General features: G+C 42.9%; 3 protein-coding genes across 8 annotated transcripts; 1 reads left to right on the forward strand and 2 right to left on the reverse strand.

Moving 5' to 3' along the window:
* Nucleotides 1–15,669: 15,669 nt before the first annotated feature.
* Nucleotides 15,670–34,943, reverse strand: LOC122739510 (zinc finger protein 501-like). Of its 6 annotated transcripts, none has more exons than XM_043981244.1 (5): nucleotides 34,877–34,943; nucleotides 30,742–30,840; nucleotides 25,214–25,333; nucleotides 24,548–24,661; nucleotides 15,670–17,406 (listed from the first exon to the last, which is right to left on the reverse strand). In XM_043981244.1, the coding sequence occupies exons 3-5, from the start codon at nucleotides 25,245–25,247 to the stop codon at nucleotides 15,881–15,883; spliced, it is 1,674 nt and encodes a 557-aa protein (XP_043837179.1). In that variant the 5' UTR covers nucleotides 25,248–25,333; nucleotides 30,742–30,840; nucleotides 34,877–34,943; the 3' UTR covers nucleotides 15,670–15,880. The 6 variants fall into 6 exon arrangements, with proteins under 6 accessions (XP_043837179.1, XP_043837177.1, XP_043837172.1 ...); XM_043981242.1 differs by having other exon boundaries at nucleotides 24,548–24,658; nucleotides 25,214–25,340; XM_043981237.1 differs by having other exon boundaries at nucleotides 25,214–25,340.
* Nucleotides 34,944–57,515: 22,572 nt separating this feature from the next.
* Nucleotides 57,516–113,736, reverse strand: LOC122745612 (zinc finger protein 16-like). Its single transcript, XM_043990995.1, has 5 exons — nucleotides 113,646–113,736; nucleotides 111,116–111,390; nucleotides 105,486–105,578; nucleotides 65,622–65,802; nucleotides 57,516–59,847 (listed from the first exon to the last, which is right to left on the reverse strand). Exons 1-5 carry the CDS (start codon nucleotides 113,734–113,736, stop codon nucleotides 57,908–57,910), a joined length of 2,580 nt encoding a protein of 859 aa, XP_043846930.1. The 3' UTR covers nucleotides 57,516–57,907.
* A 3,248-nt stretch (nucleotides 113,737–116,984) lies between these two features.
* Nucleotides 116,985–117,233, forward strand: LOC122735717 (cytochrome b-c1 complex subunit 8-like). Its single transcript, XM_043977451.1, has one exon. The coding sequence runs from the start codon at nucleotides 116,985–116,987 to the stop codon at nucleotides 117,231–117,233; it is 249 nt and encodes an 82-aa protein (XP_043833386.1).
* Nucleotides 117,234–125,890: the final 8,657 nt, after the last annotated feature.

A 125,890-nucleotide genomic window follows, 5' to 3' on the forward strand; every position in this document is an offset into this window, starting at 1 on the left:
ATATTTCAACTAAAGAAAAAAAGGGGGGGCAGCAAAGTGGTGCAGTGGATAGAGCACCAGCCCTGGAGTCAGGAGGACCTGAGTTCAAATCCCACCTCAGACACTTAACACTTACTAGCTGTATGACCCTGGGCAAGTCACTTAACCCCAATTGCCTCACCAAAAAAAAAAACAAACAGAGAGAGGGACATTATAGCTGTCAAGTGCTTGAAAGGCTTCCATGTGAAAAAGGCATTGAAGGGGCAGCTAGGTGGTGCAGTGGATAGAGCACCGGCCCTGGATTCAGGAAGACCTGAGTTCAAATCCGGCTTCAGACACTTAACACTTACTTACTAGCTGTGTGACCCTGGGCAAGTCACTTAACCCCAGTTGCCTCACCCAAAAACCCAAAAAACAAAAAAATAAAAAGGCATTGTTCTTGTTCTTCTTGGGCCCAGAGGGCAGAACTAAGAGAAATGGACACAAGATACATAGAGGCTTATTGTATCAAAAAAGTCCTACTAATTCAAGTGATCCAAAAGGAGAATGGGAAGCCTCAAGTGGTAGAGTTCCCTCTCCCTAAAAATCTCTGAATGATCACTTGAAAATGTCAGAGGGAATTCTTGCTCAGGTATGGATTGGAAGGGAACTCAGAGGCAATCTAATCTACAGCTTCTACCTGCTGCTTCTAGTTCTACTCTCAAGCCAGAAAGAACAAATTGAATCCCTAGTTCAGACCTCATTGCCTCTCATCTTACATATCAGCATCTTAGTTAGTCTCCCTGCTTACCATCTGCCCCCATCAAATCTAGCATCCACACAACTGCCAGAATCTTCATTGACTCCACATTGCTCCTAAAAGTAGTGAACATAGAAATGTCCCAAAGATAAGAATCTGTGGGGTAAGTAATGGCAAGACAGGGGGCCAAGGGAGTCAGTAGAAGTGCAGAACATACAGTTAAATTGGCTATTGGGTCAAAACTATTAAGGTAGAAAAGTGAAGCCAGAGCAAGGAAGCTTCCTGGGATAAAGGGATGGGGGTTCAGTACTAGCGATTGCAGTAAAAACAAAGAATAGGTTTTAGGGATGAAGAAGATACCACAAAAAAGAGGTGACCTGAGGATCAGTTGATGATGGTAACAAGGATTGGGACAGGATGATCAAAGCAGATGGAAGGAATCTCAAAGAGGCCGCTGAGTGATACTTGCAAAGGGAAAATCTGAAAGTGGCAATGGGGAATAAGAGATATGTTGATTCCTCTTGGCCCAATGTATTGTGCAACCAGTAAAGAAGCAACTAGCCCTAAATGGGGAGTGAGAGTGGTCAGGAATGCAGTGTCTTTGGGAGAAATTTAGATTTCTGTGAGCACAAGAAGATGGAAATGTGAAAAGAAAAGATCCATGATGGAGAGAAATAATAATGGGAATCAGGACACTGGAAGGCAGAGAATTAGAGACTGGGGAAGAATAGAGTTGTAATGGATGTGGACAAGAAAATGGGATAAGAAACCAAAAGGAATTTTCATCTGAATCATGGAGATTAGGGGAATAAGATGGCAATTTGGTAGCCATAGGACTAGTTGATTGGGGCTTCTACCCTTAAGGGTTCTGTGATGATGGTAGGACTGGTATGGTACTTCCTAGTCCAAACATTAGGTAAACAATCTGGCACAATCTGTTCTTGTGATGCCTCAAAACTGACTCAATAGTTATTACTTTCCTTTCTAAATGCTTGCAAATCATCCATTTAATAGTACTTCAACCATCTATAATTTTCATCACAAGTACTACCTGTTTCTCCCTGGATAGCACTTCATTCTCAGACTTTTTCCAGTGCTGCTGTCAGCACTTCCTGTCTCATCATCACCACCTTCCCAGGCAACCTGATCAGGAAGAAGAGTTGATCTATTACTTATTCCCCACTGTAACTTCCAGACACTCCCTTTGCCACTATCAGCAACCTATTCTCCTCTGAGGTTCACTTCATCCATATTGATCACTCTGTCCAGCTCCTTGTTGCTATCATCTACTAGCTCTCAGATGTTTCTCTTTTCTCAGAATTCAGTACCTGGCTCAGCTGAGTGCCTGCCCTCATCTTTCAATATTCACATTAATATTTTTTTAAACAAGCTACTTAACTTGCCAGTTCATCAGCTTCTAATATACCAAACAATTAATAGTAATTGAGGAAACAATCTGAGCTATCTGATTTATTAGCAAAACAGACATAACGAGTGGCTTAATGGACACCCCAGTCAGTCCAAAGACCCTGAATAAAGAGTGAGACTGATTTTTTATGCATTAAAAACAATTGATCAAATAAGACCAATTAATTAAAAGAAAACAATTAACAGGACACAAAATTAGGTAATCTGATTTCTTTCTTTTTTTTGTGAGGCAATTGAGGTTAAGTCACTTGCCCAGGGTCACACAGCTTAACACAGTGTTAAGTGTCTGAGGCCAGATTTGAACTGAGCCACCTAGCTGTCCCTTGATTTCTAATTGGAGGAAAGATTAGGGGCTTTCCAAGTTAGGAGCGGAAAAGCAAAAAAGTGCAATTACCTGAAATCAGAAAAAGAGGTGTTGCACTCCCCCCAAGTGTCTGTATTCAACCAAAGGAACATGGAAAGAATAACTGATTGACCAAGAAGGGGTCAGTTTTCATATAAGACATATGAGTTACTTGAGATACAGAATTGTGATAAAACTCCTTGCATAAATCTTAGGATCTAACTAGGTTTCTGGTCAGCATAACTGAGGTCCTTAGTTAAAGATCTCTTAGCAACAGGTAGAGGTGGTCCAGCTTCCCAGCTACATAGGGCTAGGTTCAAACAATGCAATAAAGTTTTCTCACAATTTCCATAATTGAATAAAATTTACTTACAAGAAAGAAATTGGACTAGAATCATAACTGAATAGGAAGGAAACTGAACTAGCTCCAGAATTGGTCATAAGATGGAGTCAGTGTGATTCACTTAATTCCCATAATTCTCTCATATCTCTATGATCCTAAATGGCAAAATTCCCCTGTTAAAATCTCTTCTTCCATTTTCCCCTCTGCCTCATTCCTTCTATACTTCACTTTTCTAAACTTTTCACCTTTCATCCTCAGTTCTTCCCTGTTCTCCCACCCCATCACCATTGTTCTGGCTCCATTGATTTCCCTTTGGTCTTGTTCCTACAATTAGTCAAATCAACTATGCAATATCTATCATTAGAATCACTTGTTCCTTATCCTTTTATTATTTATATTTTGCCAAACCTCAACTATGGGTCACCCCTGTCCTCTGCCTTCTCAGCTCCTAGGCAGGTACCTACCTGGTAGCTACCAGGTCCTTATCAGCATCAGTTGAAGGTTAGAAAGTATTTCAACTAAAGAGAAAGCAAGAGGGGCAAAGTGAAAAGAACACTGGAGTCAAGAAGTTGTTGTCCATCCACAAGCTCATTCATATCTACATCATATTTCAAAACCCTTATACATATCTCCTTCCCATGTTTCCTACTCTGCCCTAGTCTCTGGAAAAGACATGGCCCTTCCCCTCACCAAAGCTAACCTTTCTTTGATTCCATATCCTCCTGGATCCTTGAGAGCTTATGTCTTTGATCCCTCCTCCTCTCTCATCTATGTTCTCCATCTGTTGGCTCCTTCCCCACTGCCTATAAACAAACTCAAGTCTCCATTCATAAATATCTTTCATTTGAGCCTGCTGGGTCATTGCATATATCCCACTTGATAAATTGGGATCTCTTTCCAAAGCTCTGGCTTGGGTCCTCTTTTATTCTCCCTCTACCCTTTTTCTTCATGATATCATCAGCTCCAATGGGTTCCATTATCTCTATACAGATGGCTCCCAAATCTATACAAAATAGAACTATCCTTCCTTCCCCCACCCCTTCCTCCAAATTTCTTTATTTCTCTTGAGGGCTCTACCATTTTTCTCTTTATTTTTTTTAAACTATAGACCTGTTTACTTTTTCCAGATAAATTTGTTTGTTTTAATTACCCCAAATCTATTTTCTCTCTATTCCCACCTACCCCTCACCACATAGAAAGGAAAAAAAAAAACCACTCTTGTAACAAATATGCTTAGTTAAGCAAAATAAATTCCCCTAGCGACCATGTCCAAAATATATGTGTGTCATACATACATATATACATACAAATGTGTGTGTGTGTGTGTGTGTACCCTGAGTCAATCACCTCTCCTGGGCAAGTCACTCAATCTCTGTCTTCCTCAGTTTCCCCATCTATAAAGTGGGAATGATAATAGCACCTATCTCCCAGGGTTGTTACAAGGATAAAATGGAATGTCTCTAAGGTGCTTTGTAAATGCTATATAAATGCTAGCTACTATTATTATTGACATTATTTGTTGGTCCTCTAGAATTCTGGATGGTCACTGAAGTAATCAGAGTTCTTAAGTCTTTCAAAGTTGCTTCTCCCATGCTCCAATGTTTTCTGCTCCCCCCACCCCACCCCACAAAGTAACAAGGTGGGAAGAACCACCAGCAGGAGCACCCATCCCCCATTTCCTTCCCAGACCCAATGAGGCAACCAGGTGAGAAGAGCAACATGACTACTCACACCAAATAAATGATCTGGAAATCACTAACTTTCTATGAATATGGAGGACGACTAGGTCTTACCATTTGCCCTGCTACCAGGTCTTAAGTTTCTCTGCATCTAACCATCTACCCTACTACTCTACCCTCCCGCTCCCTGGGTGTTATCCCCTGACCTACCAATACAAATATCTACCCCACTGTGATATCCTGAGCACTTTTGGGCCTTTCCATTTGCCTTGTAGCTGTATTACTCTGAGTATCTAGGATGTGTGTAGGTATATTGTATATGCATATATGTGTATGTTCATGTACATATATTTTATACACACATATAAATATATACATACATATACATACAAACACACATAGACTTATAGAAGAATTTATAGTATATTGTATTATATACATATGTACATATAATAAGATATAATATATTTATATGATTATATATATGTTTTATATATATATAGTTATAGTTATAGTTAGCTCCAATTACAATGTGAACTCTTTGAGAGCAAGAACACTCTAGATTTTCCATTTGTATCCCCAGAGCTTTCCATGATGTTTGGCTCATAATAAAGATTTTATAAATGCTTTTTCATTCATTCGTGCATACATTCATTCTTTCTTTCATCCATTCATTCAAGTCACTCAGGTTCATAACCTCAGAGTAATCTTCATCTGTCTGCTCATCACTAAGAGGACCACCAATCCCTCTGGTGAATTTCCATATCACTTCTCCCCTATACTATTGTAACTTCCTCATTTAGTCTATGCCTAATTCAAGCCATGCTCCTCTCCAACCTATCTCCGTCCAGCTACAAACCTGACAATCCTAAAGCACTGATATAACCATATCACTTCCTTGCTTGGGACCCTTCAGTACTTCCACATTGTTTCTATCATATTCCCTCACAAAAACTCTAGATCCATTTGTGACTGATGCTCCAATTCCATGTAACCATTTAAAATCAATTACCTTTTTTAAAAAATGCATAAATTGGGCCATCTAGGTGGCACAGTGGATACAGCACCAGCCCTGGAGTCAGGAGGACCTGAGTTCAAATCTGACCTCAGACTCTTATTAGCTGTATGACCTTGGACTAGTTACTTAACCCTGATTGCCTCAAAAAATGCATAAAGCAATAGGCTTTTATCATGGCATTGTTGATCTTATCAGCTCCCATGGATTCAATTGTGATTTCTATGCTGATGATTTTCTTTTTCTTTTTTTTTTTGCGGGGCAAGGGGGGTTAAGCGACTTGCCCAGGGTCACACAGCTAGTAAGTGTCAAGTGTCTGAGGCCGGATTTGAACTCAGGTACTCCTGAATCCAGGGCTGGTGCTTTATCCACTGCGCCACCTAGCCGCCCCCTATGCTGATGATTTTCAAATCTACTTATCCAACCCTAAACTCTCTCAAGATTTCCAGTTTCAATCTCCAACTGCCTCCTAGACATCATAAACTCAGCCCATCCAAAACTGACCTCACTATCTTTTCTTCCAAAACCTTCTCTCTTTCCAAACTTCATTATTAGTGCCAAGGGCACCATTATTCTTCCAGTCACCCAGACTGAAAACCTAGGTGACATCCTTCACTATCTTTGACCCCTCACTCTCTCATACCCAATCTGTTTCTAAGGCCTGTTGTTTTTACTTCATGATGTCTTTTGCATACATTCCCTTGAAGGAAGCATCCAGCTCCTCATTTATCTGGCCTTTCCTGATTCCCCTTAATTCTAGTGCCTTCTGCAGTTTATTTCCAATTTATCCTGCATATGGTTTATTTACCCATAGTTTTTTGCATGTTGTCTCCTCCATTAGACTGTGAGCTCCTTGAAATCAGGACTGTCATTTGTCTCACTTTGTATTCTAGTCCTTAGCACAGTGCCTGACACACAGCAAGTGCTTTTAAAATTCAATTTCATTTTCACTTCCAAATTCTCTTCCTCCTTCCCTCCCCACCTCCATCCATTGACAAGATAAGAATAATGAAACCATTACAATTATGTATAATCATACAAAACAAATTCCTGCATTAGCTAAAGAAAGAAAGAGAGAAGGAAGGAAGGAAAAAAGGAAGAAAGGAAGGGAAGGGAAAATGCTTTAATGTGTACTCTGAGTTACTGTGCTCTCAATCAGGAGGTGGATAGCATTTTTCATCATAAATCTTCTGGATTTATGATTGGCCATTGTGTTGATCAGAGTTACTAAGTCTTTCAAAGTTGATAATCCTCACAATATTACTGCTATTATATAAATTGTTCTCTTGGTTTATCAGTTTTTCCCAACCATGTTTCTTTTTATTTATTATTATTTGTGTGTGTGTGCACGCGAGGCAATTGGGGTTAAGTGACTTGCCCAGGGTAACACAGCTAGTAAGTGTCTGAGGTTGGATTTGAACTCAGGTCCTCCTGACTCCAGGGCCGGTGCTCTTTCCACTGTACCACCTAGCTTCCCCGGTTTATCAGTTTTTACCAATGAATATTCATTCACTTCAAAGATATAGCAAGAAAAAACCCCATAAATAATTTCCCCCAACCACTAGGGGTCGAGTGAAAGGAGTTGGGAAATGTTCTCTACTATACCACATCAGTCCCTGGGGACACTGTAGACTTTTTTTTTTGGTGGGGCAATGAGGGTTAAGTGACTTGCCTAGGGTCACACAACTAGTAAGTGTCAAGTGTCTGAGGCTGGATTTGAACTCAGGTCCTCCTGATTCGAGAGCCAGTGCTTTATCCACTGCACCACCTAGCTGGCCCTGGACAGTGTAGATTTAATGCAGTTTCTACATAGCATGTACTCCCACCAAATTCACATCCAAATTCAGTGTAGCCCCTGGATGAGTCTGTAACATGAGTTTTTATTGGATTCTGTCAATAGGCAATACAATTTTACGAAACTTATATGAAAAACTAGGTTTATTACAAGAGAAATTACATTCCTTAACAATTCACTGGGGGGCAGCTAGATGGCGCAGTGGATAGAGCACCGGCCCTGGATTCAGGAGTACCTGAGTTCAAATCCGGCCTCAGACATTTGACACTTACTAGCTGTGTGACCCTGGGCAAGTCACTTAACTTTCATTGTCCTGGCCCTCCCCCCAATTCATTGACTGCCAATAGGCTAGCACAAGAGAGACTGGATCACTGTCTCCCAGGGTAAAATACACTCCACAGGCAAGTAGATGGGCATGTGTGTCTCTTACAATCTAAGTAGCAATATTTAATACCATTTGTTAGGGGTTTGAGAAGCAAAAGGGTGCTTGTTACAAAGCAGCTAGGTCAGAGTAGAGAAGAAATGTGCACTTTTTATAACAAAAGAGGAAACTTATCTCTTATTATTACAAAAGAAGGAATGTGTTCTTGTTAGCATAATGACTAGATCAAGGGGACCATACATCCCTAGGGAGATAGTTAAAGAAAAGGAGAAGACTCATTTGCTGTCTTTTTCTTTTTGAGAGATTTTATAATATTCCTTCATAAAAATAAAAACTTTTATAGCAATTAGAGGTGAAAAGGGGGATACTGAAGGAAGCCAGTTTGCTAAGCTGATCCTTCAGTATATACTGAGGCATTACATAGTAAAATGTTGAATATGGAATTAATTATGTCAACAGCTTACTCTTACCTCTTAAAAATCCCCTTTTTTATGAAGTCTCTGTCTCAGCTACCACTAACACTACTTTGTTACTACCACTCTTGCTCCAAGAGGTCTCAATTCTGGACTGACTGGCCTATCATGCTCCACCTTCACTATGTTCTTTTCTTCTCCATGCTAAACACTGACAATGATGCCCACCCCTTCCTTTTGGACACTCTCCTCCCCTGACTTCTGTGATACTACTTTCTATCTTTTTAACCACTGTTTTCTGCTTCATTCACTGGCTTCTCTCTCCGTTTTGCTCCCTATATGTGGTTCCCAAGACACTTTCCTGGATCCTCTTTTCTCCACATTAATCTACTTGGATGATATCAGTGCAGATGACTACCAAACACATCTCCATCCCCAACCCTCCCCTGCTCCCCAGCTCCAATCTCACATTCCCTATCGCCTATAGCAAAAGTGTCTAACACAGGGCCAGAATGTCCAAGCCAGATTTAAATGTACTTGGGAAATATTTAACAACATAAAGAACACTGATGATGTTAATATATAGTTTTCTGAATCAATATGCAAACAGCAGGGATCCTTATTAATTTTTTTTATCTTTTTTTTTTTTAAGTGAGGCAATTGGGGTTAAGCGACTTGCCCAGGGTCACACAGCTAGTAAGTATTAAATGTCTGAGGCTGGATTTGAACTCAGGTACTCCTGAATCCAGGCCCAGTGCTCTATGCACTGCGCCATCTAGCTGCCCCGATCCTTATTAATTTTGACACCATTGGTCTAAAAGGCTTCATCGCCTCCCCTCCCCCAAATCTAGCTGGCACCTCAAATTCTAACAAACATTTATTAAGCACCTATTGTGTGCCATGTGCTTGAGAAGATAACAAGACTAAATAAGACACCACATTTCCTGCATTTATGTAATTCGCAAGCTAATAAACTAAGAATTAGAACTGAAATCATTATCATCCCCTCCCCTTTAAAACCTGCCCCTTCTCCCAATTTCCCCATTTCTTTTGATACGACCAGTCACCTGAATTCAAAACTTTAGAGCCATCTTTAATTTCCTCCTTTTCCATTCTCTCACCCTCTCCTCAAAATTCAACCAGTTGGGGCAGCTAGGTGGCGCAGTGGATAGAGCACTGGCTCTGGAGTCAGGAGGACCTGAGTTCAAATCCAGCCCCAGACACTTGACACTAGCTGTGTGACCTTGGGCAAGTCACTTAACCCCAATTGCTCACAAAACAAACAAACAAACAAAAATCCAACCAGTTGTTGTAAGAATTTCTTATTCTTTTTTTTCTTTTATTATTTGGGCCCAGCATGACCACTTTAATCATGAGAAAAGTCACATAACTAACTGAAGCTTTCCTTAGGGTGTGCTAATTTAGCTGAGACTCCAATTATTTTAATAGAGATTAGAAAATAGATAGGGTAAAAGAATTATCCCTGACTACTCCTTAGTGTTTGTTTTGTTTAAAAAATTAAAATAAACTACATCTAATGTGATTTTTCTTCTTTGGTTATCTTTGAAATATAAATCCCACAAGCATATCTTTGAAATATAAATCTCACAAACATGCCTTTGAAATGTAAGACTTACAAGTGTATCTTGTAAAGATAAATCTCTATTTTTTCTTTTTGGCAGTTGCAAATTCCTTTCTCCTTACAGCAGCTATAAATCCAAAATTGTACTTTTTCCTTTTTTTTCCTTTCTCTGATACAATTGGAGTATATGTGCTTTAGTAAATCTCTTCATAGATCAGAGTTAATTAAGAACTCTGGGACTATGCTGAAGCATAACAAAACTTGGTAAAAAAAAAAAAAAAGGTAAAACTTGGGTTTTACCTCCTAGATCTGTGTTAATAATTTTAATTAACAGCAGTACCTATCAAGAAATACATGGCTATTTTCATATCACAGTTGACAAGTGTAAGAAACAGGTAAACTGAGGCAGGACCCCCTCTGGTGCAAATCAGGAAGTCCATTTATTCTCAGTCTTGCAAGAACGGGCAAGCATCCCAAAAGGGGTACTGCTATTTGTCCCAGTGGAGTCCTCCCTTTTATCCTAGATCTAATGCAAAGTCCCTCCCCCATCTGGGTTCACATTCTTCGATACTTCTAAACATGTAGACCCCCCCCCAGATGTGGCACCACTGCTGCCCCCACCCCCGTGGGAGCACTAGACCCTGAGATTTTACAATCCTTGGTTCTCTAACTTTAGAAAACCTCTGTTGACTCAGCAGGGAAAAGGAAGGGAAATTGGGGGGAATAGGAATAAGCTTTTAGAGCTTTTTAGAGTAGTTTGTTCTTATCTGAGAGAAACATGCTCTACTGGTTAACTGTTAACTCAGCAGGAAAAAGGAAGGAATGGTGGAGATGGGGGGAAGAAGGTCCCAGGACTTGAATAATGTATCCTGCCAACTGAGGCAGACACACTGTTCCTATCAACAAGTCTTACTGACTTTTATCTCTAGAATATTTTTCACATCTTTCCCTTCCTTTCCATTCCCCCTATCATCATTCTTATTCATGCCCATCTCACATTTCATTTAGGACAGTGGTGTCAAACTCAAATGGAAATGGATTCCTGCCAGGCATATTGACTTAGAAAAACACAAATTAACATTAACTATCTTATATTGTATTTTAATTTTGTTAAAATTATAATCATTGATTTAAAAAAAACCATGACAGGGGCAGCTAGGTGGCGCAGTGGATAGAGCACTGGCCCTGGATTCAGGAGTACCTGAGTTCAAATCTGGCCTCAGACACTTAATACTTACTAGCTGTGTGACCCTGGGCAAGTCACTTAACCCCAATTGCCTCACTAAAAAAAAAAAACCCATGACAACAAAAAACTGCAATTAATTCAGTAAGATTTTGGGTTCTATTCTTTTGTATAAGGATTGGTGTCTATTAATCTTTTTTTTTGTGTGTGAGGCAATTGGGGTTAAGTGACTTGCCCAGGGTCACACAGCTAGTAAGTGTTAAGTGTCTGAGGCCGGATTTGAACTCAGGTCCTCCTGACTCCAGAGCTGGTGCTCTATTCACTGTGCCACCTAGCTGCCCCATGGTGTCTATTAATCATAATACTTGACACAATTACTAGAAATAGTAATATATGTATATTGTTGGATATTAAAATATAGTTTTTGCATCTGCCTCTCTCCTACAAACAGAATCAATAAACAGATCAGAGAAATTATATCTTATAATATCTCCTACAATTTGTTCCCATACCTGTCCTCCTACAAAATATAATAACAGATCAGAGAACATGGATGGTTAAGAACCAGATCAGAGAATTTAATATCTCCTATGAGGCAAACCAAATCAGAGACAGACAGAAAAAAAACCCCATAATATCAATTTAATATTTTGTCTCAAGAAGAAAGATACAACACATAAAGATGTAGAAACTCCCCTCCTAAGAAGGAAGCTCAAAGCTCCCTTCTTTCTAAGGGTTTTTAAGGTTTCTTGACTCACAGGTTACAGAATAACTTCATTGGCATGATACAAATCAACCCATTACAAATATAAATCAGTTAAACAATACAAATCAATTTAACAGCTCAACTTAAAGCAGATGCTAATGAATAGATAGGTGGAAACAGGAACAGGTATTATTAGAGACCTGGAGGTCTCTCTTCCAGGGGAAAGGAGATAAGTGAATGGGAATTTCAAAGGGCATATTCTCTTGGGGAAAGTAAATAGGGATTGTCTGGTTCACTTGGAAGTCTTTGAGCAAAGGGCATTTTGCTCCTATTAATGCAGGGTCTCATAAAATCCATTTGGATAGTAAAGTACCTCCATCAAATTCAGGTGATCCATATATTCATATTGGGGCAGCTAGGTGGCACAGTAGATAGAGCACTGGTCCTGGAGTCAGGAGGACCTGAGTTTAAACCCGGCCTCAGACACTTGACACTTATTAGCTGTGTGACCCTGGGCAAGTCACTTAACCCCAATTGCCTCACGCACACACACAAAAGAATGGAGGACCATATATTCATATTAACTATATATATATAATATATATACATACACACACACACATATATGTATGTATACACACACAAATATATGAGATTGATTTTATCTACAGGAGGTTTTTTTGCTTATCAGTTATATTGTGGTACTTCATAGTTCCTTAGAACTAAAGATCAAAATGCTTAATATACTTGTGGATTTATGGACCCCATGCAACTCTGAAGACCCAAGGGGTCCATAACCCAACCCATTGGGAACCATTGTCTAGAGCTTACTGGTCCTCCTTCCTTTCCCTACCCCCTCCCATTATATTCTGAGCTCCTTAAGGGCAGATTCAGTGTCTTATTTAATCTTTGAATCTTTAGAACCCATTACAGGACCTCAAATATTTGTTGAACTGAACTGAGCAGCCCCAACTGATGATGAAGTCTGTTGATGAATGAATGAACTGATGCTTGTGACTGAGCTGATAAGTGGCTGAAATGGAGTGCAAATAGAGGCTAATGGAAATGAAATAGTATAAAGTTTCCTGATCACAGCAAGAAGCAAGAACCTCAGCTCTGTTTGCTAAATTCCTAACCCAATTTACTGAGTGGGATGATTTCTCTTTTCTGTGGTGGCCTGACCCTCATCCTCTAGGGATGGAAGATTTGCATATCCATATGCTGCCACCAGTCTTTAGCATCCCATTTCTTTCTCTGACCAGACAAATGATCTTGGGTTTAAACTGAAATATTTATTTACAGAACAAGGAAAAGGAGGATATAAATTCATAAAGAATACTTGAGACTCAAAATAATTTAAAATATGTATATTCAATAAAGACTGGATTATACCCAAATTGAATTCTTATTACCATTGCCAAATCTCTAAGTTCCTACAGCTAAAACTTTGTCATCCAAGCTTCATTTTGGCTTCCACACTGAAAATACCCATGTTTTATTTATTTAAAAAAATTTGGGGGGCAGATAGGTGGCGCAGTGCATAAAGCACCGGCCCTAGATTCAGGAGGACCTGAGTTCAAATCTGGCCTCAGACACTTGACACTTACTAGTTGTGTGACCCTGGACAAGTCACTTAACCCTCATTGCCCCATCCCCCCCAAAAAGTAAAAAAAAATATTTATATGTCAAATTTTATTTATGAAAACAACTTTACAATGTAGGTAGTCTCACCTCCTCTTGAAAATGACTGTCATATCTATTTACTATCCTCTCTGCTTCGGAATCAGACAATAGATCAATGATGTCAGTCAGTAAACATTTATTAAGTGTCTACTGTGTTCCTGGCACTGGGATACAAAGAAAGACAAAAGGCAGTCCCTACTTTCAAGGATCTCAGTCTAATGAGGGAGATAACTTGCAAATGACTAGGTAGAAACAAGCTCTCTATAAGATCCTCTCTATTTCTCTCTTTACTTGAATTCAAGCTAATCCATAGTTTTTCAAATCAGGTTATTACTAAATAGTAACAAGTTAATTAATTTCCTTCTCTACTCAGCTGTGGGAAAGACAAGAAAGTATGAACAGATAAGGAGAGTGCTCCTATTGCCTCAAAAATATAATACACTACTCTGAAAGTACACAACAATGAACCATTCTATCCCAGAGAATGAGGAACGGTGAAGTCAAGATCAGAAGGATCATGAGTGCCAATGGGGAAATCACATAGGAATAGAATAAAGTGAGAGAAGGAAAGCAACAAATCCTATCAGAGGATAGGAAAAAAATGAAGAGGGAAGAAGTAAAGATGACTTCAGGGTTTCAAATATGGGAAGACTCTGTGGTATCACTAAAAGAATGTCAAGAGGAGGGAAACAAATGAGTCAAAGTCAACAAGTATTTATTAAACACCTACTACATGCCAAGCACTGGGCATATTGCGTTTGACATGTTGGTAACAAATTCAGGGAGAGATGTATGGTATTACCTCCTTACCTTACCCTTGGAATTCTTAACTTTCAGGTCTATCTTAGATGCCTCCTTATATACAGATATTTCCTGAGATCCTCAGTAAGTAGTGCTCCCTCTCTCCTCAAATTATTCTATATTTACTTTACTCTGTACCTGTTAGATGCCTATAGGAATACAGAAGCTCCTCAGGCCAGGGAGTATTTTGTTGCTGCAGTCCTAGCACCAACCTGGGACCATCCCTAGTCCTTTGAAAACAAGCAAGTACTATATGAAGAGGCAGCATACTTTTTGTCATTCTATCCTCATCTACTAGTATGGTACCTGGTATGTATTAGGTGCTTAATAAATAATAACAGCTAGCATTTATATGGTGCCTTAAGATTTGCAAAGCACTCTACATATGATCTCATTTGACCTTGACAATATCCCTTAGAAGATTGGGTGAAACTGAAGCTGAGAGGTTAAGTGAGATCCTCAGGGTTACATAGCTAGTATCTGATGTAGGATTAGAATTGAGGTCTTTTCTAACTCCAAGTCTAGCACTCTATCTTCTGTGTCACCTAGCTGCCTCCTTGCTGACTGACATAGTGAAAAGAGTTCTGGATTGGGTTTCAAGAGAAACTATTCATATCCTGCTCTGCCTCTTCCTAACTTGGTTAAGTTACTAAACGTTTCTGGGCCTCCATTCCCTTATCTATAAAAGGAGTTTGAGAAAGTTGACCTGATAGAGCACCGGCCCTGGAGTCAGGAGTACCTGAGTTCAAATCCAGCCTCAGACACTTAACACTTACTAGCTGTGTGACCCTGGGCAAGTCACTTAACCCCAATTGCCTCACCAAAAAAAAAAAAGAGAGAGAGAAAGTTGACCTGAAAGATCTTTCAGTTCTAAATCTGTGATCCTTTAAAATGTTTGTGAATTGAATTTTCAGGGGAACATTGAAGATGTGCATCTAGAATTGGGAAAACAGTCAGGAAATGGTCATAGAGAAGCGGGATAAATCTATGCAGAGATTGTATCTGTATAAATAGATGACATTTCCAAGTGAGAGTCAAGAGAAAAAGGGGGCCATGGGAAATTTTGTGTGTGTGTGTGAGGCAAGTGGGGTTAAGTGACTTGACCAGGGTCACACAGCTAGTAAGTGTTAAGTGTCTGAGGCCAGATTTGAACTCAGGTCCTCCTGACTCCAGGGCCAGTACTCTATCCACTGTGCCACCTAGCTGCCCCCATGTGAAAATTCTTGGGGAATACTTATATTAAGGGGGTGAAAATGAAAATTGAGAACCAAAGAGGGGAAATTACTTGCTCATGGCCAGTGATTTTTGGAACTAGATGGGGCTAGGGTTGGATGAAAAGTCATGATGAAGACAAAAAAGAGGTCCAGTAGGAGTGAGGCACTAGGAGAGTTAAAAAACCAGATTTGTGGTTACATGTATTTCCTATGGTGAGGGCCAATATGTGTCCATTGTAAAGTGACGAAAGGTAATCAAGGTAGATTAACTATACTAATTAAATTCCTAAGGTTTCTCTCCAGTGTGAATTCTTTGATGTTGAATAAGGTTGAATAAGCTAAAAATTTTCCCGCATTTGTCACATTAACAAGGATTTTCTCATGTGAATTATATGATGTTTAATGAGGTCTGAATGATCACTGAAGGTTTTTCCACACACATCGCATTAATAAGGTCTCTCTCCACTATGTGTTTTCTGATGTTTAATAAAGGTTGACATCTGACTGAAAGTTTTCCCACATTCCATACTCATAAAGTTTTCCTTCAGTGTGAACTCTTTGGTGTTGAATAAGGACTGAGTATTCACTAAAGGCTTTATAACATATTACACTCATGGGATTTTTCTCTTGTGTGAATTCTTTGATGTTTAATAAGGTTAGAACTCTGAGTAAAGCCTTTCCCACATTTGTTACATTCGTAAGGCTTTTCTCCTGTATGAATTCTGTGATGTTTAATAAGGCATGAACGATTACTAAAAGTTTTTTCACATTCTTTGCATTCATAAGGTCTCTCTCCACTGTGAATTCTATGATGTTGAGTAAGGGATGAGCGTGCACTGAATGCTTTCCCACATTCATTGCAATGATAGGGTTTCTCTCCAGTATGAATTCGTTGATGATAAATAAGGCATGTACTCTGACTGAAGGCTTTCCCACATTCACTGCATTCATAGGGTTTTTCTCCACTATGTATCCTCTGATGTTTAATAAGAGTTGACATCTGACTGAAAGTTTTCCCACATTCCTTACATTCATAGGGTTTTTCTCCAGTGTGAACTCTTCGGTGTTGAATTAGGACTGGGCGGTCACTAAAGGCTTTCCCACATATATTGCATTCATGGGGCTTTTCTCCAGTGTGAATTCTTTGATGGCAGATAAGACGTGAGACCTTATTAAAGGCTTTTCCACATTTATTACATCCATAAGGTTTCTCTCCATTATGAACTCTCTGATGTTGAATAAGGGAGGCACTTGCCCTAAAAGTTTTCCCACATTCATTACAGGTAAAGGGCTTCTTTATATCTTGTGTTCTTTGATAATGAGGAAGACTGGAGCTCAGATCATACACATTCCCACATTCACTATATTTATATGGCTTCTCTCCATTATGAATTCTCTGATGTAGGATAAGATGTGCACTTTGGCTAAAGGCTTTCCCACATTCCTCACATTCATAGGACTTCTCTCTTTGATTGTTTCTCTGATGCCCAAGAAGGTCAGAGATCTGATTGAAATCTTTCCTGCATTCACTTTGCTTATAGGGTTTTTCTTCAGCATGAATCATATAATGTTGAATAGGACTGGAGTTGTGACAGGAGGTTTTTCCAAAATCACTACATTCATAAGCCTTTCCTCCAATGGAAATTATTTGATCCTCATTGAGGACTGAGCTCTGACTGAAGCCTTTCTCAGATTCATTATGTTCACAAGTAATTTTGGCTATGCTGATACTTTGATGGTTGTCGAGCTGTGAATTACATTTAAAACACTGGCTACATGTATCCTGTTGATAGGATTTCTCTCCTGCAGGAACCCTCTGATTTGAATTTAGGCTGAAGTTTCTCCCAAATTCAGAATATTCATGACTTTTTTCCCCAGTGAGAGCTCTCATTGACACTGGTTTAAAACCATTCTCCTGGGAAAGAGAATTTTTTAGACTTTTCCTTGTAGTCTTTCCTAGTTGTCTCACTAAATTTCCTACACACCCATCGGGTTTACTTAATTCAGAGCCTTGAGAAACATCCCAAGTGAGTCTTTCTGAAACCATCCACTGTACTTCGACCTCCTCAGGAATTTTCTCCTTTGGGTTCAACTCCTTGTTCTCAATTCTATTATCACAACCTGAAAAAAAAAGTACAAAATATAAAGTTTCATCTGATCTTTATTCTGGCAGGAAATAAGTTGTTAGAATGCAAAGGCTATATCCCAAAGAAAATTAGCCTTGAACTGCCAAGGTGATGACAGGTTGCAATGAATATACCAGCCCAGAAAGTGAGTAGGTATTCATACACACAGGTGAAAGCAGCAAGGCACTATAAAGTACAGGTAGACACCTCATGCAACCTGCATGATGCATCACATAAATAGGCACAAATAAGATACATACTGAACAGATAGAAAGTAACCTTAGAGGTACAGATACTAGTAGCTTAGAGGAGACTAGGAAAGGCCTCCTGCAGAAGGTGGCACTTGAGCTGGATCTGGAAGGAAGTCATAGATTCTACTATTTTTTTTTAAGAGGCAATGAGGGTTGGGGCAGCTAGGTGGCACAGTGGATAGAGCACCGGCCCTGGAGTCAGGAGGACCTGAGTTCAAATCCGGCCTCAGACACTTGACACTTACTATCTGTGTGACCCTGGGAAAGTCACTTAACCCCAATTGCCTCACTAAAAAAAAAAAAAAAAGCGGCAATGAGGGTTAAGTGACTTTCCCAGGGTCACACAGATAGTAAGTGTCAAGTGTCTGAGGCCGGATTTGAACTCAGGTCCTCCTGACTCCAGGGCCGGTGCTCTATCCACTGCGCCACCTAGCCACCCTCTGAAGTCATAGATTCTAAGAGTTGGAAGTGAGAAGGAAAATTATTCCAGTCATGAGGAACAGCCAGTGAGAAGACATAGAGAAAACAGATGATGTGTTTTGTGTAAAGAAAAGCAAGGGGTGGATAAAGCACCGGCCCTGGATTCAGGAGGACCTGAGTTCAAATCCAGCCTCAGACACTTGACACTTACTAGCTGTGTGATCCTGGGCAAGTCACTTAACGCTCATTGTCTGGCAAAAAAAAAGAAAAGAAAAGAAAAGCAAGGGGACTGGTATGGCCAGACTATAGAGCAGGGGTCAGCAAATTATGGCCCAAGGGCCAAATCTGGCCCACCACCTGGTTTTGTCTGGTCTGTGAGTTGCCAATCCTGCCACAGAACAAAGAAAGGAATAGTATGTAGAAACACAGAAAAGGGTCATGTTGTTAAGAGCTTTAAAAGCCTATGAGAAAAATTGGAATTTAAATGTGTGAGGAGAGGTTGATAACATGATCAGATACCAATGTATCCTAGAAAGAGACTCTGAGAACTTTATGGAGGTTAGAGTGGGAAGAGACTTGAGGCAGGGAGGCCAACTGGATACTGAAATAGTCCAAGATAGAGTATCTGAACTAGGGTAGTAGCTGTATAAATAGAGAAAAGATGGTAAATAAGAGAGATGTTGTGGATAAATAAATTAAAAGATTTGGCAACTGACTAGATATGTGGAGTAGTGGAAGATGATGCCACAGTTATGAACCTGAGTGACTGGAAGGATTAGGGTATTGTTAACAGTAATTGGAAAGTACAGAAGAGGTATAGATTTTGGGGAAAAGATGAGTTTTTTTGGTTGTTTTTTGGGGGGGCAATGAGGGTTAAGTGACTTGCCCAGGGTCACACAGCTAGTAAGTGTCAAGTGTCTGAGGTCAGATTTGAACTCAGGTCCTCCTGAATCCAGGGCTGGTGCTTTATCCACTGTGCCACCTAGCTGTCCCAGAAAGATGAGTTCTGTTTTGGACATGCATCTGAGATGTCTATGGGACATTTAATTTGAAATGTCTAATAAACAATTGATGATCCAGGGCTGGAGCTTAGCAGAGAGACAAAGACTTGAATACATTGATCTGGTTGTCATCTCCATAGATGATAAATGAAGTCATGGGAGGTAATGGGCTAAGAGAATATAAGAGTGCCTATAAGAGCACCTTAGGAGAAGGCTGGGATACGGATGAAGACCTACAAAGGATACTGAAAAGTAGACAGGTAAGAAGAGAACCAAGAGAAAGCAGTCATGAATATCCAGAGAGAAAGTATCCAGGAAGAGAAAGTAGTCAACAAGGTCAAATACCATAGAAAGGACTGAGAAAATAATGCCATTGGATTTGGCAATTAAAGGAGCACTGGTAACTGACAAGAGCTGTTTCAATTGGATGATGAGACCAAAAGTCAATTTACAAAGGTTTTAGAAAAGAGCAAGAAGGGGGCAGCTAAGTGGAGCAGTGGATAAAGCACCAGCCCTGGATACAGGAGTATCTGAGTTCAAATCTGATCTCAGACACTTGACACTTAACTAGCTGTATGACCCTGGGCAAGTCACTTAACCCTCACTTCCCTGCCAAAAAAAAAAAAAAAAGAAATAAAAGAAAAAGAGTGAGAAGAGACATAAAGGCATCAAGTGAGTATAAACAGCTTTTCCTTTGTGAAGCAAAGGAGTTTCAGGAAGTCAGGAAGGATAGCAGGATTTAGTTAGGGAATAGTTAGAGAATATGTGTTCAAGTCCCAGGTGAATTTATATTCTAACCCAGTGTTGCCTTTGGAAACCATCTCTCTCTGCTTGGCAAGTAAGTCAAATATTTGATGACTAAGGAGATTCCTGGGTTCTTGTAGGGTCCTTTTTGTGGCAATTGGTCAAATGAGATAATATTTATAAAGTGCTTATAACAGTGGCTAGCACTTAGTAGGCACCTAATAAATAATTGTTTCCCTTTCCCTTCCCAATTAATTTATATTAATTAAGCTTCTGAATAAAAATATTATAGTTGGTATCAATGTAATTTCTGTTCCCCATTTCCCATCAAGATTTCAGTTACATCTTTAAATAGTTTAGAACTACATTGTTCAGCTCCTCTAGCCTCATTGTGATGAATCACCATGTCATGGACATGACTCTGGGTTCCTGAAGGCTATGAAAGCTGAATGTAAATTCTGGAAGCTTTTACCATGCTAGAAATTCTAGAATGGCTATTCCTGGCAACAGAACTGAGTCTATTTTCCAAGGTTCAACCTCAGTAGTTATGGAGAAACCCATCACCAGTAACTAGCTACCAGGTAATCTGGCCAAAGCAATTCATGAAACAGAAGAATATGAAATGTGCAGCTTTGTTTCTGCAGTGATGCTGGCATGACCAGAGAAAGGAAGCTAAAAATCACAGTTTGACTGTTGGTTCTTTAAATGTGACATTCTTGGCCAGTGGCCAATGAGTGGGTATATTGTAAGAGAGGTAAATCACATTAATCTTGACATTCTTGCTATAAATGAAACCAAGAGAAAAAAAGGAAGTTGCAGTGATGGGAGGCTGGCTCACAGGCATTCCTTGGAGAAGCAAATAAAGGAGCTGGCAGAGCAGGTTTTATCATGATGCTAGAAGCAATAAGAAACAAATATTTCATAGGTCATCATAGATGGCAATACTAATGATAAGCATCTGCAGAAAGGCTACCATGAAAATAATTGCCACTTGTGCACCAACAGCAGTTACTGAGGATGAAATAGTTGAGAAATTCTACAAAAAATTTATTATGACTCTCCAAATTAAGCCAATGTACATTCTGCTATAGGACAGCATGCTTTGGGAAGAAGGAATGAGGGAAGTCAGTAGATTTCACAGAAACCTCATGCTTTATAACATGAACACTTACTTCAAGAAAAAAAAATCATTAGGTGCTAGGTATATCAAGCACCCATAACACCATATCTTAGTGGGGCAGCTAGGTGGTGCAGTGAATAAAGCACCAGCCCTGGATTCAGGAGGACCTGAGTTCAAATATGACCTCGGACACTGGACACTTACTACCTATGTGACCTTGGGCAAGTCACTTAACACTCATTGCCCTGGAAAAAAAACCACCAAAAGAAAAAACAAAAACCAAACAACACCACCATATCTTAGCAGATAGAAAAAGGTGTGTTAATGATATGAATATCTCCCTAACAAGATTGTCTATGTCAGGAAGATATCAGCAGAGTGAAGATCAGAATTAGTAAAAATCAAGAAGCCTGAGGAAAAAGAGGTGGCATACAAATGAAACATATTCACCCCAAACTATTTAAACAAGTAATTGCAACCTTTAAAACCCACATAAATTTAGTTGCTATTATTAAATTCTGAAGATCATATAAATAGGCACAAACAAGATACATACGGAACAGATAGAAAGGGTTTAACAGAAGCCAGGTATGGTTAATTAGTAATGGGGAAAAAATCCATCTAAGAAGAAAAACCTTTTTTTAAATTGGAAACTATGACGGGTAAAACTAAATGTGTGTGGCAATCACCTGTCCCCATTGTGGGGAAAGCTAACTAGGACAACAGTTTAACAGTTTAGGTATTAAGCATTTATTAAAATATATTAGAGGTTAACAAAGAGAAAAATGTGTCTCTGAAAGAAGAGGAAAACCTAACTACCCTCTAGGAGTGATCAGAGGTGAATGGGGAAGCTGCAGAATATGGCAAGCCATGGGTAAACAAGGCACGAATAGAATAAAAGAATTCAAGGAATACTTTGCAAAGGACTCAAAAACACATAACAGTCCCTTTAAATCCATTGTCATCAGAAGACAAAGAGCATACATAGGACCATACATAGTGTAATACAGGTGATCGGGGATGAAAGGAGGACAGAGGACAGAGGAATGAATACATGTGTTTGCTTTGGTATTTGATGGGGGAGACACCGGGAAGAATACTCACAAACTGTCTTAGGGAATAGACAGTTCAGGGTTCTAAGCTCAAGTAATGGTAAATAGAAATACACAGGATGTCCCAAATCTAATGTAGACAGAACCAGATAACACAGTGTAATGGAATGTCAGATAACAGGAAGTTTTAAAGGTAGAACTATATAATCAGTGACCCAAAATATGTGATCTGTCCTTACAAATTACCACTGTATGGGAAGACCAGTGAAATGCTGCCAGTTCTATCCAGAAGGGAATCTGGAAAATTACAAACCAGTGAATCTTATTTCTATATCAGGCAAGTAGAAGAATCTATAATAAAGAGTAAGATCATTGAAAACTTAGGAACATAAAGCCTACTGGGACAAGAGCCACATGTTTGGGGGAAGAAGAATTCAAGACTAATGAATCTCTTAGGACTCTTTAGAAGGTAAATTATTAGGTTGATAAACTAATTGAGTCTGTGATACAGAACTCAACACACCACATATATTCTAAGCTCAGGGGTTGGTAAGAGTCAAATATTCCATTTGGCCAAATGGGGAATTCTACCCAGATAGCTATACCCTTTTGCCCCAACCTGATTGGTCAAAGTCTACCACCAAGAGTTTACTAAGTTGATTGAACAACATTGCTATAAAAAGGATTTAAAGGGAGAAAAAATCCAAAAGAAGTTATTAAGCAAATTTAGAATGTTATAAGAGCATGTATTTAAAATGCTGCTGATGACAATCAGTGGACACCTATGACTTCCTACAACTTGACCTGTGAGACCACTATAAGAGCCAGGACCCTTGGCTGGACAAATGATGGTCACATGTGGCACAGATGTTTTCAAATTCCTTGTGCAACTGATGATGATTGGATGAAGATGAGAACTGACTGAGGATTGACGATGAGGACTGATTGATGATGAGGAGGATTAATCGATGAAGATGAGGTCTGATTGACGAGGAGGAGGATTGAATGATGATGATTGATGATGATGATGACCGTATGGTACTTTGCTGGGCTACTGTGAAGAGAATTATTTGTTAGGTATAAGGTACTATATAAATATTATCTATTATTGTTGTTGCAAGAATCAACCTCATGGATTTATTGTAAGGAAATCTCTCTTTAAAGTACTATATAAATGTAGTTTACTATAAAAAATGATGAGCAGGATGCTATCAGAAAAACCTGGAAAGACCTGCATGAGCTGATGCAATGTGAAATGTACTGTATACAAAATAACAGCAATACTGCAAGATAATCTGCTGTAAATGACTTGGTTATTTTCAGCAATGCAATGATCCAAGACAACTCTGAAGGTCTTATGAAAAATGCAGTCCATCTACAGAGAGAGAACTGATGGTGTCTGAATACAGATTGAAGCATATTTTTTTTCATTAGTTCCTTTATCTGAAGTTTTGTTTTTATCTGTTTTCTTTCACAACCTGGCTAATGTGGAAATGTTTTGCATGGCTGCTCATGTATAGCTTGTATTGAATAGCTTGAGTTCTTGGGGGTTGGGGGGAGGGAGGGAGGAAGAGAATTTGTTCAGTCCCTAACACAGCATCACACACAATCAAATTCTTCCTGGCAGATGACAAATTAATCATAGCTGCCAGAATGATCTTATTTGTGCTTATTTGTTTATTTCTTGTCACCCCCATTAGACTGAGGTCCTTGAGGGCAAAGATTGTCTTATCTCTTTTTGTAACCCCCACTGCTTAGTACAGTACCTGGTACATTGTAGGTGGTTAATAAATGCTTATTAACTAAACTTTATGCTATTAACTATTTTAAACAAAGTTTTAGCCAATCACTCCTATTGCTACAGAGAAGGAAAGTACAGAGGGGATTTCCTGATGCATTTTATTATCCAACCTACATTCCTCAACCTAGTCCTCAAGTCCCTCCCTCGATGCTTGGTTACTTCCCACCTTGTATACTCTACTCCAATTAAATCAATCTCTGTCCTCCATTCCCACCTTCATTCTTCATGTTTCTAAACTATTCCTCTTCCTTATTCTTTCCAGCTAAAATATTCTTCCTCCTCTGCTGTCAATCTATGTCCAATGATTCCTACCACACAAAACTCAATTGCCACCTTCTCCAATAAGCCTGTCCTTATTAGCCCTGCATTTCCTTGGCACTTATGTGTACTGGTAGTGTCTTACCCAACCATCACTACACACGGTGCCAATAACTGCTTCCTAACTGTTTCCTTTTTTTCTGTTTCCATGGACCCAACCAAGGCTAGGATTATGCCTTTTATTTCCTTTGTCACTACAACCCCACCTAGTACACTAAGGAACACAGAGTAAGTGCTTTGCAAATTAGTGCCAGGCCTGGAGTCAGGAAGACTCATCTTCCTGAGTTCAAATCTGGTCTCAGATGCTTACTCCCTGTGTGACCCTGGACAGGTCACTTAACTCTGCTTGCCTTAGTTTCCTCATCTGTAAAATGATAAACACAACAAACAAGACCAGAGGAAGGAAAGGTTTTCCACTTACTAACTCACCTGAGTACCTGTCTCTCAAGGTCTCTCTCTTGGCAGATCCTTGCATGTCCAGCACCCATAGCTCTTCTTGCTCCAGCCATGAGATCACATCAGGTTTGGACACAGAAAATCCTGCTTGTGAGAAAGAAAATAGGGCTAAATAGGATTAAAGCTCAGGCTCAGCCCTTGGATCTATATGAACCAAGTGGAAGGAAAAAAAATTGTCCAGAGAGACTTCAACAATAAGGTCTAGAAAAGCCTATAGACCCTCTGAAAGAATCCCAGGACTGTGCTACCCATAAGATAATGGAGGTCAAGGAGATCTGGACCCTGGAAACTATTAGCTCACATCTTCAACTTATTAGAAGTGTAGGAGATTCTCATCCAAATTAGATCTTTGTGACAGTTCTGGGCCAAAGACAGTGAGGCTAGGTCTACTAGAGGGAATTCAGAAGATGGGAAATGTGCAGGTTCATGGAGAAGTCAAGGAAGTAACCCATTTTTAGTTCTGTATAGAATAGTCTAAAGTCAAGGAACAAGGAGGAGAACTACCCTTTCTGTGCCAATATAAGATCAAGAATCCTTAATCCCTGAATACTAAACCCTAACTCACCCAAATCCTTTGGACCCCAGTTATTCACAAAACAGCTAAGCAGCTTAGGCCTGAATCCCAGGGAGAGGCCTTACCTAGTGAGGCCATGTTCTCATAATTCTCCAGCATCACATCTCTGTAGAGACACTTCTGAGTAGGGTCCAGACATTCCCACTCTTCCTGGGTGAGGTACACAGCCACATCCTCAAACACCACTGATTCCTGAAACAACATGTCACTGCGGCAGCTCCAGGCTGAGTTACCTACCATCCTTGGCCCTGGGATCAGAGGAAGAAGTGGTAGCCTTGGAGTTCTGCTTAGAGATCTCCAATGAAGGGAAACCAACCATCAATTGTTAGGAAGGTTTTCCCAATTAGTAGAATTTATCCTGTTCAAAAAATAACTCATATTCAAACAACGGGAATCACTGCTGAGATATAAAATCCTCCAAAGGGATGAAAAAAAAAAAAAAGATAAGGAATGAGAGGGCACATGGGTGGCGCAGTAGATAAAGGACCAGCCCTGGATTCAGGAGGACCTGAGTTCAAATCTGGCCTCAGACACTTGACACTTACTAGCTGTGTGATCCTGGGCAAGTCACTTAACCCTCATTGCCCTGCCGCCCGCCAAAAAAAAAAAAAAAAGATAAGGAAGGAGCCAGACAAAATGGGGTTTAGACTACAAAAATTTGGAGGAATTACCCCAGACTTAGAGGATACAAATCTCCATTATCCTTATCGGGGCTGACAAGAGGGTTATAGAAAAGCTCCAAAGAACAAGCAGTGCACAAAGTTTCTAACAAGCTCTTTCTCCAGGGAGTTAGCTAGAATTCCTTTCAAAAAAAAGGAAGAGTTTTTTTTACAAGTCCCTGAAAACAAACCAAAAAAAGGTTCAGAATTATCCATGAATACTTCTGGAAAAAAAACTCTGTGAGCTTCCGTGGCACTGAAACTGTAGTAGACTTGGCAAACAAAAACGTGCCAGACAGTCTAAGGAAGAAGAGTCGAGATTGAGCTCAGAATGTAAAGGTCACCCAGTTCCTTAATTCACTTCTCATATGAGAGACTAGGCAGCTGGGAATGGACGGGGAGGCTGGGAATGCCTTGAAAGCACCAGAACTTAGTGGTAAATTTTCAGAGAGCAAAGATTCAAGGAGAGTCCAGAATTTCAAACTGGATGAGGAGAAAGAGGCCCAAGAGGTGTCAGAGAGAGCAGTGTCTTAAAAGGGGACCAAGAGTATCAATGATGAAATGTGTGAGGGAGAGGAACAAATATTCAAACGGAGAATAGTGGATGAAAGTTATGAGAAACTAATGCATTTTAAATCCATACTGGGTCTAAAGCTAATAATGTGAAACAAAGCCAGGGAAGCCCAGGTTGCCACAAAGTGGGCAATACTCCTAATTCCTCTATTTTACCATTACCTCCTATTGTTCCATCTCTCCCTATGCCTTACCCCTGCTAAACCTATTCTTTTCCATCATCAAAATCTCTAATCTCTCTATCTTCCAGCAGATTCTTAGGCCATTGGCCCTGCTCTGATTTTACTTGCTCCCCTTTCCAATCCTGACTATAGTTAGCCAAATATATTGATTCAGAGTTAGTCAACTCCACACTGTCCTCTGCTCTTCAATCCCTCATCCCTTGTCCTATCACTGCCCACCTTTTTGCCAAACCTCAGCCTGAATTACTCCCACCACCTACCTCCTCTGCCCATGCTTGTGGGCTTAATGAAAGGACTTGGAGCAGGGCAGCTAGATAGCACAGTGGATAGAACACCAGCCCTGGAGTCAGGAGGACCCGAGTTCAAATCTGGACTCAGACACTTGACACTTACTAGCTGTGTGACCCTGGGCAAGTCACTTAACCCCAATTGCCTCACCAAAAAAAAAAAGGACTTGGAGGTCACATAACTGGAATGACTGGGTACATTTTAAAGTCACATTACTGAAATTCAACTGGGTCCTCATTGCAGCAAGGAAAGGTTTTTATTGCTGATTCCCCATCTCACTATTCATAGAAACTATTCAAAACCTTCTCTTTCCTCCTTCCTTAAACCTCCTCCCCTCCCCCTTCCCCTTTCCTCCTCCCCTTCTCGTAGTTAAAAATTTGACCTCTAACTTTACTGAGGAAACTGAGGCCATTCAGTGTGAGCACCTTCTTCTCCCATTCTCTTCATTTGAAAACCCCATGACATTATCTCCACTCTTGACTCTTTTCTCTTAATATCTTTTTTTTTTTTTTTTTTGGTGAGACAATTGGGGTTAAGTGCCAGACTTGCCCAGGGTCACACAGCTAGTAAGTGTCAAGTGTCTGAGGCCAGATTTGAACTCAGGTCTTCCTGACTCCAGGGCCAGTGCTCTATTCCCTGTGCCACCTAGCTGCCCCTTTCCCTTAATATCTGACAATATTCCTTCTCTTTGCCAAAGCCGACCCCTCTACATGTACACTTGACCCCATATGCTCCAATTTTCTTTAGCAAATTACAACTTCTCTCTTTTTCCCTCCCTCCCTCTCTCCTCTTTCACATCTTCCACTTTCACCTCTCCCTTTTTACCATGCCTTCCCTACTGTTTTCAAACATACTCAAGTCTCTGCTATCCTTAAAAAACCTTCATTAGACTCCACCATCATCCCATATCTCTTCTCCCTTTCTAAGCCAAATTCCTAGAAAAACTCATCTACACTTGCTTCCTACACTTCCTCTCCTAACACCCACTGCATCAACAGTGTAGAATCTGTTCTCTAACCCTATCCCCCAAATGAAACAGCTCTTTCCAAAGTTACCAATGAATCTTTAGTTCCCCAAAATGATGTCTTTTTCCCATTCTTCTTCTTTTTTGGGGGGGGGGAGGAGGCAGAGCAATGAGGGTTAAGTGACTTGTCCAGGGTCACACAGCTAGTAATTGTTAAGTGTCTGAGGCCAGGTTTGAACTCAGGTCCTCCTGAATCCAGGGCTGGTGCTCTATCCACTGTGCCACCTAGCTGCCCCCTCCTCATTCTTCTTGAGCTATGGGCCATATTGATGCTATCGTGCCCTTTCTGGGTACTCTCCCTTCTCTGGGTTTTTGGAACACTCCTCTGCCCTGGTTCTCCTCTTACCTGTCTGCTCTTTCTCAGGCACCTCTGCTGGCTCATCATCCCTAACAAACCTAACTGTGGGTGTTTCCCCAGGCTCTGTTCTAGGTCCTTTTCTCTTTTCTCTCTCTACTCTTTCTGTATTAGTTACTTCATCGGCTCCAATGGGTTTAACCATTTTCTCTATGAACTTCATTCACAGATCTATTGATCCATTGCTAGTGTCTCCCCTGAGTGTCAGTCCTATTTTACCAGTTGCTTAGTAGACATTTCATACTTGGATATCTCAAAGATATCTCAAATTCAAAATGTCCACAAAAGATCTTATTTATTTATTTTGGGCAGGGCAATGAGGATTAAGTGACTTGCCCAAGGTCATACAGCTGGTAAGTGTCAAGCATCTGAGGCCAGATTTGAACTCAGGTCCTCCTGGATCGGGGCCAGTGCTTTATCTACTGCACCACCTAGCTGCCCCTAGGAGATCTAATTATTTCCCCCTATACCTCCCCTCTTCCAAATGTCTCTATTTTTGTCAAAGTCACCACCATCTATCCTTCTGGGCTTCCAGGTTTGTAACCTTGGCATTAGCCTTGGTTCCTCATCCCATATATCCATCAGTTGCCAAATCTTGCCATTTCTAACTCCACAACATCTCTCACTTCCTTCTCTCTACTTATATACGTACCACCATGGCTTGAGCTCTTATTACCTCTTGCTTAGATTATTGTTAACAGGCTCCTGATCGATCTTCTTGTGTCAAGTCTCTCCCCTCTCCTGTCTATCCTACACACTACTAAAATGATCTTCTTTAAGAGCAGATTTGACTTATGCTTAATCAACTCCAGTGGCTTCCCATTCCCTCTGGGATGAAGTATAAACTCCTCTATTTCCTTTTCAAAACCTTTCACAACCTGGTCCCAAACTCTCTCTCCAACCTCATAAGACATTATTATTCTCCCTCCCACACTCTGATATCTAGCCAAATTGGCCCCACCCACAATACCCTATTTCTTGCCTCTGGACAGAGCCATCCCCCATACCTGAAACACAATTGTTCTCTCTTCCCCTCTGCCTCCCCAAACCTCTCTCTTCCTTCAAAATTCAGTTCATATATTACCTTTTTATTTATTTATTTTTTGGTGGGGCAATGAGAGCTAATTAACTTGCACAGGGTCACACAGCTAGTAAGTGTCAAGTGTCTGAGGCCGAATTTGAACTCAGGTCCTCCTGAATCCAGGGCCAGTGCTTTATCCACTGCGCCACCTAGCTGCCCTCCATATATTACCTTCTACATGAAGGCTTTCCTGCTCCCCACAACTATCTAGTAGGGATCACAAGGGGATCCTTTTCCTTATCCCCACTACATATGTCAAATTGGCAAAAAAATGAGTAGTGTAGGGAGAGCAGCAGTTCTTTTCCAGGAAAGGGGGAAAGATGCTAGTTTGATCCTCCAAGACTTACTGGATTAAGCTCCCATTTACATGGACCCAGGTAGTGACCCAGGACATGATGGGAATTTAAAGGAATTTTTATAACAATTCAAAGAGTAAGCAGAATTCAAAAAGAGGTAGTTGAGACAGAAATAAAGCAGGTCAAAAATCATGTTTAAGAGCTTCTGACTAAATTGTGTGAGCCTGACTTACAAAGGAGTTGAAATAGCCCCCTCATACAAGAAACTAAAGTAGCTAACAAAGCCTTCCTCTGCAGTTCAATGAAGTACTAAGAGACAGCAGCAGTACAGCTCAACTGTCCTTGCTCTCTATAGAATCACAGAATTTCAGAGAGGGAAAGATTAATAGGGGCAGCTAGGTGGTGCAGTGGATAAAGCACTAACCCTGGATTCAGGAGGACCTGAGTTCAAATCTGGCCTCAGACACTTCACACTTACTAGCTGTGTGATCCTGGGCAAGTCATTTAACCCCAATTGCCTTACCAAAAAAAAAAAAAAAAAGACTAATGCTTGGGGAATGGCTAAATAAATTGTGGTATATCTTTTTGGTATATCTTTTTTTTTTTTTTTTTAGTGAGGCAATTGGGGTTAAGTGACTTGCCCAGGGTCACACAGCTAGTAAGTGTTAAGTGTCTGAGGCCGGATTTGAACTCAGGTATTCCTGACTCCAGGGCCGGTGCTCTATCCACTGCGCCACCTAGCTGCCCCATGTGGTATATCAATACAACAGAATATTATTACACTATATAAAATGACAAGAGCATTACTCCCAAACCTGAAATGGGGACCAAAATGGTTGGAAATCCCACGTCTGGGACATAAGCACTCAGAGAAAACCCCCAGACCTATGCCTGCCAACTCTCTAATACTGCACATATGTGTTTGGGGGGAGGGTACCTTGCCTATCAGGGAACTGTCCAAATAGGAGGACTCTTTCCCACATAGAAACAGCCTCTTGATGCTTAGGAATGGGGGCTTAGATTTCTGCCTAAAGGGGGAAAAGTTTACCAGACAGAGAAGCTCACAGAGAAGGAAAAGGATCTGAGGCCACACTAAAGCTGCAGCCCCAATAGGATCTATGAAAGGAAAGCTCACCTGCAGGTCAGATGGTAGGAGTTCGGTTTCCATCCCCTCTTCTCTTGGGTTTTCCTTAGTAGGGCGTAGGGCAGGCAAAACCCTGGAGAACATGCAGAACTGAAGGAAGAGAATACAGCTGTGAGAGAAAGCAGCCATGTCTTCAGCCTCTCCAGAACCACCCCACAGCACTCCCCAGTTACCCTTGTTATGGGTTCAGAAGGCCCCAGAAACAACCTCTCTGACTAAGAGCATATCTGTGAGCACAACCAGGGTGGTGGAAGTATCAGAGGAGAGAAGGGGGCATGGAGGAGAAATGTTGCAAAAACAGAATCCCCACAACATCATATCCAACAAGTCTTTAACCTGCCTTTACTTATGGACCACCACCTCTCAAAGTGTCCCATTTCCACTTGAAGAAAAATCACATGGTTTAGAAGTTTCTCCTGACCCCAAGCTTAAATCTGCCTCTTTACAGTTTCTACTCATCCTTCCTAATGCTGCTTTCTGGGGCCAAACTGAATATAGTCCCCCTTCCACATGAGAATCCTATGTATGTGTGCATATACATACACACACATATACACACATGCACATATACACATATGTACGTATATACATATATGTACACATATGTACACATATACACACATATATCGGATTCTACATGTGTATTTATATATGTGTGTGTGTATATATATATATATATATATATAAAATAGAAGTCTCATTGGGGATACACTAGCCTAATCCATGCATGCATGCATGTACATTTGTATATACATATATGCATGCATACATATGAAGAAAGCTAGCATATCCCCTCTTAGACTTCTCTTTTTCAGGCTAAACATTCTCTAAATCGAACACAGTATATTCCAGATGTGGTTTGATGGACAGAGTACCAGGGAATTCCTGCTGCTTTACACTAGGAGCCTTACAGGTGGGCACTGAGTTATTAATGAAAAGTATGGGCATTCAGTCAGCTTGGAATTTGTACTGTCATCGACCTCATCTCCCTTCCACCTTTTCCCCAAGAACAATCTGTAATGAATTGTGGTATGGAAGGCCTTGTGGTACAGTGGAAAGAGCATTGGACCTGGCAACAACCTTTCAAGGCAGAGGACCTATGTCGAAATCACCCCCCCTCCCCCAAATTGGCTCAGCGTGTGACCTTGGGCAGATCACCCCACCTGGGGGGAATCTTCGTTTCCTCATCTATAAAATGAGGAGGATGAACTAGATGGCCTCCAAGGTCTGAGGGAATTAGCACAGCAAGTGGTTAATTCTGGGAATTAAGTGAACCACACTGACTCCATTCAATTCTGGAGCTAGCTCAGCTCCATTTCTATTCAACTATGAGAGTAATCCAGTCTGTCTTATGAGAAAATTTTGTTCAGTTGTGAATTGGGAGAAAACTTTATTGCATTGTTTCCTAGCCTTTCATGGTTAGGAAACTGGACAATCTCTCTTTGCTGCTTAGTGACCTTTAACTAAGGACCTAGGTTATGTTGACCAAAAAACCAGTCAGATCCAAAGATTGATGCAAGGAGTTTTCTCACAATTGTACATCATAGGGGCGGCTAGGTGGCACAGTGGATAGAGCACCAGCCCTGGATTCAGGAGTATCTGAGTTCAAATCTGGCCTCAGACACTTGACACTTACTAGCTGTGTGAGGCTGGGCAAGTCACTTAACCCCCATTGCCCTGCAAAAAAACAAAAAACAAAAAACTACAACAAAAAACCAAATGTACATCACAGGTCTAGCCCTTTTCTTTTTTAAAAGAAAGTTTTAATGATTTAAAAAAAAAACACTTACACTGAGGGGCAGCTAGGTGGTACAGTGGATAGAGCACTGGCCCTAGATTCAGGAGGACCTGAGTTCAAATCCGGCCTCAGACATTTAACACTTACTAGCTGTGCGACCCTGGGGAAGTCACTTAACCCCAATTGCCTCAGCAAAAACAAAACAAAACTATTTTACACTGGTTACTTCCTATCAAAATTCTCATCAAACCCTCCCTTGTAACAAAGGAAAAGTTAAGCAAAACCAGCAGTGTCTGAAGGCGCATTGTGCATTGAGGACCTCCCTAGCAAGAGGTTAGTGCATTCATTATCTGTTCTCTGGGGGCCAATATTAGCCACTGCAATTCATCTAATTTTAGCTGCCTTCAAGTTTTGTTTTTATTTGCATATTTCTGTTCTTTGTGTATATTTTTCTCCTTATTCAGTTAATTCCACTCAGCATCAATTCATACAAGTCTTCCTGGAATTCCTCATATTTCTCATAACCTATGAAGATTCTATCATGTCCACAGGTAGATCTAGCCAACTGTTAGATGGACTGGAGTGGAGAGAGACCTGGGGTAAGCAGGCTATTGTCATAATCCAGGTGTGAGGTAATTAGGGCTCTCCCTTCCTCGTTTTGACCTTCTAGCATCTTTGGCTTCCTTCAAGTTTCAATTAAAATCCCATCTCCTGCAAGATATCTTTCCCAGTCCTACTTAATCTCAGTGTCTCGCCTTTGATATCTCCAATTTATCCAGTATGTATCTTATTTGTACATAGTTATTTGCACTGTCTCTTCCATTAGACTGTAAGCTTTCTGAATTAGGCAAGGTCTCTCTTTGTCTTTCTCCCTATGCTCAGCACTTAGCAAAGTGCTTGCTTAATAAATGCTTAATGATTTGGCTTCTTCCCCTCCCATTCCCCACCAAGGTCAAGGGTTGGTCTAGATAGATGCTGAGGTCTCTCCCAACTCTGAAGTTCTGTGATCTGAGTGCTCCAGGGACCTGTGTTGCTTGTTCCACATTTTATTAGTGATTTTGATAAAGGCGTAACTAGCATCAATTATTGATCACATTTCTAAAAGACACAAATTCTTCTGGAGTCCTTGGGTTCTCGAGAGGCACACAGCTGAGTTCAAAGATAGCTTAAGTGTTGGAACCTTTTTTTACATTAAATTTTGTTTTTTATTATTCATGTAATAAACATCAACAAAAATATACAAAGAAGATAAAAAGGGGTTTGTCTATAAAATTATAAAATCTCATGTTGTTTCCTTAAATTTACCAGTATAGTAACAAGACTACCTGTTTAGGTCACCTTCTGAACTTGCTTTTGCCCTCTTTGCTGTATTTTTATCTCTTTTCTCTCTTCCTCTTCATTTGCTTATCACTGCTCATCAATTGGGGCAGTGAGGTGGCTCCAGGGATGGAGTGCAGGGCCTGGAGTCAGGAAGACTTATCTTCCAGAGTTCAACTCTAGCCTGGACACTTAGTAGAAGTGTGACCCTAGGCAAGTCACTTAACCCTGGTTGCCTCAGTTTCCTCATCTGTAAAATGAGCTGGAGAAGGAAGTGGCAAACCCACTCCAGTATCTTTGCCAAGAAAACCCCAAATATAGTCATGAAGTGTCTAACCCGACTGAACAACTGCTCATCAACTCCCCCACTCTCTCCCCTTACCCTCATTAGCATTTATTCCACTTTAAAGGAGTATCTGGGGAGCTCACCTACTGGAAGACACATGGTTTCCTTCAGGCCAGGGTCCTGGCTGGTTGAGTCAAGTCATAGCAAGATCCTGGTAGTTGCCCCTGTCTCTGTTGGTTGATGGAAAATGTTACCTCTCCCCCCAGCCAGCTGTTGCAGCAGCTGGGGGGGGGGGGCGGGAGGGGAGAGGGATAGCCTTGGACTGACTGCACAACAGCAACATGCTGCTTCTGAACTTTCAGCATCTTCCAAGACTTATCTTTGGTGCTTCCTCCTATTAGAAGCCTTTCCTGATTCCGATGGTTATTAAGTGTCCCGTCATTCTTCAAATTATATTGCATTTATTTAACTGTAAATGTTGCGTCTCCAATACCCTCAACTATTTAATTCTAAAGACTTGTCAATTACTGTCCCTTTATCTCCACTTAAAATGACTACAACCCAATCTCACGCCCTAAGTGGTCTCCCTGACTCTAGTATCTTCCCTCTCTTCACATGTATACTCCACAGTGCTGGCAAACTCATATTTCTAAAGCACAAGTTTGAGCATATCACTGCTCTCTTGCTCAAAAACCTTCAGTTGCTCCCTATTACCTCTAAGATAATATTATTATTGTTAATGATGATGGTGGTGGTGGACGCTAGCATTTATATACCGGACTCACCTGTAGCTCCGGGGTGCGAGATCCACGGGCCGAAGCCGGCTGCCCTCACAAAGGGAGGGAGCTAGCCTCGGACGGAAGTGCTGCCGGACTCCAGTACCCGCCGGAAGTCGCCCCAACCAAGTCCGAGGCTTTTCTCCGGCCGCTCTAGGCTACGAGGAAATCTCAGTAGCTTCGGGTTATTTTGGCAGCTCGAACGCCGACAGGCCATATCCTTTCACAGGCTTTGCCCAATTCCCCTTCAGCCGCTAGTCCCACTTCTTCCTTGGACCGTCACTGTGTATTTATTTTATATGGGCTCAGTCAAGAAGCACTTATTAAGCTCCTACTAGGCTCGGTATACAAAACAAAAACCAGACAGTCCGTGCCCTCAAGGTGCTTTTATTCTAACACGTATAGACAAAATAAATATATGGAAACGTATATGGGTGTGGGGGGAAAGACATGTTTGATTTTCCGCTATATACCCTCAGTGACTGGTACACAGTATGCGCTTAATAAATACTTGTTGATTGTGCGCTTAAAAAATGCTCTTTGATTGAGCAGCAGCAGCCCAGCTTGGTTTCAACCCTAATGCTTATCTCCCAGGATAAGCAGATCACCAAAAATCTCACCATCATGCAGATGGACTCCGTTTCCGATACTCTACACCTTCTTGACGCCTTCAGGTGCCTCCCCCCCCTCCCCCCCAACTGGAGGTCTGGAGGATGGAGCAGTAAACTCCTCCCAAAGCCTGCCTTAAACTCTTCGCCTCCGCTACCTTCTCTTTTACAGTAGAGGGCAACACAAATCTGCCAGTACTTCAGGTTCACCACCTAGAATTTATCCTCCCCTCCTCACTTCTCACCTCGTCGCCCCTCCCTCTCCATACACAATCTGTTGCTTGGGCCTGTCAATTTCACCTTTGCAGCCTCTCTAATATCCCCCCTCTCTCCTTTGACATTGCCCCACTCACTTCACACAGCCTATTGCAATAGTCTGCCTTCCTCAAGTCTCTCCCCACCCCATCTCATCCTCCACTTAACTACCAAAGTGATTTTCCTCAAGCTAAAATCTGACTGTTACTCCCTATTCAATAAACTCCAGTGAAGTTTCCTATCCCCACAGGGATTAAATATATAATGCTTTGCTTGTCATTTAAAGTCCTTCATAACCCAGCCTCCCTTTTACTCCCCAACACGTACAACAGTGACACTGGCCTCCTGGTTATTTCATGAACAAGATACTTTATCTCTTCGCTCCGGGATTTTTTTTCTTGCTGAACCCCAAGCCTGGAATACTCTTCCTCCTTCACTCCAACTACTGACCTCCCAGGCTTCCTTTAAGTTCCAAGGAAAATCCTACCTCCTACAGGGAAGCTTCCCTTCTTACTTCAACTGCCTTCCCATTGTTAATTATTTCCTCTTTATCCTGTATAGTTTGTTTGTATATATATATTTTTTTGGTTTTTTTTTTTAGGTCAGGCAATTGGGGTTAAGTGACTTGCCCAGGGTCACACAGCTAGTAAGTGTTAAGTGTCTGAGGCCGGATTTGAACTCAGGTACTCCTGACTCCAGGGCCGGTGCTTATCCACTGCGCCACCTAGCTGCCCCTGTTTGTATATATTTGTTGCATGTTGTCTCCCCCATTACAGTATCATCTCCTTGAGGGCAGGAACTGTCTTTTGCCTCTTTTTGTATTTCCAGTAGTAGCTGGAGATATTTACTGATTATTTTCCAGGTGATTTTCCATTTCTATCAGCAGCTCAGCGCTACTACTCCCAGTTCTCTCTCTCTCTCTCTCTCTCTCTCTCTCTCTCTCTCTCTCTCTCTCTCTCTCACACACACACACACACACACACACAAACACTTTTTCTTTTTTTGTGTGTGTTTTTGTTTTTGTTTCCTACTCACACTATTTCTCAACCTCCTTTTGTATGTAGGCTTACCCCCCTCCCCAATGGATTGTAAACTCCTTGCGGACAGGGACTTTCTCTTATTTGTATTCATCGATGAGCACAAAGTAGACATCTAATAAATGTTTATCGATTTTCCAACTGCTGAAGGAATATCGGGCCTCATCACTGAGCAAATCCTCCAGCAGACCTAGAGCCCATGTGCCCCTGCGTCCCTAGGGGTGGCTAGCACTTCGAGGAGAGGCCCGGTTCCAAAAGCCACACTGCTTTGGGAAACTGGCAGGTTGAATATGGGCCAAAATCGGTCCCCAAATTGGAGCCTTGGGAGCGAAGGAGAATGTGTCCCGGGTTAGGAGGTCTGGGAATCCTGCAAGCCTAGCTTTCCAGGACTTTACCTAGAGCCTTGAGTCTCCCGTGCTGCTCCAAAGAAAGCTGCAACCCGAAGCGTAGATATTAAAATCCCAAATATCACTGGACCCCAAGGCTGGCGGCACCCCTTATCTAAGTGCTAGGAGTTCTGGACCTTTCACCCAGTCCCAGGGTCACCCCTCAGTCTCAGTCGCTGTCGCAGCCCCAAACCCTAACCTAGTAATAGAGCCGGCCCCACCCAGCCCCACACCTCCCAGTCCCAGTCCAAATCCTCTCCCCGCCCCTTAGTTCCAGCCCTCTCCCCACCCCTCATGCCCAGGCCCTGGCCCAGCCCCAACCCGGGCCCCAGTCCTCAGTCCAGGCCCAATCCTGCCCCGTCGTGGTTCCGCCCCGACCTCCCCACCCCCACCCCTTCAGTCCCAGCCCCAAGTAGGTAAGGGTACAAAACCCTCCCTTTGCACACCAGGCCCTTTGGGATCGGGTGTCTGCCCGCACCGCCCCCTTGGGGCCCCTCCCCTCTCTGAGTTGCTGGGATTCGAAGTGTTTATTGAGCTTCCTATTGGCGGGCAGGGAGAGGTTCTCATTCTTTCTGGCCGTGGGACTGGTTGGTGCTTCCTCTTTAACTTCGCCTCCAGGTGTTTAGTAGCTTCCCTTCTGGAAGCTCTGGCTGGGTACTTAGGTTTTCAGACTCCTCTGGCATTTAATCTGGCTCCAACCTATCTTTCCAGCTTGATTACACATCGCTCCTCTCACGTACTCTTGTAATTTCCGGTCATACTGGTCTCCTTGCTATTCCCTTCCCGGGACATTCTGTCTCCCTCCTCTGTCCCCCTCCTCTGTCCCCCTCCTCTGTCCATTTGCGCAGGCTGTGCCCGGGCCCTGGAATGCTCTCTGTCCTCACCCTGTTCCCTCCCTGGGAACCCCTAGCCCCGCGTCAGGCTCAGCTCCAGTGTCACCTCCTCCAAGAGGCCTTGCTCTTAGTGACCCCCTCATCCTCTGAAGTTATTTTGTATTGATTTGGGTTCATGTTCCCCACAAAAGAACCTAATTTCCTTGAGGACATGGACTAATTTTTGTTTTGTTTTGTTTTGCATTCCCAGAACCTAGCACAATCCCCGGCACCTAATAGAAGATCTAGATCGTCGAATTTAATTGAACTTCAGGTTTAGGTATTTCTCTGATGCCTATCGAGGTAGCGTCTGACCTTGTATAATCAAAGGCTAGATGGTTCAGTGGATTGAGCAGCTGGGCCTGGAGTCAGAAAGACTCATGTTTCTGAGTTCAAATCGGGCCTCAGACACTTACTAGCTATGTGAGTCTGGGCAAGTCGCTTAACCTGTTCGCCTTGGAGGTAGATAGAGGGTGGACTGGAGTCAGGAAGAAGACCCGGATTCAAATACGCCCTCAGACACTCACTAGCTCTGTAACTCTGGGCAAGTTACTTAACTTCTGTTTGCCTTAATACTCTGGAGAAGGTAATGGCAAACCACTCCAGCACCTTTGCCAAGAAAATCCCATAGAGGGTCATGAATAGTCAGACCCAACCGAACAACACATCTAAGGCACAAGCTCTGGCAAGTTCTATTCTATTTTTTTTTTTTTTAGTGAGGCAATTGGGGTTAAGTGACTTGCCCAGGGTCACACACAGCTAGTAAGTATTAAGTGTCTGAAGCCGGATTTGAACTCAGGTACTCCTGAATCCAGGGCGGCTGCTCTATCCACTGCGCCATCTAGCTGCCCCAAGTTCTATTCTATTGAAAAGACTTCAGATTGGGTCTGGATGGCAGTCTACTTTCCAAAAACTGGCCCAGCTAAGCTTGGAGGAGTTCTTCACCCCTAGGCTGGCTTATTGGGGATGAATTCTTTGGCCATGGCAATCCAGGAAAAAAGAGGGAAAATGCCCTTCCACAGTGATAGTGGCAGGGGGGAAAATGTGCAGATGGTACAAAGAATGACAGTTTATAGATGGTCTATAAATATATAATCACAAATTTATAAACAGAAGGGACCTTAGTTCACCTAGTCATAGTCCTCCCGGGCATGAATCCTTCACAACCTTGCTGACTTCCATCGAGACCCTGAAGATCTCCAGGGCCAGCTTTCCCAGAGGCAAGCCATTTCACTTAGTACTAAAGGGGGCACAATTAGGTGTTTCATTGAGGTAGGGTGTAACCTACTCACAGGTGTGCTGGTAAATGTTTAACTCCCCCCAAAGTACTCCCTATACCCTTTTTTTGTGTGTGTGAGGCAATTGGGGTTGTGACTTGCCTAGGGTCACACAGCTAGTAATTGTTAAGTGTCTGAGGCCAGATTTGAACTCAGGTCCTCCTGAATCCAGGGCCAGTGCTCTATCCACTGCACCACCTAGCTGCCCCATCCCTATACCCTTTTAAGTTTTGTTTGCATTATTCACATTTTCTTCATCATTTTCTTAAGACCAGTCAAGCCACAAAACAATACAGTCCTGATTTGTAGTGTTTGCCAATTTCTGAAGTGTAAATGCTCACACTGAAAATGAAGTTAGTGAGAACTCTCTGAACAAAGGACATTCCAGAGTTGACTCATCCATGTGTTTTCCCTACACATTTGCCTTACTACCACTGTACTGTTTCTGCCCACTTTTCCCGCAATGGACTCTTTGTATTTGTGGGAGAATGTGCCCCAGGTTTTGGAAAGGAAATATTTTATAACTACTGTTCATAGTATTACCATTTGAGTAAATGCCTTTGCTAAGGACTGAATCTACTGGCCAATTGTTAATAGGAAGCACATGGTGTGGGCTCATGAGCTACAATGTTAGGAATAGTCATTTACAAGTTTACCCCAAGAACTCTAGGTAGACTTTGCCCTTGTAAGGACTCAACCTGCCAGTGCTAATGCAAATTGGGGAAGTGAGCATGCTTCACAGAAGAGGTGCTACATGAACTAAATCACCAGGTATAGAAAAATCAGATTCATGAATCTCTAAAAATGGCCAGGGTAGGGGCAGCTAGGTGGCACAGTGGATAGAGCACAGGCCCTGGATTCAGGAGTACCTGAGTTCAAATCCAGCCTCAGACACTTAACACTTACTAGCTGTGTGACCCTGGGCAAGTCACTTAACCCCAATTGCCTCACTAAAAAAAAAAAAATGGCCAGGGTATTATACAACCCAAATAGCATGGCAGAAAATGCATACATACCACAGTGGCCCCAGAATGGCCATCTTCTATTTCTCCCCCTTTTGAATGCCAAACAGATTGTTTTCCCTTGATCCTGGAAATCCAATGTAGTGGTGGTGGCAGTGGCAGCGGTGGCAGAGGAGGAGGAGAGCTAGTATTTATATAGCTCCTACTATGTGCTGAGCACTTTATAAATATTATCTCATTCTATCCTTACAACAAACCTGGGAGGGAAGAGCTATAAGTATCCCCATTTTACAATTGAGAAAGCCATAACAGGGCCAGCTAGGTGGCACAATGGATAGAGCACTGACCCTGGATTCAGGAGGACCTGAGTTCAGATCTGACCTTAGACACTTGACACTTACTAGCTGTGTGACCCTGGGCAAGTCACTTAATCTTCATTACCCCGCTTCCCCCCCCACCAAAAAAAAGAAACAAAGCCATAACCAATAGAGCTTAAGTGATTTGCCCAAGATCAGACAACTAGTTAAGTATCTGAGGCCAAATTTTAACTCAGGTCTTCCTAACTACAGGCCTAGCATTCTATTCACTGAGCCACATAGACTATCACCACCTCTACCAGATCTGGTCAATGTTAAGAGTTGAGGATACACTTTCTACTTTTCTTTTTCATGAATGGCAAGGGGGGTCTGATGGGGAAGTGGTGGGCCAGATCCATTGTTCCAGTTGTCCATGAATTTTCACAGGCCCATCCTCTCTGGCTGGTCAGTGAGTAGCTCCAACTGCCCAGTATTAAGCTTTTATGGCACTAAGAGCCTTGACCCAAACAAGGATATCCTGGTAGTCTTGGTCCTGAGGAGGAACAGGATCAGGCTGGAGACTGTAGTTGGAAATGAGTACAGTTTGTAAATGTTGGGAGTGGAAAATGATAACCTTCCCAGAGCCCATACAATGACTGAATTTTGCTATCTAAGTCCACCCACCCCAGGACTACAGGGATGAATGGGGAATTTGTTATATTTGGGCTAAGTATCTCTATGTTCTTCTCATAAACCCATAAAGGCTTAGTCTCTTGGGTCACTGATTCAGACTAGAGTTTATACCTGTCAATTTCTGCAACTGCCAGTGGAGTAAGAGGTATGCCACCCCATTATTGAGTGGATAGGGAACCCGTCTTGAAGTCAGGAGGACCTGAGTTCAAGTCCTGACTCTGAAATATACTGGTTGGGAGATACTAAGGAAGTCATCTAACTTATTAGTGCCCAGTTCTAAAACTGTAAATTGTAGAAGAATTGCCAAAACTCAGGAACCCCTTACATAAGAGGTGTCAAACATGGCCTGTGGGCCTCATGCACCAACACTACCAGTGCCTTGAAGCTGATTAAAATGCAATTGGGAAATACTTAACAAATTAAATAAGTATGTAATAAAACATATATAGCATATTTAAAAATTAAGTCATTATGCAGCCCATGAATCTTTATGCGTGGATTAGTGGTCCCATTTCTATTTGAGTTTGACATCACTGCTCAACACCAATGAAATCACAGCTTCAAAAACCCAAATGATGAACACTGGGGTGGCACAGGATCTCTGAGACACTCACCATCTTGGAGGCTAACTCTAAGTCAAAAAGTTTTCAGAGGCTGCTAAATTCACCATAGGTGGGGTCCACGACATCTGCCAGTTCAATTCTTAGAGTCAGAAAGAGATAGGCAATGAAATGAATAGTCAACGGGAATGGTGGGTGAGTGGAGGCATAGCTTCTAGATTGTGGTGGCAGGCAAGTGATTCATGGTTGACTCCTTGCCTGGATGGAAACCCATGATTTGATGGAGAAGGTAGGCTAGGTAGGGTGCCTTCTGAGTTGCCTTGAATTGTGTAACTGGCTCATAGCACATAGGCTAGGCTAGTGCCAGGCTGTTACAAGGCTGGCCATGCCCAGATATCAGACTTGAAGTATACACATTGTCAGATAAATGTAGACAGGCTAGTAGTTTTGCCTGCTTGGGCTAATTCATTCCAAGTAGGTGTAGACAAACCCTCTAAAGATTATTTTACCAGAGATGGGGTATTCTATGGCCAATCCTGATTCAGGGTCTGGAAATAACTGACATTTTTCACTGTGGACTCTTTCCCTAGTTGGAGTCAACAGTTCTGCTTAAATGTCACATATGTGCTCGAGGGCTCATGCTCCCAACCCACATTCAGAATATCTAATTGGTTTCTTTTTTTTTTCTTTTTTTAGTGAGGCAATTGGGGTTAAGTGACTTGCCCAGGGTCACACAGCTAGTACATGTTAAGTGTCTGAGGCCGGATTTGAACTCAGGTACTCCTGACTCCTCCACTGTGTCACCTAGCTGCCCCTAATTGGTTTCTCAGAGTGCAACTGCTCACTACAGCAGCCCTAAGGGCTTAGAAGGTTTCTCTAGTATTATCATTCATGAGCCACAATCCAGTGTGTTTCCCCCAATAGCAATCAACCAGTTACTATCTCCCTATTTTGACTAATTGATCTTTGTTGTTGTCGTTCAGTTGTTTCAGTGGTGTCTGACTCATGATTCCACTGGGGTTTTCTTGTCAAAGATACTGCAGTGGCTTGCTATTTTCTTGTCTAGCTCATTTTTACAGATGAGGAAACTGAGGCAAAGAGGATTAAGTGATTTGACAAGGGTCACCCAGCTAGTAAGTATCTGAGACCAAATTTGTCTCCACTCTTTTTTTTTTTTTTTTTTTTTTTGTGGAGCAATGGGCTGGTGCTTTATCCACTGTACTACCCAGCTGCCCTCTGAGATCAGATTTGAACTCAGGTCTTCCTGACTCTAGGCCTGATACTCAGATGCTCAATAGTTGATCTCTACTCAGTATCAATTAATCACGTAACATCTATTAGTTTTTACAGAGGGATTTTATGGAGCTTTATTAATCAATTAATTGATTATTCAATCAATTTAATCAATTAACATCTATTAGCTTTTACTGAGAAAATATAACTAGAACAATAGGTCCCAGACCAAGCCTCATTGGCCATAGTTTGGTCTCTTAATGGATCAGAGTGAGGGTAAATAGCAATAGCTTCTGTTTTGGCCAGAAAAACCCTGAAAGCCTTCACCTCCCAAACTTTTCTTTCTTTCTTTCTTTCTTTCTTTCTTTCTTTCTTTCTTTCTTTCTTTCTTTCTTTCTTTCTTTCTTTCTTTCTTTCTTTCTTTCTTTCTTTCTTTCTTCCTTCCTTTCTCTCTTTCTTTCTTCTTCCTTCCTTCCTTTCTTTTTCTTTCTTTCTTTGTTTCCTTCCTTCCTTCATTCATTTCTTTCTTTCTTTCTTTCTTTCCTTCTTTCTTTCTTTCTTCCTTTTCCCCTTCCTTTCTTTCCTTCTTTCTTCCTTCCTTTCTCTCTTTCTTTCTTCTTCCTTCCTTCCTTTCTTTTTCTTTCTTTCTTTGTTTCCTTCCTTCATTCATTTATCTAGTAGTTTTGACTAGGTAAAGGAGGCCATTCTTGTCTCACTTCTTACCTAGCTTTAATCACTGAATGGGCATCGTCTCAGGCAAACTTAGACCTGGGAAAGAACTTAACTTAAAAAGGTTAAGGTCTCCCACTACATCCGGAGCCATCTCCAGTTGTTCTGATATATATCTTGCCACTGGACCCAGATGGTTCTGGAGGAGAGAGTGAGGCTGGTGACTTTGCTTAGCCCTCCCTCACCTAAGTCCAGTTCACAGGACTTCAAGAACAACGACAATAGAACTGATGGTATCTAAATACAGATTGAAGTATAATTTTATTTGTTAGTTCGTCTTTCTAAAGTTATTTTGTCTGTTTTCTTTCCCAACCTGACTAATGTGAAGATGTTTTGCGTGACTGCACATGTATAACTTATTGCTTGATTTCTTAGGGAGGGGTGAGGAGGGAGGAAGGAAGAAAATTTGGAACACAAAGTTTTAAAAGATCAATGTGAAAAAATTTGGATTTTTTACATGTAACTTGGAGAAAATTCTAAATAAATAATTTTTTAAAAGGACAAAGGACAAACAAATGGGGAGTCTTCTCTACTACTTCAGCCCCTGGAAAGAGTAGACTCAAGCACAAAGTGTTTACTACTATAATTCCCCACCTCCAATTTGAGTTTTGGGGGGTGGCATCACCAGTGGACAAGTTGCTCCCTTGCTTGCAGGACACAGTATTTTTGGCTGCTGGACTGATTCACTGTTGGGCTAGGTCAAGCTAGTCTCTCCTCAATACTGGTTCCTCACTAGCATCAACTGTTTTGTCAATTCCCATTGCAGGACCTATAGTGGCTCTTCCAACTCTTGAAAGCTCAAATAGTTATAAATCATTCTGGTCTGTTCAGTCTTCTAATTGTCTGGGAGAGTCCTCTTACCCAGCAGCTCACAGTATTTCTTTCTCTTCACTAAGAAGCCACCACAGAAAGAGATCTGTTTTGTCTGTTGGAACCTTCGGTGTGCATGTGCAGTACTGACTTAACAGCCAACTAAAAGACTACACAGTAAGGCAACAGGAACCATAGTGAAGATGCTAGTGCATGCCCCAAAGTGGGAGAGGGAAAGGCCCCTACATCATGCATTTCCAGAAGCAGGCTTACCAAACCTCCCTGTGGATGGATACCATGCAGACCATATGGACCATGCTCTAGGGCCATCATTGGCTAGTCCTTCATTACATAAACAATTTGAACTGGAGACAGAAACCCAAGGAAGTTCCCAACCTGACCAGCACAAAAGCCTGGGGATCAGGATGCTGCCACTAAGTGCTGCCTTAGCCAGGGATTTTCAGCCTTTGGTGACCAAAGCATTCTTCTGTAGCTCCTAGGCTAACTGTTACTATAGCTCTGTGTTCTTTGGAGCCCCTTTCTGTGGCAATGGTAGAAATACAAACAATGCAGCTCTTACAGAGGCGGGTGGGTATGTCTGTGCCATTTGTTTTGTTTTTGGTTTTTTTTTGCAGGGCAATGAGGGTTAAGTGACTTGCCCAGGGTCACACAGCTAGTAAATGTCAAGTGTCTGAGGTTGGATTTGAACTCAGGTCCTCCTGACTCCAGGGCCAGTGCTTTATCCACTGTGCCACCTAGCTGCCCCCTTTGTCTGTGCCATTTGGCCAAGAACACCATGCACTGCCTGAGACAATCAGCACATGATGATCACAATCAGGAACAATAACTGATATTCATACAGCACTTTAAAGTTTACATCCATTACATACATACTTGAAACACTTTTCATCCATTACTTCCTTGTCTTCTCCTTTTAAGATTCAGGTTGTTATTAATCCCACTTTACAGTTGAGAAAATTGAGCATCAGAGAAGTCAAAGTGACTTCCTCATGCTCACACAGCAAGGAAATTTGAGTTGGGATTCCCACCCAGGTCTCCTTCCATGACTTTACACTTCCCCTGGTTCGAAGCCCCCTCATGATCTTGGGGTGTTCTGTAGCTTGTTAGTGTCAAGGCAGGGAGTGATGGCTTCTGTTATTCTGGATACCACAGCTCTGTCATTACTAGAACAGTAGGTGTTAAGATCCTCAAGGGCAGGGACTGGTTTTTTCCCCCCACTTTTGTCTTTGTATTTCTAGTGCCTCCCATGGTGCTTTGCATCTGGCCAGTGCTTGATAAATGCCTATTGAATTTATGTGAATCTCCTCTCTTTTTTGGATTATCATTATCATCCCATTAGCCTCTAAATTTTTGTGGATCAGGGACTGTTTTTTGCCTCTTTTTGTATCCCCAGCTGGGTGATGCAGTAGAAAGAGTTCTGGGCCTGGAATAAGGAAGATTCATCTTCCTGACTTCAAATCTGGCCTTAGATACTCAGTAGTTGTGTGACCCTGGACAAGTCACTTAACCCTGTTTGCCTCAGTTTCCTCATATGTAAAATGAGCTGGAGAAGGAATTGGCAAAATAGTATAGTATCTTTGCCAAGAAAACCCCAGTTGGGGTCATGTAGAGTTGGATGAGACTGAAAATTGACTAAACTCCTCCTCCTGTATCCCCAGAGCTTAGCACAGTGCCTGGCACATAGCAGGTGTTTAATAAATGTTTGCTGAATGAATTGAATGAATTATGGCCTCCTGGTGGTGACCTTGTTGAGCAAGTCACTTCTCTAGGCATCAGTTTCATCTATAAATCAGGGGATTGGCTCAGATGATCCCTTAGCTCCCTTCCAGTTCTCAATCTATGATCCTATGGCTTCTCTAACCCCAGTCTTTCCCCCTCTCTTTTCCTTTTCTTCACAAAACTGCCAATTTAATCTTTTTTTTTTTTTGTGAGGCAATTGGGGTTAAGTGACTTGCCCAGGGTCACACAGCTAGTGAGTGTCAAGTATCTGTGGCCGGATTTGAACTCAGGTCCTCCTGAATCCAGGGCCAGTGCTTTATCCACTGCACCACCTAGCTGCCCCTCAATTTAATCTTGTTCCTTTCTCAGTTTGGCACTTAAAAGCCTTTCCCACCTGGCTCCAACCTCTCCGCTTAAGCTGATTTCACATCACTCGCCCTCATTGTATGCTACATTCCAGACAAAATGATCTCCTCACTTATTCCCTATACAGGACACCCCATCTCCCCTTTGCACAGGCAGTGTACCTGAAATGTTTTTCTTCTCTTCCTCCTCCCTAACTCCCTTCATGGCTTGGCTCAACTGTCATCATTTACAGACACTGCCTTTCCTCATCCACCAAGCTGTTACTGCTTTACCTACTTGATTCCAAATTACTTGGTACTTTATAGATAATTTCTATTTTGAGGGGGCAACTAGGTGGTGCAGTGGATAGAGTGTCAGGCCTGGAGTTAGGAAGACCTAAGTTCAAATCTGGTCTCAGGTACTAGCTGTAGGACCCTGGTCAAGTCACTTAACTCTGCCTCAGTTTCCTCATCTCTAAAAATGAACTGGAGAAGGAAATGGCAAACCACTCTGGTGTCTTTACTAAGAAAACTCCAAATGGGGAAGCCTGGGGAAGGAAAGGGCAAACTACTCCAGTATCCCTGCCAAGATAATGCCAAATTGGGTCACAAAGAGCAAACATTTATATGGCACCTTAAGGTTTGCAAAGTACATCAATTTTTCATATTTGTCTTATTTGATCCTCACAACAACCCATTTTACATATAAGGAAACTGAGTGGAACAAGGTGAAACAGGGTAGAGGAAACTGAAGCTGAGGGAGGTTAAGTAATTTGCCCAGTTTTACATAACTAGTAAATGACTGAGGCAGGATACTCAGACACTCCATCCTCCTAGCCCAGGACCATAGCCACTGTGTTTACCTATAGACTTCCCAACAGAACACCAGCTTCTTGAAGGCTGGGAACAGTTTGTCTTTGTATCCCCAGTGCCTCACATAGTGCTTGACACAGAGATAGCAAATACTTTATAAATGCTTATTAAGTTGAATTGATCTTAATGGAATTCCCAATACTTAGGTCTGATCTTGTCACTCCCTTCTCAGAAAATTTTAGTAGCCCTCTCTTGACCAAAGGATAAAGTGCAAACTCCTTAATTTGGCACTCAAGACCTTCTACAATCTGGCTCCAATTCCCCCTTTCTAGTCTTCACACTACAGTATTCTCTTTTTACTCACAAGTTGCAGCCAAACCAAGGAACCAGCTGTACCTGGATCTCTTCCTCTAGTATCCTGCCATTTGCAGTAAAAAAATTCTCTCTTCTAGTCCTAGCTCCACTTTTTTTTCCTTTTTTTTGCAAGGCAATGAGGTTTAAGTGACTTGCCCAGGGTCACACAGCTAGTAAGTGTCAAGTGTCTGAGATCAGATTTGAACTCAGGTCCTCCTGGATCCAGGGCTGGTGCTTTATCCACTGCACCACCTAGCTACCCCCGCCTAGCTCCACTTTCGAAGCTCACTATCCACATTGCTGCCAAACCCAGTACAGGGAACTTAGAAACAGCTCACATATCTCTCAGGTAATACTGTCCATTATCCTTCCATTTAACTTCCCTTGTGGGGACAGCTCATCACTCACTCTGACATCTCTTTCCATAATGCTTTTCTGTCCACAGAGATGAAATTGGCTTTTAACTATAAACCCAGAGCTTTACAAGGCGATGTTCCATCTCACTTGTGCTTCTGTTGCCATTCATGTTTTATTCCTTTAGGGAAGTGAAAGTACTGGGTCACCTATAGATAGCCAACACATCTTTAGCTCCTTTCATAATAATTTGTTCTTTTGTTTTTTGCTGACCAGCAAAAGATGAGGTCAAGACCTGGTTGACTCATCCAATTGAACGAAAGTCCCCAGCCCTCACTCCTAGTTAGGTAAAGGCAAGTGAATTACTTTCATCTAGTTTCCCCTCCCACCCACTCACCCAATTCACAAATATCTCTCCTGAGTCATTCTGAGGCTGAAAATAATCCCCAAATCTCCCTTTCATTTGCTCCTTTCAATTCCTGTCATGTCCCCAGAAACTGCTTGGGCTGTGAAAATTGCCTTTAAGCCTCAATAAACCTCAAGAAGGCACGAGAAATACTGGAAGGGCAAGGAATGAGAAACAAGCTGACCAGCTCTGCCAACAGCATAATAGCAAAACCCCCTTTCCATTAAAAAAAAAAAAGATTGCTCTAATCTATCTTCTGACCTTGTTTTTCCCTTAAGTCAATTTTTAAAGCTTCTCTGGAATTTTGAAATTCTTCCAAAATCCAATTATTTCCCAATTTTCCAGACTGCCTCAGAAAAATGAATGGCTAACATGATAGCCTCTCTTGTTTCTCAGGATCACTGCTCTCAGGAACCCATGCTTAGCGAAGGAAAGAGAAAAGTCAGGAGAAGACAGGGCCACAGACTCACCTGGGAAGCACATGTTCTCACTGCTATGTATTGCCTTCTGCGGTTTTTGTTTTTTTTTTTACCTCTCTGAGTCTCTCAATAAGGCTCGATTGTGGCAGGCAGGTTACTCCTGCTTATGACATATGTCCTTTTCTCACCTTTGTAGGAAACTTCCATACCCCTTGTTTGCTTTCCCTATTTGATTCCTGGGGCCAGTTCCTAACATTTCTCTACTTGTGACCAGGAAGGTAGGAAAGAAATGATATGCTTTTTAGGTATAGGAAAGCTATTTATTTCCTCCCCTACCAAAAATGCTAAAGAATCAAATGATTAAAAGATGTGCCTTAACACATATAGAACCCTGCCCCCCTTCCCACCCACTTCCACATTAGTGGAAGTTGCTAAGGCTCTGTGGGATTGCTGAATAGCGATTTCACATTCACTTTGGCAGATCTGCTGGGAAACTTGCAAGGTCCAGATCTCCTGGCCAGCCAGGAATTGGCTTTCTTTGGTTTTTCAGTATCCTCCTGGCAGTGGTGCTCATCTCCAAGAAGCAGTACTGGGCAGCTGGCCCCTGGAACTGTCCATTTATCTAAATTGGTGTTTTCTGACCTACACTCAGGAAAGGAAATGGACAGAAGACAGCCAGCATCTCAGGCTCATCTTGGCAAACATATGTTCCCACTGCCACTGGCTTTTAGCTACCACTGCCATTGCAGGGAAGAGAAAGATATCTACTTCCCTCACCTTCTGGAAGTCTCAAGGAGAAGATACACTGGTAAGGAGGCACCCTAAAAAGAACCCAGGTCTGTTTCTACAAGTGCAGTGGGGAAGTTTCTCCACAGGATTTCATTACCTAGGACACTCACTGGTCAGTTACCTTCAATATAACCCTCCAATCATGGAGACTCATAAGGTCAAAAAAGGAGTTGCTGTGTCCCAACAAAGGGCATGTCTTTGAAAGGAAGCATGGAATCGTGGATAAGAATCATCCCCAAAGCAAGGAAGACCTGGGTTCAAGGCCTACCTCTGCCACCTATATGCTGAGTGGCTGCTCAAGTCAAATGACTTGAATGAATCACTATAAATTGCATAGAAAGTGCTGACCTGCATTAGTAAAGGGAGTTTTCTCATCCAGGAGTTCCTTACACTAATGAAATCACAGATTCTAGTCCTTATCTCTATGGGGGGGATTGTTGGTTTTGTTTTGTTTTTTTTTGCAGGGCAAAGTGACTTGCCCAGGGTCACACAGCCAGTAAGTGTCAAGTGTCTAAGACCAGATTTGAACTCAGGAACTCCTGAATCCAGGGCCGGTGCTTTATCCACTGCGCCACCTAGCCGCCCCCTCTATGGGTGGATTGTAAGAAATACATTTTTATGGAAATTGAATTGTTAGGCAGAGCAAATGCATTAAAAAAATTTTTTTTTAATTTTTAGGCAATCAGGGTTAAGTGACTTGCCCAGGGTCACACAGCTAGTGTCTGAGACTCCAGGGCCAGTGCCATATCTACTGTGCCCCCTAGCTGTCCCGTACAAATGCATTCTTAAAAATTTATCTCTAATGTGAAATTCTGTTCAAGATTCTCAGTTTGTGGATTTATAATAAATAATTGTTGTTGTTGTTGTTGTTGTTGTTGTTTTTAATAAACCTGAAGTGCAAGTCCCTCAGTTTCATGAGGTGGCTCTGGTCAGGCAGATCAGGAGTTCCCCTGTAAACCCAACTACACTTGTCATCATTGGTCCTCATTCTCACCTGAGTCCAAGTAGTATAATCAACATAATCATTGGAAATATAATTAATCCCTTTTCCACATCATAGCCCTTCAAATACTTGAAGAAAGCTAGTGTGCCTTCCCATCCCCACTCCTTCCCTCCACAGAGTCCTCTTCACCAGGTGAAATATCCCCAATATTGTAATCCTTCCTCCTATGGCATGGATTTGGAGACCTCTCACCAACCTCTTCATTTTCTGCACTATTTAGCTTGTCAATATCCTTGATAATCTAAAGATGGGATGATTGATTTACTCAACCCCACCCTATTTAAATTAAGTAATAAGGCACCCAATCAATCTATTTCAGTTCAGGATTTAAGTGACAACTCCTTCAAACTGGCATGACATTGCACAAGAATGGTGTTTTGACAGGCTGAGGAAACACCGTCATGCCCAAGAAGTTCTCTATAAATGATAAAGCAGTTGAGAAGAGCTTTATTTGACAGGTGGAGCAAGAGTGGCATTGCAGCACAACCTTGAGGAGCGAAGGTAGGACTTAACTGTGGCAGGGAAGGGAGACATGGAAGAGGGGCTTTGGTTCTACAAGTATCTCAGAGCAGAAGACCCAGGCTGAGGGAAGTCATGAGAAAAAGTCAGCTCTTTCCCCAACCTCCCTGCATGGTACCTATCTATCCCATAATACCATAATATAATCTTCCATTCTTTTACTCAAATGTTTCTAGTAAATTGAATTTGCTTCAACTACAAAATCCTACCTTTAGGGTTAACTTAGAAACTGATAAATGTTAAAAGTTGAACAGAGAACTCAACCTCTGTTAGGAATATTCCTAACAGGGGGTGGGGAGGGGGGCTCAGAGTGATTGTGACTAAACATAAATTTTGTGTAAAATAAACTCTCTAAAGCTGAACAGGGAACTAGGAACCAGCAGATCACCCTGAGGCAGATGTACAGATGCAGCTTGTGCCAGGCAAGTCAAATTATGATGGTTACTTTCCATGAGATCCTGATGGAGAAAGCCCAGGACCCCTAACTAAAGAGCTTTGAAAATAGCAGTGCCCTCTAGACCACAGCTCCTGCTTCTAGCCCCAGCCTCACAGCCATCACTGGGGGGCATCGTAAAAAAGGGGACCATTTTTTATGATCACTATCACCAACTGCTGACCAATTGTCACTGATGGGCAGGTAAACCCCAGAGCCCCAGGACCAAAAGCACCCTCTGGACCATTGGTCCTGCTTCCAGATCAGCTCACACAGTCATCATCCTGGGAAGCAGCTCCTTTGGAGATGTAGCCTGGCAACGGCTTCTGCAGGTGCTGTAACCACAGTTACTGAAGACTCCAAAAAGCAAATTCTTGCCAATAAAGTCCTTGGCACTGTCAAATGGTTCATGGTAATGATTTTACCCACTGGATGCATTTTTATCCAATCATATACACTCATATGGTCTTATCCATGGAAAATGACATTAAGGATGATGCATTAACATCTGCTTTGCTGCTGCAACCTAAGGACCATGGGATCCTTCTATATCATTTGAGGCTAAAACTTTCCAATATGTGTTTGTCTCTCCCATTAGAAGGTGAGCCCTGAGAGCAGGGGCTGTCTTGCCTTTCTGTTTGTATGCCCAGGCCTTAGCACACTGCTTTGAAAATAGTAAGCACTTAATAAGTAACTTTTCATTCACAGCCATTATATTGTTCTCTAGGCTTGAAAGGAGCTAATTATTTTAACAGAATGATACACTAAAATGTGGCCCCCAGAGCTGAATCCAACAGAGCAGATGTGGCAGATGAGTGGGCCCATCATCTCACTGCTTCTGAAAGCCATGCCTCTCTGAATGTAGCCTCAGACTGCTGGTTTTAGTTGGGGGGCAGCCCTGTCACCCTGTTAATTAATTTCACTAAAATTCTAAGATCTTTTTTGGACAAAGTGTTGCCTAGTGATGCTTCATGCTTATGTCATTGGATTTTTAAAAAATCTGTTTATTTCTATTAAATTTCATCTTATTAGATTTGACCCATCAGTATAATCTGACATTTTGGGGAATCCTGGCATGTTTGCTGCCCTTCTCAGTTTTTCACCATCTGCAAACTTGATAAGAATACTGTTTATTGTGATAGACTTGATTCTTCTCAGCAATACAATGGTACAAGATAGTTCCAAAGGACTCATGATGAAAAAGGCTCTCCAAATCCAGAAAAAAAAAAAGAAAAAAAAAGAACTGTGGAATATGGATGCAGATTGAACCAGACTATTTCTTTTTTTTTGATGCTGTTGTTTTTCTTTTTTGAGGTTTTTCCTTTTTGCTCTGATTCTTCTTTTATAATATGACTAATGCAGAAATATGTTTAATGTGATTGTACATATATAACCTATATCGGATTACTTGCTGTCTTGGGGAGGGGGGAGGGAGGGGGAAAATTTGAAACTAGAAATCTTATAAAAACAAATGTTGAAAACTATTTCTACATATAACTGGAAAATAATAAAATACTTTTATAATTTTTAAAAAAGAATACTGTTTATGTTACCCAATGACCAAGTCGAGGATAAAAATGTTTAACAGTAAGGGGACAAGGATAGAGGCCTGGGACATTCTTAAAGATCTCCTTTTAAGCTGATATTGAGCCAGTGACTACAGTTGGGTTCTGGTTATTTAACCAGTTCTGGATTTGTTCAACTTGTATGAAACTTGTGTTGAGTCATACTCCTGGTGCAGCTAGGTGGTACAGTGGATAAAGCACTAGCCCTGGATTCAGGAGGACCTGAGTTCAAATCTGGCCTCAGACACTTGACACTTACTAGCTGTGTGACCCTGGGCAAGTCACTTAACCCTCATTGCCCCAAAAGAGTCATATTCCACCCTGTTCCTCTCCATTATATTGTAAGCTCCTAGGGGGCAGGGGATGTTTTTGCTTTCATCATTGTGTCCCCATTACCAATCACAGGGCCCTGTGTATCCTGTATATAGTAATCAGTGTTAGTTGAATAGAACAGGTATGGTGCTTTCTCACACAGGATCAGAATTTCAGATGATGTTTGGGTCAATGGAATAACACCCCATTCAGGTCTCAATGACAACAGAGAATAGGGTGATTTATGTAGAGCCGACAAGTCTATGTCCCTTCTTTGATACTCACCAAAAAGTACCTGGAAGCCAGGAAGCTCCTGCATAGTGTCAGACAGTGCCAAGAGCAGAGAGGAGCTGGGGGCAGGGTGCCCAAGTTCCAGATTGTGTCCTTGTTTCCTCTTTGGTTTCTTGGTCTCAGGGGGTCTGATTCAGGAAACTGAAGATATGGAAGGAGACCTCAAAATCTTTATTGAAGGCCTGTGGACTGTGTGAGATGAAGTTCCCCAATCCCTCTAGAAGGGGAGGAAACTGGTGTCAGGGCTTGTGGTCACCAATGACCACAGAAGTACTGTGTTCCTCACCATATCTTGTTGTGGGAGGCCATAGGAGGCTCTTCACTGTGAAGGCAGGCATCAAGATGTGAGGCTGTGGAATAGCAGCAGGTCTGACCATAAAGGAAGACTCCTGAGATCAACCAACCAGTAGCACCCCTAGAGACCTCAGAATTTTCACTGTTACAACAGTTTGAATTAAAAGAAACAAAACTTCAGAAGTTTTAGAATCACAGCATTGAAAAATAACCTCGGGTTTTTAGTTGAACCTGTATCTGAGTAAGAATTGCATGCCCTCCTCATTTCTAGCATCCCTAAGGGATCCTCTGGCTTTTGCCTAACAATATCTGGTGAGTAGTACCAACTCTCCCAGATGCTTACTCATTTTCCTATAGTTTTAATCTGGGGGGGGGAGGTTTTCCCCCATAAATCAAGCTGAAATCTGCCTCTCTGCAACAACTCCTAATTGCTAGTTCTGCCCTCTAAAACCAAGAGCAAATCTAATTCCCCCTTCCATCTGTCAGCCCTTCAAATACTTCTGTTCTCTCCAGGAGCCAACTAGCTATCTAGATCTCCTCAAGTCGTAGGACCGTTGGCCACTACCACCCTTCTCTCTGGGTTTGCCTTTGGGGATCTAGTAATCACCCAATTCAGATCGAATAATCCTATTTAAAAAAAATATTCTGTGCTTTTCCATTTGATTGGAGCCAGAGAAGGCCAAGAAGCAACGATCTCTGCTTTTAGAACTGTGATTCTATTTATCTGTCATTGCACTTTTTGGTATTCAAAATTATTTGCATCAAATTTCACTGATATTACTGTACTCTGAAGTAATCTCTTTTCCCCTAAGTGTACAGGAATTCTATTGGATCCAATTTTAAGTTAATTCTAAGTTAAAGGGGAGGGAGAGAGAGAGAGAGAGAGAGAGAGAGAGAGAGAGAGAGAGAGAGAGAGAGAGAGAAAGTGAAAGTTCAGTTTCTTTGTTCCTAGCCTGACAAGTCTATTATCTTCTTTTCCCCTCCTACCTGGATTTCTTCAGTGTTATGTCCTCTGTGTTCTAAAGATGGGTGCATGCAAAAGATGTTTGCACCAGATGGCCTCTGAGGTCCCTTCCAACTCTGAGAATGTGGTAATGTGAAAAATATGTCCATTCCTTATATCAGCATAGCAATGTGAATTAATTTCTACACCAAATGGAAAGAAATAAGTAAAGCTAAGTAAGGTCACTGTGGATCCCAGTGATGGAGGGTTAAATATCAAAACAGCAGCTCTCACCATGAACAGCAAAGTCTTTTTTTTTTCTTTTTGCAAACCACTGAATGATTTGTTCATTCAATAAGATGATAAAACTATCTACTTATGTGGATAATTGCATACATACTATGGGATGCACTTTAGGGCCCTAGCCTCATCTGACACCTTCCTTATATTTCCCAATCTTGACCCCAAATGACTAAACTGATCACTGATTGACAGTTGAAACAAGGAATAAGAAAGAAGCCCTTGCTTGTGAGGGCTTAGAGGCTTATTTAATGAAGATCTTGCCTGGTATGGTGCAATAAAGACTGTTTTGGACCTAGAGTCAGATCTGGGTTTGACCTGGTGCTCTCCTACTTTGTAACCTTGAGGGTGGGGAGGAGGGCTTCAGGTTTTGTCTGTGGTAATGAAGCTGTTGTACCAGACACTCTCTGGGATCACTTCTGGTTCTGCTGCACTGTGATTCTTTGGGTTTACCATCCGCTATCTTTCTACCCCACCCATCTCAGGAGTTTCCCAGAATTCTACCCTTGGGGATTTGTCCCCAGATACAAAGTATCAGGGATCTCAAGTCTTTGAGGGATATGAAAAATTAGCTCATCCCTACACAAAGGCTGGGGATGCTACATCTATATGATGCTTTTGTAACTGACAGAATGACAGAACTGGATGAGACCTTGGAGACTACCTAATTCAAACATATTTTTGTAGATGAGGAAACTAAGGCTAAGAAAGGCTACCAGGGTAGGAGTCTATAACAATACTCCAGGCCTAGCCACTTTGAACACCTCCAGTGAAAGGGACCTCCCTACCTCATAAGACAGATAGTTGGCTTCAGTATTAGGCAATATATATAACTCATGATACCTTCTCATTTCTAAACCACAGCCTAGGTCACCTCTCTTATATTGTGGCAAAACTGATGTGGGTGAGTGTTGGTGGAGGTGAAGCAGAAATGGGGTGCTGCTGTCAAACTATACCCCTTTACACTTTCTTCTCCACACCCCCAACACAGTGTGAACATCAAAGGGCTCCCTCATCCAAGGATATCTAAGTCTTCATCCTCTCAGTTGTGAAATAACACAAATTCTGTCTCCTTCAAAGGATTAACTACTAGGCTTGAGAATGAATGTACCTCCTGAAGCATTTTTAGGGCCAAAGTTGTAATGACCATAAGCAAGGATTGATTCTCCCTAGGGTGGCCACAGAGGGTGGAAGCTTGGGCATGCTTCCTTGCTTCTCCACCAATGAAACCACTGCCTGGCCTCTATGCCTTCCTTTCAACTCCTGGGTGAAAGAAAAGGGGAATGAAGGCTAGACAGCCCCCAGTTCCTGGTTTGACTCCACCTGAGGTCTTTGGTGCCACCTAAATGTTTTTGCCTCAGGTGAAAAATTCCTCATAAGAGATAAACTTTGCTCTCTACTGAGTCATAGGATGAACTAGAGTTCTAGCTTGGCAGCTACTCCTGGAAGTTATCAAGTGGGGGTGGGAGGGAGAAAGAACTTCTTTCTTGCCTGAACCCAGGTCTACCTTCCTCCTCCCTTGTACCCAAGATCTCAAGGATATAGGTAATTTTCACTATGTCCTGTGCCCTTACCTGGCCTGGTAATCACAAAGGCAGAGAAGGGAAGTTCTAGGGCACCTGACCCAGGTTCCCCAACTACAGGCTGGCATTCCAGGGCCTTTGCTGTCTTAAAATGATTTCTCATTTGGAGATAATGTAACCATGGGAGAATGGGAGAATTTGAATATGCTGCCTATGGATAAGCTAAAGAGGTCCCAGTTCCAGGCCTTAGGGAGATGGGATTTAAGAGATTTCCTGCTGGTTGTGAACAGCATTGAAAAGTGAATTTTTTGTTTAATGTACATTAGATGATAATTAAGTAGTATGTGTCATAAGAGAAACTTGATGATGTACAAAAATGCTAAAGAATGAACAAAACAAGAGGAAAACTGTAAAAACTTGGTTTAGTTGAGTAAAAGTAATACTAATTACATCCATGTATAAATGCTTATGTCTAGTTGCCATGCAGAATAATAATAACAATAATAATAACGTATATCATTAAATATGTCAGATTAAATTCTGGTAGGTTTTATTTCATTATAATAGTAAGCTCTTTATATATTCCATTTCATCATTTGTTGCCCACATAGCATGGTTGTCTGCTCACAACATAAAAACATTAGAGGTAATACTGGGCACCAGAGAAGGGCTTGGTTGGTGGTAGAATAGAAATAAAGGTATAGATAGGAGACACATCAAAGAAAGAACCAACAGGACTTAATGACTAATTAGCTATAGAGGAATAAAGGAGGGGGATAAGTTAATAATAATTCCAGGGTTTTGAGCCTGGGTGAAGGGGAGCATGGTGGTGCCATTGAGAAAAAGATAGGAGAGTCGGAAAAGAGAACCTCTCTGGATTCCCATGTTAAGTATTTTACATGCCCATCACACTCAAAAGATCACACCCTGGTGTGAATGATCTGGTGTTTAAGGAGTTTTGAGCGTTGACTGAAGGCTTTCCCACAGTCGCTGCATTCATAGGGTTTCACTCCAGTGTGAATTCTCTGGTGTTGGATCAGGACTGAGCGCTGACTGAAGGATTTTCCACATTCGTTACATTTATAGGGTCTCTCTCCAGTGTGGATAATCTGATGCTGAATGAGGTGTGAGCTTTGGCTGAAGGCTTTGCCACATTCGGTACATGTATAAGGTTTCTCTCCAGTGTGGATCTTCTGATGGTGGATGAGATTTGAGCTTCGATTGAAGGCTTTGCCACATTCATTACATTCATGGGGCTTTAACCCATTATGAATCCTCTGATGCTGAATTAGGGTTGAACTCTGGCTGAAGGTTTTACCACATTCATTACATTCATAGGGTTTCTCACCTGTATGAACTCGCTGATGAAGAATGAGGTTGGAGCTCCGACCAAAGGTTTTTCCACATTCATTGCATTCGTAGGGTTTATCTCCGGTGTGGATTCCCTGATGCTGAATTAGAGCTGAACTATGGCTGAAGGCTTTGCCACACACATTACATTCATAGGGTTTTTCTCCTGTGTGGATTATCTGATGTTTCCTAAGGACTGAGCTGTAACTAAAGGCTTTGCCACACTCATTGCATTTATGTGGTTTTTCTCCAGTATGAATCCTCCGATGCTGGATGAGGCTTGAACTCTGACTGAAAGCTTTTCCACAATCATTACATTTATAGGGTTTCTCTCCAGTATGGACTCTATGATGTTTTATGAGGTTGGAGATTCGACTGAAAGGTTTCCCACATTCATTACACTGATAGGGTTTCTCTCCAGTGTGAACTCTCTGGTGTTTCCTCAGGTGTGCACTCTGGCTGAAGGCTTTGCCACATTCATGGCACTCAAAAGGCTTCTCTCCTGTGTGAATTCGATGATGTTTAATTAGGTTTGAGCTTCGCCTAAAGGCTTTCCCACATTCATGACATCCATAGGGCTTCTCTCCAGAGTGAATTCTCTCATGTTGAATAAGGTTTGAACTCCGCCTAAAGGCTTTCCCGCATTCATTGCATATATAGGGTTTCTCACTGTTGTGAATTCTTTGATGTTTCTTAAGGCTTGAGTTCTGGTTGAAAGCTTTCCCACATTCATTACATATGTAGGGCTTCTCTCCAGTGTGATTTATCTGATGTCGGGTGAGGTTGGAGCGTACGCTGAAGGTTTTCCCACATTCGTTACATTCGTAGGGTTTCTCACTAGCGTGAGATCGTTGGTGCTTTTTGAGGATTGCATTCTGGCTGAAGGCTTTCCCACACTCATTACATATATACGGCTTCTCTCCAGTATGGACGCTTTGATGGCGAATGAGGTCTGAGCTTCCCCTGAAGGACTTCCCACACTCATTGCACTCATAGGGTTTCTCCTCAGCCTGTACTCCCAAATGGTCATTAAGGGTTGGGCTCTGACTGAAGATTTTCCCATATTCATTAAACTGACATGGTGATTCTGATACATGGATAGTTGGGTAGTTAATTAAATCTGAATTCTGTTTAAAGCTTTGGTCACAGTTATCAAGCTGATGAGACCACTCTCCTGATGAAATTCTTTGATACATAACAGGGTCTGAACTCAGACTAAAGCTTCTGCCAAACTCATAACATTCTTGGCCAGTCTCCCCCGGAGAACTCTTGCGGACCATTGTCACTGGTTTGAAATTCCTCTCCTGAGAAAGAGATTTTATTAGCCCATCTCCTTCTGTAATTCCCCAGTGTTGCTCCAACCCTTCCTCAGGTTCACACCCTTCTCCAAATTCAGGTCCTTGGGGAACATCCCCTATGAGTCTTTCTAATATCACCACCTGTGAGTCCTCCTCTTCAAAAATTTCTTCTTTAACTGTCAACAACTTGAACTCAGTGCTGGTCTCACAATCTGAAACAACGAATGAAAATGGAAAATGTTTATCATGCAAGAAAAGAAACTGGTGGGGAAGGAAAAGGATAATCCCATGGGAAATCAATGTTTTAAAAGGTCTAAATGCCAACCTCATGGCTAGGGGAGAATAAGGGGAATGGAGGAGAAAGGACTGAAAGGGTGGTGGTCACAGAAGGTAGAGGGATCCCAGAGAATACACGTGAAAGGATGGGAATGGTGAGGGGAATGGAGGTTGATCTGAAGAACACAAGAAGTGTAGAGGCAGAGATGAAAAGAAAAGCCAGGACAGATGTGTGGAGGTGGGAATGGGGGAAATGAGTTCTTGGGGAGTATGAGAAGGATGATGGGAGTAGGGAGTGACTGAGATGTGAGTGGGAAGGGCTTCAGAGAATATGACAAGAGGTCAAAGGAAAAGTGACAAAATGGAAATGTTACCTAGAAGATGAAACTCCCTTCAATACTCTGAATACACTTAAAAAATGTTTATCCAGTGCCCCAAACTTCCTTGTTCCCCATCCTGGCCCACTCTGGCTCAGCTTCACCATGTATCCTTTGGCTCCTATGCCCAAAAGGGCTACTGGAGGAAGTCCCTGGAATGAGCAGACCTAAATTACTTCAGGTTCATGGGCTGAATTTATAATCTTACTTATTTTAGCCATGGTAAGGCAATTCTGATTTACTATTTCAGAAGAAAATTTGGCGGGGGTGAGGGAAGGGGAGGAGCAGGGTGGTAGTATAGAGGAGTGAATAAAAGACCTGAGTAAGGGAAGGGGTTGTACGCAGAGAAGGCAGAGGGACCCTGATGAGGGGAGTCCATGAAGGATGGTTTAGTTAGACTCCAGTGACCCATGGAGGTGGGTTACATCTAAACTCTCATTATTAAATCTCCCTACTCCTACCTCTCCTTACCAATAACTCCTTTCTGAGACACTCAACATTTATACTTTCTCACATCTTCCATGGCTCTATTAGCTACCAGCAGCTAGCCCTTCCATGTGTGTGAATGGAGGCTCAGGGAAAAGGACCTGTCTTTGAAGTCAGAAGGCCTATGTTCTAGAATCATATCCACCAACTTACTAACTTCCAATATGACCTTGGGCAAGTCACTTAAACTCTGACTATCAATTTCTCCTTCTGCAAAATGGAGATATCTCAGTTCTACCTATTTTATGAGGTTGGTGTGAGAATGATAAGGTAGGTAAAGTACTTTAAACCACAAAACTATATGCACTTAAGGAATTGTTAGCGCTTCTATACTTCAAGGATTTGTGATTTCACAAATGGGAATACTCCTACCACCAATACAGACAGTATGCCTTGGGGACAATTTGATGAGTTGCTGTGGCTGACTTTTGATAGGTGATCCTCTCTAAAGTTAGATGGGCTGGTCCTCAGACAAGAGATGCAAAGTCAACCAACAGGCCTGTACTCAAATCCTTTATTATTAATAATGATAATAATAACAGCTGATATTTATATAGTACTTAAGCTTTCAAAACATGGCTCCTACATTATTTTGTAATAATAATGGCTAGCATTTATATAGTGCTTTAAGGTTTGCAAAGTGGTTTACAAATATTAATTCATTTGATTTTTACAATAATCCTGGTAGATAGGTGTTATTATTATCCTTATTTTACAGATGAGGAAACTGAGGCTGAGAGTGACTTGTTAGGGTCATATGGCTACTAAGGATCTGAGGTTAGATTTGAACTCAGGTCTTCCTGACTCTAGGACCAGCATTCCATCACCTGTGCCACCTAGCTGCCTCATAACAACACTGTGAACGAGGTGCTATTATTATCCCCATATAGATAGGAAATGTCTGAGGCAAGATTTCAACCCAAGTCTACTTGACTCTGACTCTAGGCCATAATATCATGGTGCCCTTGCCCAAAACCAAAGTTATTATTCCACCTCCTTTCTCATCTGTCCCCTCTTCTAAAATTTCTCTACATCTGTCAAAGGCATCATCCTTCCAGTCTCCCAAGTTTGCAATTTTGGCATTATCCTAGATTTCTCCCTTGCCCTCATCCCACATATCCAATCAATTGCCAAATCTTTTCTTTTCTCCCTCCACCACATCTTATGTTCCAACCCCATCTCTTTTTTCATACACCTAACACCTTTATTCAGGCCCTCATCACTTCTTACCTTCCTAATTGGGTCTTCCTGCTTCAATTTTTTTCCTATTCCTGTCCATCCCACAGGCTACTGCCAAATTAATTTTCACTAAGTGTAGACTTGACCATGCCACTCTCCTACTCAATCAACACCACTGGCTTACTGTTGTCTCTAGGGTAAAATATAAACTTCTCTGTTGAGCTTTAAATTTTTTATTCATATTTTTGTTTTTATAGTGCTGAATTTCCCCCCTCCCATATCACTTGTTCCTCCCAGAGAGCCATCCCTTATAACAAAGAATCTATTTAGAAAGAAAAAAGAACCCCAGTGATGCCACACTTAGTATGGACACCCAATTGGACTAACTCATTGTAGAACTCTAGAACTCCTGAGCTCTAGAGATCCTTCAGCCTTGGTAGCTGGGATTGCAGGCATGTATAACCATGTCTGGCTTTTCAAAGATTACTAAAAATGCTCAGGAATCACATATGCAAATCAAGGAATCCAATGTAATTTGTCTTGGCTTTTTGACCTGAACCTATTAAAGGTACCTAGGTGTTTTCTTACCATCTCCTCACTTTTCTTTGGTTTCAATTCCTTGTTAACAAGTTTTATTTTAGGCATCAGTAGTGTAGTAGAGAACTTATTTCGGAGACAAGAAGGCCTAAATTCTAGTCCTACCTTGATACATATTGAATGTAAGACCCTGGGCAAGTCACTGAGCTTTTCAGTCTTTCAGGCAACTTTATAAGACTCCAAGTTGCAGAGAAGGGGTCAACCTGCATTGGCAGAGGGAGTTTCCTCATCTGGGAGTTCTCTGTACTAATAAAACCACAGGTCCAATCCTTATCTCTTAATCTTGTTCGAAGATTATTCTTCTTTTGTTTTTTTTTTTTTTTATTAGTGAGGCAATTGGGGTTAAGTGACTTGCCCAGGGTCACACAGCTAGTAAGTGTTAAGTGTCTGAGGCTGGATTTGAACTCAGGTACTCCTGAATCCAGGGCCGGTGCTTTACCACTGCGCCATCTAGCTGCCCCTAAGATTATTCTTCTTAATAGAGAAAATGTGAATAGTAAGAATTGAGTATTTTCCTTTTCTGTCTTTTCTTCTTTCTGCATCATCTACCCCAAGTAATATGTCCCTTCCCTTGATCTTCATCTGTCCCCCAATATGAATAAAGGAGCCCTGCTTGTTGGTCTTAGCATTCTTTGCCAACTTCAGTTTATTCTAAGCATCAATGCTCCTGACAGTTTTTACAGGATTATGCTACTCTTGGGGTTTATTCTCAGATATTGTTTCCAACTTCTGTATATTTTAAAATCTATATTAGTTTAAAAAAATATAAGTTGGTCAACAATTTCCCTGTGTATCCATATTGGTCTCATTTCAAAGCTCCTTTTCCCTTCCCAATCAGAACAGTTTGCTTTTGTTTTTCTTCCCTCTGACCCCCAAAGTGGGGAGGAATCAGGCAGCTAGATGGTGCAGTAGATAGAGCACTGGCCCTGGAGTCAGGAGGACCAAAGTTCAAATCAGCCATTTGATACTTACTAGCTGTGTGACCCTGGGCAAGTCACTTAACCCTCATTGCCTTGAAAAACAAAACAAAGTGGGGCTGAGGTGGGAAAAATAATAGGAGGTAGAGAAAATAGATTTTTGTTGGTTAAAAAAAATTAAACACAATTTAAAAACTTCTGCAAATATTTTAAGATGGTACCATGTTTCTCCTAAGTCTTCTCTTTTCTAGTTCTTAGTCCCTTCAAAAGATACTTATATGGCACGTTTTCCATTTATTTCACTTGTAGTCTTCCATTATCTTAAGGGCAGTCCTGGGGAAAAAGCATTGGACTTGTTCTACCCAGGCAGAAAAACAAGTAATGGGGTGTAAAGTGCAGAGAGGCAATTTTCATTCTGCTGAAGGAACAACTGAGTCATTGAAAAGTGTAATGGGGTATCTCAGGAGGTAAGAGGTTCTCTATCACCAGAGTAAAACTCTCTAGCAGAGGCTAGATGACCATTTGACAGGGATGTTGTAGTAGAGATTCCTGCTCGGGAATGGGTCCCTGAGATCCCTTGTAACTTTAAGGTTCTCAGATTAAAGAAACTCTTGCTTTTATAATGTGACTTTCTTGGTTCTCCCCTATTTCTTCAACTCATTAGGTGACCCTTCTTCCTCTTTCTCCTAGTGGGGGCTATCTACATTTCTGACCTGTTCCTTTGTTCTTTTCCCTTTATTTTGCACCCTTTAAAAAAACCTCACCCTCTCTTAGCTTCAACTGCACAAAAAATTTGCATATGTTTCTCTTGCCTTGACCTGCCCCTCTCTGCACAACTAGCTCAGCTGTGAAAATGACTCACTTCTACTTGGGTACCAACACCTGTTGCTGAAGAGGCCAAGCTGAATTCATCTTTTTAGAAGTACTCTCCCAATAAACTGTCTGCCAGGAGATTTGAGAAACACACACAGATGTGATCAAACCAAGATGGTACAAATGAGTTTTGTGTTTGTTAAAGGAGGTAACAGAAAAATTGAATATTTTGGGCTGGGGAGATGGAATCAGGCAATACTCCTTGGAGAAGACTTTTAGAGAATCCTGAAGCACCCAAAGAACCACTGAGTCTCCCCAGCTGACTTGCAGCTGTGGTGTCTCCCCATCAGAATGGGAGCTCCTTGAGAACAGGGACTGTCTAGCTTTTCTGTTTGTATCCTTGATGCTTAGCACAGTGCTTTGTACATTGTAAACACTTACTACATGCTTTTCCATTCAATCATTCATTCATTCATTCATTCATTCATTCATTCTTTCATTCATGTAAAGACAGGATTGTGAGTTGGTGAGTGGGCAGAGGGAGCCTATGGCAACAAGAGTGCCAGGGAGGGGCAAGCACAGGGGTCATTTGTGAAGTGGCCACTATGTGCCACGCTCTGTCTGAGAAGCTAAAATTCTGAGAAAAACCAATGGGTACCTGGAAGTAAACACAACATGAGTTTTGAGTGATCAGGGAAAGCACCAACAACTGCGGGGCTCAGGAAAGGCAGCTCATAAAAGGTGACATCTGAGTGGAGTCTGGCCAGAGCAGAGCAAGGAATTCTAAGGAGCAGTGGGGAGGAGGGAGAGCCTTGTTGGCAGGGGGCAGAGGCCCTGAGAGGGGAGATGCAAGGATGTGGAGGGAAAAGCCAGGACGTGGGTTTGGCTGGAATGCAGAGTGGGGGCCTGGTGCTAGGAGACAGGGCCAGGGGAGAGATTCACGGCCAATCAATCCAGAAAGACAGGTTGGAGTCAGATCGTAAAGGCTTTAGATGTCAAAACAGAGGAGTCTGCCTTTTATCCTAGAGGCATGGGGAACCACTGAAGCCGCCTAAGCAGCAGAGCTGACTGAGCTTGTGGGCGGGTTCAGAAGCAGAATTATGGGGAGTGAGTTGGAGAGAAGTGGGTGAAGGGCCCTGAAGGTCAGCCCTGGAGAGCTGGGACCTCATTCAGCAGGCAAATAGCCCGACATAACCCAGTGATATTTTTCACATAACGATTCCTTGAAAACACTCACAAGGCCAGGGGAAGAGAAATGGCTAGAAAATGGAAGCCTAGTTCGGTCACAGTGGCTCAGGGGAAGGGGCAGAGGGGAGGGGGGGAGGCAAAGGAATTGAGTACCTGGTTGGAGATCATGGAAAGGAAGCAGGGACTCAGGGGCCAGAGATCCGGGCTGGGTCCCCAGTGAGGATTCGCTGCTGCAGGGCACAGCAGGTGGTGACTCTAGGCCTGTGCCCAGGGACGTCATCTCCATCTTCGTTTCTTCAGCAAGGGCTCTCTGTTGCTGTGCACAGTCTGGGACCTGCAGACAGCAGGAAAATGGCAGGTGAGGCTGGATCTCCCAACCTTAGAGCAGAAACCACAGGAGCCATCATCCAGGACATAGTAAAGGGGAAATAGGATTTGGCCCTTCCTACATTCCCAAAGGGCTGCAGAAACAAGGCCTAGAGGGGGCAAGGTATAGCATTTGGACTAGAGGTTTAGCCATGGCTTTGGCCCCAGCCCTATCCTATCCAGGTCTATGTCCCAGGTCCTGCACCATTAGGAAAAAAGGGAAGGACAGACGAATGATAAAATAGGTCCAGGGAGGAGAGTTGCTGGTTTTTAGAAAGGTATAGCAGGATGTGGAGAAATGAACCGCATTCGAGGTGCTGGGTTAAAGCATGTCCGAAATCATCCTTTCGTGCTTCTTCAATGTTTTCTCTTCCACAGGCTCCTTCCCTTCTGTCTACCAACATGCTGACATTTCTCCAATCCAAAACAAGCCTTCCCTTGATCCTACTATTCCTTTGGACTACTGCCCCTCCTCCTTTTAATTGACAGACTGCCTAAAAATCTAGGCTCCCTGCCTTACCACCCACTGCCTTCTCAACCTCTTACAATCTGGCTTCCACCTCCACCCTTCCACTGAAATTGTTTTCTGAAAACTTACCTATGTCTCTGTTGCCCCCCCCCCCCGCCCCCAATCCAAAGGTCTCCACTCGATTCTGATTCAGCTCTTGGAAGAATCTAGCACCGGTAAACCTCCCCCACCCCAGTGCCCACCCCATAACACCTCCTACTTTCTGGGAGTTGTCTTCTTACTTGGCTTCAAAGACACTACACCCTACCCCCTGCCCCCATATCCCCCCTCGCTCTGCAGGACCGATCTCCCACATTCTCCTCCTTCTCTACCTGCTTATTGCCCATTTTCCTCCATTGCGTATATTTCCCACCCTTCTAGCATAGCTATTCCCTGAGGCTCTGCCCTTGGTCCTCTTCTCTCCTCTTGTTTCTTGTTTTTTGTTTTTTGGGTTTTTTTTGGTTTGTGGGGCAATGAGTGTTAAGTGACTTGCCCAGGGTCACACAGCTAGTAAGTGTCAAGTGTCTGAGGTCAGATTTAAACTCAGGTCCTCCTGAATCCAGAGCCAGTGCTTTATCCACTGCACCACCTAGCTGCGCCTCTTGTTTCTTGTTAATCACGGCAACTCCCATTGCTTCAGTTATTATGTTATCTATTCTACTGAATTATCTATTCAGCTGGCAAAGTTCCAGAACTGTCATTTGGATCAAGAAGAATGAGGATCAAAGTAGGCTCCTCTTTGTACCTCTTGTACTTACATGTCACACAACCCATCTGAGCCTCAGTTTCCTCATCTATATAAAAGTGATAGTAATATTATGCATACTTACCTCATCAGAACAAATGAGAACATTTCTGCTAAGTGTTTTGCACCCCTCCACTCCTTCAAATGCTCTGTAAATGTCAGCATGGCCTAAATGGATAGAGCACAGGACTTGCAGGCAAGAAGCCCTGGTTCCAAGTCCCACCTGGCTGTGTGACCCTGGGCAGGTCACTCAACCTCTTGGGGCCTCAGGTTCTTAACTGTAAAATGAGGAGGGTGGGTTAAATGGCCTCTAAGGTCCCTTCCGATTATATCTGTGATCCCCTGAATTCGGCCTCAGACACTTACTAGCTGTGTGGCCTTGGGTAAGTCACGTAACCTTTTTTGACTCAGTTTCCTCAAATATAAAATGGGGATAACAATAGCACCTACTTTCCAGGGTTGTTTAGGGGATCAAATGAGATATTTGCAAAGTGCTTCACAAACCTTTAAATATTGTATAAATGTTATATGAACGGATCTTTTTGAACCCATTATTTCTCTTAATAGCGCTGCAATCCTCCAAGTCACCTGGGCTAGAAACTCCAGAGTTATCTTTGACTAATATTCCTCTCCCATCCACCTCCTCCAGTCACCTATCGAGTCTACCATCCCAATATAACCACCTTAATTCAGCATGTCGTTAGTTCTTTCCCAGATAACTGCAATAGCTAGCTACTGAACCGGTCTTTCTGCCTCTGCTGTCTCCCTTCCAATCCACCCTGCCAGATTAATCTTCCTAAAGCACAGCTCTGATTACATCACTCCCTTGTTCAAAAACAGTGAACAAAAGTGTGGAGGCACAACTGCACCGTGTGTGTGTGTGTGTGTGTGTGTGTGTAATAAAAATGACCAAGTTCAGTCCAGGAGACTAATACAAGATGGGAAAGTCTTTGTACACAAGGATGTGTTTAGACTTTGTTACAGGAATTGAGGTGTTGCTGAAGTTTTCAGATTTTAAGAAACATATGCTCAGAATTGTTTATTAAAAAGATAAATTTGATCAGCCAAGGGATGAATTGGGGTGGGGAGGGGTTGGGCTCAGGTTAGGACCCCACTGGAAGCCATTACACTAGTCCATAGGGTGACGAGGGCCCAAACTAAAAGAGGTGCCCTGGAAATGGAAAGGAGGAAACCAAGATGTCTCCGTGAGTTCCCTCTTCTCTCCTGCTCTTTGCCTCCTGTCACTTAGATGGCTTCAGCCACTACCTCCAACTTCACCTCTATCTCACACGATGAGGTGGTAGCCCTTCTTGCCATGGCAAACCCCTCCACCTGCATGAGCAATCCCATTTTATCCCAGTTCCTCCAGCAGACTGCCCCACTCATCATCCCCACCCTCTCAACTGATCTTCAATCTCTCTCTGTTTGGCTGCTTCCCTGTAGCCTTCAGACATGCCTATGTCTCCCTTATCCTCGAAAAATCCTCACTTGGTCCATTCAACCCTCCTAACTATCATCCTACAGCCTCTTCTCCCTTGAGAATCTTCGAAGGGAGGGGAAGAAAGGGAATAAGCACTTATGTAGCACCTACTATGTGCCAGGGACTGTGCTACATGCTTTTTACAAATATTACTTAGTTGATCATCAAAACAACCCTGGAAGGCAGGTGCTATTATTATCCCCATTTTACAGTTGGGGAAACTGAGGTGGACAGAAGTTATGTGAGTTGCCCAGGATCACAGGGCTGGTAAGTCACTGAAGCAGGATTTGAACTTAGGACTTCCTGATTCCAGGCCCAGCTCTTTTTTCCACTGTGCCACCAGCTGCCTCCACTTCCTTTCCTCTCACTCTCTTTTTAACTCTATAGTCTAGATTCACACTTTGTCATTCAACTGAAACTGCTCTCCAAAATGTCTAATAATTTCAATGGCCAAATCTAATGGTCTTTTTTTAAGTGCTCATCATCCTTGACCTCTCTGCAGCCTATGACACTGTTGTCACCCTTTTCTCCTTGATATCATCATCTTTCTATGTTTCTATGACACCAGCCTATCCCAGCTCTCCTCCTACCTGTCTGACTATTCCATCTCAAGTCTTCTTTGTTGGATCTTTACCTGGGTCATGTCCAGTTAAGGTGAGTTTTCCCCAGGGGAAACTGTCCTGGGTCCTCTTTCCTTCTCCCTGTATATTCTTTCACTTGGTTAACTTATCAGCTCCCATGACCTCAATGATCATCTCTATGCTGATAATTCTAAGATCTAGTCATCAGCCCTAACCTTTCTCCTACCTTCCAGTCTCACCTCTCCAACTGCTTGTTGGATATCATTTAATTGGATATTCTTAAATTCAACACATTCAAAACTGAACTTATTATCTTTACCTCCAAACACCCTTCCCTTCTGAACTTCACTATTACTGTTGCAGGCACCACCATCATCCTAAGTGCCATGCTCAATGACTCACTCTCTCCCACCCCTCCATCTGTTGCCAAGTCTTATTGAGTTTACCTTTGTGACATCTCTCGCACATATCCCCTTCTCTCTCTGACACTGCCACCACCCTGGTACAGGCCCTCATCACCTCCCACTGGGACTATTGCAATAACTGCTGGCTGGTCTCGTAGTCACAAGTCTCTCTTCATTCCAGTCTATCCACTTAGCTTCTGCAAAGCACAGATCTAAGCATATCACCTTCCCTGGGGCTCTCTATCACCTCCAAGATCAAACAGAAAATCCTCTGTTTGGCTTTTAAAACCCTTCACAACTTGACCCCTTCCTACTTTCCCACTCTACTTACACTTCACTCCACCTCTTTCCCACCATATGATCTATGATCTGGTGACACTGGCCTCCTTATAGTTCCTCAAACAAGCTACTCCATCTCCAGATTCCGGACAATTTCAGTGACTGTATTGTGACTAATATTCAGTGATATATTCCATAACTATAATCCTCTTCCTCATCTCTACCACCTGGTTTCCTTCAAGTCCTCACTAAAATCCCATTCACAAGAAGCTTTTCCTGGCCCCTCCTTGATGCTAATGCCTTTCCTCTGTTGATCATCTTCATCTTATCCTGTACACAGCCCATCTGTATGTAGCTGTCTGCATGTTGTTTACCTAGTTAGACTCCTCAAGGACAGAGATTTTGCTTTTCTTTATATTTCCAGTGCTTAGCATAAGGCTAGCATACACGTGCTTAATAAATGCTTCCTGACTGACTGTTTGAACAGGTGTGTGAAAAGGTAGAGATACCAAAGAAAGAAAAAGGGAGGAAGGGAGGATGGATGGAAGGAAGGTTAGTAGGAAGGAAGGAGGGAGGGAGAGAGGGAGAAAGGAAAGAAGGGAGGAAGGAAAGGAAGGAAGGAGGGAGGGAAGGAAGGGAGGGAGGGAGGGAAGGAAGGAATATTGATGCTACAAAGAAAATATTTCTGTTATAAAAAATAGCCATGGGGCAGCTAGGTGGTGCAGTGGATAAAGCACTGGCCCTGGATTCAGGAGGACCTGAGTTCAAATCCGGCCTCAGACACTTGGCACTTACTAGCTGTGTGACCCTGGGCAAGTCACTTAACCCTCATTGCTTTGCCCAAAAAAAAAGTTGCCAGAGGAAGAGACTTTTAAAGATTAAAGTCCCTGGGGGCACCTAGGTGGCACAATGGATAAAGCACCAGCCCTGGATTCAGGACTTCCTGAGTTCAAATTCAGCCTCAGACACTTGACACTTAACTAGCTGTGTGACCCTGGGCAAGTCACTTAACCCTCATTGCCCTTCAAAAACAAAAACAAAAACACAAAAAAACAAAGATTAAAGTCCCTGGAATATTTATTTTTCTGTGCTCTTTATGGTTGGCTTGAAATGATCATATATAGTTTGTGGTTTGGTCCTAAAACGATCTCAACTTGAATACTAAATCTAGGCTTGTCACTAACTCAAACATTATGTTTTTATTAATTGGATTTAAATTATTTTATTTTTTGAATAAATAAAAGTAGAAGCTGCTGAATAAAAAGAATTTTAGTATCTTAAGCTTATGATATAATTGTGGGCACAAAAGACAATCACAGCAAATAATTCAGCAACAATACTTATGCAAAGTGCTTTGTTAACTATACAGATGATGAGTTTTTGTTTGGACATGTTGAGTTTGAGGTTCAGGTAGGGTTTCCAGGTAGAGACATCAAGTAGGCAGTAAGAAATATAGATCTAAGGCAGTAGTTCTTAATATGGGTCCCACAGACCCATAAGGGGCCTGTTTACAGATTTCAGGGAGTCTGTGAACTTGGATGAGAAAATAATTATTTTCTAGTTGAGATTTAACATTTTCTTCAATTATTTAAAAATATGATTCTGGGAAGGGTTCCACAGGCTTCACTGGGCTCCCAAAGGGGTCCATGATGCAGAAAAAGTTTAGAGAGCTGGAGGTATAGATGTTAGTCATTTACATAAAGCTTAGGGTTGAACTCTTGAGGAAAAAAAATTCTCTGTAGCCGACTTCCAAGAAAGGAGAGCAGAGAGAGTACTTGTTCAGGTAGTACCTACAGCAAGGAGGCAGGGAATGGAAGAGCCAGTTGTCAAGGATGCCTCCAGGGAATAACTATATTAGTCTTTGAGGTGGGTAGTTCAGGGCTCAAATCTTGCGACTAATACTGATGAGATGTGAGACCACAGGCAAGTCACTTAACTTTGCTGAGCCTCACTCAAATGTTTGCAAACTTTCAAGTATTAGATAAGTGTCATTATTATTAGGCTAATAAGAAGAGCAAAAGAGATCAAAGACCCTACAAGTAGGACTGGGGAGAACGGAGATGGGAGCAAGGGCCTGAGGAGTGAGTGAACATAAGGGCAGGGCTCAGTCTACTCTAGGGGGATACTCTTGTTCCAGTCCTGTGTTCTAGTCCCTCAGGCCTATTTGTGACCCTAAGCCTCCAATCTTCTAAGATAAGGGAGAAGGATGAAAAGATAGGGGAGAGAGATTTTAAGGTAGAGAAAGCTGACATCTGATGCTCTCTTACGATCTCTCAACAGAAGGAGAGGGCATTTGCTGAGAGTTTTGGAGGAGGTGATGGAAGTGGGGTATTTAGAAACAAAGTCTGGAACAACCTCAGTGAGTAATGAGCTGGGCAGTTAACAAGAGATTAATAAGAAAGCTGCCAAGCAACAATGTGAGCCCAGCTGGGGTTAGATGGCTCAGATTTGTCGTGTTCTGGGACCGTACAATTCTGGGACACTCTCCAGAAATGCTCTACAGCCAGAAGCAGAAACTGAGAAAGCAGATGGATGAAATGATTTAGGGATCGCAATTGGCCTGGCCAACACTGGGGAAAGCCAAGAAGGTAAGGGTTTGTGGCCATGATCTGAAAGTCCCAGAAAAAGAACTGGGCAAAAATCTTTGAGGAGGCATCATGGTACGGTAGAAGGAAAACGTGTCAGGAGATACTTCTTCAAGTTCTAGCTCCGACACTTACTACCAGTTGGCTTTTTAGCAAGTAATTGAACTGTCCACAGCAATGTCTTCATCTGTAAAATGGAGTCAAATATATAATACTCAAAGGGCTATCAGGAGGAAAGTGGAACATAAACCTTAAAATACCACCTAAGTGTGAACCATAAAGATACTACAAAAAGGGATGCAGAGCACTGGCCCATAGACAAAGCTGTTAGAAGGGGGACAATTGACCAGTCACCTCCATCTGTAGCAGTTATGTTTCTGATACTAATGGGATGGGTGGGAGAGAGAGAAAGTTCTCTCTGAAGTCACTGAGTGGCCCTGGCTCAGAGGCCTGGCCCAGGACCCTCTGGAAAGCCTAGGAAAGCCCATCCACCCTAATAATCACAGAGAAGAGAGCTTAATTCAGGAGGCTTTTGTAGCAGAGATGGAGGACAGAAATGGCAGTGTGAAAAGCCAAGAGGAAAAAGAAAATGCACAGTAGGGCCAGGTCCATTGCCTGTCCTGGGGACAGATCAACTATCCCGCTGGAATGAAGCAAACATTAATAAGTCTGCTTTGGCCCAAGGCCTTTGGTAGTGGAGCCAGGCCCAACATAAGAAGAGGGAGGAGCCTATCCTGTTGTGACAACTCTGCGGAGACAAGTACTAACAGTCAGAAACCAGTGGAAGGAAGAGGAAGAGTGAGATGACAGTAGATCCACCTGCACCCTTGTAAAGATGTCAAGACCCCAAGGGTTAATATGGGTCTGCAAATAAGTTAGCCTGGCTCAGGAAAAAAATATAACAGAACACTCCAATGAAACCTTTTTAGAGCAACAAAAGAAGGCTCAGAGATGAAATTCTCCAGTTGTACTTCATAATGGATCAATCCTCTGTAGAATCTAAATGCTGTTAGATTTTCCAAATCTAAGCATATTTAAATTTGATGAAGATTTTATTGAAATTAGAAAAAAATTACTTCTAAACTAACAATTTGGGAATTATTTAACATAAGCTGGGGGCCCTCCTAACTGCTGAGCAATCCTTTTATTCCACTCTAAAGAATTCCCTACAGGAAACATTCCACACCTTTTCTTCACTCGGCCAAATGAAATCCTTTCTCCACTTCCCACACTCACAGCTGATAACTCCATCTCTAACTTTAGGCTAACAAACAGCAATAAATAACATTTATACAGTGCATTCCTGCCCTAAGGTTCTCTCTCTGCCACACCCTTCCTCTCCCTTACACCACAGAGCCTCTGGGAGGCCTAGCCAGTAGAACACAAATTGGTTAAGTCTCATATCACGGTACAATGGAAGCTTACGCCTCTGCCTTGAACCCCCCTTTCCCACTTCCTCTAGGTTCTCGATCTAGCAGTTATCCCCTCCCTAAGATTTTCAAATCTCCTTAGTTCTAAATGAAGCTTTCCCATGACCTTTCTAACCCGTGTAGGGACTGCTCCATATCTGTCCTTTAATTGCCAAATTTCTACAAAGCTATCTATCTATATTAGCTGTCTCGACTCTGTCCTCACCTTCTCACTCAATTCCCAGCAACCTGGTTCTCTCTCTCAAAGGTCACCAATGGTCACGTGGGATGTTCTTTTTTTCTTTAAAGTTCATTTTGACTGCAAATCAATCGCTGCTTCTCATTAGTCTCTCTTCTCCTGGATTCTGTAACATAGCATTCTCCTGATTCTTTTCCTACATGGCAGATAACTCTTTGTCTCATTTTTTTGCTGGTTCCTCTTCCTCTCCCCCACCCCCAACTGCCCACATGGGGGCGTTCCCCAGCCTCTGTCTGTGATGTACTTTTATTTATATACAAGAGTATACAGTTATCCCATATCCTATAGTGATGTGGTGATTATACAGTGTGGATGGCTTCTAAACCTGCACTTCATGTTTCACATCTTCAATTGCTTCCTGCACATCTGAGTCTGGATATCCACCTATCTCTAAAGGTTTCTCCCTATAATCTGAGACCCTTCCCTTCCTTTCTTCTATTTTTATTGATGGCACAGATATCCTAGAAGGGGGCAAGGAGAGGGTTACCTATCAAGCAAGCACCTGAGCAGCTAGGTAGTACTGTGGAAAGGGCTCTAGGCCTGACTTAGGACAGGGAGTCCCGAATTCAAACCCCCTGGGCAAGTCGCTAAACCTCTGTCTGCATCAGTTTCTTCAACTGTAAAATGGGGACAATAAGAGCACCTCTCCCAGAGCTGTTGTGAGGATCAAATAAGTGATTATTTTTAAATCACTTAATATAAGGAAGTATAAAATCTTCAGGTAGGTGCTATGCAAATACCAGTTCCCTCCTTCCTCCCTACAATGTGCTGCATAATGTAGATGCAGAGACAAAAAGAAACAGTCTTTGTCTACTCTTACTATATCTTGTAATCAATCATTTGTGGACATCTCTCTCCAGTGGGATAGAAACTGCACATCATTTGTTTTTTAAACCTCACAGTGTCTTGCACCTAGTAGGTATTTCAAAAATGTTTGAACTGGATTTTTATGTCTCGACTGGTGTATTTGACATTAGCATTCACTTCTGTTCTTGTACTTGATATTTACTGCAAGACCCCAATTCATTCCACCCTTCAAGGCACAATGGGGGCAGCTAGGTGGCGTAGTGGATAGAGCACTGGCCTTGGAGCCAGGAGGACCTGAGTTCAAATATGACTCCGGACACTTAACACTTACTAGCTGTGTGACCCTGGGCAAGTCACTTAACCCCAATTGTCTCACCAAAAAAATTAAAAAAAAAAAAGGGCACAATGGTATCACTTCCTCAATGAAGCCTTTTTTGGATTCTTATCCCATCCCCCACCCCCAACTCCAGGTAAAGATGACTTTCTCCTTAAACTTTTCATCTTTTTGTCTAATTCTCCTTAGCTCCTAGTTCCCTCAAATTTACTTGTATCTGTGTCATACACCCTTAGCCCTTCTCTGGAAGGCTGTTGGGCAGCCCAGAGGGAAGGAACTATGCAATTTTTCATCATTGCAGCCTCAGCTCCTACCTAGTAGACATTTTAAAATGATTGTTGAAATGAAAATGAAATTATGTGTTTGTATATATTCACACATATATCTCTATATAGTCTCTCATTGCCTATACATACAACACATATATATGTAGAGAGACACACACACACACAGAGACACAGAGACACACAGAGAGAGTGTCTCTCATTGCCCTGACCTTTAACTTACCACCTGACACCTACCACAATTTTAACTCTGTTCCTCTGGCTCTGTCCCCTTTCCTGTTAGCTATTCTAGTTCCTCTTCCTTCCTTGACTACCCCCTCTTGTCCCATCCTTTTTTCCTGTCACCATAGCACCCCCCCTCATCCAGTTTCACAGCCTATGTCTTCACAGTAGCCCAAACCTCTATTAAAATAGGGAATCGAATCTATGTATGTACATACATACGTATGCATGTATGTGTGTGTATGACATCTGAACACTTGCTTTAAGGATTTTCAGTTAATCATGTGTTCCTCAATTTGTTCATTTAGCACTGCAGTTTATTTCCTCTGCTATATCTGTGTGTTTTCTCTTTCAGCACAGATCAACCTGTTCCTTTCTAAGAGCAAACTTCTTTCCCAGGAAGCTGGCAAGGGAGGGTCTGAGCAACTTGTCTGTTCTCTACTGCATAGCATTAGGGAGCTTGGAAAGAGAGTGAGTAGTAATGATTCAAATGGAAAGACTTTCCCTTTATTCAGTGATGCTGACATGGATGGTTTACTTGTATACTTTTAGACCATCATGTCAAACAAAAATCACTACTTTGTATTGCTGTAGAGTATTATCACTAATATATTTTAAAACATCCTTTTCTTTGAGAGATTCTGAAATTGGCTACACTTCTTTTTTTTTATTAATTTTTATTGTTACTTTTTAACATCACCTTCACTTTCATCTGCCACGGTCTTAGGAGTTATTTTTATGTCTATAAATATGAAAGAACATATCCTCTATGTGTAATGAATATGAACTAATAAGTAAGGACTCTGATAGTTTAGAATTTGGATAAGGGCTGTGCTGGACTTGACTTCTCCCTGCAGGTCTATGTAGAAAGGGATTGGCAAACAAATTAACAATGTAAATGATATTTCAGGAAAGATAATTCAATTAGATTTTTTAAAAGTGATTAAGAGAACACTGTTTACAAGTATCTTCAGATACCAAGTAGTCAATATGTTAATTACAAATCACTCTGATTTATTTATCTTCCAAAGCAGATCTTTTAGGAGCTCTCCACTGAGCAGTGGTGGGCTAGTCTAATGCAGAAACAATCCTAATGGGAAAAACAATTGGACCCTTGAAAAGTCAATGAATAATAATTCATGTCTAAAAGGTTTTAAGATTTACCAAGTGAGGGCAGCTAGATGGCACGGTGGATAGAGCACCGGCTCTGGAGTCAGGAGTACCTGAGTTCAAATCCGGCCTCAGACACTTAACACTTACTAGCTGTGTGACCCTGGGCAAGTCACTTAACCCCAATTGCCTCACTAAAAAAAAAAAAAAAAGATTTACCAAGTGAAATCTAAAATATAGCCATCCTTTAAAATGGTACACATATTGCTATCTCCATTTTACACAGAAGGAAACAGGCATAGAACTCACTTGCCCAGGGTTCCATACATAGTGAGTAACAGAATTCAAACTTAGATCTTATAACCAGTGGATGCATTCATTATGCCACCTTCTAAAGAAATTCTGGGACCCAAAGAGGAAAAAAAAATGGATCCTAAAATATTCCCCAAAATGTGTGGTCATTGGGTAATGAAATAAACTGGTGTCTATCCTCTACCAAACCCTGACAAACTCTGCTATAATGGGTGCTGAAGAGTTAAGGACCCTTGAATTTCCATAGAACAAGGGCCAAAGATGAAGGATATCTGTCTGTAGACAAGACACCAGGCAGTCATACTTTGCCAGAATGTAGGCTAATAATCCTGGGCAGGTGTTAGCTGGGAGGCCAACAGCTGACCGATACTAAGATGCTGCACTGAGCTAAGTGATAAACCATTTAGATCATAAGAAAAGAAGTTTGTCTGTCCTTCCATCCGTCCATCCATCCACCCCTCCCTCCTTCCCTCCTTCCCCCCTTCTCTCTCTCTCTCTCTCTCTCTCTCTCTCTCTCTCTTTCTCTCTCTCTGTCAAGTACATGCAAAGTCCCAGAGCCAAATAACCATTTCTGTAACAACTTAGATCCTTCCTAAACTCAGTGCTGAGCCATACTAAGAAGGACTACAAAGGCAAGGGCCCAGTGATTCAGCAGAGTTCCAGGATTATCCAGTCCTTTCCTTTGTTCTTCCCTAGCATTGGCTGAGTTTCTCCATGTGTACTGTAGGAGGTCTTTCTGCCTGATGACCAAAGCATGGTCCACAGTACTCTTTCAGCCCTAGGAATCATATTTTACCCAGAACCTCTTAACAAATCTTCTTGCCTATACTCTCTACCCTTCTATTTCATCCTTCATGAGCTGCAAGAATAATCTCCCTTATGCATAGGCTTGGTCATGTTGAGATTTAACAACCACCATCAATAAGTGTTAGGCATCTACTCTAGGCAGTACAAAGCTAGAGCTAGAGAATTAGAGCAGACAAAATTTTGTACGGTCCCTGCCCTCAAGGAGCTTATACTCTTTAGGAGGGACTCAAGCCAAAACCCTTCCATTGTACCCTATGGTCTATTGAATAAAGTTCTATTTACTCTATGGACTAAAGTCCTCTACTCAGTATTTGTAGTGGTAACAATAACCTAATGCCTGGCCTCATTCAGGCTGGGCTAGTTTTTCCTTAAAAGGTAGTGAAGGGGCAGCTAGGTGGCACAGTGGATAGAGCACTGGCCCTGGAGTCAGGAGTACCTGAGTTCAAATCTAGCCTCAGACACTTAACACTCACTAGCTGTGTGACCCTGGGCAAGTCACTTAACCCGAATTGCCTCACTAAAAAAAAAAAAAAAAAGGTAGTGAAACTAGCCCAAGATTTAATGAATTGGCTCAGGGGACTCAGGCTCAGGCTCAGGCTACTGATGTGGTTTTCTGGTCCTGAGTACAAAAATCCATGAGAAGCTCCAGCTGGGTCCTGGGATGGACAGCCACTCAGATGAAGCAATGGGGGGTTGGTCTTCACTCAATGTCCTCGTTAGGTATCTCCTCCTTGCTGTAATTTTGTAAATCTCCTTTTGTTCATTGCTAAAATGTTTCATGTGTGTCATTTAATTCCAAAGTCAAGCCTAAACTACTGTGGGACAGTGGAAAGGGCACTGGATTTAGACTCAAGATCTGGGTTTGAATCCTGACTCTGTTGTTTGCTACTTATGAGGCCTTGGGCCAACTGCTCACCCTCCCTGAGCTTCCATTTTCTCATCTGTAAAGGTGGACTAGGTGGCCTGTGAGGGCCCCTCTTCTGATCCCAGCCCAAGGGCCACAGTGGTCTCTGTTGTGGTCTCCTGCTTTTGTTTGGATCCTATGTGGGTATCCGTGCCTCCAGTGGATGCCACCTTGGATTAGAAATCTTTTCTAGCCCAGAGCCGACGCAGAGCTCAGCATGTGAATAAATGACGACACTGACTGATGGTGATAAGAAGACTGCTGAAGAATGCTAAGAATGGGGGCATCTGGGACCCCACAGGAACACTGCTCGACTCCTCACTCCAAACTACCCCAATATGCTTCCCCAACCTCCCCCCAACCGGGAATAAGCCCTGGTGACAAGGAGCTTGTTTCCCTGGTGCTAAGGCACCTATACCATGCCCATTACTGGAGAGAAAAACAAACCCTTCCATCTGCAGAGACTGGCTATTTGTCAAAGCCTGACAAGGCTGCCTCCCATAATCTCTTCCTAGCCTCACAGGTGGGGGTCTAGTGCCCTGAACGGTGCAGCAAAACTGGTAGCCAGAGAAATAGCCTTCGACCTGAACATTCCTAAGACACAGCGGCAGGGCTGGAGAGGAGCCAGGAAGACAGCAGCCAATCAGCATGCTACCCTCTCCATGGAGCTTTGTGAGCCCTTGAGCACTTATTAAGCACCAACTCTGTGCCAACCACTATGCTAAATGCTGAGCATACACATATGGTGAATGAAACAACTCCTATTCTCAAGGAATTTAGATTCTACTGGAATGTGAGATGCTGCTGCAGCTGAAGCTCGGGGACTCTTCAGAGTCAGGATCAGAGGTCAGATTCAAACTCAGCACCCTAACTTCTAGTCTGATGCTCCTTCCATTGTACTATGCCACAATCCACTGCATAAGAAAAGCCTAGCTCCAGAAATGTGTGCAGAACTGTTGCTGTTCCTCATTCTCAAAGAGGACCATGGCATCAAGAGGTGATGTCATCCCTTGCAGTGAATTGGATTTAAGTGAGGGCGGGCTGTGCAAGGTCACCAACCTCATTCTCTCCTGCAGAGCCGTCTAACAGTGGCAAGTATCAGGATGACTGGAGATGGCCCAGGATGTTTAAGACAATTGGGCTTAAGTGACTTGTCACACAGCTAGTGTCTGAGGTGATTTTTTTTTTTTTTTTTTGCGGGGCAATGGGGGTTAAGTGACTTGCCCAGGGTCACACAGCTAGTAAGTGTCAGGTGTCTGAGGCTGGATTTGAACTCAGGTACTCCTGAATCCAGGGCCGGTGCTTTATCCACTGCGCCACCTAGCTGCCCCCTGAGGTGACATTTGAACTCAGGTCCTCCCAACTTCAGGGTCAGTGCTTTCTCCACCGCTCCACCTAGCTTCCCCTGTGGGGAACTAGAAAAAAAAGGACCCACTGGTAGTGGCCTTGTACCCTGTGCTAGGCAGGCATTAACAAACTGTTGGGTGCTAGAGGCTCACCACTGCAGGAGCTGGGTTCTCTCATGTATGGACAGTTTTATCCAAGAGACTGAAGATTTTCTGTTACCAATTTATTCAGGACAGGAGCCTTTCCTCACAGGAAAGATTCAGCATTTAGGAATAAGCTCCACTTGCTTTCCATATTCTCTTCAGGATGAAAGGATAAGCAGGACCCAGAGTCCAGAAAGTCCAAGCACTGAAGGGAAAGGACAGTGGCCAGGATGCTGCTGTCCCCTGAGACTGACCTTAGGGCTGACCATGTCAGAACTTGACCTCTGCTCCTGACTTCAAGTCCAGAATTCTTTCTACTGTGAGGCTCTTGATATTGATAAGGACCTTTAAAGCCCCCTCACAGGCCTCAAAGTTACACTTGAAGAAAACCAAAGACTTAGGAAAGTCAACAAACCAAACCCAAACAAACAACAAAAACCCACTTCCCCACTGGAATTTGAAAGCACACTCTTTCTCTCCCTTTTTCCCCCTCTTTGGGATAAGAGGGACAAGGGGGAGAGGCAAAGGACATTAAGATATGCAAGAATCCCAGTATTTAGAGCTAGAAGGGACTTGAGAGGTCATTGAGTCCCCTCCCCCTCACACATACAGGAGTCTTCTCTACAGAAAGGTCCATGCAACCTCTCAACCTCTGCTTACAGATCTCTGGTGACTGACAGGGAGGCTCATTACTTTTTGTTTTGTTTTGTTTTTTTTGCAGGGCAGTGGGGGTTAAGTGACTTGCCCAGGGTCACACAGCTAGTAAGTGTCAAGTGTCTGAGGCCGGATTTGAACTCAGGTCCTTCTGAATCCAGGGCCGGTGCTTTACCACTGCGCCATCTAGCCGCCCCTGGCTCATTACTTTTTGAGCTATCCCGCTGCACTTTGAGATAGCTCTGACTCCTGGGAAGTTTCTCTTCAGAAGAGGCTAAAGTTTGCCTCCCTGTAACTTCCCACCACTGCTTGTAGTTTTGCCCCCAGGGGCCAAGACAGACAAGTCTAATCACAGCTGCCTATTGCATCCCATCCCTAAACCTCTTCAATTGATGTCAACCCAACTTGGGATTCATTTCTCTGGCACAATTAACAATTTCTTCTTTTAGTCTGATAGACCTTATTAAAGGACAGAAGGTGGGGAAAAACCAGGTAGCCACATGTGCCTGATATCTGGTGGACTCCCTGCTTGGGAACTCACCAGGGAGTGGGAGTGGAAAGCTGCCTCCTGATGCTGAGTGGGCACAGTTTGGATACTGGCTTGTTTCATACACTGTGTGTGTAATGGGTAAATGCAGAAGACACAGATGGACCTGTTATTGCCAACTCTAGAGAAGTTGCACAGAGGAATGAGAACAATACAGGCGGTGCCCTTACTAGCTGTGTGACTGTGGACAAATCATTTCACCTTTTGAATGAGCCTCAATCTCTTTAACTGTAACATCTGGGTAACCCATATGCTACCTGCCTCAGGGCTCTAAGGAAGAAAGTGTCAGGAAAGACACCACAGGGAGACATTACTTTTAGTACCCAGTGCCTAGCAGCATGCCTGGCACACCATAAGCACTTAATAAATGCTTGTGAATGGATTCTCTCTCCCTTGGTAAAATAAAGCCTCTTCCTCCACTGATCTTGTGGAAGGAAACTCTGGCTAACAACCCCAAAGGACTCACCCAGCATTGTGTTTAACCCTTTGGCTTTAAAGAGAAGGAAACCGAGGCCCTCGGAGTAAAGTGACTTGGCCAATGCCCATAGCTGGTAAGTAAATAGCAGAACCAGGCCCTAAACCCAGGGCTTCTGATTCCAAGTCCAGTGCTCTCATCATTGGAAGGGCTTTAGAGCCAGGTTGTTTTCACCTGGTATTACATGTATTACTATTCACCTGTTATGATTTCAGAGGACGCAAGAGGAAACATGCTACCTGCCTCCTGACAGAGAGCTCATGGACTCAGGGTGCGGACTGAGACATCTGATTTTTGGCCATGACCAACCTGGGAATATTTTTTTTTTAAATGTGCATGTTGATTACAAGGGGTTTTATTGGGGGAGGGAGAGAAAAATCTCCTCCTGTTAATAAATAAGATTAAATTTTTAAAAATTAAAAAATACCTCTGTTGATGTGAATCACTGATAAATGATATTTTAAGTTGAAAACATTAGCAACCCCCCCCATAAGCCATCATTAAGAGAATAAAATGTTAAAAGAAAAAAAGTCTGTCAATAGCTTGCCTCTTTTTTTTTCAAGTTCACTCTTTACTGATGGAGATGAAAGGGGAGCTACCAATCAGCTTGCAAAGAGACCAGCCACGCCAAGAACAATGGTTTCAGTTTGTCACCAAAGGAAAAAACCCTAGAAAAGATGCAGCCAGCTTGGACCTGAGGCCACTGGCCTGGCCAGCAGGGGAGGGAGCTGCCTCAATACCATTTACCCACATCAAGCCCCCATGGCCAGTAAGACTCAGAGCTGGTGGAGGTCATTCTCGGAACCCTTAGAACACGCACAAAAGACTTCTCAAGTACTGTTAGGGCAAATGGGAACAAAGCACTAGGACATGCTGTCTGCCCCAGGATACTTCTGGAAGGAGCGCCAAATATCCTCGGCACAAAGAGTATGTTCGGGCTCTTGGCCGACAAGTGCCAAAGCTGGAGCAGTGCAAAGAGCATCCCACTTGGACTTAGGAGTCTTAGGGTTAAATTCCAGCTCATTTAATATTTTACCTGAGGTTCCTCTTGCAAAATGGGGATGACAGTACTTACACCATCTCACAGCAACACCTCACGGTCATTCATTTGTCATTTTAAAAAAATACTTTGTCAACCTTAAGAGCTACAGAAAAGGGGGCTATTATTACTGTCACCTCATGGAGGCGGAGGGAGGGAGGGCTTCCTTAGGCCAAGGTCTGTGGTCCTTACACCAGGGCCCCAGGGTCAGCCAGACCTCCTACAGCACCATTGCATCCTTCACAGCATCCCAAGCCACAGATTTATCCTTCTGCCTTTCACTCCTTCTGAACTTCATCTCCGTTTTCATTGTGCCCTATGCTCCCTGAAGTTTTTTCTCATTCTCTTAATCCACCAGCCCAATTTTAGACCTATTCACTTCCCATACTAACCTAGCAGGGAGCCAGTAGTGATTTAAAAATATTCTTGTTACTATTCAAGGATCTCCTACTCTCTGACCTCCCGCCACACCAGCCTAGCCAAGCCTGTAACCTCCAAAATCTGTCTTCCCCCTCCCAAGCTGTCCAGAATGTCACATACTGTGCTATCTAATCAGTCCGCTGCCTGACCTCATTCTTGCTGACAATTCCTCTATTTACCCATTACTGACTCCTTGACACTCTCTCCATAGTGACTGGTGTAGTGGAGAGGGTGTTGGGCTTGGAGTGACAGAAATCTGGGTTCAAAGCCACTTCCTAACTCCGTGACCTTGGACGTCACTCCATTTATCTTTTCTTTGATTCCCCCTTAGGAGCATTAGACTTGGTGGCCTTCAAGGTCCTTTCCGACTCTAAATCTAGAATTCTATGATCCTTCTCAAGAAGACTGTATCCCTGCATTCCTACTTTCTACCCAAGGAAATCACATCACCTCCTACTTTAGTAAGATAATTGAGGCCATCAGACTTGGGTTCTATATATTGTCTATACCTGAAAACTCTGTATCTGCACCCCTCCTATCTGAGGTGATGAGATCATCTTTTTCCTTTTCAGGGCTAAACTTCTCACCTCGATCCTGTCTCCTACTGCAAAACTTGTTCTTCAGTCTCCCAACAGCTTTCATTTTCAGTCTTTTCCTCTCCACTGGATCCTCATTCAAACATGCTTCACACTCTGCTACCTAAGTAACAACCATCTCATTTCTTACCTTCCTTCACTGTTAAACTTCTAGAAAGGCATCTACCTCCATTTCCCTACCATTCACTTAGCCATCAATTTCCAGATGCGAGCTAACTTTGAGCTTACACCCTCTGCCGTTACTTCTTTCTGGTCCTCTGATGGTCCTCTGTCAGTTCTCTTCCTCCGTGACCTCTCCAGAGCACCATGCAATGTCTGGGTTTCTCAAACATGCTCGCAAAGGCTGGACAGGCTGGAGTCTCAGCCTGAGCTGGCACAGACCCTCATTCTTGGGCAGACACTAAGCACAGTCGGAGTGCAGTCCCCCCGTGCAGGGGACAGACGCAGATACCCAGCAGGTGTTGTCCTCCCAGTCTTACCTGCCTCCCCTGGTTTTCCACAAAAGGAAGCCCCCGGGCCCAGGTTTCTCACCTGGCCACAGCCGTGTCTTTCCTCACATGCACTGATTTTAAGTCAATTCCTTTCTGCTGCCAAACCACTCCTTTCCCAGGGCAGCAGGGTCCCAGCCCATCATCACTAGAGGGACAACAGTAGTTATTCTCCCTTTTCCTCACTAACCCCAGCAAACCCTTACCCCTTCATACCGATACAAAGCATAATTACTCACTGGGCTTTTCAGTGGCTCCCTTCTGGCTGGCAGCTCCTCTGGGTTCCTATAGCTAGCATGCTCACACATTTGGTATGGCTGAGCATTCCCTCGCTTCTCCCTCAGCTTCTTCCCTTGACACTGCTCTCTCCTAGTTCTCATCCTGTCTTTCTGATTGCTTCTTTTCTGACTCATCTTTCTCCTCTGGCCCCTGAAATGTGGGCGTTCCTCAAGCCTAAGTCTCTTTGCAGCCTTCCGCCACTGTGGTGGCTTCACCTAACACCTCTCTGCAGATGATTCCCCAATCGGCACAGGCAAAAAACACTCTGGGCTTGGAGTTCAAGTTCCATCACCCTCATCTGTTGTACTGGGCAAGACATTAAATAACTTCTGTTTTTTACATCGCCTAAATAAATCTACACCCCTCCCCAGCTGGCATAACCTTCCTTATCCCCATTTCCAGGGGGTCATCCCATGTAATAAAGTTTTGTGGGTTTTTTTAAGGAGAAAAGAAAAATATAAAGAGGGACAAAATCAGCAAAACCAATCAATACATTAAAAAAAATCTGACAATATAGGCAATGTTCCCAAACGTGTAAGGAACCCTCACCCTCTGTAAAGTAGGGAGGTAGTCAAGTCATTGAACATTTCTGAGACTCAGTTACTTCCATCAAGGTGGGTATATGAGAGTGAAAGTACTTTATCGAGTATAAAGCATAACTATACAAATAATGCAGCACTGCTATTATTAAAATTAGAATTAGATCTCAACCGCAGTCACATGCTGCCCACTGGAAGTCTTTACGCAGATGTTTTGCTGCTTCCTCCCACCGAGCATGTCTACACCTAATTTCCCTGTCTCTGTGACGATCTTCCCAGTTCCTGTGGATTAAGCTTTGGAATCATCTCCCTTTGCTTCCCTCCTCTCTCTCACCACAACCATGACCCTAGTTGAATTTCACCTGGATGCTGTAACAGCCTCCTAACTAGTTCTTGTCTTTAGATTCCACACCTTCCATCCACTGTTTGCACCAGTCATCTAATCCAACAAACGTCTATGAAATAAATACCTACAAGGCCCTGTGCAGGTACTGAGGATACAAAAGCAAAATGAAAAACAGTTCTAGGCCTCAAGAAGTTTACTGGGGGGGGGGGCGCGGTTACAACCTATAAAGAGATAAGTAGAGGGCATGAACCACTCACTACCGGGGCTCCAGAAAGGCTTGCCAAGGAGCTGAGCCTTGAAGGAAGTTGGGGATTCTAAGGGGCAGAGTCGAGGAGGGAGGGTATGGCAGGCTTGGGGGACAGCCTGTGCAGAGGCAGTGAGGCAGCAGATGGAATGCTGATTTTGGAGAACAGCAAGCTTGGCTGCAGCAGAAAGAGTGTGAAAGACTATAATGGGAAATGAGCCTGGAAAAGGATGATGGAGCCAAACTGTAAAGGGCTTTAACTGCCAAGCTGAGAAGTATGTATTTTACAATAGATATTTGGTGAATTCCATTTCTGAGGCAATAGGGAGCTACAGAGGTTTCCTAAGAGTGGAGTGGGCAGATCTGTGCTTTAGGAAGATTATTTTGGGAGCTGTGTGGATGGCAGGGTCCAATTAGAAAGCTGCTGAGCCTGACAGTGGTCATATGAGTACAAAGAAAGGGCTAACAAAGGAGATGTAATAGAAGTAGAATTGACAAGACTTTGCAATTGATTGAAAACAGGGATGAGAAAGGGGGAAGAATTGAGGTTGATGACACTGAGGGTATGAATGTGGATGTTTGGGAAGATGGCGGTTCCAGCAAAAGAAACAGGGAAATTTGGACGAGGGGGAAATTTCAGTGGGTAAGACATTTTGGACATATTCAATTTGAGGTGCCTATAAAACATCTAGTTGGAAATGTCAAGCAGGTAGTGCTGTAAGAATAGAACACAGGAGAGAAACTAAAGCTAGACATAAAGATTTAAGAGGCATCTACACAGAGATGATAACTGAATTCACATGAGCTGATAAGCTCACCAAGGAAACAGGGTTGGAAAGAGGAGAGAAAAAAAGTTCTTAGGACAGTCTGGAGGAATACCTATAATTGAGATATGGGATATGGATGATGATCTAGCCAAAGGGACCAAGAGGGAGAGACCAGACAGATATGGGGAGAACCAAGAGAGAGCAGTAGCAGGAAAACCTAGGGAGGAGAGAACATTCAGGAGGAAAAGGCAGTCACCAATGTAAGGAGCTATAGAGAGGCCAAGAGCGGTGAAGACTAAGAAGAGGTCACTGATGGACCTTAGCAACTTCAATTGTTGGCAAGCTCGGAGCCAGTAGTTTCAGTGGAGCAGAGAGGTCAGAAACCAGATTACAAAGGGCTGAGGAGTGGGAAGAGAGGAAGGAGAACCAATAAGCACAGACAGCTTTTTCTAGGAGTTTGGCTATGAAAGGGAAGAGCAATATAGGATGAAAGCCTGAGGGAAAACAGTCAAGGATGGTGGAAACCTGGACTTAATTGTAGGCAAGAGAGAAGGAATTAGTAGTTTATAAGAGATTAAAGATTGTGGAAGGGGAGGATGATTGAGATGGGAAGGGATGGGATCAAAGACAGGAGAAGGGTTGGCCTTGGCAAGAAGGGCCACCTCTAAAGAGACAACACTGAGGTTTTCTGGAGGGCAGGACAGGGAAGTGTTCAGCAAATGCCATCACAATTTTCCTAATTCACATAAAAACCTTCAGTGGGTTGCTTCTGCCTAACTAATAAAGTCCGAATTCCTCAGCTTGGCATTTGAAAATCTTTATAACTTGCACAACTTTTCAGTATTGCCTCACGCCTCTTCACATAACCTTAAGCTCCAGTTAAAGTGAGCTGTACACTGTTGCCCACAGGAATCCTTTCTTTCTTACCTCCATGTTTTTAATTACACAGTTGCTTACACCTGGTATGTACTTTCCCCTAATCCCCACTGGCTGAAATCCAGCCTCTCCTTGGAGGCTTACATAAGGTACCACTTCCTCCAGAAGCCTTCCCTGATTCCAAGGACCTTCCTCCTCTCTATTGCCTCAAAGGTGGACGTGTTCTCTCCCTCCTTTCTCCACAATGAGCCAGAATCATACTCTGATCACAGATTTGTCCTGATTCTATACTCAAAGCTGTTCTAACTTGGTAGGAATGCATTCCCCTGGCACCCAGAAGACAGGTTCCCCTCCAGGTTGCAATCAGAGAAAGACTCTTTGCCAGAGTAAGATAGAAGAATTAAATGAAAAAATGGATCCCATGGAAAACAGATAGTAAAATCAGGCAGAGATCAGTAGAAAGACCAGCATCAATCAATCACTCAGTCAACATACATTAAGCACTTACTATGGCTTATATGCAAACAAAAGGTTTGAGGCCCAGATTAGGCGCTTCCTAGTGGGGTGAATATGGCCAAGTCACTTAACTTCTCAATCTCAGTTTCCTCATCTCTAAAATGGGAATAATAACATTTGCATGACCTATCTCCCTGGGATATTGTAAGGATCAAATGAGCTAATAGATGTAAAGCATCATAAAAATGAGTTGCTCCAATGACTCTGTTTAAATAGAAGCAGAGAAAGGAGACGTCTCAGCCTACAGCAGGTGTGCTGGTTATTTAGCAGCCACGGTGTTATGGACTGTGATTCCCTGGTGTAGGGAACCCCGAGGTGAGGAAAGTCCCCATACCAATGCAGGTTAGCATTCCCTCTGCAGCACAAGCATAGTACAGTCTGAGATAGTTGGGCAGAGCACTGAGAGGTTAAGGACCTCCTGTACCCAGGCTGTCCTAGTACTGAGGCCACCTACCTACCACACCACTGGTGTCAAATGCAAATGGAGGGGCAGCTAGGTGGCGCAGTGGATAAAGCACCGGCCCTGGATTCAGGAGTACCTGAGTTCAAATCCGGCCTCAGACACTTAACACTTACTAGCTGTGTGACCCTGGGCAAGTCACTTAACCCCAATTGCCTCACTTAAAAAAAAAATGCAAATGGAAACGGGGGCCACTGAACTATCCACAGGATCCTAGCAGCCCATGTTGCTTTGAAAAACCCCACATGAAGATGATCTAGGTTCCATTGTATTTTTGTTTTGTTCAGTGTTTCCCAATTACAACTGGTTCATTCTTACTCAGGAGTGTGGCAGGCAGGTGGGTGGCCTGCATGTTTGATACCTCTTCACTATACCACAAAGACTCTCACTTATGTTAGCATTTGTCCTTTACGTCCCGCTTTATTCTCATAAACTTGGAAGCTGAAAGTATGCTTTATATCACATGGAAAGTCACTTGGATCCTTGTAATAATTCTGTGAAGTGGATACTATGGGTATTATTATCCCCATTTTACAGATGATGAAACCAAGGCTCTGAGATGTTAAGTGACTAGTCCTGGATCAGACAGCGTCATGTGCTGAAGGTGGGACTGGATCCCAAGTCCAGTACCCCAGGCATCTCCCCATGCCCCTCCGACTCACAGACTGTTAAAACTAGAAGGCCTCTCTGAAATCCCCTGGTGCAACCTTCACATTCTGTAAAGAAATTAAGCTTGACTAACTTCAGCCAGCCAAGCAGCAGCAGACGGAAAAGCAGGGCAAGGACTCGGGTCTGCTAACACTTTTTCTCCTGGCCTCACTACCTTTGCACCTGGTAGTCAGTTCATCTGCCTGCCTGATGACTCGAGGTCTAACCAAATTAACTATTCACAAGTGGCAGAGCAGGCTGGGTGAGGAGGAACAGCTATTATTTGAAATGGCCCCTTAAACGGCCAGCTGATAAGCTTCATTGCAGGAGGGAGATTTGCAAATCCCAAACGCATGAGACAAGGGTATGGTAGGTCCTAATGGTAATCCTAAAATGAAATGGGAGCCCTGCTGAGCTGTGGCGGGAAGAAAATGACAAGTAATATTGAGAGGCAGCACCTCTCTGAGGTCTGCTTATCCTCAAACAATCAAAGAGCATTTATTAATCTGCTTCACTGTGCTGGGCAATGGGCACACAGGCAAGAATGGAACAGTCCTTGTCTTATAGGAGCTCATCTACTTTCATGTTCAAGAATAAACACACACCAAATCTAAACCCAAAATAGCGAATACATTTTTGTGGGGAGGGCACCACCAGCTGGGACAGTCAGGAAAGACTCCAGGTAAGAGATGCCACTTGAGCAGCTGTGAAAGAGACAAGGGACGGTGGCAGAGGCAGAGAGGGGGGCCACTCCCGGCATGGCAGAAAAGGCACTTCGATGGTCCAGAGATGGCAGCTGGAGAGTCATCATAAGGATCCCGGAGGAAGGGCAGTCATGGGTAAGGAGGTTGGAAAGGCAGGCTGGGCCCAGGTTATGAAGGGCTTTCAAAACCAAACGGGAATCTTTCCTCTAGCCTTGAAGCAATAGGGAGGCATTGGAGTTTATTGTGTAGGGGACTGACAGGATCAGATGAGCACTTGAGGAAAATCACTTTAGCAGCTTTGTGTAAGAGGGATTGGAGAGGAGAGACAGACCTGAGGTAGAGAGACCAATTAGAAGAGAGAGAGAGAGAGAGAGAGAGAGAGAGAGAAAGAGAGAGAGAGAGAGAGAGAGAGAGAGAGAGAGAGAGAGAGAGAGAGAGAGAGAGAGAGAGAGAGAGAGAGTGCAGGCAGGCAAAAAATGGTTGTTGCTTTCTGTCCCAAGTCCAATAACTGGTGGCAGGGAGAATGTTAGGCAGATTTGCCCTTGACTGTATCTAGGTCACAGTAATAACAGGAGACAGGCTCTGTCCCTTTAGTTATGAGAATTTCCCATCCCTGGAAAAAGGCACGCTACCTAATAGGAGATGCAGGCAAACATGGGAAATACTCCCTCTGCCTGTCTGGCTCTGTAGGGAAGAGCCTCCAGTGAGCTGACTGCCTGGCCTGACCATACTCCAGAGCCACTTGGTCATCTGTCCCCAGCTGTGAACAAAACACAGTACAAAGGAAAAACGAGCAGTGATTCCTTATAACTCAGAACACAGAGGGAGACCCGAAGAGAATGGAGAATAAAACACAGGTCCTGCAGTGAAGAATCTCTATCTCTGAAGAGATAACATGGCTAGTAGCCCCTCAGTCAGATCTATGACCGTGCTATCAATGGGAATAGTAAGTAATATTGTAAATTCCTAGTCACCCGGAGGCAGGAAGCACTGTACCAGAGAGAGGAAGCAATATCGCTGCCCAGGATGGACTATAAATAATCCTTCTGCACACTTCTATAGGATTTACCAAGCACTTTCACATACATGTTTCAGCTTGAATGGGATTCCTCTGGCGATAAGGTACAGACAGACCAAGCCTTGGTAATGGGGATGTCGGGGTCAATCAAGCCTGCCCCCAAGGATGGAGACCATTAACACCGTCAGTCCTCAACAGGCCAGTGCACAGTGCATTGGAAAGAGTGCACTGGAGTTGAAGCTAGTTGAGCACTGGGCAGGAAGGCCTCTTGTGCAGGGATGGGGTAAGCCAAATGACCTCTGAGGTCCCTTTCAACTAGGGAGATTTTGGTAAGCTGGGGTTAAAACCTGAAGAGGGAAAGTCTTAGGAAGAGTATCATAGCTGTCTTCAAACACCTGGAGGTGAGAGATGAGGGCTTAAACTTCTGATTGGGCCAGTGTAGCAGAACTAGGTCAATGTAAAAATGGCCACAGAATGACTACATCAAATGGCCTGTCTTCTCAATGTGGGGGATGGGAGAATTTGGAACTCAAATTTTTTTTAAAAAGAATGTTAAAAATTGTATATGTAATTAGGGAAAAATAAAATTTCAAATAAAAAAGGGGAGAATGGCAGCATAGAGGTGGAATTCAGCTTGACATAGGGAAAAACTGTCTTAACGATTCAAGTTGTCCCAAAGAAAAATTGGCAGCCGAGGGAGGACGTGGGATCTCCACCTTTAGAGGTCTTTAGGCAGGGACCAAGTCACTCCTATGGAGGATTCTGTAGAAAGGGTTCCTGTTCATCACAAGCTGGACTCACTGACCTCTGACATCTGCCCTTTCAAACCCCAACATTCTGTGTCTATGATTTCAGCTTCTCTGAAATGCCTCCTCAGAAATGAACCTACACTGTATATCACTCTCGGCGCTCCTGCCCCTTAGCTCAGTGCTCTGTGGCCTCCCCCACCCCTCAAAAACTCTCCAAATGAAAGTAGAGGAAGGGAAGCTTGGAAAGGGCACCATCACTGCCAGAGAGGAGACCTCTGCCCACATGTCCAACCCCCACGTGTCTGTCTTCTGTCCACTCATGCTCTGGTACCACATGCCTGTCCCTGGGTATCTCCCATCCTCTCCTGTCTGTGTCAGGCCCTCACGTGTCCACCCCCTGCATGTTCTTCCTCTCAGTTCCAGCAAGGCCTCCACATGGCCGGCCCTGGCCCCCACATATTCCTTCTCTTGTTCTTGCTTCTCTGTCCTCGGCCCCCATGTGTCCTTGAACTGTGCGCCAGGCCCCTCTTTCTGCAGGTGCTAGGCCCCCTTCTCATCTCCCTCCCTCACTTCCTTCTTTATGTCCACAGACAAATGTGCATTACATAAAAATCACTTTATGTGGATGTCTGTGGAAGGGTTCACTTATGTAACTTGCCAAGGAGCCACCAATCTGCATAATTTATTAAGACAAGTTAAGATCTTGTTAATGACAACGTGTCAGAAGGCATAAAGCTGAGTGACCCTGTAATGTCAAATGGTTCGGGTGGCCTATGAGAAATACTGACAAAATAAAGCTCCAACATTTTGGCGGTTAGTCTTAAAAACTGTTGGGTCAAAAGCTGGGGAAAGAATCTTACTAAGTAACCTAGGCCATCAAGGTCCAGGGCTCACTGGGTCCTGGCATCAACTCTAAAGACGGAGAAATCTGTTACCTCTCCAAGGGAAAAGGCTAGCCAGGACTCCTGGGCAGGGAAACCTTCCTTGGTGTTGTATAACTTGCTGACAACTAAGATGTGATTTACTGAAGGCTCTGCCTTCAACCCAGATCCCAAAGAGAACATGTGCTTCTCAGATCATCTAAGGAAACTGATTTGAAGAGAGCCTGTCCCAAACTGTGGGAAAAGGACCATAAGAATAGAATTAGAGCTTGGGTGAATATGGGGGTAGGGAGGGGTAGGTTAGACACCTTTGGGTGGTAACAACAACTCAGCCTTAAGGATAGCATATGCTTGTCCCCAGGGGTAAAGGTATAAAATTAGTCACCCCTCATGCTCATGAACTGGGGAATGGCTGAACAAATTGTGGCATATGATTGTGAGGGAGCACTATTGTGCTGTAAGAAATGAGGAGGGGTGGTTTCAGAAAAAAAAATAAGCATGGCAAGAGCTAGATGAACTGATGCAAAGTGAAGTGAGAAGAACTGGGAAATCATCATGCATAGTAAGAGCAATGCTGTAATGATGAACAACTCTATAAGACTTAGCTATTCTAATCAACACAATGATCCAAGATAATTCCAAAGGACTCCTGATGACAAAATCTACCCATCTCCAGAGAGAGAACTGATAAACTCTGAGGGCAAACTGAAGGCTAAATTTCTTGCTTTCTTGGTGGGTTGTTGTTGTTGTTTTGTTTGTTTGTTTGTTTTGGGTGATATGGCTAATATGGAAATACATGATTTCACACATAATTTTGCTTACCTTCTCAGTGGATGAGGGACGGAGGGAGGGAGGGAATGAATTTGGAATTTAAAATTTAAAAATAAAATAATGGGGGGGCGGCTAGATGGCATAGTGGTTAAAGCACTGGCCCTGGATTCAGGAGTACCTGAGTTCAAAGCCGGCCTCAGACACTTGACACTTACTAGCTGTGTGACCCTGGGCAAGTCACTTAACCCCCATTGCCCCGCAAAATCAATCAATCAATCAATCAATCAATCAATCAATCAATAATGTTTAAAATAATAAAAATTTAAAAATATTCATTCCCTCCTGAGAATTTGGGGTGAGCAAACCTTTGGAAGAGGCAAAAGTGACATAATAAAATTTCGATCCTTTTCCTTCTGGTACCCTGCGGGAGGATGATGGCTAGGGAAGGATATAAGGTGGGGAATGAGCACTTATTGCCATCTCTCCCTCAGGGAGTAGGGGAGGAGGTGTGCCCACGCCTGCTACTGCCTCTCCGGAGCAGGGAGGCAACTGCATGTGGGTTGCCAGCTCTGGAAAGAACAAGCAGTGCCTCTTGTGGGCTGAGGCAGAGTGGGGGCAGGGAGGCTCAGAAGCTTTGACTAGCCCACATGCTGGTGAACACTGACCATTTTATGTCTGTGCCAGTGTTGCTATCTCGCAGAAGAAATCAAATAAAATCTTTGGTGATTAGGAAACAGAATCATTCTATAGCTTCAAAAGAAATCCGATATTGACTCCATTTTTAGCCCTTTGCTCTCTCTACATTCTCTTCCTTTGTGATCTCATTCATTACCATGACTTCGACTCTTGCCTCTATGCAGGTGACTAAATCTGTATAGCGGGCCCTGGTCTCTTCTGCCTTATCCACCTCCAACCCCTTTCCGGGGATCACTGTATCTCTGAAAGAACCTGGATATAGTCAGGGCCTGGGTACAAATTCAAATACCAATAACTACCTGAATGACTGTGGGTAAAAATCCTAATCTCTTTGGACCTCAGCTCTCTTGATTATAAAATGGTCAGAGGGAAGTGTTGTCTTAGAGGATCTATAAAGTCTCTTCTGGCTCTCAAACATATCATCCTAAATCTGACATCAACCTCCATGTCCCACCAGGACTCTGGGCCCAACACTTTCCCTAAATGGGACTCTTCTTCTTCCTTCTATACTTTGCTCCTCCTGACTTACCAAATGCACCACCTCCCTCCACATCCAATTCATTACTCTGCTACTACCTCAGTTCAGACCTTCATTACCTCTCCCCAGAATCGCTGCCAAATTAATCCTCCTGCCCTATCCAACCCATCCTACACACAGCTGCCAGATATGGCTTCCTAAGGCACAGCTCTGATCTCATCCCTCTCCTCTTAAAAACAGTAAAGCCCCACATTCCTCAGCATTCCCCGGGCCTCAACAATCTGGCTTCAACCTGCCAGGCTGGCAGGCCTTATCTCACAGTCCTCTCCTTCAGAGGCTGCATTCCAGTTAAACAGGACCACTTATCATTCCCCAAACTTGTCCCCACCCTTTCCCACCTCCAGGCCTTTGGGCTTTGCTTACCCTCCCCCCAACCTGGGTGGGTGGGAATCTATCAAGGTCCATCTCAGGTGTCAAACATTTCTTAGGCAGCTAATGCACGCCAGGCATTGGGGATACAAGGAGAAAATTAAAACTGCCCCCTGACTCAAGGCCCTTTTATTTTCCCAGTAGGCGCTGGGGAAGGGAAGGCGAGGGGAAAGTTACATGGACACAGAAGTAAATACAAAATACATACAAAGGCATTTCCTTTTGGGAGTGGAGAGAAGAACACTAAGAACTAAGAGATTGGGACGCCCCCCACCCCACCCCCAGGTGGCAGGGGATCTGAATCTGGAAGGAGTCATCAACACTTTGGATTTCTCACACAGAGTCCTAGCTGGGGAGGGAGAATGAAGTGAATGGAGCCCCTACTGAACGCAGGCCACACGACACACCCATTGGCTGATTTGGCAGGTATGTTTGGCCGGGCCAAGACACGTTTTGTGATTGGTTCCGTCATGCTTTTGTACAGGTAACAAGAACAATGTTTTTAGAGCCTGAGCCTTTGCTGAGGACGGCAAAGTTATGATGGTGCTTATAATAATAATTCCCATTTCTAGAGGACAAGTTTAAAAAGTGCTTTCCTTACCATCATCTCCAAAATGTACAAGGATTATTCCCACTTTATAGATGAGGAAACTGAGGTGAAGTTGCACAGCTCTGAGTGCCAGAGATGGGATTTAAAGGGTAGGACTCCTGACCTAACTCCAGCATTTGTTCTACACTGCCCTTCAATGGTTCCAAAAGGGGAAAGAGCAAGCAGGGTTGGTGCCTGCAGGTATTTCTATAATCTTCCAAGCCCCCAATGTTTCCTCACTGATTTACTCTAGAAACAGAAAAGGAAATGTTCTCACAGAAGGGATTATTTCTGGAAGAGGCACTGTGTGTCAGAGATAAAGCTTGAGCCTGGGTCTTTTAATATGTCTTGGACCTGGAATCCTGCTCAGGCTGTGTAGGCTGTCGGGCAGGTCTCCCTATTCCCTATGTAGAAGCTCACATTCTTGAAAAGGGGAAAGCCAATCCTGCTGCACACCCCCATTGTGAACCTTACTACATCACTGCAAGGAGGCTCCTGATCACTGTTTGACACCAGTAAGAGCACAAATCCCTAGAGGGCTTTATAGTTTTAAAAGAGAATAGACTTCTATTTAAGGATCCTCACAATCACAAGGGGGCAAGTCCATTATTCCCATTTTACAGATGAGGAAACAGATTCTGAGAAGTACAGTACCTAGTCCCTATGCTAAGTATTGAGATTTGAACCAGAAGCCAGGTTTGCTGGTCACTTGGGCTCCACAGTCTGCCACTATGGTTCCTGTCCAAGCTTATCTCCTACTTTTCTCCATGTGCACTATACTCCAAGCAAACTAGAAGAACGACTGCACCTGTTCTGTGCCCATCCTTAGCTTTTGCTCACATTGTTCCCCATGCTAGAGTACTCCATCCCCTTCTGTATCTGCTGAGTTCCTACCCATCCTTTGAAACTCATCTGAGATGCTCTCTGAATCTATGTTTCAACCTTCAGATGTTGTCTGTGTAGTGGGACTACTACCACCTTATTCCTGAAAACTACTCTTCTCAATACAACCTGATATCCTATTAACTTTTTTAATTATTTTTTTTTTTTAGTGAGGCAATTGGGGTTAAGTGACTTGCCCAGGGTCACACAGCTAGTAAATGTTAAGTGTCTGAGGCCGGATTTGAACTCAAGTACACCTGACTCCAGGGCCAGTGCTCTATCCACTGCGCCACCTAGCTTCCCCTCCTATTAACTTTTTTTATTTTTTTTTATTTTAGTGAGGCAATTGGGGCCAAGTGACTTGCCCAGGGTCACACAGCTAGTAAGTGTTAAGTGTCTGAGGTCACATTTGAACTCAGGTACTCCTGACTCCAGGGCTGGTGCTCTATCCACTGCGCCACCTAGCTGCCCCTCCTATTAACTTTTTATCCAGGTCCTGCCTCTCACTGTAGTTACTTGCTCTGGGCTCTGCCCTGGGCCTTCTTCTCTTCTTTCTCTATACTATTTCTCCTGGTCATTTCATCAGCTCCATGGATTCACTTATCAATTCTGTATTGATGATTCTCAGATCTATTTATCCAGCTCTTACCTCTCTCCTGACCTCCAGTCTCAAATCTCCAACTGTCTATTGGATAGCTCCAACTAGATGTCCCATAGATACCTTAAATTCAATATGTCCAAAACTGAACTCATCATTCACCACCACCCCCCCAACTTCCTTATTACTGTCAAAAGCACTTCTATTCTCAGAACTTAGGTGTCATGCTCAACTTCTCTCTCAATCATCCCCTATACCCAATCTGTTGCCAAGTCCTGTTGATCCTACCCATGTAACATCTCTTGTACATGCTCCCTATCCTGGTGCAGGTCCTCACCACCTCTTGCCTGGGCTATTCTCTCCAACTCCAGGTCCCTCCACTCATCTGTCAAAGTAAGCTTTCTAAAGTGCATTTCTGACCATGTGACCATCCACTCCCCTCAACAAACCCTAGTGGTTACCTATCATCTCCAGGAACAAATGCAAAATTCTTTGTTTGGCAAATCCTATCCTGGTCCCTTACTACCTTTCCAGTATTCCTAACATTACTCTCCCCTCCCCTCACCCCAGCACACTGATCTGATCCAGCAACAATGGTCTTGCCATTCATTAAACAAGACATTCTTTTTCAGGCGTTTTCATTGGCTCCCTTCCATTCCTGAAATGCTCTTCCTCAACTCTACCTCCAGGTTTCCTTCAAATTCCAGCTATAATCTCACTATTTACACGAAGCCTTTCCCCATTCCCTATACTACTATAGCCTTCCTTCTGCTGATTATCTCCAATTTACCTTTCATATAGTATTACACAGGTGTTTGCATGTCTTCTCTGCCATTAGATTGTGAGCTTCTTGTGATCTTGTATATCCATAGCGCTTCGCACAGTGCCTGACACACAGGAGGTCATCAATTAAGGCTTGTTCATTTGACATGACTTGGTTGCCACTGATCTCTAAGATCCTCCCTGTTTTGACATGTGTCCTGCTACTTTCCCAGCTAGAGCTTTCCCATCTGCCATAAACTGAACAGGAACACAAGTCCTCCTTTATGCATTGTGAATTCAAGTTAGAACATGAGCTTGTATCTCCAGCCCTTTGCATGGTGTGTGGCACATAGCAAATGCTTAATAAAGGCCCTTCCATTCCATTTCATCCCATTCTGCTGAGATCGAAGCTGACTAAAACTCCTAGATCTCTTTCAGATTCACAGCTGAGGAGGGACTATGGAAGCACGGGACCTTTGCTCAGGGTAGATGGGACAATAATATCTGACAACTGAGAGAAAGCAGACCTGTCCATGCCTATTTTGCTTCTGTTTTCTCTGCCAAGGAGAATGAATGACCTTTGTTTGCATTACCAACGACAGAACAAAAATGACTCATAGGGAGTTGGTGCCCAAGATAGGTAAGGCTCATAGCAAGAATTCCTACTTTTTCTTAATGAATTCAAGTTACTTAGACTAGTCCTGAAAGAGCTGGTAGATGTGATTAGTGAGCCACTGTGACACTAAGACCATGGACAGTAGGAGATGTACACAAGGATGGAGAAGACGTGTTGTTCCAATTTCCAAAAAAGAGAGAAGAGACTAACTGCAAACTATAGGCCAGTGAGCTTGACTTTGTTTGATTCATGGGAAAATTCTAGAATGGATGAGTATAAAAAGATGTTAGGGAATATTTGGAAAGGGAAGCAGTGATTACAAAGAGCTTCATCAAGAACAAGTCATGGCAGATTAATCTAACTACCTTTTTTGACCAGATCACTAAACTGGGAAATGAAGGGAATGCTATGGATATAGTATACTTAGATTTTCCCAAAACTTTTTATAAATGGAATATCTCACATTATCTATGTAGAATAGATGGAGAGAAATGGATTAGAAGAGGATACAATTAGATGAATTTGGAACTGATTGGATGACCAGACTCAAAGCATAGATAGTTGTTAAGGATTAAATGCCAACATAAGGTGTCTAGGGGAGTACTCCAGGGATGTGTGCTTAGCTCTGCCCTGCTTAACATTTTTATCAATGACTTGGATATAGGTACAGATTATATGATCACCAAATATGCAGATGACACAAAGATGAGAGGGATAACTAACACAGAGGATGGCAGTCAGGCTATGGCAATGGGCTGAATAAGATGAAATTCAATAAAAATCAACGTAAAGTCCTATACTAGGGCACCAAAAAGAAATAAATTTCACAAGTACAAGAAGGAGAAGGTTATTTACCACACACTGCTAAGCATCAGGGACACAAAGAAAGGAAAAAAGACAGTTCCCACTCTTAAGGAGTTCCCAGTTTAAAGTGGGAGATAACATGCAAAAACTTTGTACAAATAAAATATAAATTTGAAATGATTATCAAAGGGAAGGCACTAGAATTAAGGGGAATAAAATCTCTGAAGTACTGGGTTCGTTTCCGGGGACTATGATTTAAGAAGAACTGCGAATGTTTAGCATAAAGAAGAGATGGGGGGGGGGAGGGCAGCTAGGTGGCACAGTGGATAGAGTACTGGCCCTGGAGTCAGGAGGACCTGAGTTCAAATCCGGCCTCAGACACTTGACACTTACTAGCTGTGTGACCCTGGGCAAGTCACTTAACCCCAACTGCCTCACTAAAAAAAAAAAAAAAAGAAGAGATACAGGAGGAACATGAAAGCTGCCTTCAAGTATCTGAAGGGGTGTCATAAAGAGAAAGGTTTGGACTTATTCTATTTGGTCCCAGAGGTCAATATGATGTCTCTGTTTCTGGTTCATGGATGGTCAAGCCAGAAGTGATGGGTGGAAGTTGCAAAGAGGTCTATTTGGACTCAATGTCAGGAAAAAATTCTTTACAATTAGAACAGTCCAAAAGAAGTGGTGGCAGGTTCCCTTTCCTTGCAAGCATTCCAACAGAGGTCTGATGACTGTTTGGAAGGTGATATACAGGTCGCACTAAATGGTTGATGAGGTCCCTTCTGACACTTAAAATTCTGTGATTCTGTGCTATAGCGTCTTTCCCTCTTCATCCCCCATCCCAATCTTCTCCAACCTACTCCTGCTTCCATCTTGTGTATGTGGTATGGTTTGGTATTTTATTTAACACAAATAAAATATGCACAGAGCTGTATACTCCTTTTCTTGCCTCTTCGGGATAGCATTTGAATGGGTGATTGATGGCTAGGCAAGCTGCTCTCTCCACAATGACTTTACGATTCTTAGAGGAAACTTTGTGAACAATCTTTACATAGAGCAAGATTTGTTGCATGTCCGGAGTATTTCTTGCCCTCTGATGTGGTGTACCAAAAATTCCTGAACTAACTGGCTAGCATGTGTTATGCCTCCTTACTGCTTCCCTAATCAACACAGGGCACCATGAGCTGGCCTCTTTTGTGACCTCCTCTTGGTTTGTGCAAGTTTTGCTTGATCTTGCTGGACATATCAATCCAAATGGTATCAGATAAACTTTTTGGCTCTCTTTTTGACTATTTTAGGATGCACAAAGGATCTGAGAGCAGGCATGTTGCAACAAGATGACAGCCCTCTACTTGGGTAGTGTCAAGGGTGTAAGGGGCTAAAATTCTAGCTAGTCTGTCTAAAATATCTAATGAGTGGTCGCCAATAAATTATAAGCTTTAGCAAGAGTTAGACTTTTAAGCATTTATTAAGGAGAATAAGAATTTGGTGAAGAGAGAAAAAGGCCTAGATTCAGCTATCTATCTCAGGAAGCCCACATTTCTGCTCCACTCTCCACGAGAGTCCTGATGAAAGAGAGCAAGAGAGCCAGGCTCGCCCCTTCTTCCTCCCACAAGCCTCCTGTGAAACTGGGAACATCCCATCCACATGCACATACAGCTCCAAGCTAACTGGCTGGTAGCTTTGATAGACAGTACCCACGAGTAAATGTCACTTCCTGACGCCAAAGAAAAGCCGCATGGCTTGCCCTCAGACGCCTTCTCCTCATGGCAGAGCTTTTCTACAGTAACTCTCCAGCAGGTGGCATCACTCCAATCATTACAAGGGAAAGAAATCTTCTGTCCCTATCTTTTAAAGAGTGAAGTTGGATGAATAAGTTCTCTGTGTGTCCATTTTGGTCATTTCATACAATTCACCCTTTCTTTTCTTTAGGTGTTTTCAGGATTTTATGCTTGAATTCTTCCTGTCCCTCTAGGACTGACTTCCTCTATAGAACTGTAGTTCATTGGATTCTCATCCTTTTTTCCAAACCCTTGGAAATCTGTTCTCTCCAAATCTAGGGTACATGTCAGCCCATTCCCCAGTTTCCCTCTATCACAAAGGCTAAGATGGAAGAGTCACTTTCCCTGGAACTTCCCATCATTCTCACCTCAGTGGCCAGTTTCTCTATATAGATAAGAAACAGTTTCATAGTAAAATTTCCCCTTAAGTTTTTCCATCTTTTGGATTAATTTCAATAAACATTTACTGAGCAATAGGGATGCAAGAGAAAGACATCATTCCTGCCCACAAGGAGTTTTCATTCTACTGAGGGTTGATAAACCATATATGGATAAGAAAATGAAAACTATTTGTAAAGTACTTTAAAGAAGAAAGCCCCACGGACTATGGGGGGACCAAGACAGAATCAGGTTTCATTAGAGGTGACACTTGAATTGTGCTTTGAAAGGAGTGATGGATCCTAAGAGGTAGTAGGGGCCAAGGAGAGAGTAGGTTCCAAACACTTGGACAGAGACTGGGAGGCCAGTCTGACTGAAGCAATTGGGAAGCATGCATTAAATGCTAAGGATACAGTGACAGAAGTGAAAACTGTTACTACTTCCATTGGGTGAGACAACGTAACTATGCCAACTAATTTGGTGAGGCTGGGGAGATGGGGATCCAAGTTGCAGGAATCAGGAAAGGTTTCATGTTTTGAAAGAAACAAGAGAGTCTAAATTGCAGAGATGAATAGTGAATTCCATAGATGGGACGGTCTGGCTATAGGCAGAGAGACAAAGATGGGATCCCATTTGTAAAGACGCATGAGGTCAGCTGGCTGGACTGTCAGAACCTCCATTTTAAGGAGGACACTCAGGCCAGCCACGTCTTTACTCCTCTCTAGGTTGCATACTTATTCCTGGACTTTCTCTATGGTACCCCATGTAAGGGGCTAAAATTCTAGCTAGTCTGTCTAAAATATCTAATGAGTGGTCGCCAATAAATTATAAGCTTTAGCAAGAGTTAGACTTTTAAGCATTTATTAAGAATAAGAATTTGGTGAAAAGAAAGAGAAAGGCCTAGATTCATCTATCTATTAAAGGGAGGGGGCATTTCTAGCTCCCTTCTCCATTCGAGCCCTGAGGAAAGAGAGCGAGAGCACCAGCCTCGCCCCCTCTTTCTCCCACAAGCAAACATTACTTCCTGACGCCAAAGAAAAGCTGCATGGCCTTGCCCTCAGAGGCCTTCTCCTCATGGTAGAGCTTTCCTACAGTAAGTCTCTGGCAGGTGGCATCATTCCAATCATTACACCCAGAAACCACTTGACCCTAAAAGTTCACTCTAAGCCTGCATTTCCCCATCAGAAGCACCTCCTTCCCACTGGCTGGCTCCTCTCAGAACCTCCATTTTAAGGACAATGCCCAGGCCAGCCATCTTCAGGCTGCACTCCTGACTCTCCATATTTTCTCTCCAATGGACCCTTTGTCCTTCCCAGTTCCTTGAGGGCAGGGACTGTCTGTCTTTGTATTTGTACTCCTAGCACTTAGCACCGTACTTGGCATGTTACTAAACACTTATTAACTTCAAATCAATGTGGGAAGGGAAGCAATATATAATACTGGAATGGTAGGTTAGTTAGGGCCAGGTTGTGAAGGGCTTTATGGTGATATGGTCAGACCTGCATCTGAGGAAAATCACTTTGAAAGCGATGTATATGATGTATTGGAGAAGGAAACTGCTTAAGGCAAGGACATCTACTGGGAGGTTATTGCAACAGTCCAGGTGAGAGGTGCTAGACACCTAAACTTGGATGGTGGCCATAAGTAGAACAGATGTGAGAGATGTTGTGGAGTGCAAGTAGAAATTCAAATGTGCACATCTGATTGAATATGTAGGGTAAAACAAGGAGTCAACAATAATGCCAAAACTGTGAAACCGGGCAGAGGAAGGATGGTGGTGCCCCTCAACAGAAAAGAGAAGCTTTGAAGAAGAAAGAGAATGATGGTTGAGATACCTATGGGACACTAGTTTGAAATATACAATAGGCAGTGGGAAATGCAAAACTGGAAGGGAAAAAGAGGGACAAATAGTCTCTATTTTCTGAGTAAAGAATATGGTGAGGACCTCATAAACTGAGAGTAGGTATGATATGGTTTGCAAATGTTGTGGGGAGCAGGATAAAGAATAAATTAGGGTATAGTAAGGTTTTTCTTCCCGTGAGGACCTGGTTAAGATAATGTATAGCAAAGCAGTATGAAATGATTCTGGAAAGGAAGCCCTGTGGAGGGCTTTATATAGCAGGCTAAGGAGTTTGCATTTTATCCTATAGATAATATGGAGCTATTGGCAAATTTTGGGTAGAATAATGACATGGTCACACCTGTGTTTTACAAGTACCATCGGTAAGGCAAGTCAAAAATTTAGGACTTGTTCTTGCCACAGAGAGCTTCATTAGACATTCTGATCATTGAAGTCCCCCCACCTCTACTATGCTGTGTGTCTAGGCTAGGTTTGTGATATTTCCTGAACTCATCTATTTTCCCTTTCTGTCCAGGTGGTCTGTAATATAATCAGAAAACAATTTGACTCCTGTTTCTGTTTCTATGTTTCTCTTCTATGCTGCCCCACTCTGGTTCCTGACTCATATTTTTATGTCCCTCAATGCTTAGCACAGAGTAGGCACTTCATAAAAGGTTATTGGTTAAATTTGCTTGAATGAGGATATTTTAATATACAAAGCTGCCTTAGCCTCCCTTCTACTTATCCTGTTGAATGAAATAGATACTTCATATTCTAGCTATGGGTCCCATCCAGTCCAAGTCTTAATAATGCCCACGAGGTCAAACTTTCTTATTGTACTGGGATTTCTAGCTCACCATGTTTATGCTGCTTGTTTACTGACCTGTTCAAGAAACATATGGCCCAGGTCTTCTTTTTAAGGACTTGATTCAATACAGCTGAGTCTAATAAGGCTCAGTAGTCTGTCCTATATATGAGTATGGTATTTAACACTACAACAAGGTTTCTATTACTACCATCTCTGCTGTTGATGCTCTGGTCTCTAACTCCACCCCCCCCTCCATTCATTCATTGATTCACACAGTAAACATTTATTAAGCACCTATGGAGAGAGAACCATGCTAGGCACTAAGTTTAGATAAGACATGGCCTTGCCCTCTTGTGGACTTACAATCTAGTCTGGAGATAAGCAACAAACACAGGTGACTATATACATAATATTACATGGGAAATACTATGTGAAGTTTGAAGGGGAAGATTATTACCAACTAGGGAAAATCAAGGGAGATGACATTTCAGCTGGGCTTTAAAGGATGGGTAGAAATAAACTCTACACCGTAAATGTGCTTTTCCTAGTGTATTTATTTACACATAAAAAGAAACATACAGAAATAATAATAAGGTCCAGTTAATCAAAAATATTTCTAAAATAATTCTATCTAGTTCAGTCAAGGAAATCTCAAAAATTATTAAACTACCCTGGCTAGTTAACAGTTTTCTTTATAATTCCCCCTAGAGGATCACAGTGGTCCAAAAGATATTGTATCTTTTCTCCCAGAACCCTTTCTCCCCATTTCCCTCCCAATGTGGGATTGGGATAGCCAGGTAATCTGGCCAAAATTAATTAATTCCAGTCAAACTCAGGGTAACTCTAAGCCAATCAGGAAACCAGTGGTTGGTTTTTAGTTCTCCAAGCAAACCTTTTTATTTAGTGATTGCAGTGGAAAAGTTATGGGCATTTCCAGGACTTTTCGTGGAAATCAGAAGAACTAGATTCAAATCCCAACCACAGAACTTACAAGCTATGTGGCTGTGGCAAGTCAGTCTAACTCTGTGTGCCTCAGTCTACTCACTATTAAAAATGTGGATAAGACTTCCATCATTAGTTCACAAAAGAGTTGTAGGGAAAATATACCACAAATTTAAAAGTGGGGAGAATAATAGTAATAATAACAGCTAGAGTTTATATATGGCAAAGTGCTTTACAAACATTATCTCATTTAATCCTGACAATAGCCCTGGGAGGCAGGTGCTATTGCTATCCTCATTTTACATTTGAGGAAACTGAGGTAGACAGTGGTTAAGCGATTTACCCAGGGTCACACAGCTAGTAGGTCACTGAGGCAGGATTTCAAACACATCTTCTTGTCTCCAAGACCAGTACTCTATCTACTGAGCCATCTAACTGCCCTTAAGACTTTATAATGATTAAAAAAAAAAAGAATGAAGTTCTGGAGATGGGGGTCTCAGGAAAAATAGCTCACCTGGGGCCCGACTGGCAGGAGCTCTGCTGCCATTGCCTGGTCTCCTCCGTTCCCCCTCAGGGAGTCAGGGAGGAACCTGCTGAGTAGCCAGAGCTGGGAAAAGAGAAAGGCATATGTCGAAGACCAGTCCTGGCTTGTAGTTCCCCCTCTATGTCACTCTGGGATTCCCCAGTTCTTTTCACAAGAATAGCCCCTTGATCCTCCCCTCTACTCCTACCCCCATCATCACGAAGGGCTGCTAGCTGCTGTTAACTATGCATAAGGTACCAGAAACTATTCAATTCTCATCTCTTCCACCAAACCATGCTCTGACCCTTCAGCCTCATTCAGCAACCTCCTAGCAATCCTGCAGATATAAAAGGTTCACCCGTCTCCTCCTGAAAAACTTGACACAAACTAACCCTTTCTCCACCTTTCAAGCTTTATCCTTTCCAAACTGTTCACAACAGCAACCCCATTCCCTGTCCTTTTTCTCCAGGGAGACTCCCCCTTGTCTCACCTCTGTTCATAGTGACAGCTCCCTGAGCACCCCACGTCTCCTTTGGGATACATGTTTATAGCTTAAGTATAACCAAGTTCTGCCCACTCCTCCAACAAGGTGTCTCCCACAGATGTGTTAAAATTATATAATTACTTATTAGATGCAAAAAGAGCTAACTTGTTTAAAGATCTTCTGATTAGCATTATCAACTTAGGTAACAAACAGGGACATATTTATGCTCTGGTGTTCACCACTGTTATGAGGCATATTCTAAGATCCGATTCAATTAGAATGGGAAATCTTTGTACATGGTAAGGTCTTCCAAATGTTTGCTTGCAGATGACACTGCCCTAATTACCTAAGCCCTAGTTGGTTATTGGGTTTCCTTAATGAGATTCATAGCAACTGAAAAAAGATCAGCTGAACAATCTAGATAGGCAAAACTAAATGGATGAAAAATCTATATTGGCTAAAATATGATATGCAGTTAGACGGACAGGCTACTGAAACAGTACGGTAGTACACAGATCTAGGGCAGGTACTTCAGGTGGACAACAATCTGGGTTGCACTTGGGAGACTGCAGCACTCAAATGATCTCAAGATGCTTTGTGGCACAAAACTCCCTTTAAAAAAAATATCCTTTTGAAGAGGCATAATAAGTCAAGAAGCCCTGGGTTCAAGTCTTGCCTCTGATGAATCCTGTATGACCTTGAACATGTTAACTAACCTCTCAGTGGCCCCAGGCAACTCTCTAAGTCTGTCAACTGTAGAGCAGCAGCCAATTTATAGTGACAGAAGACTTTTTGTCACTGGGAGTTAGTGAAATCACAAACCTAGTCTAAAATCTTTCAATGACACTGTAAGGCTGCACACCATGGAATAACAGCCTCTGAGGAATCAAAATTGTGGGTGACCCAAAGGACAATGGTGAACATAATGTGGGCTGTAGAACATTGCCAAGGGTGATATTCTTGGGAGAAGTGGCAAAAAAAGGTGGTGACCATAACAGGATCCCAAAAAAGGGGGGAGGGAGGAGGGAATTATATAGAATAGCCTGAGGGCTTCACTTAAACCCACAGTGTTTAAAAACCTCATTTGAAAGGCCTTCAGCACATTTGACAGGTTTTAGGAAGGGCAGTCATGCCACAGGCCAGGATGGGATCTGAACCAATAAAAGGAGCACCTGCACACCAGGGATCCACTGAAGTACACAGGTCACGAAAAATCCCCCCACACCCTGATCTCTAATCTAGTCTTCCAATCTAGACTTCTGGAAAGACAGGCCTATATGTTCTTTTCTGCCGTCCCAGAAAGTTCTAGGAAAGTACCTACTGGACACAGAGAAAATAAAGTCGACATCTGCAGGAAGGGGCTTTTAGCTCCAACTTTAGTTCTAGGCAATAAGAGCAATTCTTCAAGTTGGGAGGTATCTTTGAGGTCATCTCACCAATTCATACCCAAATAAATTATTGGTGTCTATTCAACTCTATGTTGAAAGTCAAGGATTAAAACTGCCAAAGAAAAGTGAACTTTCTTTGGATTTGTTCAGCAACAGGCAAAAAAAGATCCACAATCTTTTCAGAGCAGCTTTATGAAGCACAGGGCGAAGAAAATTCATGTGTTTTCTAAATCCTTTGGAATATGAATAGCTGTTTTAAAATCTGTATTGAAACTGAGTGGGAAAATCGGTCACCTCACTGGACTTCTGATATGGATTGCCTGAATTCCTCAGAGAAAGTAAATAGTACCAATGGGAATTTGACATACGGAGACCTAGCATATACACAAAATATAAATGCACAGACACACATGACACATAGAACAGAAACATGAGTTTAATTCATCATCAATTAAAGTTTGCCTTCAAATTCCTTGTTCAGATTCTAACAAGCTGGATCTAAGCTGAAAAAGGACTGACTCTGCAGTCCTTTGCATAATCAGATCACTACTGGAATGATTCAGAATGGAGCATCTTCAAGTTCTGAGGGATAAGAAATGGTTTTTAAAAAGCGACATGGAGCCCAAAGGAGAATTTAATTGTAATTCTATCTCCTCGATCTAAACTTGATGGACTTAAGCTCTTATAGTAATCCTTCCACAGAGATGACAAAGGGAAGTGGAAAGAGCCTGTCACCAAGAATCAGGAAACCTGAGCTCTAGTCCTGACTGCCACTCTCTCTAAGCCTCAGTTTCCTCATCTGTTAAATGAAGGCAATCTTCCTCCCTTCAAAGACCTGTTATAAAACTCAGCAGAAAATGGATGGAAAGGCACAAAGTGCAGTTTACACACATGCGATGTTATCATTAATGAAAAACCTGTATTTTTAGTTCTGGCTAATTACTTTAGTTGTTTCACCGTCATTTCAGGTGAAGCTTGGATAATTCTCACATATGCTCAATCATATTTCTCACACATAAAGGCACCTGAAGCTCAAGACTGGGAAAAGGGAACTAAATCCCAGGGTTCTGCCAAGAGGGCAGAAACAGTGTCTGGATTCCTTCTTCTTTAGCCAAGCACCTAGCACAGGGGCCTCCCTCCCTGCACACACAGCAAGCAAAATGTTAAGAGTTGGAACTAGAAGATCATTTGGCATGAACCCTTTATTTTACATGAGGAAACAGACCCAGCTAAGCAAACATCTCATAACATCCCTACACCTCTAAAAGCAGCACTTGCTAGACCACAGGTCAGCCAATACACACTAGCTTTCACATCCCCAATATGAGGCAGACCTGCATGGCACCACTTCAAAGGTCTGACCCCAAAAACAAGCTTAAAGGACCTCCAGGTGCTCTTAATCTAAGGCACTCAGGAAAGTTGTATGGAATAGAGCAGCTATATATGGAGAATGTGCAGCTGTCTGGACAGGTTTGAATGTGCCTGGGGCAGTGATTCTGTCTCTGAGTGAGTTTCTGTGAGTGTCTATGTGCCATGCACAAATGTATGTTTATGTCTATGTGAATGCACTGAGGTCTACCCCAAAGTGTCTATCTCCACACAATTCCAAAAACATGTGTTAATCCTCTACCCATCCATGCATGAGTGTGTTTGTCTTATTCTGGAAGCCCTTTTCGTGTGAAAAACACCCTAAACCCTCAAGCCCCAACCCACCCTTCTAAGGATTCTGCCTTGTAGAAACACTTGGAGGATGGGAGAGATGAAACTTCATGGAAGGAGAGGGAAGGCTACAGAGGGAAAGGTTGAGGACACCTGAAGAAGGAAGGGGAAACAGTGCAAAAGAGGAGGATTAGGTAGTGTTTAAGAGAAGAAGAGAGGGGAAGGAGAGAGAATTGGTAGAGGGAGAAGTTATGGAGGCCTGGAAAAGAAGAGGACTGTTGGGGAGAGGATCCCATGCAGAGAAGAGGACTGTTAGGGGTGGAGAAGGCTAGCAGCAGCACAGGGAGGAGAAGGGGACTGGAAAGGAGATCCAGCTCAGGGCAGGGGAAGAAAGGGCTGGGAGGGGTGAAAGGGGAGGAAGCCAATTGGTAGGAGACTGCAGAGAACTGACAGATCTCAGACAGAAGGGATGCCTTGGCTTGGTAAAAGAAGAGAAAAGGGACTAAAAGGGAATGGATCTGGGGGGGGGGGTAGGGAGGGAGAATGCCTGATGCAGAGAAGAGGGAGAAGGGGAATTGGAGGGGGGGGGGTCCACTACACTGGAGAGGGCTGGTCATGCCTCAGAGAGGGGACACCTGGAGGGGCAAAGAGCGGAAACCTTTGTGAAGGCGAGGGGATGTCTGTGAAAAGGAGGGGGGGGGCGAGAGGGAGCTAGAAGGGAAAGGAGGGAATCCATGAAGGGGTGGGGCAAAGAGGGGGAGAGAAGGGGACCCTGTGCAGGGGAGGGGGCCGGAGAAATGAGAGGACAGGATTAGCTGGCCAAGGGGGTAGAAAAGGGGTTGGAAGGGGAGTAAGAAGGGGGTGGGGAAAAGAGGGGATGCCATGAAAAGGCAAGAGTAGAGATCAACGCATGGGAAGGGAGGTGTGTGAAGGGGAAGAAGAGGAATTTAGGAGGGGAGGGTACCTACGAAGAGGTGGGGCAGAGAAGGGGCTTGGAGGGGAGGAGACCCTCTGAAGGGGAGGGAACTTCGGAGGAATGGGGGCTCTGGAGGGGAGGAGAAAGGCGGGGATAAGAGACAGGAGGAGGGGAGTAGACTGCTGGGGATGAGAGGAGGGAGCTCTGCAGGGGAGGGGCGAAGAGGAGGGGACCTCGTGTAGGGGAAGGGGGCCGATGGGGAAAAGAGGGGGGCCCTATGGGCAGAGAAGGGGCCCATAAGTAATGAGGGTATTTGAGAGCAGGGGAGAGAATCAGTGGGGGCCAGAATGGAGGAGCCTAGACAAATGGAGGGGGCTAGTGGGAGCGAGAAGGGGGGGGACCCCAGCAGGGAAGGAAACAAGACTGTGGGGTCGGGGCGGGGGACGCCGCGGGTAAGGAGGGGCTGGCGGGGGCGAGAAGGGAGACCCCCTCCCAAGCAGGGAAGGGAGCAGAGGAGAGGGTCGACAGGGACAAGAGGGGACAACTAGGGCGGGAGAGGGGAGGACGCTGAACAGTGGAGGGGGCCGGTGGGAGCCAGGAGGGGCCGCGGGTAGGGAACGGGGCAGTCAGAGGCGGAGGAAAAGAGCCCGGACCGGCTAGAGGGAGGGAGACTCTGTGCAGGGGAGGAGGCTGGCAGGGGCGAGAAGCGGGGACCACAGGTAGGGGAGGGGGATGATGGGAGCGAGGAGGGGCCTCCGACAGGAGAACAGAGGAGGGGGCCGATGGGGGCGAGAGGAGAGTCAGGGCAGAGGCCGGGAGCCGGGGGGTTGGGGAGGGCGCAGGGGAGAATCTGGGGAGGGGAGGGAAACGGCGGGGGAGAGAAGGGGAAAAGGCGAACAGGGGAGGGGGCCGACAGGAGCCAGAAGGGGAAACCCCAGGGAGGGGAGGGGGCCAGCGCGAGCAAGGGGAGATCACGGGAAGGGGAGGGAGCGGACGGGAGCTAGAAGGGGAGACCACAGGGAGGGGAGAGTGGGGGATCGGAGCAGCGGGGACACCAGAGTGGGGCGGCGGAGAAAAGGGGGCTGGAGAGGACGGCGCAGGTAGGGGAGGGGACCCCGGGCCCTCCCCAACTCTCCCCCTTACCCCTCCACGTCTAGGGCCGGCCAGGACTCACCCTCCGCTCCGGGGCCGCGACGGGGACCGGGGCGGTGGACACAGACCGGCCCCACTGGACCCCGAACCGCCCCCACGGAGAGAGCCTGATCTCCCGGACCGGAAGTGTCGCCCCAGATTCCCGCCCCCCTTGGGGGAGCTGCCCAATCCTAGATCGGAATGCGCCTGGGGCCGCAATAGGCTGTAGGGAGGACTCCAAGTCTCGGTGGTCTGTCCGCCCGTCCTTGGCCGGGCCTGCGCAGAGCGCGGTGGGCGGGTCCTTGCTTCGACACGTGGCTATGTGGGGGGAGGACAGGTAGGGGTGTGAGTGCAGTTATGCGCTTTTAACGCCTTCTCTGGAGAGGGGTCGTAGCGACACCTAGTGTGGCGAGCTGGACTTGGAGCCGTCTCCATAGAAGGGGCAGATCCTGAACCCCAAACTCGCTGCGGGCCAGAGGCCAGGAGCTCTGGCAACCACAAGTGAGGGAGGCTATCCCCAATTAAAGGCCTCCGCAATACCCGTTTATTCACCCAGGAAACATTAAGTGCCTAATGTATGCAGAGGTCTTTGCTAAGCAACAATAGATGGGCAAAGGTTGACCTTGCAAGAGCTCATCAGCTTAGTTTGGTATCATGTCCAATATTGCATGATAGGTGCTTGAGATGCACAACTGAGTTATGTTAGCCAACTAGCATTTATTAAGCGTACCCTACCATGTGCCAGGCACTGTGCTAAACTCTGCTGATTGAAAAAAAACAACTCTTTTCCTTAAAGCTCACAATCTAAGGGGGGGTGGGGTGTGGAGACATGCAAACAACTGTGGACCAAATACAGACTGGATGAGTGCGGGTGTGGGAGCAGGAATTTCAGAGGGAAAGCACTAAGGTTAAGGACTGGGCAAGGCTTCTTGGCCAGGGAAGCCGGCTTGATGAAGGAAAGAGCATTCCAGGCTTGGTTTGGGGGAGAGCCAGTGAAAACTCTTTAGGAGCAGCTTGGCCAGTGCCACTGAATCGACAGGGGGTGAGATGCTGCAAAATGTTAGAAGGCTGGAAAGATAGGAAGAGACAGGCCATGAAGGCCACTGACCTAAACACGTGATCAGACAGGTAGTAAATGGTATAATTTGAATCAGGCATCTGTAATTTATCAAAGAGATGGATAAAGGGCATTCTAGACATATGGAATGTCATGAACAAAAGAAGGAGGCTGAAGTGTGTGGTGTGCTGACAAGGGCATGGATGGCAGTTGGGCTGAGCTAAAGAGTTTGCAAAGGGGTGTTATGGTTGGAAAGTTAGGGTGGGAATCCTATTGTCAAAGCCCTTAAATGCCAGGCTAGAGAACCACAGATTCTAAGAGAAGGGACCTCAGAGACCAGCTAGTCCAACCTATATCTGAATGACTTTTACAACATTAACAAAGGGATGAAAAAGCATTTATTAAGCACTTACTATCTTCCAGGCACTGTGTTAAGCACTGGAGATTTAAGTGTGAGGGACAGTCTCTGCCCTTAAGTACCTTACATTATAACAGACAACACAGAAAAGTGATGTCCAGGGAAGGAGTTATGGTCTGGGAAGTCCCAGGGATAGTAAACTGATCCACTGGGCAGTCAGCTGACACTAGAATCAATGGTACTGCTGACTTTATTGTGGGTAGTTATCTTGTCAGCAGGTAAGTGGCTATATCTAAGATGAATAGCTGGATAAGATGTGAAAGCGAATCATAATCTAGGGTCTTGGGCCAGCTAGATACAGTGGCATAGTTTGCCCACTTCATAAGCATGAAGTCACTAATCAAAAAGTCTGGGCCCCTGGGGCAGGAGTTCCAAAGATAAAAATATTAACTTTCTCAGGGCCATAGATTTGGGAGATGTAGGGTACAGAGGTCCAGGTCTGTTGGCTAGGGTGCTCATCCAAGTAGAGTTAAGTAGGGAAGTGTGAAAAAAGATAGTGAGATGGTACAGATGAAGGGCTGGATAAGATCTAGTCTGTATCTGGATCTGGGCTAACAGAGGTGATAAGATAAAGGCCTGAGGGTCTAGGCCCAGGAAAGGCTCAAAAATGGTCATCCAGCCTCTTCTTGAAGACCTCCGATGAAGAAGAACCTACTACTTTGCAAGTCAACCTATTCCACAGAAGAAAACAGAAAAAGAGATGCAGTCACAGAGATGCCCACCCTGCCCTAGCCTACAGTACTATGAAGTGAACTGAACCTGGCAGGGGTGTGGGGCCAGCAGAGAAAAGAGCAGGTTGGTCACGTAGACCTTGTGGATCAGTGCTCTATCCTGTCAGGCCAAGAATGAAAGAGGACCAGACTAGGCAGAGCCAGACAGAGTATAAGCAGCTTCTTATTGGTTAGTTTTTCATTTCCCTCTATCAATGGTGTTAGGGGAAGAGGAAGTGCAGCAAAAAGAAAAACCCCCCAAACCAAAATGAGACTGCCCCAAATTCTGCTACTGTAACCACTTACCTAATACTCTACTGGAGGGACTTGTATCTCTTCATTCTATGGAAGTAGCAGTTCAGACCAGCACCAAGCCCCTCCCCCATACTTGAATACAGGAAGGAGAGAACCGGTTTGGAATTGGGTGCCAGGCCAATTTTTGCTTTGTTTAGCCCTTTGTTGTTCACCTTGTTTTTCATTTCAAGTAATGCCTTCTGCTTTTAGTTTATGTGTTCTCTGGCTGACCTATCAAGCATTTACTGTGTGCTAAGCAATGGGGAAAGAAAAAAAGAAAGGCAAAAACACAGTACCTGCTCTAAGAGTCCCTAAACTAATGAGGGAGACAACAGGAAAATAACCATGTACATGGAAGACATATAATGTAATGATGTAAATGGAAGCCCCTCTCAGAGGGAAGGCACTGGTAGTGAATGGGTGGGTTGGTGGGGACCAAGAAAAACTTCTTTCAGAAAGTAAGATTTGAGCTATCTTGAAATAGGCAAGAGAAATATCTGTGGGGGAGAAATTGTGGTTTTGATTTCAGCTGACCACCCCATCCCCCTGAATAATTTTAGTGGCCACTGACCCAAAGTATGCCTTGAACCTGAGGCATCTTTAAGGGAGACACCAGCTACAAGTATATGCAAGAAAATTTGGACAAAGGAAAGAACACTAATAACTAGGGAGGATTAGGAAAGGCTTCCTTTAGGAGGCGAGGGAGTACATTCCAGGCGTGTGTGACAACCTGTGTAAAGGTGGGAGATGGAATGTGAAGTTCAGAATAACAGTTAGTTGGCCAATTTGGCAGGAATGTAGACTACATGAAAGGGAGTAAAACAAAGTAAATCTGCAAAGGTGGGAGCCAAATTGTGGAGGACATTAAATGCTTACCTAGAAAGTTCATATTTGATTTGAGAGGCAATGGGGATGATGGAGTGAAACCAGGAAGCTGCCTGAGCTCTCCTAAATTTCCCTCAGAAACATTAAATTAAGCATCTTGACAGATTCTGGAGCTTCAAAACCTGCAAAAAGAACCAGAGTGAAACAATCTTCTGACTTAAGATAACCTACAAGATCTTCAAGAAAGTTCTGTTTCATCTGGGTGAAAGGAGAGTACAGCTCAGTGCAGAGGGTGTCTGGGCAAGTCAGCAGAAGGCTCTTAGTCACAGCACAGATTAGCAGCTGAGGACCCAAGGTCCTAGCTCAGCAAGCTAGTGGCACAGCAGGCCAGTTGTGAGGCCTCCAGCCCCAGTGCAGAAGGCAATCTGCCAACTGGGGTATCTGCTTACCCAACAGGGCCAATAGACTGGGCCACTCCAGTGCAGTGAGCAAGCTGCTAGCTGCAAGCTGCTGAGGCTTCAGAGCAGAAAGCCAGTGGCTCAGCCCCTGGCCCCCAGCAAAAGAAGCTTGGAAGAGTGCATACTGTACCCCAAGAGCAGGACTAAACCTTAAAAGGCACAAAAGAGGCTAAAATATGAATAAGAAATAGAAAAGAACCCTCACCATTGACAATTACTATAGTGACAGGGAGGATCAAAACATAAACTCAGAGGACAACAATGATAAAATGCCTACATGTGAGGCTTTAAAGGGGAAGAAGAATTGGTCTGGAGACCAAAAAACCCTCTTCAAAGAGCTCAAAAAGGGTTTTATAAACCAAATAAGAGAGGTAGAAGAAAAAATAGGAAAAGAAACAAGAGTTATACAAGAGAGAGTCAATATCTTGGAAAAAGGACAAAAATTGACTGAGGAAAACAACTCATTAAAAAATGCAGCTGGTGGGGCAGCTAGATGGCACAGTGGTAAAGCACCAGCCCTGGATTCAGGAGTACCTGAGTTCAAATCCGGCCTCAGACACTTGACACTTACTAGCTGTGTGACCCTGGGCAAGTCACTTAACCCTCATTGCCCTGAAAAAAAATGCAATTGGCCAAATGGAAAAGGAGGTACAAAAGCTGAGTGGGGAAAATAATTCCTTAAGAATCAGAATTGGGTAGATGGAAGCTAATGACAATGAGACAACAGAAAGAAGTAAAGCAGAATCAAAAGAATATAAAAGTAGAAGAAAATGTAGAGGCAATGGGGAGTTGCTGAAGATTTTTGCCTAGGGATGTGATGTGGTCAGACCTGTGTCTTGGTAGCTGTATAGAGGATGAGGTGGGTAGGGGAGAAACTGGAAGAAGGGAGCTTAACTAGGAAGTTATTGCAATAGTCCAAGAGGTTTTGAGGGCATGGCCAGTAAGAATGGCCAGGTAAACTGAGAGGACACAGAAGAGAGAATTGTAGATTGGGGGATGAAGGAGAAGAGACAAATTAAGGATAGCTATCAGGTTGTGAACTGGCAATGCCCTGAAAAGAAACAAGAAATCTTGGAGGAAAGATGGTCTTAGATAGGAAGCATGATAAGAGTTCTACTTTGGACATGTTGAATTGGAGACGTTGATCCAGGTGCAGATGTCCAGTAAGCAGTTGGAGATGTGGGATTAGAAATTGGGAGTGATTAAAGATGGATACATAGATTTGGGGGTTGTCATCTGCATAAGGATGATAGTTGAACACATGGGGGATTATGAGATGAGATGAGGAGAGACAGGGACAGAGACAGAGACAGAATGAGACAAAGAGAGAGACAGAGAGGAAAGAGACAAAGAGACAGACAGAGAGACAGAGACAGGGATAGACAGGCCCAGGACAAATTCTTGGGAGAGTGCTACTCTTTTTTTTTTTTTTTTGAGAGTGCTACTCTTAACAGAAAGGTCAGACAGATAGGAAAATTACATAATAACAAGAAAGCCAAAGGAAAGAGAATAGTATTTAAGAGGGTGTGGTGGTCAATCTGGAAAAATACTTCAGATACTTGAAATAGTTTACTCCCTTAAGTATTCTCTTCTTCAGGGTAAACTTCCTAGATGTCCAATATTCTCACCATCTTGGTCACTCTCTTCTAGACATGCTGCAATTTGTCAATGTCTTTCCTAAAATAGGGTACTGAGAACTGCATAAAGGCTTCTGTGTGTTGCCTGACTCTATGAAAGAGTAGAGTGAAAGTATTACCTCACTCATTCTGAACCCCATGCTTCCTTTTAAAAAAATCTTATCTCTTTCTTATTGATACTATTTGTCTTGACATTATATCCATTTCCAGATATATCCTTACCCTCTCTTTCAGCCCAGTAAGCTGACCCTTTTGACAAAATTTAAAGAGGGGAAAAAAAAGTTTAGTAAAACTAATCAGCACATCAACCATGTTAGTCTTTGCAACATCATATTAAAGGTTATTCTCACCTTGCTGAATAGATGGTCTTTTGGGTTCCAATAGCCTACAAAAAGTATAAGATTGACCTAAGCCGCTGAAATGTGATAAGACAGAATATAAGGGTCTGGAGGAAGGAGCCGCAGCTTTTGGAGGATGAAGTGTCCTCACACAGGGACCAAAAGCACTGCAAAGATGGGCTGGGAATTCAGCAACCTGATCCAGGTAAGGTACTTCATTTCCTATAGCCTGTCCCCGTTTGAGCAGAAAGCCTTCCCCAGCTACTTCACGAAGGGCATCCTGAATTTGTTACACAGGACGCAGGACTCCATTCTGCAGGTCACGCCCCCATTTATAGGCTTTTACTTCCTCTATACCTGGGGAACCCAGGAGTTTGAGAAGTCAAAGAGGAAGAAGCCAACTGACTTTGAAGAAGAAAAATAAGCTACACAGAGGGAAGTGCAACAATGTTGGTTACCTGGCGGTTAGCTCTGTGATATAGAAGAGTGTATAAAGATAGTTTAAAGATGTAATAAACTTCACATTTCACAAACTAAAAAAAAAAAAAAGAAGAAAGAAATGTGATAAGACAAAGTTGATTGTTGCAAAGTCCAAACAAAACTCTGTCACAGAAAAGGGAAAAGGCAAAACCCAGAAATCTAGCAGTTACTGAAACACCACTTAACAGAGTGGACACTGCCTCAGGCAAACAGAGACCTGTGAAAGGCCTTAGCTTAAAAGGCCAAAGTCTTTCACTGCATCCAGGGCCATCTCCAGTCATCCTGATATATATCTTGGCACTAGACCCAGATGGCTCTGGAGGAGAGAGTGACGCTTTTAACTTTGCACAGCCCTCCCTCACTTAAATCACTGCAAGTCATGACATCACCTCCCCAGTGTCATGATCCTCTTGGAAAACAAAGGACAAACAACAACAATTCATACCTGTGGAGGAATATGCTCACTGCCAGCATAAGTCTGTGTTCCAAGCTTTTTTGAATTTGGTATGAAGGGATAAAATGCATTTTGTTCAACTCTTCTCAGACCAAGCAATTACACAACATTCAGTATCTTTTTTTTCATCACCTTAATTTATATTTGTATACAAATAATTGTATATATGTATATATGCCTATATATACACATATATGTATTATGTACACATATGTATGTATATATGTGTATACCCTTCCCTTCCCCAAACACAGGGAAAAGAATTTTTTTAAAGGGGGAGAGGGGAAGCAGTTCAGTAAAACTAACCAATACATCAACTAAGAAAGACAGTATATGCAATGTTCCAAGCCACAGTTTCCTATCTCTGCAAAGAAGGGAGGAAGGCACAATTACTCTTCTCTTCTTTAGGGTTAGGCTTACACAGTGTTCGGTTTCATTATTTCTGGTTCTTTTTACATTGTTATAGTCACTGCAGATACTGTTTTCCTAGTTTTGCTTATTAACTCACTTTGTATCAGTTCATATTCCCAAGCTTCCCTGGTTCTTCGTATTCATTGCTTCTTATGCCTTAGTAAATATTATTCCATTACATTTATGGACCACGATTTTTTTTAAACCACTTTTTTTTGGGGGGGGGCAGGGCAATGAAGGTTAAGTGACTTGCCCAGAGTCATACAGCTAGTGTCAAGTGTCTGAGGCTGGATTTGAACTCAGGTCCTCCTGAATCCAAGGCCAGTGCTTGATCCACTGCTCCACCTAGCTGCACCCTGCCCCCCCATTATTTCTCTCTTAATGCAAACCAGCACAGTATTAGCTCTTGCAGCTGCCATCACACTGTTCAAGAGGTAGTGTGGTCCAGTGGAAATAGTAGACTCTATAGTGTTGGTCAGGATCAGAGAATCACATAATTTGAAAGCTGGAAAGGATGTCAATGGCTAGTTCATTCCATAATCAAAAGCAATCTCTGCTATAATACCTTGAGAAGGGGTCATTCAGTGCCTTTGCATTCTTCTGTTTAGCATGCTCTCCCTTCTCATTTCTGCCTCTTAAAAGTCCTCCTGGCTCTTTTTAGTTTCAACTCGAATCCTACTATCTGCAGGATGGTTGTTCTGGTCCTCTAAGCTACCAACATCTGCCTATAATTACATTCTATCTACACTATTAATATCTTATACATACCTATTTATAAGCTGTCTCTCCTATTAGAATGTGAGCTTCTTGGAAGCCCAATCACCCCCTGGGCCACGCTGTAGCACAAATGGTGTGTCCGGGAAGCAGCACTACACTTTAAGGAGTAAAAAGCCAAGAAACAGTAAGCCAGGATGAGTAGGCAGAGAAAGCAGAAGACCATCGAAAACTTCTTTGGGGAAAAGATAGACCACAATACATCCTCAGAAGAAGAGGAAAATAATAGGGTCAAAGCTCCAACATCCAAAGCTTCCAAGAAAAATATGAACTGGTCTCAGGCCATGGAAGCTCTCAAAAGGGATTTTGAAGAGAAAGTAGGAGAGATAGAACGAAGATGTAGAGAAAGAGAGGAAGGAATGGAAAGAGAAATGAGAGCAATGCAGGAGAGTCATGAGAAAAAAGTCAACAGTTTGAAAAGCCAAATGGAAAAGGAGATTAAAAAACTGTCTGCTGAAAATAATTGCCTAAGAATTAGGATTGAACAAATGGAAACTAGTGAGCTTATGAGAAACCAAGACACAGTAAAGCAAATCCAATTGAATGAAAAAATAGAGGGCAATGTGAAATATCTCCTTGGAAAAACAGCTGACCTAGAAAAGAATGTGAGCTTCTTGAGGGTAGAGACTATTTTTTTTTTACCTTTCTTTGTCTCTGAAGCAGTCAGCACAGTGACCGGCACATGGTAAGAGTTTAATAAGTGATTTTTGTTTGATGGGTTGGTTGGTACTTAGCCTCAGCTTAGATCATTGCTAGGATGTTCAAACCTATATTTGCCCTTTTGTAATTCCTACCCATCGTACTTGGTTCTCCTCTCGGGTGCCAAGAACACATCTTGTTATTCCTCTACAGAACAGCCCTTCAGATATCTGAAAACAATTAGCATGTCCCTTATGAGTCTTCTTTTCTCCAAGTTAAACATCCTCATCTTTCAACCAATCCTCATATGATATGGGCTCGAGGCCCTTTATCGGCCTGCTTGTCCTCCTCTGTACATTCTCCAGCTTCTTGGTGTCCTTAAATTATGGCACCTGGAAGTGAATCTGATTGTCCAGATGAGGTCTGATCAGGTCTGATTCCTGAAAGCTTCTTCTCTTAATGTAGCCCTAGTTTGCATTAACTTTTCTGGTTACCATATCTCACTGCTGATTCATATTGAGTATGCAACACATTAGAGATCCCCACATCTTTTAGAACTGCTCACTAGAACCTCCCCCATCTTGTACTTGTGAAATTGATGATTTTTTATCCAATTTTGAGACTTGACATTTATCTCCACTGAACTGAACCTAATGAGATTCAGTCTTATTAGCCATTTTTATCCTGTCCTTTCCAGTTCAAGGATCATTCTTCTTGGCAGAGAACAGTAGCAAATGTTAACTGAGTGTCTCTGCCTTTGCTATGCTGTCAGCAATTGTTTTCCCTTCCACCTTAGCAACAGTTCTGTCCCTTCTTTGGCTTTCCTCTCCCACAATATGGCCTTTAAAAATTCCAAATCCTTTTTGTTCTCCCTAACTTTGCTTGAGCTGAGAAACTTGGAATTCTGAGTTTTAGCATTTTTGACACTTATAAGACTGTGCAAAGCATTTGAATCTAGCCTGTGACCTACCCTTGCTTCTGCTTTCCATATATTCTTTTAAAAATCTACTCCCCAATGGCCAGTTTCTCCCTATTCGTAAGAATCAGATCCAGAAGAGAATCTCTTTCTTGCTGGTTCTTCTACCCTCTCAAGGCTCAACTTATCATTAAGGCAAATCAAGAAATTGTTAGCTACCACCTCACACCTATTAGATTGGCTAATATGATATAAAAGGAAAATAATAAATGTTGGAGAAGCTGTGGAAAAATTAGAACACTAATGCATTGTTGATGGAGCTGTGAACTGATCCAACCATTCTGGAGAGCAATTTGGAACTATGTCCAAAGGGCTATGGGACTGTTCATACCCTTTGACCCAGTGGTCCCACTGCTAGATCTGTATCCCAAAGAGATCATAGAAGAGGTTAAAGAACCCACATGTACAAAAATATTTATAGTAGCTCTCTTTGTGGTGGCAAAGAATTGGAAATCAAGGGAATGCCCATCAATAGGAGAATGGCTAAACAAGCTGTGGTATATGAATGTAATGGAATACTATTGTACTGTAAGAAACGATGAGCAGGAGTTCAGAGAAACCTGGAAGGACTTACATGAACTGATGCTGAGAGGAGCAGAACCAGGAGAACATTCATTGTACATGGTAACAGCAACATTGTGTGATGAACAATGGGAATAGACTTGACTCTTCTCAGCAGTGCAACAATCCAAAACAGTTTCAAAGAACTCATGATAGAAAATGTTCTTAACATCCAGAAAAAAGAACTGTGAATTATGAATGCAGATTGAACCATGCTGTTTCGACTTTTTTTTCCTTCTTGTTTGAGATTTTTCCTTTGCGCTCTGATTCTTCTTTCACAAGATGACTAATGTAGAAATATGTTTAATGTGATTGTACATATACAACCTATATCAGACTGTTTTCCGTCTTGGGGAGGTGGGATGGGAGGAGAAAAAAAATTTGGAACTAAAAATCTAGTGAAAACAAATGTTGAAAACTATCCTTATATGTAATATGTAACTGGAAAATAATAATTTAAAAAACAAAACAAAAAAATTGTTAGCTGCTATTTTGGGCACAGGAGATGTCTGGATAAGTGAAGTCCTCTATCACTACTATATCAGACCTCTGTGACAGTCTTACCTATTTCCCAAATTCATTTATTTCCTCCTTCTGTCCAAGTGTTCTATAGTATACTTTGAACACAAAAATCGTTCATTTCTCTCTCCAGTGATCTTTAATCAAGTGCTTTCCTCCATGCTTCTCCTGATTCCTGGATATCCTCATATCTTCCTATATAAAATATTGCCACATCCTGCCTCTTACCTATCCTGTTTCTTTTGAATAGGATACATTTATCCCCAGTCATAGTCCAGTCATGGATTTCATTCCCCTCCCCCATATTTTAGGAATACTTATGAGATCAAATTTGCCTTCCTTGCATTAGGATCTCTAGTTCATCTGCTTGTTTATACTTTGCACATTTACATATGCATATCTGAATGTCTAAAGCTAAACCATGGACATCAGGCATAGAAACTGAGAAAAAGCCACTGGATTTGGTGAGAACACCTTTGAGAGAAATTTCATTAGCATGGTGGAATGAAAACTTGATTGCAAGAGGTTGGTTGAGCAGAGACTAGCTAGTGAGAAAATGGAGGAATTGGGTATAGATGACTTTTTCATGATGTTTGGCAGTGAAGGGAAGGAGAGGGGATGGAGCTGAATGGAGTAGAAAGATTAAGAGCTGACTAGAACTGAGGGGTCCTAAAGCTATCTGATCTGGCTTCTTCACTTCTTCATCTTCACTCTTCTATCTTTTCCATGCCTTCATTCACCTTCTCCTTTGAAAGGGAAGGCTAGTCAATCAAGTGATCAACAGGCATTTTAATAAGTTATCTACTACTTTCTAGATACCATGCACTGTCGTTACAAAGACAAAAATAAAAATCCTTGCTTTCAAGAAACATATTCTATGGGGGAGTCAACATGTACATATATAAGTATTATCAAAATGAATACAGGGTAGTATAGAGAAGTTGGATGGATCAAGAAGGCTTAATGTAGAAAATAATGCCTGCAGTGAGTCTTGAAGCAAATTATGGATTCTGTGAGGCAGAGATGAGGAAGGATTATATTCCAGGTATGGAGGACAGCTGTTGTAAAGGCATGGAGACAGGTTATGAAGTGCTGAGTGAGTGTAAGGAACAGCAATTTTATCAAATTCAAATAGAAGGAACCTTTGCAGGCTATTGACTAAGAAAGGCACAAGTTAATACTATCTATGTTGTATTTTTATTTATTTTGTTAAGCATTTCCCAATTATTTTATTTTTGGTTTTGGGGGGTTTTCTGCAGGGCAATGAGGGTTAAGTGACTTGCCCAAGGTCACACAGCTAGTAAGTGGCAAGTGTCTGAGGCTGGATTTGAACTCAGGTCCTCCTGAATCCAGGGCCGGTGCTTTATCCACTGCACCACCTAGCTGCCCCCGTTTCCCAATTATTTTAACCTGGTTCATGAGGATGTAAGTTTGCTGTAAGTTTGGTACCTCTACATTATAATACAAGAAGAGCAGACAGGACCAGTAAGTAATCTGGGGCCAGGTTGTAAAAAGTTTTAAGTCAAAAAGAAGAGGTTCTATTTTAGAGAGTCAATAGGGAGCTATGAGAATAGGGGAGTTTACATGCAGACCTATGGTTGGGAAATCATTTTGATAGTTTATTCTGGAAAGCAGTCTGTAACTATAACCACAAAATCACTAAGTTCTGCATGTTCTCTGACCCAAGGATACCACTAAGCTTATAGTCTAAAGAGGTCAAAGGAAGGAAAGGGACACGGACAAAAATTATGTATAAAAATAAATTTATTGTTGTAAATAACTATACACAAAGTGGGTGCTCATGAATTAGGGAACAGCAGAACTAATTTATTATATATGAATGTAATATTCTGCTTTAAGAAATGATGAAATGAATTATTTTTAAGAAATCTGGGTAGATTTTGTATGAACTGGTACATAGTGAAGTGAGCCAACCAGAACAATTTATATAGTGACCACAATATTGTAAAGAAAAACTGAGACAAGAACTGTGACCAAGACAATGACCAAGTATGAGCCAGAAGACCAATAATGAACCATGCTTCCTACTTCTTGGCATAGAGATGCCAAAATTAAATAGATAGTAGAGGTCCTGAATGACTTACATTTTCTCAACATATAGACACAATTTATGTATGTGTTTTATGTGATTATACTTATCTGTTACAAAGGAGGGCTTTCATTTTTCTTCCTGGGGCAAGGGAAGTTGGGAAGGAGACGAGGTAATAACGATACTAAAAAAGAACAAAAAAAAGAATGTCAATGAATCATAAAAAAAATAAAAGAGCATAAGGAAGCCGAGAAGGGAATGCAGACAAGAAGGGTAGCATTAGAACTACTATAGTAAATGTAAATTATTCAAGGAAAAAAACCCAAATGTCATGGGAAAAAACAGAAGTCCATAATTTTATATACAAGCCCCCCTTTATTGTTCTTCTTTGTATACTGAAATGTGTTTCTTGATGTTTAATTTATGAGACAAAAATGTTAAGTCACTTTAGTGCCTGGAGATAGACTGGAGCAGAGGACATGAGGTAGGATGACCAATTAGGAGGCCATTGCAAATCCAGGCAAGCGGTAATAAGGGCCTGAACTAAGGTGGTGGCTGTATAAGTAGTGAGAAAGGGATGGATGCAGGACGTTGTGAAGGCAGAACCTAGATCTGGCAACCGACTTAATATGTGGATGAGGTTGAGTGAGAAGTTGAGAATGATGACAAGGTTGCAAAACTGTGGGACTGGAAGAAGGGTAGTGTCCTCAACAGAAGGTAGTCAGAAGAAAAGGTGGTCTGGAAGGAAAGATAAATGAGTTCTATCTCAGACATGTTGAGTTTGAGATGTCTATAAGACTTCCTGTCCGAAATGTCCAACAAGGCAGCTGCTGATGAGGAGCTGGAGCTCAAGAAATAAAACGTGGTTAAATATCTGATACTTATCTACAAAGAGATGTGGTGATACATGTAAAATGCTTTGCAAGCCATAAAGGGCTATCGGCTGTTATTAGATTATGGCTTTATAGGATCTATCCATTATATTTCTATCAGATACAGGATCCTTGGGTTGTGACTAAACTTATAAGCCAATTATCCAAACTTCAGGGATCTAGCACTGTTTTTTTAGCATGTTCCAGAAACTAGTTCCTAAATGCCATGTTTATATGCCAAAATTTCATTATTTCTTTAACTTATCCTTCATTTCAAGATTCCTGCCATCTAACTAAGCCTATCTTTCCAGATCTGCTCAAGCATTGGTTCCTGTCTTGTCTATGTCTATAATGAGTGTGCTAGAAATCCCATGAGGCTATTATATAGGCATACATGGAACATGGATTGTGAGTACCTAGTTCATGCTCTATGAACATTATTGAAGACCAAATACCAGGATACCCAGCTTCTGGGATCCTGACTCTTTGGTTTCATGTTTCATTAAAAAAAGGGGGGGGGGGCTTATACTTACATTAAGTTTTCAGGTTTACAAAACACTTCCCTCATAACCTTAGGGGGCACATGTACAAGCATTATCATTTTAAAGATGAAATGAAGGTTCAAAGAATAAAAATGATACATTACCAATAATTAGACCTGGGACTTGAATCCTCACCTGACTTCAGGACCAGTTCTCTTTCCACAGCATGCTGGCTTTTGATACACTCAAATAAACCAGAGTGTCAGCCCTGGAGAATTTGACTTAATTATCCTTAATCAGAACACTGCTCACAGTCTATTGGTAAGAACACTGGTAAGGAATCACAATGTAATGGAAAGAGCTTTGGATCACAGTTGAGACTGTCACTGACTGCCAATGATCTTCCTAACCTTGAACCAGTTACTTAATAACCTATGGGATTAAGAGTTGGAAGGGTCCTTAAAGATCACCTAGCCCATACTCATTTTGCAGAAACTGAGAAACTTGTCCCACAGAATATGACTATCTAAGATCATTTATGTAAACAAGTAGTAGTGCTAGGATTCAAATCCACATTCTCTGACTCCAAATCCAGTATTCTTTTCACCATGATAAACCGCCACATTTACACCCATTAGCTTCCTTATAGAAAAAAAAAAAGTGAAGGGGCTAGACTAAATGATCTCAAAGGTCTTCTAGCTCTAAAAATATTTCCCTCCATTAAAATGTTATGGGACAAAAAAAAAAGTTATGGGACAGTGGTGGAAAGGACACAAAAAATTATCAAGCAGGGGCAGCTAGGTGGCTCAGCAGATAAAGCAACCGGCCTTGGATTCAGGAGGACCTGAGATCAAATCCAACCT

This window comes from Dromiciops gliroides, chromosome 1 (genome assembly GCF_019393635.1).
Source record: "Dromiciops gliroides isolate mDroGli1 chromosome 1, mDroGli1.pri, whole genome shotgun sequence".
Taxonomy (NCBI): domain Eukaryota; kingdom Metazoa; phylum Chordata; class Mammalia; order Microbiotheria; family Microbiotheriidae; genus Dromiciops; species Dromiciops gliroides.

Excerpts from the sequence above, each read along its gene's own strand:
- LOC122739510 (XM_043981237.1), bottom strand. The coding sequence starts at position 30,834 with ATGTTCTCCAGGGTTTTGCCTGCCCTACGCCCTACTAAGGAAAACCCA. Across the intron at positions 24,662-25,213 it reads TGAGAACATGGCCTCACTAG|CAGGATTTTCTGTGTCCAAA; the intron begins GTAAGGCCTCTC and ends CTTTCTCACAAG. Across the intron at positions 17,407-24,547 it reads CTTGAGAGACAGGTACTCAG|GTTGTGATAATAGAATTGAG; the intron begins GTGAGTTAGTAA and ends TTTTTTTTTCAG.
- LOC122745612 (XM_043990995.1), bottom strand. The coding sequence starts at position 113,736 with ATGAAAAACAAGGTGAACAACAAAGGGCTAAACAAAGCAAAAATTGGC. Across the intron at positions 111,391-113,645 it reads TCTCTCCTTCCTGTATTCAA|CCACGTGTCGAAGCAAGGAC; the intron begins GTATGGGGGAGG and ends CCCCCCACATAG. Across the intron at positions 59,848-65,621 it reads TTTCCATGATCTCCAACCAG|ATTGTGAGACCAGCACTGAG; the intron begins GTACTCAATTCC and ends TCGTTGTTTCAG.
- LOC122735717 (XM_043977451.1), top strand. The coding sequence starts at position 116,985 with ATGGGCTGGGAATTCAGCAACCTGATCCAGGTAAGGTACTTCATTTCC.